This window comes from Bos indicus, chromosome 1 (genome assembly GCF_029378745.1).
Source record: "Bos indicus isolate NIAB-ARS_2022 breed Sahiwal x Tharparkar chromosome 1, NIAB-ARS_B.indTharparkar_mat_pri_1.0, whole genome shotgun sequence".
Taxonomy (NCBI): domain Eukaryota; kingdom Metazoa; phylum Chordata; class Mammalia; order Artiodactyla; family Bovidae; genus Bos; species Bos indicus.
The window spans coordinates 142836010-142978614 of NC_091760.1; the positions used below are offsets into that span (position 1 = coordinate 142836010).

The window sequence follows — 142605 nt, forward strand, 5'->3', positions numbered from 1 at the left end:
GGAATACTTTCATGTGATAAAGTAATGTGTCAAATATAGTTCCATATCTACTTAAAGAAAACACTTTACATAAATCATACACACAAGTGCACACAAACAATTGTTTATTTTATGACCCACATCCCAGGAACTCCTCACCCCTCCTCTCAGTCCTGAAAAAAACCTGATAGCTGGTCACCCCACATAATACCCCACCTCTAGGCTGTCCTGAGCTTCCCTGGTGGCTAAGACAGTAAAGAATCTGCCTGCAATGCTGGAGACCCGGGTTCAATCCCTGGGTTGGGAGGATCTCCTAGAGAAGGGCGTGGCAACCCACTGAAGTATTCTTGCCTGGATAATTCCATGGACAGAGGAGCCTGGTGGGCTACAGTCCATGGGGTCACAAAGAGTCAGACATGACTGAGAGACTAACATGACAAGGCAGGCTGTCCAAAGGAGTGAAGTGTGGAAAACATGATAACAGTTCAAGGAAGTGCCAGGCATATGTAAGACACTTGGTAAAAGGAAATTATTGTTTTCATAATAATGGAAACAGTTTGCAAACATTTTCTACTTGGGAGAAAGTGTGAAATATTAAAATCTAGTGTATTAAACAGACTGCTGCTGCTGCTGCTAAGTTGCTTCAGTTGTGTCCGACTCTGTGCGACCCAACAGATGGCAGCCCACCAGGCTCCCCTGTCCCTGGGATTTTCCAGGCAAGAGTACTGGAGTGGGGTGCCATTGCCTTCTCCATCAAACAGACTAGCTAGGGCTTATAAACAAGCCAGTTGATCAGAAGCCCATGTTTATATGTTTCTATTTTACTTGACTCTGCAGGCCAGTGATGAGCGGAAGGGATGGCCAGGTGCCGGCAGCCTGGACCCGCACCTCCCCCACCTCCAGGGTGAGCACTGCTAGGTCTCTTTTACACGCAGCAGCTGTAGGGAGGATCAGTGCAGCGGTGACCACACTCCAGGAGGGCACACTGCCCAGCCTGCTGCAGTTTGACACCACTAGGCTGGCGGAGGGCTTGGGAGCCTGGCTGCCTGCATCCTTCTCCCCTCAGGCAGACAGGGTCTGCAGGAGGCTTAGCAAAAAGCTTAGAAGGAGAAACTAGGCTATTTACCGTGATCAGACGTTATGGCTGAGGCCCTGACAACCAGGAACCCACACGGGTAGTCCTTAAGGAGAGGAGCCAGTCCTTAAGGAGCAAGGTGGCCAGTCCTTAAGGAGTGGGCTCTGGAATGCAGAGCAAACCTTCAACCAGGAAGAGCTGCGTCCTCAGCCCAGAATTTAGACCTCAGAGCAGAAGTCAAATAAAGACTAGCAAAAGGGACCAAGTCAGGCATTTACTCATCTAAAGATTTGTTTTACCTTTCAGTTGTCATATCTCCCTCTGTCTAATTCATTATTTATTCATCCATCCATCTATTTATCCATCCATCTAGCTAGCTAGCTAGCTATCCGTCTATTAATACTATCTATTATCGATCTATTTTCTATCATCTATCTACCTGTTCATCCATCTCACTATCCATTATCCATCTATTATATATCATTCATCTATTATCTATCTCTATCTCTATCATCCATCCACATCTATATCTATCATCTATCTACCTTTCATTCATTCATTCATTTAGGAAGATGTCCTAAATGTGGTTGCTTTCTGTGAGTTGCACCCATTTACATTAATAAATAAACCTTTTTTATTAAAAAAAAAAAAACATGAAAGTTTTGCAGTAGATTTCAGTGGAGAACTGACCTCTGCAGGGGTCAGGGAGCTAACCAGCGCTTCCTACCTGAAGCTCCGGACCAGCACGCACAGCTCTGCTGGAGGGCACGGTTGGGAACCACATAAATGCTTGTAGGTCAACAGGCCTTGGGCTGTTTGTGCTGAAGCTAACTCTCTCAGCGGAGCATCATGAATATTGAAATCTCCCAAGGAGACTCCTGTTCCGGGATTGATGCCATGTTCCCCTCGAGGTCTGGAACACCTACCCAGCATAAACACTACATGAGGGGAGATTCATAAACCTACATGGAAACCTACAGTTTGAGGGGTGATTGCAGATGAAAAATATTTTAAAGCTGCAATAATCAAATTTTAGTAGTAGAGATGTGAAAGTAGGTCAGTCTTGTCCAACTCTTTGTGAACTGTAGCCCTCCAGGCTCTTCCATCCATGGAGATTATCCAGGCAAGAACACTGGAGTGGGTTACTATGCCCTCCTCCAGGGAATCTTCCCCACCCAGGGATCGAACCCAGGCCTCCCTCATTGCAGGCGGATTCTTTATCACCTGAGCCACCAGCAAAGCCCAGAAATACTGGAGTGGGTAGCCTATCCCTTCTCCAGCGGATCTTTCAGACCCAGGAATTGAACTGGGGTTTCCTGCATTGCAGGCGGATTCTTTACCAACTGACCTATTAAGCCTGCATTCTAGAGATAAAGCATCATTTAAATTATGTTGCAAAACAATCAGTGAAATAGTAGTTTACTTTCCCCAACAGGGGAAATGCACACAAAGTCTGGTGAGATACAGTCACAGTAAAAGTTCAGGTGCAATGCACAGTAGCCTGGAGGAGGGCACAGCACCCCACTCCAGTATTCCTGCCTGGAGAACCCCATGGGCAGGGGAGCCTGGCAGCCTACACTCCCTGGGGTCACAAAGAGTCAGACACAACTTAGCAACTATACACACACAGTGGCCACATAACTATGTTTTCCTGGACACTCACAATATTCAACAGGACTGATATCCACTCTCCAGGGTACACTTAGTTCATGTACCCAAAGACAACACCTTTCCCGCAGAACATGGCCACTTTCTTTCTCTGTACATTGTATAGACATCATTTGGTGTAAGATACTTTTAGATTTACATATATGCCCAACTGTATAATCTCTGACAAGTAATGCTTCTATTATGGACTTCTGAAAAAAGATCCAAGTGTCTGTTTGTATATAAGAGCACATCTTTCCTGGAAAAATTCTAAAAATCGGGGAGGTGCTGAAATCCCACGGACAGGGGAGCCTGGTGGGCTACAGTCCACAGGGCTGTAAAGAGTTGGACATGACTGAACAACTTAAATATTTCCCAGGGAGGGTGCATCCCACCAGGTAGACTATCCCTGCCTTTTCCCTTGGCAGATATCACCAATCAATCAGGACACCGAGTGCTGCTGAGTCTGGACTTGGTATAATAGAGATGAAGGCAGTGACAGCCTTCCTGAGGGATACAGCTCAGCTTGAGGGATGAACCTTAAATTTTTTTCTCCAGATTAAAACCTTTGTCCAGATGGGGACCACTGGCTGGAGTCACTTCATCCACCCTTGCTTGCGTGGGATCTCTAAATTTAGCAGGATGTTCAAGGCTTCTCCTGCAGACATTGCTGGACCAGCTGATATTCTTGCTGTATGAAAGCTTGCCTCAGTCCGGGGATCAGTTGTTCCTGTCTTTTTCCTCCCTGACTTGCATCCCCGCTCAGGATTGACACCATAGCCTTGGACCACCCTCTGGGTAATGCCGACCAGTGACCCATGCACTGACTCCCACCTGGACAGGTAGGCACCCCAGGACCTGCGTCACTGAACCACACCTCCTGGAGGCCTGAACTGGAGGCATTTGCTGACAAGCTCAGTGTTGGAGAGATCTCTATACTGAGAGCTCCACATTGTAGTGCCATGAAGAATGGCAGTAATGCAATTTATCTACAAATGAAACAAAAACAGTCTTTTATAGATGGGCCTGGGAACCTAACCCCTGCATCTATGGGAAAATGCATTCTCAATGCTCAACAATAAGCCAGAGAAAGCCATGGCACGCCCTGCGTGGGACTGCCAACTCTCCGGATGTGGCGTGTCCTTGTGGACTGGAGCTTGATGCCGAGGGCAGCTGACAGTGCATGAGCCGGGAGGGAGCTGATCTTAGAAATTTTTTCTCCAGGGCTCCAGCAGGATTTTATAAAGAGAGACTAAGATTCAAAGTCTTTAAGCAGGGATTTCTATGATTCCAAAAGGCAAAAAGCCTTTGGAAGTCCACGTCCTGTTAAGCTCAAAACTTCGTTCTGGGTTTGGGGTGACTTAAGGAGCACAGCTGGGAGACAGGCTGACACTGAATCACAGTTACCCCTCTGGTGCTCTTCAGCTCTGTTGGAAGAGGACTGTTCACTGCCTGATGGATTTTCTTAGACACTCAGTGGTCAAGGCTGGTTCTCATAGGTTGTAGACCTTGGATGATGTGGTCCCATGTTCTAGGCCACTTTGCACAGCCTGCTGCTCCTGGCCAGCTTTCCATGCCCGGACCCCAGTGTCATCCCAGAGACCTGACTGTGACATGTTTTTGACCCATCCATGTTCGATGGTGACCTTGTGGGAATTTGCAGCACATTGAAAGCAGTGAGAGACTTTATTTTCTTGGGCTCCAAAATCACTGCAGGTGGTGACTGCAGCCAAGAAATTAAAAGACACCTGCTCCTTGGAAGAAAAGCTATGACAAACCTAGAGAGCATATTAAAAAGCAGAGACACCACTTTGCCAGCAAAGATCTGTCTAATTAAAGCTATGGTTTTGCCAGTAGTCATGTATGGATGTGAGAGTTGGACCATAAAGAAGGCTGAGCACTGAAGGGTTGATGCTTTTGAACAAGGAGATCAAACCAGTCAGTCCTAAAGGAAGTTGACCCTGGATATTCATTGGAAGGACTGAAGCTGAAGCTCCAATACTTTGGCCACCTGATGCAAAGAACTAACTCATTGGAAAAGACCCTGATGTTGGGAAAGATTGAAGGCAGGAGGAGAAGGGCATGACAGAGAATGAGATAGTTAATCGGCATCACTGACTCAATAGGCATGAGTTTGAGCAAACTGCAGGAAATAGTGAAGGACAGGGAAGCCTGGCACGCTGCAGTCCATGGGGTCACAGACAGTGGGATGTGACTTAGTGACTGAACAACAACAACCCGTGCAGACCCCCAGCTACCTGACATTCCTGCCTTCAAGGTCCCCTGGCCCTGAGAGAGGCACTTGCTAGCTTTGCTTTTGTTTCTCCTCCGGCTTATAGGAACACAAACAGCCTCCCCGCAGGGCCACTGGGACGGCCCCAGCCATGTGGGGAGGACCAAGGCTGTCCCGGTGAGGAGATTTGAGATTTGGCCAACATACTTCTGATTTCTATCAACTCACAGCTCAATCTATCTATTTTTCAATCTCAACTGTCTGAGATATTCTTACGTGGTTTTCCAGTTTCCACATTCTGAAATGGTTCCATGGGTAGAGGCGGCTATAAGAACCTGCAGCTGATGCCTGGGGATGTCCTAGGACCCCTTTTCCTGTGCTGAGGGGCAAAAGTCTCTGCCCTTGACTTCCTATGTCATCTTGCTCTGCTGCCAGGTGTTCTTAAGCTGTTTGACCTTTGGCATCTGGAGAACAGGCTCTAGGACATTTTTCTGGGACTGCAAAGGAGGCAGTTGACTGGGGCTCATGCTTCACTTTCCATTTCTTATCCTGTGGTTCATCAGGAGAAAACCACCCCCATCCTCATGCCCTCATGGGGCTGCACCCATGCACCACAGTCCTGCCCTGGAATGAGTGACCTCAGACACACGGCTACATGGGACAGGCAGCCGGACAGACTCAGTGCAACAGGCTGGGTGGGGGAAGGAGGGCCACCTCCAGCATGGGGATAAAGCTGCCGGGGGTGGGGGGGGAATTGTGAAGGGCTGTGAGAGGGATGGGGTATTGGGGCATCTAGCCCTCTGCCCACCTGGGCCTTCCTGTCACTCAGGGTGGGTTCTGAGGTGTGGCTATCAGGGTTCTCTTTCCTGAATCCCACCCAGAGGTCCCGATTCATGAGTCTGCGGTAATCTGGAGGCATGACAGCCCCTCCCCCAGGAGATTCTACTGGGCAGCCTGGTTATGGCAGGACTCATCGTATTGTGAAGCTTCCTTGATGGCTCAGTGGGTAAAGAATCTGCCTGCAAATCAGGAGACACAGGAGATGTGGGTTCAATCCCTGGGTGGGGAGGATCCCCTGGAGAAGGAAACGGCAACCCACTCCAGTATTCTTGCCTGGAGAATCCCACGGACAGAGGAGACTGTCGGGCTACAGTCCATGGTGTTGCAAAGAGTTGGACATGACTGAGTGAGGTCACTGATGACAGGAGTGTAAGTGCTGGGACAGAGGGGAGGGCTGCTTATCAATGACACAACAGGGAGAGGAGTCCTCAAGCTCACCTCCAGGGCGGACTTCATGAGGACGACACCACATTCAGGGAGACAGAAGTGCTGCAGGCACTCTGAGGAGCTGGGTAAAAGCACCAGTTCTCACCCACTGACTGCGTGTGGCACGGTGTGTCTAACAAGGCAAATTCCCAGGAATTTCTCATGCAAATTCACCTTTAGGTCCAGGTCTCTCATGACAGTATTTGAATTCATATTTGCATCACCTGGAAGCTGTTCAGACTCTGGACACCCAGACCTTTGCCGTCAGGGTCTCGGGGGCTCCCTTGTTGGGGGGGATTCCAGGTTGCAGGCATTGCTACAGGACAGGCATGGAGTGAGTGCATCAGGAAAGGGGGACCTGGATACCATCCTGGGTCAGTCACCATGGTGGGGACAGGAGAAGAGTGGCTATCACTCACGTGGAGCTGGAGAGACACGCTTCTGTGTCATCTCTGATTCCTGAGATGGTGAAGCAAAGGGGAAGGAAGGTGACATCTGGTGAAATGGATTCCGGCCCCCAGCCCTGTGGAGCCCCCAGGATCCCATGATTTGGGGCTCACAGGTGGCCACACTCAGCTATCCCACAGGAGGAGCCCTAAGAGCCATGGCTCTCGGCTGCTCTCAGGAGGGAATCAAGTGTCCCAGATGTATTCACAAGGCTGTCATCACCAGGCACCCCCCACCCAGGGGCACACTTGTTCCCCGCCTGTTTAAGGTGCTGCTAGAGTCACCAGTGCCCTGCAGCTGCTCAGGAGGGAGAGGTCGTGAGCTGGGAGGGGGTCAGAATCGTAGGAAACGCAGGGGTGAGGGGAGCGGGGGAGGAACCACTGGACAACGAGTTTGGTCAGGATGACTGGGCAAAGCCAGGTTCTACTGAAGTTGTTTTGATGTCAGGTGGCAGGAACGGTATCGGCCTCAGATGCATGTCCTGCTCTCCTCTGTGGACTCAGGCCCTCTAGGGAGGGAGCACAGAGTGGGCACCGCTTCTTGTGAGAGGCCTCGGGACCCACGCACATCCAGAGCCCATATCAGGCGATGGACAGGTGCAAGATGTCCAGACTGGAGACGTGAAGGGCAGTGTGAGGCTGATAGGACACCAGTGCCTGACCGGGAGGAGACAGACTGGCATGGTGGGGATGAGGTTGGCTGGGAAAGGTGGGGCCAGAAAGGGTCCAGGGACACTGGACATCAGGGAGCAGGCTCCAGGCTGTTTCCCGGTCCACAGGGCCCTGTGCGTAGCATGCGTGGCCTCAGTTCTAGGTCTGCATCCTCGCCTGGTGTGGTTTCCCACTGAATCCCTGCCAGGCATTGCCAGCTGACAGCCCAAATAGCGCTTCTGATCTCTCCTATGGTTAAGAGTTGAAAACTTGGTACAGTTGAAATAACAAGGTATCTGCATTGTGTCAAACACTACTGTGTAGTAATTGAGACATAAGAAAACCAAAGCACTCTCAAGTTCCTCCACGTGAGGCATTTATCACACAAATCACAGTGCCCACATAGGGGCTCGTTTCCAATCACAAACCTGTACAAAATTCCTCAAAACCCTCCATTGACAGAGGCAGACAAAACCCCAGTGAACCGGTTATGGTAACCACGAGTTACCTTTGTTCTTAAGAGAATAGGGTTTGTACCATGCACCACAGGCTACTTCAGTTAAATTGTCGTTAACATCAATTTTAGGACTTTTTGAGAAATAAAGAACAATTTACTCAAACTACGGGTTGTGATGGGTGCACTGACAATCCTCAGTGTCGACGGCCCATCCAAGGAAAATGGTGAAAATGGTTTCAACCTGTAGACCCTGTGTCGCCCAAGACAACCAGCTTCCCAAACTGTTGAGGGCAAGTGCCTCCTGATCTCCAGTGACTCAACACTGTTTGGGTTATTGCACTGGAGTTACTGCTGCAACGTGTGCTTCCTGGCCTGGTTGCTGGGGGTGCGGTCACAGACTCTAAGGCAAACCAACCCAGACGTCCCAACTGGTAAGTTGATGAATGAATACCGTAACCAGAGCACAGACGTCAGGAGACACAGTTCATCTCTTGTCTGTGGAGACAACTGGTATGTTTAGAGGCCACACTTCTGAGAATGACCCAGAGAATAAACTTAGAAGTCAAGGACTTCAGAATTACTGCGACAAATATGTTATAACAGGGTAAACGAGAGACAAAGGTGGGTGCAAAGTGGGAGCATTTCAACGAAGGATTGGAATCTGCAAAAATTGTCAAATGGGCTTTCTGGAAGGGCAAATGAATATCTGAAATGAGGGTGTTTCAGATGGCTTTGACAGAAGACTGGATATAACAGGACACAAGATTATTATGTTTAAAGATAGACTAAGAGAAAATATCCAAAATGAATCACAGTGAGGGAAAAAAACTGTGAAAATAGAACAAAGTGTGAGACAGGCAGGGAGGGCGTGATTAATATCAACATGGATGTAACTGGAGTCCTAGGGAAGAAAGAGAAGGAAAGACAGGGGAAATAGAGGGAGAAGCGGGGAGAACAGAGGAGGAGGGTAGATGGAAAAATGATACTTAAAAAAATAATAGCCAAATATTTTCTAAATCTTATGAAAGGTAACAACCCACAGATTCAAAAATCTAATTCCAGTCAGGATGAATAATTAAGAAAAAAAAACAAACATCATTGTTCAACTACCTATAATATATATTATATACTATAAATATAATATATTAAAATATAAAATCTATAAATGTGTAAATTATTGTCATTAATAAATGATTTCAGAAAATTCACTATGGGCACATCAAACAACACTATTCTAAGCTATCAGATACTCAAAGAAGTAACCACAAGGGAAATTAGAATATACTTCACAATGAATGAAAATAAAAGCACAATATACCAAAACTTATAGGATACAGCGAAAGCAGTGCCTAGAGGGAAATTTACAGCAGCTGTAAGAGTTAAAAAAGGATCTCAAATCAATAAACTTCCACTTTAAGAACCTAAGACTTCCACTTTAAGAACCTGGAAGAAGCACAAACAAAACCCAAACCCAGCAGAAGGAAGGAAATAATAAATATTAAAGCAAGAATAAATGCTTAGTTATTTAGGAAAAGATTCCTAAATAATATTTTAGGAAGATTATAAGATACAAAGTCAGTCTAGAGAGTCAATTCTATTTCTACATACTGCAAATAATTGGACAATGAGTTTAAAATATAACCTTTACAATAATAAAAAAGAATAAATCTAGCTAAAGATGAACTTAAAACATAGTAATACTGATGAGAGACACTATAGATGATGCACACATGGTGAGATATTCTATACTAGTGGGTTAAGTGGAGAAGGCAATGGCACCCCACTCCAGTACTCTTGCCTGGAAAATCCCATGGACGGGGGAGCCTGGTAGGCTGCAGTCCATGGGGTCGCTAAGAGTCGGACATGACTGAGCGACTTCACTTTCACTTTTCACTTTCATGCACTGGAGAAGGAAATGGCAACCCACTCCAGTGTTCTTGCCTGGAGAATCCCAGGGACCGGGGAGCCTGGTGGGCTGCCGTCTATGGGGTGGCACAGAGTCGGACACGACTAAAGCGACTTAGCAGCAGCAGCAGCAGCAGTGGGTTAAGATCTTTAAAGGACTTCCCTGGTAGCTCAGCCGGTAAAGAATCTGCCTGCAACGCAGAAGACCCTGGTTTGATTCCTGGGTTGGGAAGATCCCCTGGAACCTGCGTTTGATCCTTGGGTTGGGAAGATTCCCTGGAGGAGGGCATAGCAACCCGCTCCAGTATTCTTGCCTGGAGAATCTCCATGGACAGAGGAGCCTGGCAGGCAACAGTCAATGGTGTCACAAAGAGCTGGACACAGCTTAGTGATTAAACAATAGCAAATACACCTAAATACAATCTACGAAATAGAACATAGTCGCTGAGCAACTAAGCACAGCACACCACAGGGCATTTAATGCTCTCAAGATGTGGTCTTCTCTTGGGAGGACCTGTGGTCTTCCCAGCATTCTTGCCTAGAGAATCCCATGGACAGAGGAGCCTGGCAGGCTATAGTCTATGGGGTTACAAGAGTCAGACGTGACTTAGTGACTAAACCACCAAGATGAGGTCTTAACAAGAAGTAATCTTTAGATGAATTCAATCCCAGTCAAAACTCCGCTAGGTTTGCTTTTCCTCTCCCCCTCCTTTTGGGATGACAATTGATAAACTGATTTTAAAATCTATGTGGAAATCCAAAGGACCCAGGATATTATCCTATTCCAGGACTTGCTTTTAAACAATGTAACAAAGATGGTGCAATATTGTTGTAAGACCTATGGACAGCCCTTGGGAAGAATGGATACTCCAGAAATGCGCCTCCCTCTCAGATATGGTGGTGTGATGAATTCAAAGGGCTGGTGCAATTCAGGGGAGAAAGGATGGTGTTTTCAGCAAACTGATGCTTGGAGCTATTAAACATACAGAAAAATAAACTTTGGCCTCTGCCTTTTGGCACACACAGAAGTTAATTCAAGGTGGATCACAAACTGAGAAGTGGAAACCAAAACAATGGTACTTTTAGAAGAAAGTATTAAAAATATTTTCATATTCTTGTGGTAGGTAGGTTCTTGTGGTAGATTTCTTAAAGACATACATACAAAGAACCTATAACCACAGAGGAAAATTGGATTTTGTTAAAACTAGGAACTCTAATCATCAAAAATTAAAAAAAAAATAATTAAGAAGCTAAATGGCAAGCTGCAGACTGGGAGAACATATTCACAATATATGTGGGCAACAGGGAACGTATATGCAGAACAGATAGACAAATTCTACAAGTCATTAAAAACAAAACAATCCAGTTTTTAAATTTCTTAAATTTATTTAATTGGAATCTAACAATCCAATTTTAAAATGGTGGTGGGGGGAAATTGAACAGACACATCACTACTCAGTAGAGAAAGGCAAATTAAAACCTTGGTGCTGCAAATGCCAAGCACACATGAGAACAGCTACCGTTAAAAAAAAAAAAAAGAAAAGAAAAGAAAAATTGGAAATGCAAAGTGATGGCAAAGATATGGACCAGCTGGAACTCTTACATGGCTGGTGGGAATAGGTTGGTATAAATTTGGAAAACTGGTTGGTAGTATCTACTCAAGTTACCCATATTCTTGTCCCATAACCCATCAATTTCACTGCTAGATATATTCTCAAGAGAAATGAATATTTATGTCCACCAAGATACATTTACAAGAATGTTGATAGCATCCTTATTTATAACAGCCTCAAACTGGAAACAACACAAGCGTCATCAATAAGAGAGTGAAAAATAAACTGTGCGTAAAGGAATGAACCATGAGTATGTACCACAACAAGGGTGAATCTCAAAATCATCATGTGGAGTGAGAGAAGGAATACACAAAATAGTATATATGGTATTCCAATTATACAGAGATCAAGAATAAACCACTAATCTATGGTGTTTACTTCTAGAGACTGGAATTGATTGAGCAAGTGCCCAGGAAACATTTTCACAAGGTGAATATGTTCCATTTTGTAGTTGGTATTTGGGTGTATTTGTTGTTTAGTCACTCAGTTCAGTTCAGTTCAGTTCAGTCGCTCAGTCGTGTTTGACTCTTTGTGACCCCATGAATCGCAGCACGCCAGACCTCCCTGTCCATCACCAACTCCCGGAGTTCACTCAGACTCACGTCCATCGACTCAGTGATGCCATCCAGCCATCTCATCCTCTGTCGTCCCCTTCTCCTCCTGCCCCCAATCCCTCCCAGCATCAGGGTCTTTTCCAATGAGTCAACTCTTTGCATGAGGTGGCCAAAGTACTGGAGTTTCAGCTTTAGCATCATTCCTTCCAAAGAAATCCCAGGGCTGATCTCCTTTAGAATGGACTGGTTGGATCTCCTTGCAGTCCAAGGGACGCTCAAGAATCTTCTCCAACACCACAGTTCAAAAGCATCAATTCTTCGGTGCTCAGCTTTCTTCACAGTCCAACTCTCACATCCATACCTGACCACTGGAAAAACCATAGCCTTGACTAGATGGACCTTTGTTGGCAAAGTAATGTCTCTGCTTTTGAATATGCTATCTAGGTTGGTCATAACTTTTCTTCCAAGGCGTAAGCGTCTTTTAATTTCATGGCTGCAGTCACCATCTGTAGTGATTTTGGAGCCCCCCAAAATAAAGTCTGACACTGTTTCCACTGTTTCCCCATCTATTTCCCATGAAGTGATGGGACCAGATGCCATGATCTTAGTTTTATGAATGTTGAGCTTTAAGCCAACTTTTTCACTCTATTCTTTCACTTTCATCAAGAGGCTTTTTAGTTCCTCTTCATTTTCTGCCATAAGGGTGGTGTCATCTGCGTATCTGAGGTTATTGATATTTCTCCTGGCAATCTTGATTCCAGCTTGTGCTTCTTCCAGCCCAGCATTTCTCATGATGTACTCTGCATAGAAGTTAAATAAGCAGGGTGACAATATACAGCCTTGACAAACTCCTTTTTCTATTTGGAACCAGTCTGTTGTTCCATGTCCTGTTCTAACTGTTGCTTCCTGACCTGCATACAGATTTCTCAAGAGGCAGGTCAGGTGGTCTGGTAGTCCCATCTCTTTCAGAATTTTCCACAGTTTATTGTGATCCACACAGTCAAAGGCTTTGGCATAGTCAATAAAGCAGAAATAGATGTTTTTCTGGAACTCTCTTGCTTTTTCCATGATCCAGCGGATGTTGGCAATTTGGTCTCTGGTTCCTCTGCCTTTTCTAAAACCAGCTTGAACATTTGGAAGTTCACGGTTCACATATTGCTGAAGCCTGGCTTGGAGAATTTTGAGCATTACTTTACTAGAGTGTGAGATGAGTGCAATTGTGCGGTAGTTTGAGCATTCTTTAGCATTGCCTTTCTTTGGGATTGGAAAGAAAACTGCCCTTTTCCAGTCCTGTGGCCACTGCTGAGTTTTCCAGATTTGCTGGCATATTGAGCGCAGCACTTTCACAGCATCATCTTTTAGGATTTGAAATAGCTCAACTGGAATTCCATCACCTCCACTAGCTTTATTTGTAGTGATGCTTTCTAAGGTCCACTTGACTTCACATTCCAGGATATCTGGCTCTAGGTGAGTGATCACACCATCATGATTATCTGGGTCGTGAAGATCTTTTTTGTACAGTTCTTCTGTGTATTCTTGCCACCTCTTCTTAATATCTTCTGCTTCTGTTAGGTCCATACAATTTCTGTCCTTTATCTAGCTCATCTTTGCATAAAATATTCCCTTGGTATCTCTAATTTTCTTTGAAGAGATCTCTAGTCTTTCCTCTATTTTTTTGCATTGATCACTGAGGAAGGCTTTCTTATCTCTTCTTGCTATTCTTTGGAACTCTGCATTCAGATGCTTATATCTTTCCTTTTCGCCTTTGCTTTTCACTTCTCTTTTCACAGCTATTTGTAAGGCCTCCCCAGACAGCCATTTTGCTTTTTTGCATTTCTTTTCCATGAGGATGGTCTTGATCCCTGTCTCCTGTACAATGTCACGAACCTCATTCCATAGTTCATCAGGCACTCTACCTATCAGATCTAGGCCCTTAAATTTATTTCTCACTTCCACTGTATAATCATAAGGGATTTGATTTAAGTCATACCTGAATGGTCTAGTGGTTTTCCCTACTTTCTTCAATTTAAGTCTGAATTTGGCAATAAGGATTTCATGATCTGAGCCACAGTAAGCTCCTGGTCTTATTTTTGTTGACTGTATAGAGCTTCTCCATCTTTGGCTGCAAAGAATATAATCAATCTGATTTCGGTGTTGACCATCTGGTGATGTCCATGTGTAGAGTCTTCTCTTGTGTTGTTGGAAGAGGGTATTTGCTATGACCAGTGCATTCTCTTGGCAAAACAAAACTCTATTAGTCTTTGCCCTGCTTCATTCCATATTCCAAGTATCTAACTTTTTGCAACCCTATGGCCTATGGCCCGCCAGGCTCCTCTGTCCATGGGACTTCCCAGAACACTGGAGTAAGCTGCCATGCACTCCTCCAAGGGATATTCCCAACTCAGGGATCAAATCTGCATCTTTTGCACTGCAAGCAGATTCTTTAGCACTGAGCCACCTGGGAAGTCCTAAATAAGTGAATAAACATGTAAAATCCATCAAGTTTTAACATTAAAATATTTGTGTTTTACTTAAAAAAAAATATCCTTCTTACACGAAAAAAAAAAAAAAAAAGAATCTGCAACTTCTGGAGCCAACCCTGACCATTTTGGATCTGAGATTGGTACTTTTTTGCTGTGTGACCCCAGGTAAGTTACATAACCTCTCTGTGCCTTATTTCCTCATTGTGAAATATAATAGAGTGAAGAATAATTAGAGACTCTGGTTCATGGGCTTCTCTGGTAGCTCAGCTGGTAAAGAATCCACCTGCAATGCAGGAGAACCCGGTTCTATTCCTGGGTTGGGAGGATCCCCTGGAGAAGGGATCGGCTACCCAGTTCAGTATTCTTGGACTTCCCTGGTGGCTCAGTTGGTAAAAAATCTGCCTGCAGTGAGGGAGACCTGGGTTTGATTCCAGGGTTGGGAAGATCCCCTGGAGGAGAATGGCAATCCATTCCAGTATTCTTGCCTGGAGAATCCCACGTATAGAGGAGCCTGGCGGGCTACAGTCCATGGGGTTGCAAAGAGTTGGACACGACTGAGAGACTAACCACACAGCACTGGCTCAAGGAGCTGTGGTAAGGATTAAGTGAATTAATGGCCCTCAAGTTCAAGGTGCTGGGCACCTAGTACAGTCTCCAAGGCGTAGTTCTTGTTATCAGATGATGGCTAAGCTTCCTTCAAGCTCTGAAGTCGCAGAAGCTTCCCCAGCTCACTTTTTCCCACTTTGCAGCAATTATCTTTGGCTAGAGCTATCATGATATGATGTTTACAAGTTATTCTAGATCTCCTACTAAGAAGTACTCCCTTTACTTTTGCTATTACACTGTAAACCTTGATGATTTCAATTTTTGCTGTAGTCATGTTCAGTGTGTGCTATTAAAAAATTTCACCATGTTCACAAATGCAAAATATATCATCGGACTACCTGTGGAAAATACCTAGATCTCACACTTGGTCAGTCCTTGGACAGACAGACATGCTTTTCTATGCCAGTGACCTGGGAATGAGCAAAACTGACTGTTAGTAACCTCACTCCCTTCCTGTTTTCTACAGAAACAATTACATTGGTCAATATTATTACACAGATGATTACATCATGACTATTTTAAAATAATTCTCCTTGTGGCATAAAACAGAAACTGAATCAGTTTGTGGTTTGGGGATTTTCACGTGTCTGCTGGGGTGACAGCTGAAACCTGCCCTACATCAGGCAGGGGCTTCTTCCCTTTATTAATTGCAAAATAAATATACTTCACTCAGGGAGATCTGTTTTGCAGCAGAAAGGTTTCTTGGGAAGTGTTTATACCTAAGCTGTGGGTAAGTCACTGACAAAATGCATTTTAGTAAAAAAAGTTTTTAATATGAATGTAAGGAGTAAGGGTAACTAGATGTGTATCAGGGAAAATACAAGTCATGTCTCTTAGTATAGGCAGCCAACAACAATTTGTAATTTAAACTCTGATGTAAAGTGTCTGTGACAAATCAACCAGCCTACAGATACTGAAGAGTCTCCTTACAGGCAGACACCTGCTAAATGGTGGGGACCAGTGAGAAGCAGTCAGTGTCTCCATCCTCTGGGTCCAGAGACTAGTGGGGGAAGCAGAACAAATCTGTAAATTCAGATGAACTGAGTGTCAGCAAAAAGTAAGATGCCTTAATATTTTCTCCAGTTGTATTGAGAAATAATTGCTATACAATATTATATTAGTTTAAGGTAAACAAGATAATGGTCTGATATATGGATTGCAAAATGATCACCATAATAAATTTAATTAACATCAATCACCTTCTATAGTTACAGATTTTTTTCTTGTGATGAGAACATTTATGATTTATTTTCTTAGCAATTTAAAAATATACAATATAGTATTAACTCTATTCACCATAGTACATTATGAGCTTGTGTGCTCAGTCGCTCAGTCGTGTCCAATTCTTTGCAACCCCATGGACTGTAGCCTGCCAGATTCCTCTGTCCCTGGGATTTCCCACACAAGATTACTGGAGTGGGTTGCCATTTTGTCCTCCAGGAGATCTTCCGGGCCCAGGGATTGAACCCGTGTCTCCTGTATTGACAGGTGGATTCTTTACCACTGTGTAACCTGGAAAGCCTGTACATTACATCTGCAGGAATTATCTTTTAACTGGAAGTTTTTACCTTTGCCTACCATATAGATGCTTTAATATTTAATGTCAAAATATGTCATTGTGAGGTTGGTGACAGTTCCTTTGTACATTTATCCACACATCGTTTTCTTTATAGAATATCCTACACAGCAGTTCATCATAGAAGGCAAAGAAGAATAAATTCACTGGACAAGACGAGCAGTGAAAACAATGGAGGAGGGAAATGGGCTGGTCAGGGTCTCAGGATGTGAAAAAAATGTTAGATGCATAGGAAACACCCTCTCTCCTCAGCTCCCAGGCACCTGAACTACCCAATCTTACTCAAGCATCACAATGGTACTCTTTATTCCCATTTTACTGATGAAGATGAAGGCTTTGAGAGGTTAGAAACCAACTTGGCACCGGTGATGGCCAGCAATGGGGCTGCCATCTCACCCACCACTGTCTGCCTGAAGATGCCTGGACCTGAGCATGCGTGCGTGGACACTCTCTCTCTCTCTCTCTCTCTCTCTCTCTCTCTCTCTCTCTCTGAGTTCTAGTAAGGAAGAAGAGCATCATTCCTTGTCCTCACCTTCTGAGGTTGACAAAGGATGGTCACAGTCCCTTGGCCTGCAGCCCAGCTGTCTGATTCTGGTGACCTGACACCCTCTCATTCTAGGTCCTCTCACTGTTAATCTCCAGAGCTCCTCTACCCACTTCCTAACCCCCATATTCCATGTAACTGCCCCCAGTGCCATAGTGACCTCACTCAAGACTGTCCTATGACTTAAAAAAATAATGTTTGTATTTTTAAAGGACTATAGTTGTAGGAAAGAACAGAGAGAGAGATTTCATGTATGCCTTTACCTCCTTGCCCCGGTGGCAATACTTGCAAAACTGTAGCACAGTATCACAACCAGAAAGCTGACCTTGATACAGCCCAGAGACAGAACATTCCATGCGCACAAGGATGCCTCCAGCGACCCCTTCATAATCACAACCCCTTTCATTCCACCTCACCTGCTTCTTAACCTCTGACGATCACAACGCTCTTCTCCATCTGTATAATTTTGTCATTTCAGAAATGTTGCATCAATGGAATCGCATAATATATAACCTCTTGCGGTTGGCTTTTCCATGAGAATTCTCTGGAGATCCATTTCTGTTGTTTCCTGTATCAGTAGTTCATTCTTTCTTATGGCTGAGTAGTGTTCCACGGTGTGGATGGGCCACATTTGGTTTAACTGTTGACCTGTTGAAAGCCATCTGGGTGGTCTGGAGGTTTTGACTATCACACATAAAGCTGCTGTAAACCTCTGTGGGCAGATTTTTGTGTGAATGTGAGTTTTTGTGTCTCTGAGGTTAATTTCCAGCAGTGCAATGGCTGGGCTGAAGGGTAGTTGCATGTCCAGTTTCTGAAGAAACTACCAGACCGCTTTCCAGAGTGGCTGTGCCTTTTACCTTCCCACCAACAAGGTGCTAGTGACTCAGTCTATCTGCACCCTCAAACCTGGTGATGTCCCAAATTTTTAACTTAACCATTCTTATATAGCTGTAGTGTTATCTAATTGTGATTTTAACTTGCATTTCTTTAATGGTTAGTGATGCAGTACTTCTGTTCATGCAACTTATTTGCTTTCTCTTGGGGTAAAACGCCTGTTTGTGTCTTTTGCCCACTTTAAGCTGGATTGTTTGGGCTTTTTCACTGCTGAGTTTTGAGAGTGCTTTATATATTCTAGATACTAGTTCTTTGTTGGACGTGAGTTTTACATCTATTTTCTCCCTTCCATAGCTTGTTTTTTCATCTTTCTAACAGGGTCTTTGTCAGAGTCAAGATTTTTCATATTGATGTATTAATAGTTCAATGCATTCACATTTCATTTCATGCATTTATACTTTTCGTTTTTTAAATCTCCTGGCCTGGCCCTGGATCCAAGATTTTCTCCCACTTTTTTCCTAAAAGATTTATTGTTTTATATTTAAATCTATGGTCCCTTTTGAATTTGCACTAAGGAGCTAATGACCTGAGCCACAGTCAGCTCCAGATCTTGTTTATGCTGAGTGTATAGAGCTTCTTCATCTTTGGCTGGAAGGAATGTAATCAATCAGATTTCAGTATTGATCATTTGGTGATGTTCTTGCATAGAGTCATCTCTTGCATTGTTGGAAGAGGGTAAGAGTTGGACCATAAAGAAGGCTGAGTGCTGAAGAATTGATGCTTTTGAATTGTGATGCTGGAGAAGACTCTTGAGAGTCACTTGGACTGCAAGGAGATCAAATCCTAAAGGAAATCAACCCTAAATATTCATTGGAAGGACTGATGCTGAAGCTGAAGATCCAGTACTTTGGCCATCTGATGTGAAGAGCTGACTCATTGGAAAAGACCCTGATGCAGGAAAAGATTGAGGGTAGGGGAGAAGGGGGTAACACAGGATGAGATGGTTGGATGGCATCACCAACTCAATGGACATGAGTTTGCGCAAGCTCTGGGAGTTGGTGAAGGACAGGGAAGCCTGATGTGCTGCAGTCCATGGGGTCACAAAGAGTTAAACATGACTTAGCGACTGAACAACAGGGCAGCTGAGATGTGTTCAGAAAATCCACAGTCCATCCAGCACCTGCCTGATGGGGCTGTAATTGTCTATAAAAACAACTTACCCACTGAAAACATGACTTAGCCACTGAACAACAACAACGATTTTGAGTTAATTTTTACATAAGGCATGAGATTTAGACCCAGTTTCTTTTTCTTTCTGACTATGGATGTCCAATTGCTTCAGCACCATTTGTTGAAAAAGATCTTTCCTGAAGTGAAGTGCTTTGAACCTGCCTTAAAATCACTTGGGCATTGTTGTGTGCATCCAATTCCAGGTTTCCCTTTTGGCTTCCATTGATCTTTGTGTCTCTCCCTTTACCAGAAACAGTCTTAATTCCTGTAGCTAAAATTAGTCTTGAAATCAGGTAGAACAATTTCCCCTACTTTATTCTTCCTTCATAACAATGGTTTAAGTATTCTAATCCCTTTGCCTTTCCAAAAATTTAGACTATACTTATTTTAATCTATAAAAAAATGTTGCTGAGATTTTGATAGGAATTGCATTAAACCTGTATTTGATCCGGGAATAACTGACATCTTTACTTTGCTAAGTCTTCCAATCCATGAACATAGGCTGTCTCTCCAGGTTGCAATGGAGATGCAGACATAGAGAACATACTTGTGGACACAGGGCAGGAAGGAGAGGGTGGGACGAATTGAGAGAGCAGCATGGAAAAGTATACATTTCCATGTGTTAAATAGGTAGCCAGTGGGAATTTGCTGTATGCAGGGAGCTCAAATCCAGCCCTCTGTGACAACCTAAACGGGTGCGATGGGGTGGGAAGTGCGAGGGAGGTTCAAGAGGGACGAGACATATGTGTACATAGGACTGATTCATGCTAATGTATGGCAGAAATCAACACAGTACTGTAAAGCAATTACCCTCTATTAAAAATAACTTTAATTAAAGAAAAGGAAAGAAAAAGAGGATTTTCTTTGATTATCTTCCATCATCATTTTGTAGTTTTTAGTAGTAAGTCCTATACATGTGTATGTTAGGTCTGTATCTAAGTATTTGCTTTTGTTTGAACAATTGTAAACTACTTGCTATTTTTAATATCATTGCCCATAGGTTGATTGCTAGGATGGCATCTGGTCCCATCACTTCATGGGAAATAGATGGGGAAACAGTCGAAACAGTGTCAGACTTTATTTGTTTGGGCTCCGAAATCACTGCAGATGGTGGCTGCAGCCATGAAATTAAAAGACGCTTACTCTTTGGAAGGAAAGTTATGACCAACCTAGATAGCATATTCAAATGCAGAGACATTACTTTGCCAACAAAGGTTCGTCTAGTCAAGGCTATGGTTTTTCCTGTGGTCATGTATGGACGTGAAAGTTGGACTGTGAAGAAGGCTGAGCGCCGAAGAATTGATGCTTTTGAACTGGTGTTGGAGAAGACTCTTGAGAGTCCCTTGGACTGCAAGGAGATCCAACCAGTCCATTCTGAAGGAGCTTAGCCCTGGGATTTCTTTGGAAGGAATGATGCTAAAGCTGAAACTCTAGTACTTTGGCCACCTCATGGGAAGAGTTGACTCATTGGAAAAGACTCTGATGCTGGGAGGGATTGGGGGCAGGAGGAGAAGGGGACGACAGATGGCATCACTGACTGGATGGACGTGAGTCTGAGTGAACTCCGGGAGTTGGTGATGGACAGGGAGGCCTGGCGTGCTGCGATTCATGGGGTCGCAAAGAGTCGGACACGACTGAGTGACTGAACTGAACTGAACTGAGGATGTAGAAATAAATTTTATTTTTGTGCGTTTATCTTATCTCCTCAACCTTGCTTATCTCACTTAATGTTCTAAGAGCGTTTCTGTTGATTTTTGGTGTTGTTTGGTGAAAGGGACAGTTTTATTTCTTCCTTTCCAATCTTTGTGCCTCATTTCCTTTTACTTTACCACGGTGGCTAGAATTTCCAGCGCTGTGTTGAATAAGAGTGGTGAAGGGAAATATCTTTACTTTATTCTTGATCTTAAAATGAAAGCAAAAGACTGTTCTATACATCAGTGTCTCTTTTGCTGTCTCGTATACAGGGTTATTGTTACCATCTTTCTAAATTCCATATATATGTGTTAGTATACTGTATTGGTATTTTTCTTTCTGGCTGACTTCACTCTGTATAATAGGCTCCAGTTTCATCCATCTCATTAGAACTGATTCAAATGTATTCTTTTTAATGGCTGAGTAATACTCCATTGTGTATATGTACCACAGCTTTCTTATCCATTCATCTGCTGATGGACATCTAGGTTGCTTCCATGTCCTGGCTACTGGATGCTTGGGGCTGGTACACTGCGATGACCCAGAGGGATGGTACAGAGAGGGAGGAGGGAGGAGGGTTCAGGATGGGGAACACATGTATACCTGTGATGGATTCATGTTGATATATGGCAAAACCAATACAATATTGTAAAGTTAAAAAAAAAAGAGAGAGCATTCAGTCTTTCACTGTTAGCTGAAGTTTTCTAGTAGATGGGCTTTATCAAGTGGAGGAAGTTGTTCTCTATTCCTATTTTACTGAAAGTTTTTTTTTTTTTTTTAATCATGAAGCAGTGTAAAATTTTGCCAAGCAGTTTTTTTTCTCTGCATTAAATGGCATGATTGTGTGATTTTTCTTCTTTAATCTGTTAATATGGTTCACTCCATTAAATAACTTTCAAATATTGAACCAGCCTGGCCTGCCTAGAATAACATCCACTTGAACACAGTATGTAAGGTTTAAAATGTATTGCTGAATTCTATTTGTTACCATTTTGTTAAGGATTTTTGCATCTGTATTCATGAGGGATATTGGTTTGCAGTATCCTTTTTTTCATGCTATCATTATCTGGTGCCAGGATAACACTAGCAAATTAAATGAATTGGGAAGTATTCCTTTATAAACCATCTGGACCCAAAGAATTCTTTACTTGGTGTTTTAAAATTATGAATCTAATTCCTTTAATAGCTGTTGTTAGTCGCTATGTCTTGTCCGACCCTTTTTCAGCCCCAGGGTGCAGTGTTGTTGTGTGTCCTCAGTCATTTGGTTTGTGTCTGACTCTTTGCCACCCTGTCAACTATAGCCCACCAGGTTCCCCTATCCATGGGATTTTTCAGGTACGAATACTAGAGTGGATTGTCATTTCCTCCTCCAAGGGATCCTCTTGATCCAGGGATCCAACCCGCCTCTCCTGAATTGGTGGGCAGATTCTTTACCACTGAGCCTCCAGGGAAGCTCTCTTAATAGTTATAGGGCTACTCAAATAACCTATTTTACATTCAGTGAATTGTAGTTTTTTGAGGAATTGGCCTGTTTCATCTAAGTTGTGAAAATTATGTGTTTAGAGTTATTTGTACTGTTCCCTTATTGTCCTCTGGATGTTTGCAGGGTCTGTAATGGTATCCCTGCTCCATCTTTAATATTGGTAATCTGTGTTCTCTCTCTCTCTCTTTTTTCCCTTTACCAGTCTTGCTAGAGTTTTGTCGATTTCATTGATCACTTCTAAGAACCAGCTTTGTGTTTCATTGACTTTCTTTAATGTTCTTCTATTTTTAATTTGATTGATTTCTGCTTTTACGTTTACTGTTTTCTTTTGACTTATTTAGCTCTTTTTCTACATTTCTGAGGTGGGAGGTTAGATTATTGATTTGAAAAGTTTCATTTGGGTCAGAGAAAACACTCAGTATAATTTCAATTCTTTTAAATTTGTTGAGGTTTGTCTGATGGCCCAGGATAGAATCTGTCTTGGTCTATGTTCTATGAACATTTGGAAAGAATGTGTAGTCTCCTGATGTCAGGTGGGGTGTTCTATAAATATTGATTGGATTTCATAGGCCAGTGGTGTTGCTGAGAACATGGATATACTTGCTGATTTTCTATCTAATTGTTCTAGCAATTAAGGAGAGACAGAGAGAGATGCGGAATTGTCCACCTGTAATGGTGGGTTTATCTCTTCTCTTTTCAGCTCTATCAGTTCTTGCTTTACAAACTTTATAGCTCTTCTATTTGGTTCATACATACTTAGAACTGCTATGCTTTCATGCTGGATTGGCCCATTTATCATAGCAATACAATGTTTCCTCACCTTCTTAAAATAATTTAATTAATTAATTTATTTATTTTTGATTGCTTTCAGTCTTTGTTGCTGGCGGGCGCTCTCTAGTTGCGGTGAGCTGGGGCTACTCCTGCTTGCTGTAGTGGCTTCTCTTGTTTCGGAGCATGGGCTCTAGGTTGAGGGCTTCAGTAGCTGTGGTGTGTGTTCTTAGTTGCTCTGTGAATTGTATGGAATCTCCTTGGACCAGGGATGGAACCAGCGCCCTCTGTATTTGCAGGGGATTCTTAGCCACTGAAAGTGTGAGTTGCTCAGTTGTGTCTGACTCTTTGCGACCCCGTGGACTATAGCCCAACAGTCACTTCTGTCCAGGGGATTCTCTAGGCAAGAATACTGGAGTGAGTAGCCATTCCCTTCTCCAGGGGATATTCCAGACCCAGGGATCAAACTCGTGACTCCCGCATTACAGGCAGATTCTTTACCATCTGAGCCAGCAGTGAAGTCCACAGTGGCTCTTAATTTTTGTACAGCTTATTTTCTTTGTGTTGCGCTTCCCTGGTGGCTCAGCAATAAAGAATCTGCCTGCATTGCAGGATATGCAGATTTGATCCCTGTGTTGGGAAGATTCCCTGGAGTAGGGCATGATATCACATTCCAGAATTCTTGCCTAAAGAATCCCATGGATAGAGGAGCCTGGTGGGCTACAGTCCATAGGGTTGCACAGGGTCAAACATGACTAAAGCAACTTATCATACATGCACGTTTTGTCTGCATTGTTCAAATTGGGTGATTTTTATAGTTCTATTTCATTAATTCTTTCTTTTTCCCCTTTATTCTGCTGTTGAGACTGTCCACTGACTATTTCATTTTGGTTATTGCATTTTTTTGTTGTTTTACAATTTCCATTTTATTCTTCTTTACATCTTCTACTTCTCTGTTGAGAGTTTCTATTTTTCAATTTCTTTCAAGTGTGTTCCCAAATGCTCACTAAAGCATTTTTATGATGGCTGATTTTATATCTTTGTTGGGTAATTGTAACTTTTTTTTAATCTTGGTTTTGGCATCTATTGATTGGCCTTTTTTCCCATTTAAATTTTGCTTCTCTTGATTCTTGGATGATGAATGATTTTTTATGGAAACCTAGATATTTTCAGTGTAATGTTACAAGATGCTAGATATTATTTAAGCCTTCTGTTTTAGCTGACTTCTTTTGACATCACTAGGCAGGGAAGGGAAGAGGAGCGCTACCTCATTCTGCCTGTGAGGGTAGAATTCTAGGTTCTCTGCTCACTCTTTGTGAGCAGAGAACCCCTCACTCAAGGGTGGGATTTCTCGTTACTGCTGGGAAGGACTGGAATCCTGACCCTCTACTGGTCACTACCCACACCTCCCTGGCTGGGACAGGTGAACTTCATTACTGCTCCCCACACACTTTCCACGTGTGGTTTGGATCATGTTCTCATTACCACTGATTGGTGCTGCGAGGGCTCATTCCACTGTGTCTCCTCTGCCACCACTCCAGCGAGGAAGGGAAGGAAGAGAAAGGGTCCCAGACTCCCTGTCTGGCCTTCTCTGATACAGTTTTGATGGGGGATGAGGCAGGTTTGGGTGCTTCATGACAGCCTGGGGAGAGTGAAAATCTAGGCTCCCCTTTCATCTTTGCTGGTGTGGGTAGTGTGCGGAGTTTACTGCATGGATTCTGCAGGAACAGAGCGGTAGTTGTCTACAGATTTTCCATCCTGCCAGGCAGCTCTCTTTCCATCCCTGTGGCTAGACAGAGTAGTATTTTGTGGGACCTTTTTCATTTGTGCCAATTGCCACTTCTGGTTTGCTGGTTTCTTCAGCAGAGCGTCTGGGATCCACGCAGTGAAAAGAAACCCCGGAGACCTCAGCACCATGTGTTGCTTTCGGTCCCCAGGTCCTGGCCACCCTGCCTTGTCCACTCCACCTTCCACAGTCTCCTCAGGTCTGTTTTGTATTATGTCCAGAGCTTTTAGTTGTACTGGGGCGAGGCATAGAGAAAAGCATGTCTATTCCATTTCCCCTCTAGTCTGCCTGTGACTTTTAAAAGACTGCACTTGGACTTGTAGCTAGTTCTCTGCCATTTAGAAATAGGTTTGACGTAGTCTCAGCAAATGTTGTTATAGTTGTTCAGTTGCTCAGTAGTTTCAGACTCTTCACGATCCCATAGACTGCAGCACGCCAGGCTTCCCTGTCCTTCCCTATCTCCTGGAGTTTGCTCAAATTCATGTCCATTGAGTCAGTGATGCTATCTAACCATTTCATCCTCTGCCATCCCCTTCTCCTCTTGCCTTCAATATTTCCCAGCATCGGAGACTTTTCCAATGAATCGGCTCTTTGTATCAAATGCTTAGCAGCTGTAAAAAAGTGGAAAAGGTGCTCATCAGGAGTTAGGAGAGCTGGGTTCTTGCCTCGGCATCTTGGTCTCAGGCAGGTTTCAAACCTCGTGCAGTCTCCATCCCCTTATTTTCTGCAGCAGGAAATAATTTGCTGAGATAATCTCTGACACTAATTTCCCTGCTGGAGCTTTCCCCGCTTCCTTTCCCTTAAAAAGTAGCCAAGATTTAAAAAAAAAAAAATTTAGATTGATTCTCTCTTGCCTTAGGGACTTTTGAGTTGCAAGGCTCTGCCCTGAAGGTTTCCAAGTGTACAGAAGATAATCTCCCTAACCAGACTTCTGCTTTCAAAAGCCAGGGTTCAGCAAAGTGACAGTCAGGTCTTCCCAGAGGGGAAGGAATAGAGCTGAGTCTCCAGAGGGGAGAGGCAGGAGGTGGAGGAAACATTTCCCAGGCCTGGGGAGAGGAAAGGTGGTGGGCAGATCCCAGGAGAGTTCAGGTGTCTCCAGGAGGCATGAGGACTTCTGCTGGGTGGCCTGGGTGCTGAGCACAGTGGACTGGAGCTGTGGTCTTCGGAGCCGTGGAAAGTTACTCTGTGTTCCAGCAGGCCTGACTTGTTCTGCTCCTGGGGCTTGGGAATCAAATGCACACATGTTCCTGTGATGGCACCTGCGCTCTGACCCTGCAGGGCTGTTCCGAGCATCTCAGAGGGTAACACATGTTACTGTACTTTTCAAACCATTAGATGGAATGATCTGATGGCTCTGGGTGGAGGTTGTCTTGGATTGAGTACATGGAGTTGGGGAGAGCAGTTTTCCAGAAGAAAAGTGGGTGCCCCGTGGCCTGGGGGGTTCCATCTACTCCCCAGCTGGCATCTTTTATGGGGGGACATGCTTCTATATCTGTGGGGGAAGGAGGCCTCCAATAGTTTTCTGATGTCTGCCTCTGAGACTTCTCTCCTAATTTTCAGCTGTGAAGGTCATCTCATTGCCAGATGCTATTTCCTCTTTCTTCATTTGTAGAAATAGCTGGTCTCCTGTATCTTTCCCACCACTCTGTGTTCCATGTTAATGAGAGAAAACAAATATTGTGCTTGCAATGGTTACCTTGCCTCTTGCTAACTTAGCTTATAAAATACTTACCTGCCTTGTTCCTTCTCTCATTCACTCACCTCCACCTTCCCTCTTACCATCTGGGCTCTTTTCTCCCTCTCTCCACCTGCACCACACTCTCAGTGGTGCCCCGCCCCTGCTATCACCTGTGGCAGGCGGGGGATGGCAGGGCCCCTCTCTGGAGCTGGGCTGATGCTCACATGTGATGGGGGGGCATCTGGATCGAGACAGATGCTGGGGAAGTTAGGCTGTTGCTGTTTAGTCGCGTCCAACTCTTTGTGACCCCATGAACTGTAGCCCACAAGGCTCCTCTGTCCATGGGATTCTCCAGGCAAGAATAGTGGAGTGGGTTGCCATTTCTTTCTCCAGGGGATCTTCCTGGCCCAGAGATGGAACCCATATCTCCTGCGTTGGCAGGTGGATTCTTTACCACTGAGCCACTGGGAACCTTGGGGGAGTCAAGACGGCTAGTAAAATAGGAATCAAACAAACCATAGACAGGAAAACAATGTTTCTTAAAAGTACACCAATTATAGAGTTCCCATTTGGTGTGTGGCTTAGCCTGTCATCCTCCCAGGCAGCCTCTGTCTGTGCGTCTGTCTGCTCATCTGCTCCCCTGTCCACCCTTTCCATCAAAGGCTAAGACTCCTATTCTCCCACTCAAGGCTCTTTCTCTCTTCCCCTTTCCACTTCCTTCTTTCCTGTCTTCCTTCTTCCCTCTCACCTCTTCTCGCTGTCTCTTTCTCTCTTTCTCCTCCTTTTTAAAAGTGGAAGCAATGGAGGTGGTGTGAACAGAAGTAGAAGGGGTCCGATGACTCTGCCAACATGAGTGGAAGGACCACAGAGGCCAAGAGGTCAGGGGCCATGACCTGAAAGCAGGTCTCCAGCCCAGCCAAGGGCAAGTCTCCCCTCGGGACGCCTCCAGTGACCAATACCTGCTATATTGTGGGCCTGGGGGTACTACAGGGCAGGGTTCCCCAGACCATCCCTGCCTCCCAAAGGCCCCACTATGTCTCCCATCCCCGCCAGTCTGAGGAAGGGGCAAGCCCCACCCTTCCTAGTGGTTGCTGAGGCACCAGATTCTGCTTTTATTTGTCTGATAACTTTACCTTCAGAGTCAGAGCTTGGGTTGTAAAGAGTAAGCAAGCAAACAAATGCTTTCCTACACCACACCTCCAAAGTCAAGCTCGGTTGAGGCTTTGGGGAAAGAAATCCCATAAGCTTTCACATTGCTGCAAAGCAGGTGTCAACATGATGAGAGGAACTAAGGAGGTGGGGGGTCGGCCTTCTGTCATAGGTTTTTTTGTTTGTTTTACTCCAGTCAATAGTGGTGGTGGTGGTGATTTAGTTGCTCAGTCATGCTCAACCTTGTAACCCCATGGACTGTAGCCCTCCAGGTTCCACTGTCCATGGGATTTCCCAGGCAAGAATACTGGAGTGGGGTGTCATTTCCTTCTCCAGTAGATCTTCCTGACCCAGGGATCAAACCCATATCTCCTGCATTGCAGGCAGATTCATTACCACTGAGCCACCAGGAAAGCCCATCTGGGCAATGGTGGGCACCAAATGGGGGAGAAGCCCCCCTGGTGGAACACTGACAGGCATGCACATTTCCACTCTGGGCACTTCATGCACACTGGGAACAACCAGCGTGGAGGATCCAGAGGGACGGGGGGTGGGAGGTATTGACTGAATAGCTCATGAGCTTGGACACTGCTCCTGGGGCTGATGATCCATAAGTGGGTGGATATTCCTGCCCACATGGGGCTTATATTCTTGAGCAGTGTGGCAGACAGGAAACACAATCAATAGTGAATTAATTAGGTGATGCACGGATTATAAGGAGGCATAGCATCAGGGATGAGATGGTTTGGAAGGGGGTGCAACTGCAGATATATACATAGTCTCCAGGGTGGGACAACTGCAGGACTGATTCTGAAAGGCCAGGGCCAGGAGAGAGACCTGAGGCCTGAGTGGCACCAGTGTGCTTCTGGCAGGGTGTCCCTTAAACTACACAATAAGAGTTCCTCTAACTTAGGCAAAGAATTATTAATTAATATTTACAAAATATGTTAATCTCACAGAGCAAGTATAAAACATACCAAATTTGGATCCCTGGGTTGGGAAGATCCCCTGGAGGAGGGCACGGAGACCCACTCCATTATGAGGAGGGCATGGCAATCCACTCCAGTGTTCTTGCCTGGAAAATCACATGGACAGAGGAGCCTGATGGGCTAGAGTCCATGGGGTTGCAAAGACTGAGTGACTAAGCACAGCACATAGATTCATCATTAATATATGTACCCAGGTTGCTTCTCCAGGGCAAGATATTCTCAGGTCCACGCCCTGAGCCATGGACCACCAGAGACCTCCTACCTCCTGATACCATGACTCAGAGCTGTCACAGATGATAATTAACCCAAGCTTCTTTGTTCTTTCCCTTTAAAAAATCCCAAAATCAAAGAGCCGGTGGAAGTGGATCTGAGGCTTGTCTCCCCATTCCTGGCTTGGTGCCCTGCATTTAAGGCTACACTTTCCTGCCTCACATTCCAGTGTCAGCAGCTTGGCTATGCTTAATGATGGAAGAGTGGACCTGATTTGGTTTTGGTCACAGTGATGGGATGCAGGCTTGTTACTGGGAGGGCAATGTGGTGACAGCCTCCCATAGTGGAAAGCCAGCAGACAGAAAGCAAAGCCATGGACAGAGCTTGGGATCAAGGGCTGAAGCCTGAAACCAGTGCACCCTGAGTCTTCCTGTTACCTAAGACAGTGAAATACCCTGAGCCAGTTGGAGAGGGCATTCTGTCACTTACAGCCAAAGAAGTCCCAATAGCCACGTCACAGATCTGACTGACTTTATTCACCATTTGCTTATTCCCAAATTTGGCACAAGAAGGATAACATTAGTAAGGATTAGAATCGCTGGCTATGTGTCCATGAGCAGTGGAGCACACATTATTTCCCACGTGGCTGAGATGATTGTTATCCCCATGTACAGATGTGTAAGTGGAGCTCTCCATGGCCTGTAACGGAAAAGCCAGCAAGGACCCACTTTACCACTGTCTTCCCTCTCTGGCTTCATCCTCAGGCTCCACATGTCCCCCTGGCTATTCCCAGGAGCTCGGCGAGCAGAGCCTTACACTTCCAGTACCTGACCAATCACTGGCCGAATCAGCAGGTGTAGAGCTGGGGGCAGGGGCAGTTCCAGAAGGATGTTCCAAGCACATATCCAGCAGTGAGGAGAGTGAGTCTCAGGCAGAGAATACACGCCAGGGCAGCAGGACCACACTGTCACTTGTCCTGGCTGCACAGCACGGTCCAGTGGATTCTCATGGAGAGTTCCTCCATGGTCGCGTTCTGCTGTGTCTTTCGCCCCTGTTTTGTGTTCCATTTGGCCCTGGGGCAAGTGGTGGGCTTCAGGGATGCCCACAAATCCCAGGTCTCAGAGATGGGGCACCTCCATCCCTACCTTTGGGTCTCAGTTCTCATAGACAGGCTTGTGAATCTGAAACCTCTTTCCAGAACATTGGGAGTTCATTGGCCTCCTTGCTCAGCATGTTCAAGGCACCACACAGCCTGGTGGGCCCGGCAAGTAGAGAACGAGTGGCACCTAGAGATACAACACTCAGATTTCTTAACAACAGAATAAAGGTGGTGCGAGAACCATTCAAGCGAACGATGCAGACAAAAGCAGGGCCCTCTCGCCCTTGAACTCATACATTACACTGCCTTTCCCTCCATCCTTTGATTCGAGGGGCGATTTTGCCTATGGTCATGAGACCTCAGGTGTGAAGCCCCCCCTGCCTGGTGTGAAAAGCCACGCTCCCTCTCCCCATGAGAAAAGCAGGGGCTTCACCAACCCAAGGAAAAGTGGGGAGGGGTGACCCAGGTGTGCTGGAGGTGAGGAGGGATGCATTCCTACCTGTGGTCCCGACATGCAAACCACTGAATAAAAGTATTAGCTTCTGAGATTGGGAGTAAGAAATGTCTTATCACCATAGTTACCAGGAAATGGTTCCACTTACATATAATAAGGGTCTTAGCAGAAGCCAGGCCATCTGATACTCCCGTCTGGGGCCACATGAGAGGGTGTCTGAGGTTTCTCTCCTTATGCATTTACATGAACACAGCTGTGGGCCAGGTACTGGGAACACTACATCTAAAATTAAAAAAAAAAAAAGTTTTTGGTTTTTTGTTAAGGTGGGAGTTGGGGCGCTGGGGAAGGACAGAGGCCTGGGCATCTTCACCTAGCACCCTTTTGTTACCCAGGCCTTAACTCTGCATCTGGCACCCAGCAATGTTGGGTGAATGAGTGAATGTGCTGCCTCAGTATGCAGGGGCTGGTGCCCCAGATACAGAGCTGTAACGGGGGGCGGGTATTGGAGCGGCCATCTCCTCTTCTTTAGTTCTCATGCTCCTACCTGGCAGAGAGGTGCCCAACAACGGGAAAAAAAAGAGAGAGAGAGAGAAGTTCCTTTACCCTTCCACTCTCCCTCCCAAGACGAACTCTGCCGCTCTTCCTCCCGGCACAGCACTACAGTCTGTGAGGTGGCAGTCCTGACGGGGACCCCCCGCTGACAGTTGGGGGCCCAGGGTCTCTGGCCCAGCCCCCGCGAGTTTTGGAACTGGAAGACTCGGGGTCCGGGGAGGATCCTCGGCACCTGCCGGGCCAGCCGCTCAGGCAGCCAGCGGAGCCGAGACGCGAAGAACTGGGCCACCCGCGCCCCCGCAGAAGCAAAACAAGAGCACGCGCACCTGTCGGCTCCGCCCCGCCCCCGCGCGCCGGCCAATCGCTGGTAGAGGGCGGGGCCGGAGTGGGCGAGTCGTGGGCGGGGCCGGGGCCCCAGAGCTGTAGAGCTGGAGCCCGAGCCCGCGCGGCGCGTAGCAGCCGAGCCGGTGCGAGCGCAGCCTCGTGCCCGCCGCCCGTCCCCGCCGCCCGCAGCCTTGTCCCTGCCGCCGCCGCCGCCGCCGCCCCCGGGGCATGGCCTGTCTGATGGCCACTTTCTCGGTCGGCACCGCCATGGTGAGTGAGCGCATCCTTTGCCCCCGGGGCTGGGTTCTGTTCTCCGGGAGAATAAGAAACGCACAAAGACCCGCACCCTGACACCTGCCCGTGAGCCCCGGGGGGGACGCCCGACTCACCTCTCCCCGGGCCCTGGCCACCTGACGCCTCAGGATGCTGCTTGCAGCCGAGGACGCGGGGAAGGCGGATGGCCAGGGGATGGAGGAAGGGAAGGAGGAGGTCCCATAACTGGACAGATGGCCTTGACCTCGTCCGCCTCAGGGTGTCCGGCCTGGGGACCCATAGCATACTGGGGCGGGGCGGCAGCCTGGGCCAGAGGGAAAGGGGGTCCCATCCGTCTGCCCGCGCGCGTGGCGGGAGCCTGAGGATCCGGCGCTTCTTGCGCTGCTCTCCGGAGCGCTGGCACTGTCTAGGGGAACAAAAGAGAGAGATGGTCGAGAGCCTGGGCTGCCCCTTCGCCCCCGGGGACAGCCTCTCCCAGACCTGCTCCGGATGGGGCGGCGGGCGGAGTTAGGGGGAGGCAGGTGAGGGGCTACCCTGGGTCACATTTCTCTACCCTGGGGAGAGACTGGGGTGGGGACAAAGGCGCTCATCTCACTCTTCCCAAGGGTGCCAGCTCCGTAGAGGGACCACCGAGTGCAGGCGAATTCTTTGCTAGACACTTACAGTAAATGCTGTTTCTATAGATGGTCAGGAGTCTCCTCTTACTCCTTTAAAACATAAACTCACACTAGAAAAAAGAAAAACAAACTAACTGTTGTCTCACCCATCCCAGGGCCTTTGGTTTCTATTCCCAGCACACCGGCAGTGCAGTGAGGTACTTCTGGACTGATTTCAGGTCATCTAAAGTACAGATAGAATAAAGTATTCCGTATTCCAAGCCATCTCGCCCTCCCCCTACCAACCCCCCCATGCATCCCTCTTCTGTCCTTTGTCTGTGTGTTTACTATCCTGCTAGTCACTTCCCATGAGCTGTAACCCCACCGTGCACAGCACGCACGGGTTTCTTCCCCACCCTTTGCCTTTATTTCATTTTTAGCATCCTGTATTTGAAGTCAGCAGGGCTCCGCAGGATTTGACCGACAGTTACCTCTTGCGTTGAGCGAAAGAAAAAAAAAAAAAAAACGTAGCCGGGTTTCTGCGCATGCTCTGCTCTGACAACTGCATCCTATGATTCCAAACAGGTTACTGTAGAACATACCCACCCTCGCCAGCTCATTATATAATGATTTTGTGTAAACCGAGAGAATGAGGCCGCGGACACATTGAGGAGGTTCGCAGAGCAGGAAAGAGCCAGGGGCAGGGGGATCCACAAGCCGGGTCCCATCTCTGGAAGGACTCCGCCTTTATGACCTAGCTTCTTATATATGAGAGGGATGCCCAAATGAAAAAGGCACCCCCCTCATGACGTTTGCTTTTATCTGGTTGAATGTTTGGGTAACACTTGACTATTTTTCATTTTGCACTTGTTCATTTCTTTGGGATTCCAGAATGATGCTGGGAATGGAAAATGAAGGAGATTATTGTTGTTAGTTGTGGGTAAAGAAAGTTTCAGGTCTTGGAGGTGCCTGCTAACTAACTCCTGAAGCCCTTTCAAAGCTGCAAAAGTGGCTTATTCCTGTGGGACAATAGTGAATCAGAATGTTTTAAGGTAGAGATGTTTTTGTCAAGATTTCCTGAATGTTACCTTACGGTTTGAGGCAGCACCAGAACTTAGGTGTTTCTTTCACATGAGGCTGAGCTCACTTTTTTCAGAGAATGTTTTTTAATGTGAAAATCATTCTCCCTGAAAACCCTGTCCTTTTTTAAATTTAAAATTTCAACCCAAGTCATAAACAGAACCCTAGAGACATTCCCAGGGCCCTAAACTTTCCTCTAGGGTCCAGCCCAGGGCTGACTGCCAGGTGTGAGTCTAGAGAAGGTGCCTTGGAGGTGGGAAAATCACCCACCCGTGTTCGCTAGTCCCTGAGCTGGGCTGGGTGGGGTGGGCAGGGCTCCCAATGGGATTGGCATTTGCAGCTGTTGGAAGCCAGGTTTTGGAGACGATGAGGTTGGCACTCTGAGTGACCGTATCAGTGACACCTGGCCTTTGCTTAATTAAGGGCTTGACACTTGGGTTCTTTTCCCTTAGGCAGTGCTCTTGAGGGTGCTGGACCTAGTTTTCCTTCTTTGTGTGTGCTCAAGGTTCCAGTGTGTGTGTGTGTGTGGGGGGGTCTGCCCTCCAAATGCAGGGTCCACTCGTCTAGGTGGACACTGTAGCTGGCAGCAGGGAGAGAAGTGCCGAGAGTGCATGCCAGTACCTGGAGCCTGTGACTTCCTCTTTCCTTTCCTTCCCATGATGCTGTGAAAAGATGCTGAAAAGTTTCTATCTCCAACTAGGCTTCCCTGAGTAAAGGGAGTGAACCAGTGTCACTATGGTCCGGGGTGGGGGTGGGGGTTGCTGACTGTTAGAGACCCTCCCCAGCTAAATAGGTATCTCGATGTGCAAGGAAATCAGCGGTCAAGAAAAAATTCTTACCAACAGCAAGCAGAAACAGTCCAAATGGGTCTCCTTGGCATTCAACACCTGTGAATGTACTCGCTATTATTTACCTTTTATTATGCAGCACAAATTGTGTGGAGGGAGAGGGCAAAGACAATGCTTTGGTACGATAGGGAAGCATACAATGAAAGGGAACGAATAGGGAGGGAAGATATATTTGTTTCATTTTTAATGAGCTCCGAAGGCTAAGGACAAGCTAACTGTAACCTACATCCTCAGAGGATGTGTTTGAAGAGAGCTGGTCTATTTTGGAGTGACAGCCACTACCTCCCATCAGACAGGATTGCAGGATTTTATTAATTGGACACCCGTTGGAAAGATGACGGGTGATGGTATGCATTCCTTTGGTTGCTTTGGAAGGTGGGCTTGTACAGTTTCCCCAGTCTCTTGTGGCTTTGCCTGTGATGGACAGGGGCTAGGATGGCTTAGGGACTACTGCAATTTGCCTATAGAAAGCCAAGCAATATTCCGGCGTGGTTAGGGATGCTGCTTGTGGGAGCACCTTGCAGGAGCTGGCCCCCAGCTCAGCCTCTCCTTAGCCGTGGGGCCTCAGGCTCTGTGAAGTGGAGTGGAAAAGGGTATACCCCCTGTCGAGCTATGGAGACAGAAGGGGACTAATCTATGCAGCCTGGAGTGTAATTGGGCACATTGTCGTGCATTACTGAATGAATAGTCGCTATTGTTCATAATCGTTTACCTACCACGCAGGAGGCATAATAATTCAAAACTTTATATAGAAAGTACGGGCCTCTGGCTTCTCTCTTTCAGTTCCAAATCAGTTTACTCACCCAGCTTTGTCCCACCGGCCCGTCCATCTGTCTCCCTCCCCACTGTCCCCAGCTAGTGGAGGTCACTCACTCCCACCACCTCGCTGCCGCCAGGGCTCCGGCACCCTGCTGAGCTACTCGGCTGCTGGCTACTTCCTCCTTGACATCCCTCTGCGGCCCCGCAGAGACTTCCAGATAGAGTGCAAATCCCTTAGCAAGCTTGGCAAGCCCTCCACCGTGTGGACCCGGTGAGCCTCTCTAGTCCCATCTTGTTCCAGAAGCGCTTCCCCCCACCCCACATCAGCGCTCCAGCCCCTGAATTTCCGGTCTCCAGATGCTCCGCCCTCTCCTGCTGCCCAGCCTTCGCACCTGCTGTTCCCTCGCAGGGACCGTCCTGAAGCAGCACCTCTCCCCCACCTCCCCTTGCTAAGCCCAGCTCACAATTTCCTCAGAAGTACCGTGTGTCCCACACCCCCAGGCCCGCGCTGCACTGGGTGACCCCTGCGGGTCCCAGTAGCGTCTTCCTTCTAGTCCTGGCCCCTTCGTATTGAAATTCTTTGGGGCCCAGTCTTGGCCCTGAGCGTGTCTGGCTGGCTGGCTGCTGATCCCCAGGGCTTTATCTGGGCTAAGAGTGAGGGGGGGAGGGGGAGGGAGTAGATAAGTGTAGAGGGGGAAGTCAGACCCTCCTCATACTCCAGGTTGGCATGTGCTCCAGTTAGGAGGAGGGTGGAGTAATGGCTGCTCATCTCCGTGTCGTGTGGGCTTCATCAGCACTGCGAGACCCGACGTGTCCCTGGGCTTCCTCAGGATGGTCCACGTTGGCAGGAGGGGGAAGGAGGCCACGCTCTCGGGAGGGGCTGCTGGAAACTCCCCGTCCCTAACTGAACACAAAGCGATTGGCCACCCAGACTTTAGAGCCTCAGGACGCGATGCAGACATCTCACCTTTCAAGGTGGGGGGTGAGGACAGACTTTGGGGACCAGACCTGGAGCTAACTGCCCTGACCATTGGTCTCTCCACTACCACATGCGTGCGTGCTTAGTCGCGTGGGACCTTTTGCGACAATGACTGTAGCCCGCTAGGCTCCTCTGTCCATGGGATTCTCCAGGCAAGAATACTGGAGTGGGTTGCGAAGCCCCCCTCCAGGGGATCTGCCTGACTCAGAGATAGAACCCCTTTTCCTTCCTCTCCTGCACTGCAGGAGGATTCTTTACCGCTGAGCCCCGCCGCTCCCCTCAAGCCCTTCCACCACCCCACCCCCCTACCCCCGCCCCGAAGGGGTTGCCATTTCCTTCTCCTCCACTACCCTACACCGGGCCAAAGCCAGGACTGGTGCTTCCAGGACTCCTGTGGAGTCAAACTGGGTTATAACCTCGGGAAAGAAGCTCCTGTTCCCGGAAGGGCAAGACAGGTGGCACAGGGATGGCATTTGGGGCTGCTCTGTGTGCTGGAGTTGAAGGTAAGCATCGCGCTGGTGGGTCAAAGTCAAGCTCGTGCAGAACTGGGGCAGGGTCTCTGTTGTTCCTTCAAGGGGGCGCATCACTGAAGGCGCTGGGCCAGCGCGGATGCGGAAGCCCTGCAGCGCCCTCCTGGGCGCAGGAGGGGCTCCTCCACAGCCCACGCTCTGAGCAGGCCCATTGTCAGGCTGACACAAACCCGACTGTGTGGGGGATGCACGAACCCACTCATGTTTGCGTTTGAAGCACTTCACGTGCTCGGTGCCAGCAGCAAAGCAAGATTAATTTTGTCAAGAGTTTTACTCTGCAGTTTAATTTTTATCCACAGAATGTTACAGTCAATGAACTAAGTTCTGATGCAGTTAAGCTTTCCAGAGGTGAGAGATGCCTGGGAGGTGTGTGTGTGTATGCGTCTTTTTCTTAAACTGCAAACCAACATTTTCAAGTATCGTAAGAACCAGAAACCGCTGTGGTCACATCTCCCCATCCCCTTACTCCTGCTTTAAAGATCTGAAACCTCCACATCCTCTGATATTGTGGGGGGCCTTAAATCCCATGATGGAAATAATGTCAGCTCATTAAGGATGCAGTCACTGTACACACAAGAGGTCATTCTAATGGGGAGAGGGCTTGTTTGGGTCACTAGAGTTGCTGGGGTTTGTAAGAATGTTTATTGATGGTCCACCCTCTGGTTTTGTTTTAGATTTTTTATTAGAAACAATAACGATCAAAAAGCCATCAACTTTAAAGAAATACCCCACAAACCTATGGAAAAATAACAGTGTGATATTATTCCTGTTTAGAACAAACAGCAGTATGTCAGGGGCTACCCAGGCGTACAGCCATCAGAAGGGCCTGAATTATCAAAGATGGTCATCCAGATCAGACTAGATCAGGAGGACTGCCTTCAACAGTATGGAGGTGTGTCACTGGAGGCCTACGCTTTTGGCATGGGGGAATGTTCTCTCTTGATTCAAGAGACAGCTAGAAAAAGCACAGCACATTATTTGTCCACCCCAGGGTTCTTCTGTGTTTTGGAGGTGCCTGAAGCATATTGATTTGCTCAGCATTGCCAAGCCATTAGAAAGGATATTCCTTTCTCTGCATAAATACTTTTGGTTCTTGGGTCATCTGTTCAGTGGACTCCCAGTGGAAGCCTGAAAGGCCAATGGAGCTACATATTAGGTATCCTGGTGATGCAGTGGAAGAGGCACCTATTTTTATGGATGACTCATATTCTGGGATCCCTTCTGCCCCTCACTTGATCGTAGAGTTCCTTAAAATAGTCTGTGCTTCAGTTTCCTTGTCTGTATCACAGAGAAAAAAATCAAGCTTTCTAACACTTCAGAGCTATTATGAAGATACAGTGAGAGAGGAGAGTTGTAGGGTGGTTGGAAAATTTATAAGGAAAACACAAAGAACAACTCCCAGGGGTCCAAGTGATACCATTGCTCTTGAAAAATGTGTATGAGGTTACACCAGGGAGGTACTGAAGGAGATCATCATAAAGTGTTTTCATCTGTGCATTTCTTAGCAGTCTCATGCATTTTTGTTGGGTTTTTTAACAAGTGGACTGTAAGTAGATAATTTTTTAGGGTGGCTGATGTTTCGTTCTTTGAGGCAAGTGGTGTATTTATTTTGGTTTTGTGATTAGATGTTATGATTCCTAAATAAGACAGTAGATCAGTTTCATAGTTTATCTTTAGCATATTTATAGTGGTAGAAGAAGTGAAGGCTGGAGAGAGGGAACTCCTCTAGAGGAGCATCCGTCCTGTGCTGCTGAAGGCGCGGTGGAGGGTGAGGAGTGTTGATAGATGACTCTGATGGACGGTTCTGTCTTTGTGGTCCTTGTCGTGATGTAGCTTACACTCGCTCTCGACGCTTCTTTCCTGTCTCTTTAGAACGGCTCTTCAGGGATGACAGAGCCCAAGTCAGTGTGCGTCTCAGTGGACGAGGTAGTTTTCAGCAACAGGGACAGGGACACCGTGGAGAAGGAGCTGCTGAACGGACATCTGAAGAAGGAGGACAACAATCTCACAGAAGCCCAGCGCCTCTCCTCCCTGCCTCGGAGAGCGGCAGTGAACATTGAGTTCAAGGACCTCTCCTACTCTGTCCCAGAAGGCCCCTGGTGGAGGAAGAAAGGTAGGGAGCGGAACTGCTGGGAGCCTTCGGCGGTGGGAGGAGCCTTCGGCGGTGGGAGGAGCCTTCGGCGGTGGGAGGAGCCTTCGGCGGTGGGAGGAGCCTTCGGCAGTGGGCGGAACCTTGAAGGAATCATCAGGTGGTTTGGAAAAATCTGGGTCTGGAAGGTGGGGGACTGTCTCTTTCCACTCCGGCTCTGCTGTGGCCAATCTGTCTGATTGCTTTATGCCTGATTTTTTTCTTATCTATGGTATGAACAGATTAGATTAGATGACTCAAGAGACATCTTGAGTGTTTTTATTTTTCTCTTTTTAATTGAAGTGTAGTTAATTTACAATGTTGTGCTGGTTTCAGGTGTAAAGAAAAGTGATTCAGTTTTATATATATATATATATATATGCATATTTTTATAGCTTCTTCTCCATTAAAGGTTATCGTAAGATATTGAATAGCATTCTCTATGCTATACAATAGGTCCTTGTTGTTTATCCATTTCATACATGGTGGTGTCTTATCTGTTAACCCCAAACTCCTAATTTATCCCTCCCCTTCTCCCTCTGGTAACCACAAGATTGCTTTCTGTGTCTGTGAATCACACAGTAGTTCTTAATCTCTGACATGATCACAAAGTTTGACCAACTTTCCTGTGTGCTGGCTTCCAGTCTGAACACGGAGGGTTCTCTTTATTGGATGTTGTTAACGTTAGTCTTTCTAGATGGGACTTTTTTAGTTTCAGAGAAAAATGGAAACCAGGTGTTTCCTCCCATGCTTGAAGTATTGAAAAGTAACCACTGACCTAGGGTAACCTCTCTGGAAACCAGTTGTATATGTTTATAGATCTTGAAAGGACTGACTCAGGGGGGTGTTGGTGGGCTAGCCATAAACACAGAAGAGCTGATGGAGCGGGTGAGACTTCAGAGATCTTGGGAAACGCGCACACACAGGAGTTTGCCACTGCCCTTTTGCTTGTTGTTGGGAATCGACAACTGATGATATTTTGAGTTTTCTTCACAATGGAGATACTCCTTTGCTAGCTCTGGATTTTCAGAGTGTAGAGTTGATGCCTCCCTGGGTTGGTATTTCTTTTTCAAGCCTGACTGACTTCTTCCCATGGAATTCACTCCTCATTCACCCCAGCTCTGTGTACCCAACCCACGTCCATCTTTGGAGGCAGGGGAGGGAGGTGACTGGGAGAGGACATCTTAGATGTCACCCAGAAACGATGGTCTTTAGTTTCTAATGAACCATTTAAAACAACTGGAAAATCATGAGGAATTTGGAACAAGGTGATTCAGGTACCTTCTAAATGTTTATATTGTTTAAACCTTTTAACTTAATCTAGGCTCTATCCTTCTTCCTTTAAGAAGATCCACCAAGACTCACTTTTTTTTTTTTTTAACTTTTCATCTTTCTGCCCTCTCTTGCCTTCGTTTTGTTTCCTACCACTTTGACACGAATCTGTTGAGATGGTTGGTGTGGCACCCCAGAATTCCTTGGAACCATGGTTTTAGAGCCTTGATTGACAGATCCCTGGGACTTTGGAGCCAGCTTGACTGTGGGATGACTGTGTGTCTGCTACCACAACCAGGAACAGATCCCAAACAGATACTATCAACAGCTGATAGTATCTGAGTGATCTGAGACTTATATTTTCAGGGTGTGCCAGCCTGTTTCATTAACAAAGAAATTCTGTGAGAGGCTCAGGAGCCTATTTGTTTGAGCCTCTTGAAATTTCAACATAAATTTCCAGCTTTTTCCTTCTTCACTTGAACAAAGATTTTATTGAAAAAATGCACTAAGTGACTAGGAGGACATTGTGAGGTTTTGACCTGATGTGTCTCTATAGATAAATGGTGGCAAACCTGTGGGAGACACGAACAGATTTCTGTCCACGTGTTATGTGTGGCCTTAGAAATGTGATCATGATGTTAGAAGTGCTTAGATGGGTATTTTTCAAATTTCAAATGGAGACAACTTGCAATGAAGAAATGCCAACATTTGAAAACGGAGGCAGAATGTTGGTTTGAAATCCAACCTGGCAGGTGTTCACTTGGGGCTCTGGCAGGTGAAGAATATCACTTCCTGGCCAGATGTGTGGCTTGCCCACACTATAGTCTCTACTTGTGAGAACTGGTCATGCTGATTGTCAACGGAAATGGCCTCTTAATCAGCAAGGGAGAGGCCACCAAGGTCCATGGCCAGTGGCCTACTAGGAAGCCTTGTCCAGGTGGCTTCCGGGTAGACACTTGCCCTGAAGTAACCTCTGTGTAGGCTCAGGATGAGGGCCTGGGTGGAGGAGTAGGGTGTGGGCCCCAGGGACCTGCCTGTGAGTCAGAGATGGTTAGGGCCAGAGTGGAAGACTGGCTGATGTGTCCGGGTTGCTGGTTTCTCAAGCAGCGAGGCCTGACTTCTCCATCTGGCTTCCTCCTTGGCCTCTGAAGCACCTGTGTTCACTTCCCCCAGCCCTGCCCTCCTTCCCTGCACTCCATCATTTCCTTTGTTTTTGTTGCCCTGGTGGTTTATCACTCCCACACGCCCAGAGGCTGGGGGGTACTTGTCCACCTTCTCACCAAATATAGAGGAAGCAGCATGTGCAGGACTTGCCCTGAGCCTCAGCTTCGGGGATGGCCAGAGGCTGGACAGTGGTTTCAGACTCTGTGGCCCAGCTTGGTGCCCAGGCCACGCCTGGTGCAGGGCTTCGGAGTGCCAGGGTCCCTGTGGCCACAGGGCAGCGGTGCTCTTCTTCAGGCTTAGTGCCCATGAGGCCCTCTCTGCTGCTGCTCATCCAGCTGGCCAGTATCTCCCTTTTCTCTTGATGGCAGCTTTATATTTGGCATCACCTCTGTGTGATGTGTGATGCCAGGCATCATGCCGAGTGCAACTGACTGTTGGGGCAGGAGCTTTTGTGCTTTCTTCTCTTACCATGTTCTGTTTTTCTGTCTGTATTGTTTGTTTTTTAAAATTCAACGTTATGTGCCAAGCTCACTATAAGGATCACAGCGGGGCTGAACGCAGTGCACCGAGGAGGGGAGAGGCGTTTCTGAAAGGAAAATGAGAGTGGTGGGTTGAGAGGGTGACGTGTTTCAGGACTGCCTGGTTGTATAGTGAGTGATGGACACAGGAGCCTGAAGGCTGGGGTGATCGCTCAAAGTCAGAGCCAGCACCTCCACTCGGCCTTGGATTCCTGTCCATGCTTCTTCCCCTCACACAGACACTAGTCCACTCAAGTAAACTCCAGGAAAGCCTCCCCCGACCCCCATCCCAGAGCATGGTGCTATACACTAACTCAACAAAATGCTGTAGCAAAGTCGGTCACCGGCGTTAGAATAATATCACAAGCTCCTACACAGTTATTTTAAAGAAGATGGGAAAAAGAAGCTTCATAACCCTTAGTGGAAAGGATGTGAGTGACGCCATGTTTAAGAAGGCGATGTCAGCACTGGTTCTTTACAATTCTTGAGCTTGATGGTTGCCCCGCACTGACTGTGGCCTTTAAGAAAACATCTTGTATTTTCAATTGTAGTTACACTTGCACTATATGATTAATGATGTCTTTAGAGGAAAATGTGGATCGTGTAATAGATTCCTAGTAGAGAGCATAATTGTGAAAGGAACCATTCCCAGGAGAAAAGAGTGCCCCCCTGGGGAGGATCTCACTGACTTCTCATACGGTAATGACTTTACCTCAAGGAATTCACTCATGGAGCCGGAGTTGATGGGACAGATGACTTGGAACAATTTGGACTTTGGTATCATAACGTTAACTAGTCACGTGAACTATTGTGTTGAGGGAAGTAAGGGAACATCTAGTTTAATTGTCCTCACTCACCCCAGTGTGACTTAAATTTGAAAGTAGCTTTTGCTTTGTGGAAGCTAGGCACTGCATTGTTGTTGGTAACATTTAGGACTCCATATATATATATATACATACATAATTTTTTTTTTATTTTTTAATTGGAGTATAATTGCTTTACAATGTTGTGTTACTTTCTGCAGTACCAGGAAGTGAATCAGCTATATGTATACATATAATCCCCTCCGTCTTGTACCTCCTCCCCACCCCCACTCATCCCAGCCCTCCAGGTTGTCCCAGAGCACTGAGCTGAGCTCCCTGTGCTAGACAGCAGCTCAGCACCCCTGTTAGGAAGAGAATCCACATTATGAAAGGCTGAGGTGGAGCAGAGGCAATTCTACACACAGACAGCACTCTCTGGCTTTCAGAGCTTGTCCATGACATGGAGTAGTGGGTACTCTTGAGTCGTCTGCCTTCCAGAGAGAAGGAAGCCGTTTCCATTTATAAAATTCAAGCAGCACTTTGGTTCAGGTGACTCAGAAGCCAATTCTGTCCTTTTAATACACTGAGTATAGGAGATTCGGAGACATATCCCAGGTCACAGGAGCAGGGGAGGTGGGACACAAAAGCACGGGAGCTTTGAGACTAGGACCCGACGAGACACCCAGTAAGCCCCTGGCCCCAACATGGGCACCTGACAACAGGACCACATGGCATGAATGTGCTTCACCCTTTTTACAAAACCACTAAGGGTTGCCTTGACTGTTACTTCTGATTTATTTTCCCTTTAACAGGCCTGCCTGGATGTCAGTCACCTCCGCCTTTCACAGGGACCCATAAAGAGGTTTTTTAATCTTGTGGAGAGGCTTGGCTGTCCTGTCCTCTCCTGAGGGAGGTGAGGCTGGTGTGCCTGACATGCTTTGCACAAACAGGTGACTTGATTCTTAGAAATGAAATACACCTCCCCAGATTACCTGTGGGTTGAGAACAAAAGTAATCCTAGCTGGGGCTTTAGAGAGTCTTCTTTCCTCTTCCTCAGCCCGGTTGGGGTCTCAACATGCTAACACTCTGATGGAATGGGACAGCACCTCCTACTCTGAAACCAGACCCTCTAGCCTCATCCTTGCCAAACGTCAGGATAGAGTTAAACATTCTGGGCAGCCCCACATCAGATTATCTGTATTGGTTTGCTTCTGAGCCATAAAAATGCATTTGAATGCCCTTCTCAAATTCAGGTTTGCTTTCTCTTAATTTCCACGGCTATTTCACAAGGCCTGCAATGACAGGCTGGCTAAAATGAGTAGAAGGTGCCATTAAAATCCCTTTCAGCAATTCCATTAAGGGGGAGACTGGATTCCATCCCAGCACTGGGTGATTTGATCCAACTGGCGGGGACATGGATGGGGAGGAAGGCCAGTGAAAGGAGGACTGTAGAAATCCCAGAGCAGCGAGGGGGCTCTAGGAGGTGGGCTCCTCAGGTGTGAAGGCAAGTTTATGCTCCTCTAGCATGAATGAATTACTTTTTTTAAATTAATTTTTATTGGAATATAGTTGCTTTACTATGCTGTATTAGTTTCTACTGTATAGAAGAATGAATCGGCCATACATAAATTACTTTCATCTTCTATGGAACTGTCATGCGAAGGGAAGCTTTCTTTGGGGAGCAAAGAAAATGCTTCTGATACTCTGCCTTTGTTTTTGAGGCTGTGGCTGGTCTTATGGTGCAGTTTAGCAAACCTAGACCTAGCTTACGAGGGCTTCCTGCTTGATGCTGGGGTGTTGACATGGGGAACCCAATGACCCCAGGTCACCTTGTTGAATGGAGACAGCTGGAGCACTCCTCTGCCCCCTCCAGGGCCAGTTTCCAGGTTCTCTGTGGCTCCCTGGGTCAGGCCACTGGCTCAGGCCCTTTTGATGATGAGGTCTTCTGGAATAGTTCTGAATCTCTGCCTTATAGGCTCTGAAAGAGGCTTTGAAAAACTATAGAGGATGGGCCAACTCTCCTGACAGATGGATGTAGTGTGACCATGTAAGAGTTTGCTAGCTTACAGGCAGAACTTGAACATCCAAAGGGTCTAGGCACCCTTTCTGTAGCTCTCTTGGGGCATGCTTCATGGAGGTCAAACCATCACTAACAGGGACCTGGAATCAGGGGTGCATGATTCCTGTGTAGTCTGATCAGGCTCAACAGCCCCCACAGACATAGCACAGGTGACCCTGCTGACGCTGGCTTTGAGGTCTTCTCTTTTCCTTCATGCCCATGTCAGGCCACCCCAGTCACCTTCCAGTTGGCAAGACCCACTAACACACTGCCATTTTTCTAAAGAGTGTGCCTGGTCTGGAGCCATCTGGTCTCTTCAGTGTCACCTTGCAGGACTGTGCTCTGCTCAGTGGGGGGTTGGTGTCACTGTGTCACTTTCTGAGTGCATTCTTGTGACGCTCATCTTCACCTGCTGGGTAGGTACCCTCCTGCCTTCCTTTAACACCCCCAAGTATGCTCATTAAAACTTCATATGCTGGAACTAACGTCTTCTTGTATAAACCAGAACTGAATCCATCAAGGCCAAGATATAACCGAAGGTGACATTCTGCTGAACATGAAACCATTTCTTTTATGTATAAACTGGGAGAATAAAATGTTTAGTAACCACACACCTGCTTGTTTTGAGTTCAGTTCTAGAACGAACAGATTTGCTTATTTAAGGAACAAAGGCAACCACGTGGGTCAGATGAAAAACATTTGGTAAGACTGACCTGAACAAAACGAGGAGCTTTTAGGATGGAGGTACATCTTCTATAAAACCTTCGCTGATGGAGTTCCAAAACCTCTATAGAAAACTTACCTTTGAATAAAGTATCTCTAATACTGGGTGGTTTTGCCCATAATTTGCAAAAAGGCATCAGGAAGAGTTTTCAGAGTCTAGGATGGAGGCGGGTGTGCCTGCCGGGACTTGACCTGACCCACAGCCCTTAGTTTTACTTTTCATCAGCTGTGTCTGATGTTAGTCTTCTTTGTGCTTGACCTCAAGACTGCAATTATGTCCAATGGAGTCCTATATTTAGAGCCTGAATCTTGGAGCCCAAAGGAGCCTGGGAGCTTCCTCCTCTGACCTCTCACCCATGGAGCAATCTTTCTTGCTCCATCCTGACAGCAACCAAGGCCTGGCACTTCCCAGCTTGACCAGGTCCATGTTTGCGCAACTCTCATTCTTAGAATTCCGTCTGTGGAGCTGAAATCTCAACTCGAGTAATGTTCATTTGTTGATCCAAGTTCTGCTTTTCGAAACTCTGAAAAAAATGTGCATTTATCTTGGTCTTGAAATGAGCTCACATACTGGGAGGAAAAAAGCCTATGTACAAATCAGGTGCCTTAAGCTCCAGGGCTATCTGGAAAGGAGGGAATGAAAAGCATGTGGCTGGTAGAGGAGATGAATGAAGCTGGAGCCCTGCTCTGGGAGAAGGTAGCACAGTGGCACTCCTGGGGGCAGGGCAGTGAGAAGGAGCCCCTGCCCGAATGCTGTCAGTGGTGAACTGATAAGGGTGGCGATAAACTGAAAAAGAGAACCTGAGTCATTCTGTCTGTTTCTTTTACTGTCATTAGACAAGCTGATGTGCTCAGACAAAAAGTCCCTCGCCTTGATATCTCCTCTGCCTATCTTGAAAGCGAACCTTTTAGCAGGAGTTTAATGGGATTTCTCAGTTGCTGTTTCTTCCCTCCCACTTTTGGGGGAGAAGTGTTTATTTTTTAAACAAATGCTTTTCTAAACAAATGCTGTTTGCTTTAGCATATTGTCTCTGTTAAGTGCTCACGGGGAAGCCACAGGGCATCATTGTCAGTGTGGACCTAAGGGTGGGGGTGGGGGTGGGGGTGGGGGAGGAAAGGAGGCTTAGAAGGAGGCAGATGTCAGATTCAGGCGTAGACCTCGAATCTTACTAACCACCAGCTCCGAGCTCCACTGAGAACCCTCCTCCCTCTGTCATTTTGCAGGTCCACAAAGATGAGCTGTTTTTCTCACCTTTCTTTGCCCATGACAAACACAACCCCAGACCCGGTGGCAGCAAAGGTGCCACAGAAAGCCTCCCCACCTCCTGGGGAAGAGACCCCCAGAGTTCCTTCATGGGCTGGGCCGGGGGCGGCTGTGTTCAACACCCTGACTAAGGACTCCGTATCCTGTGCCCTCCAGGATGGGGTTCTCGGGCCACCTGTCCTTCACCTTGACTTTCCTTCCAAGGGTGACCAGACTGGCTTGTCTCCAAGGAGCAAATTCATTGGGGCCAATCCCAACCCCCACAACCCCTTCTCCCTATTCCACACTTCTGCCCAGGGCGGCTCTGGGGAAAGCGAGGCCCTGGCCGGCCCACCAACAGGGCTCTTTCCCGGCTTTTAAAATGGAGTAAAAACCCTTGTCTTTTCCACCGGGGCGGATGCTGACTCTGCAGGCCTGGGGCCCTGGGTGACGTTTGCACTGTCCCTGCCAAGTGGCGGGGACACACCTGCTTTCAGTCGTAGATACGGTTGAGGGTCCGGCGGAGGCTGCCTGGTGGTTTTCGTGCACGTCGGGAACCCTATATTCTGAATGGTTGGAAGAGAAGGGCACTGGCCGGCCTCTCAAGCGCACGCGCGCGTAGGTGCGGGTGGGCAGGGGCGCTCCGCTGCGCATGCGCAAAGGCCACCTGCCGCCGCCGCCGCCCGCGCAGGGGTTACTACCGGTCAACGCTCGCGGGTAACCTCGGCGGCGGCGCCGTGCTTGGCTGCCCGCCGGGCGCTGTAGCTAAGCGGTAGCTGTTGCTAAGCGCGAACAGAGGATGCCAAGCTGCTAGGTCCGGATGCTGCGGCCTCTCTGAGCGGACCGGGCCGCCCTCCCCAGACCCTACCCTGTGCACATCGGATGCCGAGCCTGAGTGCCACACGGCTCCAGACCAAATCCGACAAACACCTGGGCCCAGAAAATGAGAGAACCTTTCCATAGCCTAATTTTACCCTGGAGACGTCACTAACATGCATCTGATGAATGGGGTTCCTTTTTACCCATGATTATTACTTTGATGTCTATTTAAGCATAATTGGGAGACTTCACTGGGATAGAAATAGCACATAGATATTTAGAAAGACCATCTTGAGGGAAACTGGCTGGCTTTCTTGTGTAGTGTCTTCCTCCTCGAAGCTTTCCTCAGAATGGGGAAGCTTCATGCGTTTTCCGGACTTCTGTTGAAAGTGGAAGGTAGGGCCATGAGGCCAGGTGCGCGTGTTCCTGTGAGACACCCACATCCGAATCCTTGTGAATCATTCTTGTTTTGCTTTGTTTTAGATTCACCCTGTAGGTGAGACAGTGAGAAGCAGGGCCTCCTGCTTTGGGCCGGGCAGACTGAGCAGTCAGCATTTTAAAATGAGCAGGGTGGTTCTTGGAATCCTGGGGTTCTGCTTAGGAATCCGAGGGGCAGATCGAGTAAGGGGGCTGGAATCCAGAGTGTCAGCTGCCAGGCTGCTGCTCCCCACTCCCTGGTGACTCACTTCCACCCTGGGTGGGTTTGTGAGGAGAAACAGCAGCTGAACTTTATGTGTGCTTCCTGGAGCATACACGTGTACATTGTGTATGAATCCATTCATGTGATCATAAATATAAACATGATCTACAAGTTGGGCTCCATTCCAGAGCCTTGAAGGCCAGAGATGCCTTGGTAGAAGCAGAGGTGCCATGCTTTGCCCCTCCCTGAGGACCAGGGTCTTCCCTGGACACCTGGCCAGTTTGGTTCCTCTGTGCTGAATTTAGGTGAGTTATGAAACATTCAGGGCTTCCTGGGTGGTGATAGTGGTAAAGAATCCCGCTTCAAATGCAGGAGACTAAAGAGATATGGGTTTGATTCCTAGGTTGGGAAGACCTCCTAGAGAAGGGCTTGGCAACTTGCTCCAGTATTCTTGGCTGGAAAATTCCATGGACAGAAGAGCCTGGCAGCTGTAGTCCATGGGTCTGCAAAAAGACTGGGCACACACACACACACACACACACGAAACATTCAGCACCATCATTTATATGGTTCTTCACCAAACACAAGGAAATGGGGAGTTAATAACTGTTCTCATAGCCTTGGGTTTTACTTGGTTGGTTGTTTGATTTTGTGACCGTAGAGTTGACGTTTTTGTAAACCTACCTAGAGAGTGTAGTTCTCAAGCACCAGGACTTGCTGACCTGAAGGTGGGATACAGGAATCAGAAATGGTGGTGGGTAGTTGTTATGCAATAAATTCTCTCATGGTTTCCTGAGTGCTGTTGGTGAGGTGTGTGGAAAACCTTTGGAAAAAGAAGGAAGTGCACATTTATGATAGCTGAATTGTTCCCTCATTATAAACAATAATAGGGCTTATTGCCAACACAAGAAAAGATTATGTCCAAAAGCTGGTTGAAAAGTGAAAGCCCTTATATTTAGTTTCACATTTCACTGGAGTCCCCATTAAGACCTGCAAAGAAGCTTGTGGGTTTCCTATTTCTAAAGACCTGCATATTGGCCTGTCCAGAAAATGGTTCTGTCCTAAATGGTATGAGAGGGCAGGCTGTCTAGTCATGGGCTTCTGCTCTGACTGGCAGCCACAGGGGCATTGGTGGTGAGCCCAGTCTCTGTGTGGCCACGCATGACCAGCGCATAAACGCTGTTCTTGGGTTTGCAGATATTTAACATGAAATCCCATTGGCTGTAGTTTTGTGGAAAAGGCATTTTCCTTCCTTTAGAGTAATTTTGAGTTAATGTGTAATAAGGAAGTTAAGGTGAACTGAATTATTATTTATTACATAGGGCTTTAGTTCAGTTCAGTTGTTCATTCATGTCAGACTCTTTGCAACCCCATGGACTGAAACACGCCAGGCTATCACCAATTCCTGGAGCTTGCTCAAACTCATGTCCATCAAGTTAGTGATGCATTCCAACCATCTCATCTTCTGTCGTCCCCTTCTCCTCCTGCCATCAGTCTTTCCCAGCATCAGGATCTTTTCCAATGAGTCAGTTCTTTGAGTCAAGTGGCCAATGTATTGGAGCTTCAACTTCAGCATCAGTCCTTCCAATGAATATTCAGGACTGATTTCCTTTAGGATTGATTGGTCTGATCACCTTGTAGTCCAAGGGACTCCCAAGAGTCTTCTCCAACATCACAGTTCAAAAGCATCAATTCTTTGGCGCTCAGCTTTCTTTATGGTCCAATTTTCACATTCATACATGACTACTGAAAAAACCATAGCTTTGACAATATGGACCTTTGTTGGCAAAGTAATGTCTCTGCTTTTTAATACGCTGTCTAGGTTGGTCATAGCTTTTCTTCCAAGGAGCAAGTGTCTTTTAATTTCATGGCTGCAGTCAATATCTGCAGTGATTTTGGATCCCAAGAAAATAAAGTCTGTCACTATTTCCATTGTTTCCCCATCTATTTGCCATGAAGTGATGGGACTAGATGCCGTGATTTTAGTTTTTTGAATGTTGAATTTTAAGCCGTTGTTTTTACTCTTTCACTTTCATCAGGAGGCTGTTTAGTTCCTTTTCGCTTTCTGCCATAAGGGTGTTGTCATCTGCATACCGAGGTTATTGATGTTTCTGCTGGCAGTGTTGATTCCAGCTTGTGCTTAATCCAGCCTGGCATTTTGCATGATATTCTCTGCATACAAGTTAAATAAACAGGGTGACAATATACATCCTTGATGTACTCCTTTCCCAATTTGGAACCAGTCAGTTGCTCCATGTCCGGTTCTAACTGTTGCTTCTTGACCTGCATAAAGATTTCTCAGGAGGCAGGTCAGGTGGTCTGGTATTTCCATCTTTTTCAGAAGTTTCCACAGTTTGTTGTGATTCACACAGTCAAAGGCTTTGGCATAGTCATTAAAGCAGAAGTGGGTGTTTTTCTGGAACTCTCTTGCTTTTTCTGTGATCCAACGGACGCTGGCAATTTGATCTCTGGTTCCTCTGCCTTTTTTAAATCCAGTTTGAACATCTGGAAGTTCTCAGTTCATGTACTGTTGAAGTCTCACTTGGAGAATTTTGAGCATTACTTTACTAGTGTGTGAGATGAGTGCAATTGTGCGGTAGTTTGAGCATTCTTTGGCATTGCCTTTCTTTGGGATTGGAATGAAAACTGACCTTTTCCAGTGCTGTGGCCACTGCTGAGTTTTCCAAATTTGCTGGCATATTGAGTGTAGCCTTTCACAGCATCATCTTTTAGGATTTGAAATAGGTCAGCTGGAATTCCATCACCTCCACTAGCTTTGTTCATGGTGATGCTTCCTAAGGCTCAGTTGACTTCACAGTCCTGGATGTCTGGCTCTAGGTGAGTAATGACACCATTGTGGTTATCTGGGTCATTAAGATCTTTTTTGTATAGTTCTTCTGTGTATTCTTTACACCTCTTCTTAATATTTTCTGTTTCTGTTAGGTCCATACTGTTTCTGTCCTTTATTGTCCCTGGCCCTACACTGCATGGCTCATAGTTTCATTGAGTTAGACAAGGTTGTGGTCCGTGGATCAATTTGGTTAGTTTTCTGTGTTACATGCTGCTGTTACTGCTGCTAAGTTGCTTCAGTCGTGTCCGACTCTGTGCGACCCCATAGACAGCAGACCACCAGGCTCCCCCGTCCCTGGGATTCTCCAGGCAAGAACACTGGAGTGGGTTGCCATTTCCCTCTCCGATGAGTGAAAGTGAAGTCGCTCAGTCGTGCCTGACTCCCAGTGATCCCGTGGACTGCAGCCTACTAGGCTCCTCCATCCATGGATTTTCCAGGCAAGAGTACCGGAGTAGGGTGCCATTGGGCTTAGTTAAAATTTTCCTTCTTTCTCTCTTGTTTATTTTAATAAAATGATTCCCAGTCTAGTGCCTTTTAGTAGCTTGTGCTCAGCAGAGAAGGGGTTGAGGGTGGGATGTGGCCTCAAGAGTCAGAGTCTGGGTTCAAAACCTTCCCTACTCCAGCTGGGCATCTGGGTAAGTTACTTAACCTCCCTGTGAAAAGGGATTATAGGTAATAATACCCATGTTATTGAACCAAATAACTTGATATAGGTGAAGCTCTGTGCCCAGTGTGCAGTATTTAATAAACAGTAGCTACAGTCCTTGTGAATGCTACATGTCCTTATGCCTGGAGGAGGGCATGGTAACCCACTCCAGGATTCTTGCCTGGAGAATTCATGGACAGAGGAGCCTGGCAGGCTACAGTCCATGGGGTGGCAAGGAGTCGGATACAACTGAGTGACTTTCACTTTTTTCACAGTAGTTATGAATGGGATTATATGGGATATAATTAAATAATAATAGCCCAGAGGTCATAGGATGGATCAGAGCCTTTGGTTATCATTCTAAAAGTAAGTTGGGGGTAAAATCTGAGACTTTAGAAATAAAAAAGAGTGAAGACAGTGTACAGTTGGTGGACGTCAACTTAGCTGAACGTTTCTTGGGTATGAGGGAGGAGCAGGGAAACACTTGGGGCCTTCCTGAGGTCACGAGGCTGTAAGTCTCGAGTGAGAGGGCGAGTCCAGCCCTGTGTCCCCGTCTTGGGCTGTGAGGGCCCACTAGCAGCCTCCCAGAGGAGGGTGGCAGTGGTGTGACCTGCCTTGCCAAGTGAGTCCCTGTCACTTTGTCAGGCCTGGTCTCCAGGTCATCAACAGGGAAATCCTGGTTGGAGAAACATGAGTGACAAGTTCAGAGTTTCTGGGAGGACCCCAGGATCCTGTCTGGACCCCAGGCTCCTGTTTGTTCTGCGTCCAGTCAAAAGATCCGTTGACCTCCCTGGCCCAGGGGCATTTTTTTCAACTTTATTTATTTTTTTAATTGAAGAATAATTGTTTTACAGAATTTTGTGGTTTTCTGTCATACATCAAGAAGAATCAGCTATTGATGCACCCATGTCCCCTCCCTCCCACATCCCTCCCCATCCCACCCTTCTACATTGTCACAGAGCCCCTGTTTGAGTTCCCTGAATCATATAGCAAGTTCCCATTGGTTATCTATACACTCTAAAGGTTAAATTGTTTACTTCCTGCCTGCTTGTGCCCTGGAGCATTGTTTACACAGAGAATGAGCCAGTGTCATCAGAGAGAAATCCGATGAGCTTGGAGGCTGTGGGAGCAGAGCCTGCAGTAGGATTCAAGCCTGGCCCAGATTAAACCTGCTGCAGGTCTTTGCGGACAGCAGACTGTTGTGACAAATGGACCCCACACTCACTTGGGCAGGGCAATGCAGGATGAATCTGCTGCTCTGGGACTTTGTCAGCATTGCAGGGGTCTGGGGAGCATTGGGGTGGCCACATAGGCAGACTTTCCAGAGGGACTCGGGGGCCCAGGTGTCTGGACCTGCCAGGAAGGAGCACGTGGATCTCCGGGAGTTTCGTGACTCTGACACTTGAGGACTTGTTCTGAGAGGCCTGCCCACATTCAGAAGTGCTGGCCTCTTGGAATATGAGCTGGACCACTGGCCTGGGCCACCGGCTTCATGAAACCCTGTGCGAAGTGGGCCTTCTTGCTGTATGTAACATCAGTGAGCTCACCAGGAACTGAAAGGGGGACACATCAGAGCTGTGTTTGTAGGTGGAACTTGAAAATCCATAGGCTTTGGTGATTTTATGCTGCTGCTGCTGCTGCTGCTGCTAAGTCACTTCAGTCGTGTCCGACTCTGTGCAACCCCATAGACGGCAGCTCACCAGGCTCCTCCATCCATGGGATTTTCCAGGTAATTTTACACTGTTTGCTAAAAGATTCCATTTTATGGAGGATGTCCCACAGTGCTTCAGTCATCTATTCACAGACTTGCCTGCTGGGGAGAGTGCAAAGGAGCCAGATAGGCTTCTAAGAAACCCTCCTGGTGTGGGTGCCTACGTGGGCCTGCCCGAGCCCTTCTCTGGGTATTTTGTTCTTAGTGATACCGGTCACTGCAGAATAAGGTCAACATGTCCACCATCCTCTGCAACAGCTCCAGGGACCAGTCAGGGAACATGGGCGGCCGATGCAGTTACTGATTTGCCCATCAGTCAGCGAATCTGAGAGGCCTGATTGTCTCTCATGCACCGTGTCGCCACGGTCTAATAGGCGGCACTGTCTTACTTCGCAGTCCCCATTCTCTTTTTGGCAAAGAACTGGAGCCTCTTCCTGGTCTCCCAGATGGCAGATTCTGAATTGCAAGGATCATAGTTTACGAATTTTAAAAATTCTGCTTGGAGCACGCAGGTGTCCTAGTGGTTGGAGTGTGAGCTGAGTGGTGGGAGGCCTTCTTGCCTCTGTGCTGAACAGAGGCCCATTCCCCTGACACAAAACAACTGACTCTGCAACGAACTTGGAAAACACCTGCTGAGTGCTGTGACCTTTACCCCTGGTGAAGCACTTTCTGGTGGTTGGCCAGAGGCAGAGAAAACCCCAAACTTATTGGAGGAACTTGAGACTTGGAGAAAGTCATCCTGGGAGGGGGAGGGGAAGCCAGCAGTGTGGGCTTCACTATCTCATGACTCACTGGCTGAGGGTGAACCCTGAGGAAGACGACCCCATGCCTGGCAGGTCCCAAATCCCCCTTCACTGGCCCAGCTCTAACCCCAGGTGCCTCCTGCAGTTCAGCCTTATCCCAGGAGCTGAGTGTCAGGAGTGTGTCCCCTGGGACTGTCTCTGGGCCTCTTCCATTGAATTGCGGACATCCTGTGCTTTGTACCAGAAGGTGTAGGATAAAGCCAACTTCAGGATCAAAAAGTCCAGTGGAAGAACCAAAGAAAACAGGATTTATGTAAAGGCTTGACGCCTTCCGTTAGCTTGTGTAGAAGCCTGATTCATAAGGAAGATGTTGGTTTGGGGGTTTTGTAGTCATAAAAATTACAAAGCCACTGGAAATTGCATTCTTCTCCAGTTGACTTTAGGTGTTTGGGCCAGATAAAGGGAAAAGCTGGTGAGGGCAGCAGGGTATCTTTATTCTGATTTGCTTCACGAGAGGACTGCTTGGACGGGGTGCTCTCATGGACATTGGGGTCCTCTCTTTTGTGGAGAGGCCCAGCAGGCAGGGCAGAGCTGGACAGGCAGGCGGAGTCCTGTCGAGGCAAGGACGGGAGCGGCTCAGGGGGTAGGAGGCCTGGCAACTGGTGCTGAGCTCACTGGACATCCTCTGGGGGAATCCAGGCAATTTGGCGTTTTCCCTGTTCCTGAGTGCCTGATCTGACGACCAGCAGATGGAGCTCAAGGGGAGGAAAGTGCTGGTCAGACAGACGAGACACCTTGCCTGTGTCTCTCCTCCATGGAATGGCCCAGAATAAGATCCAGGACGTGGCCCTGGGCTGGAGTGTTCCAACACCTGTCACCAGGGGAGGCAGCAGCTCTGGGTGGTGGGGACAGGGACTGAGGACCAGGAGGCAGACATCACTGCCCCACCCACCTCTGGGCACCTCACGGGCTCTCCTGTCAGCTCCCAGACTTTCAAGGGGGCAGCACTGAATTTGCCATCCAGGCATTTCAGAGAAATAAAGGTGGGGACTTTTACAGGGGCTGTTTCTTGAGGGAAAATAGTCATCAATGGACATAAAATAGCTTTGAAAGGAATTACTGCTATCGAGACAGTTTTCACCTAAGATATTGGCAAAACAATAAAACTGTCCTAATGATTTACCCACGACTGAATATTTTCATAGATGAAGCTCAGTGCAGTTCAAAGACAGTAAACAGAGCTGCTTTGGCTACGAGAAGAATCATCAGTCACAGCTTTTCCTCACTGACATAAAGGGATGAATGCCATTCCTTGAGCTTTTGAGTTTCTTTTTCATCAATTTGCCTTGCAGAGAGAAGAAATGACATTTCAATATACAATAGCAGGTACATATATTAGTGCGTGTATTTACAAATGCATCCTTGTGTGATCATATTTATACATGAGTATTTTTTCCAAGTTAGGAAAAGCTATTAAAGATTACAATGGTCCAATCTTCTCATTTTATAGATGAGAAAGCCCAGGTTGAAAGACCTTTGGTTTGAGATAAACCAGCTTTTGAGATCTAGTCCTATTACTGCCACGTCTAAATTTGTATCTTATGTGCATGTATTCATTTTGTTCTGACTGAGATACTGATGATTCTGCTGTCAAAATTAAAGCCTCATGTAACCAGATTGCTACTGCTACTGGTAAGTCACTTCAGTCGTGTCCGACTCTGTGCGACCCCATAGACAGCAGCCCACCATGTGCCCCCATCCCTGGGATTCTCCAGGCAAGAACACTGGAGTGGGTTGCCGTTTCCTTCTCCAATGCATGAAAGTGAAAAGTGAGAGTGAAGTCGCTCAGCTGTATCCGACTATTCGCGACCCCATGGACTGCAGCCTATCAGGCTCCTCCGTCCATGGGATTTTCCAGGCAAGAGTACTGGAGTGGGGTGCTAAAAAATCAGATAATCAGATGGACCAACTAAGCCCATCCACCACAACTATTGAGCCTGTGCTTTGGGGCCCAGCAGCTGCAATTACTGCAGCCTGACCACCCAGAGCCTGCGTTCCACAGCCAGAGCAGTCACCTCAATGAGAAGCCTGCACACCATAACCAGAGAGTAGCCCCTGCTTGCCGAAACTAGAGAAGAGAGCCCACGCAGCAACGAAGACCCAGCACAGCCAAAAATAAATAAATAATAATAATATAAAAAGTGGAGCTGGAGAAGGGGCAATTCTTGGAATACACACATTATGACACATTTATATAAATTCCAAAACCGTGGAAAACTTACCAAACTTATTTAAGGATAAATACAAATGTCATACAATAGAGACAAAAATAAGGGGATAGTACAATTCCAGATGGTTGAGCTCAGGAGTGGCATGACGTGTGTCTTCATTTATTTTTCTTTCTGAAACCTCACCAACTTGCCATCTCCAGCAGAGCATTAGGCGAGCAGCCCACTGCTTGGTTTACATTCTGGCCTCCCACCTGTTAGTCATGGTGCCTTAGGAAAGTTATTTTAGCTCTCTGTGCCTCAATTTTCTCTTCTGTAAAATGGAAGTATTAAAGTTTGTACCACACAGGGCTGTGGTGAGAATCAAACTAATTCATATTCATGGGGCTTTCCAGGTGGCACTAGTGGTAAAGAACTTGCCTGCCGATGCAGGAGACATCAAGGGACGTGGGTTCAATCCCTGAGTTGAGAAGCTCCCCTGGAGGAGGGCATGGCAACCCACTCCAGTATTCTTGCCTGGAGAATCCCATGGACAGAAGAGCCTGGAGGTCTACAGTCCATGGGGCCACAAAGAGTTGGACATGACAGAGTGACTCACACTCACGCTTGGATTTTAACTCACTCCAGGGCCAGGGTTTGGGAAGTCATTGGAGGGAAGGTCAACTTTTGATGTCATCCCAGGCCAGGTGGTGGTGGCAGTGAGTGAGGTTTGGGGGCCACAGTTTGGGGGCGGCAGGGGAAGGGACTTCTGTGCTGGGGCTGCTGCCTGTGTGCTCTGCCTTTTCCAAAGTCCCCACGTGCCTACATGTGACAGTGGCTTTTGGAGACCAACGTAGCCGGGCCTGTGAGAAGCAGCAGAAGACGCCCCTAAACCTAGATCCCAGCCTGGGGGCAGCTCGTCCCCAGGGAGTACGCCTACTCTGCCCTGAATCAAGGGCTGCTCCAGCAGGAGATTCAAGGGTGGGTGAGGGCCTGTCAGCCAGGAACATGGGTGAGGAGCCAAGACCCCAGTGTCTGCCAGGGCAGGTGCTCAGAGCAGGTCATAAGACCAGAGCAGGGATGTGCAGGTGCCCATGTGGGGAGAGCAACCCAGCCCCCATGGAGGGTGGAGAGTAAGCCAGAACCATGCTGGACTCAGCTCAGCAAGGCCTGGGACACAGTTCACTACAGTGAGCCCTGCCCCCAGTGAAGAGCCCCCTGCCCCCCGACCGCCAGCCATCCACAGTAGGAAGAGAGACTTCCATCTGATGGGACCCATGGGGCAGGTGCAGTCAACACCCCACTGTCCCCAAGCCAGGAGCCCGCGTGGCAGCAGCTGGGCACCACCCTTGGTGCTGTGACTTTTCTCTGGGGAACACGAACAGGATACTGCATTTCAGTGACTCTGTCAAGTGGCCCCTGACTTGTCACTGTCCACCAAGTGGCTGGGCTTTGAAGGACGGGCAAACAGCCCTGTGTTGTGGGAGTGCCTCTTAAGTTGGTGGATTTTCCAACCTTGTGGAGTCGGGGGTGAGAGGAAGCTATGGGTGGCTCTTTGGGATGCTTGTGGACACAGAACAGCATTTTGCATATTTACTCATGTGATAACCGCCCACCAAAATTCAGAACCCATGCAGACAGGAGGGTGAGGGGCCGCTTCTGCTGAGGTTCAGGGCATTGGGATGCTGGGGGTCAGAGCAGGCAGAATGACAGGGACCCCAAAGCAGGAGGGAGATTAGGATGCTGATGCAGGGAGAGGTTCTGAGGAAACAAGGATGAAAAGCATTGCTGAGCTGTGGCCAGGGGACCATTTTAAGCCTTTTAAAGTCATGCCCTGGGGAAACCGTCCAGAAAACTTTCCACCTTGTCTGTTGCCTGGTTGACTTCCAGAGTGGAGCACCTGCTTAAAGCCCAGTGGTCAGTGTTCACAGCCTGACAATTCGACCAGCTGTTCTGAAGGCAGAGTGGACTTCCTGCCATGACATCCACTGGGGGTGGCAGATGAAGATATGCTGTTTGCACAGTTTGGGAATGAACGATAATGTCCTCATTTTACAAGTAGTCCCTTCCCCCAGGCTCAGAAACTCTCACATGTGGTTAGGTCCATTTGGACGTTTTTAGGTCCAGTTTCCCAGGCATGGTTCCTGTTATTGTTGTGAGCAAAAAAAGTCCCCTTTTACTTCAGATGCAAAAAACAAGAAGAAAGAGGTCCGAGTTGTGGGTGTAGCTTTGCCCCTTAATAAGAAAAAGTACTTAATAAGGAAATCAGTCCTGAATATTCATTGGAAGGACTGATGCTGAAGCTGAAGCTCCAATACTTTGGCCACCTGATGTGAAGAATTGACTCATTGGAAAAGACCCTGATGCTGGGAAAGATTGAAGGCAGGAGGAGAAGGGGGTGACAGAGGATGAAATGGTTGGATGGCATCACCAACTCAATGGACATGAGTTTGAGCAAGCTCCGGGAGTTGGTGATGAGCAGGGAAGCCTGGTGTGCTGCAGCCCATGGGGTCACAAGGAGTCAGACATGACTGAGCGACTGAACTGAACTGAAGGAGAAGTGAGGCACTGATGAGCTGGCCCTTGGGCATTAGGGTAAGACGCAGGCAGGGTTAAGGAGGAAATGTCATCAGTGTCTGGGAACACGGATCTTGTACTTTTTGCCTTGAGCATACTCTCAAAGAGGGAGGAAGAGGGTCTGGAGAGCAAGGCAGTCTGTTCTCACCATGAGTCCCTTTGAAGCCCAAGACCAGACTGATGGGGAAGGAAAGGGGAGGAGGGGAGGTGGGGAGGGGTGTACTGGGCTCCTCTTGTCAACATTGGCATCTAGAGGAAAGTCACGACCTTGGGTGTAGAAATGGTCCTGCGTGTTGATTTCAGTTTGAGGTTGATGTGATACTTGGAGCTTATTTGGCACCCTTATCAGTGCTTTTGGCATAATTTAAGTCATCAGAAGGATTTTTTTCTTCAATGTTCTAGCAGGTTTAGAAGCTTGTGAAAAAGATCAGTTCTGCTTTTAGAAGGATAAAAATACTGCAGTGATGGAGAGCTGCCTCATGCCTGACAAGCAGGTGTGACAGCCATCGTCTGCACTGGGGCAGGGGCTCCTCTGCCAGTGAGCTTATGTACTGACCAACTGTGGAACACGAGAGTGTGTGTACACGGTGTGTGTGTGTATGGTATGTGTGTGTACATAGTGTGCATGCACACAGTGTGTACATAGTGTGTGTGTGCATGGTATGTGTGTGCACATGGTGTGTGCATGTACATGGTGGGTGTGGACATGGTATGTGAGTACATGGTTTGTGTGTACATGGGGTGTGTGTACATGCTGTGTGTGTGAATGGTATGTGTGTATATGGTGTGTATATATCCATGGTGTAGTGTATAGTACATGGTATAGTGTATATACATGTGGTATGTGTATATACATGGTGTGTGTGTACATGGCGTGTGTGTACACATGTATATACGTGGGATGTGTGCGTGTGTGTACATGGGATGTGTGTATATGTGTTTTACCTGGTGCATGCACATGATGTGTATACACACGCATGTATGGCATGTGTGTACATGGTGTGTGTACATATGTGTGTACACGGTGTCTTTGCCCTGTGTACATGGTATGTGTGTGCACACGGTGTGTGTACACATGCATGCACGTGGTGTGTGCATGGTGTATATGTGTGTGCATGTTGGAGGTGCATAGTACATTGTTCTCTTGATATCACAGCTGCTCTGAGCACCCAGCCCAGGAGTCCTGGCTCCAGGGGGCTATCATTCCTGATGACCCATAGAGCCTGGCGACAGGAAATGATGTCACTGCAGTGTGCCAGCTGTGTTGTCTGGGACCCTAACCCACTGAGAATCAGCAGTTCTCACAGTGTAAACAGAGGCAGGCCTGCTCCCAGGGAGGCTGAGGTCAAGGTTCCTCTTCACAGGGGCTGACCGGGCTCTGTACCTAGCAGCCTTTAGAGGCTTTCTGGAACATTCCAACAAGAGTGGGCTCTGACTCATTGAAAATGATCACAGGCTTGAGCAACCAGGTCCAGAATGTTAACCCTGGGGTGGATGCTCTTTTGGGTGTCCCTTCCCTGCAGATGCACCGGGATGCACACAGGGTCCTCAGTCCACGTGAATGAGGATGGTGGCCCAGCTGTCCGTCTTCAGGTGACAAGGTCACTGTCAGGTGGCTTGCGGTTCACCGGGTGCGTTTTGTGCCTGTTGCAGCTGCAGCTCCACGGCTTCTTCCAGCCCCTACCTGCTGGAAGGGCACACCTACCTCCTCTGGATGCCCTTCAAGCACATGATCTTGTTCTGTCTTCACAAACACCCTGAAGGTCAAGGTAAGGAAATGAGTCTAGGAAGCTGAAGCAACTTGTCCTGGTCACACAGCAAACTAGGGGCTGAGCTCCAGGGTGGTGGAGGGGCCACTGGGGCCAGACCGACTCCATCAGAATAGCTTTCAAAGCTCCAGGAAGACCCCACATGCCAGTGATATTGGGGACCACGGGGCTGGCGGCTCTGCAGAAGTATTTTCCAGCGTCTGGTCTGAATTATTCCTTGTTGTTTATGGAGTTATCATTAAAGAGACACAGGGCTGATGAAGAGAGATGCAGAGTTAGCAGGACATGTGCTAGTATTTCCTGGGTGCTGGGGATGGATGAGCTGGGACCCTCCATCCATCCTGCTCCTCTAGGTAGCCTCATCCCAAAGCTTGTGGCAAGGCAGCGTGAGGACAAGATAGTGACCCTGAGAAAGACAATGCAGGGACATCCAGACTCTGACAGACCTCCCACTTGGGCTGCCTGCCCACTGTGCACACTGCCTCCCACACTGGATCCAGCACTCCAGAAACTTCAGTCTGTGGTCAAGAGGAATCTCACACACTTAAGGGTGTGATTGAACTGGCCACTGAAATGCCTGCAGTCCACAGGTGCCTCCCTGCATGACAGGAGTGAGTGAAGTCATCACGCCAGCAAAGGAGATTTTGAAGATGATGGAGCTTGTGCTATGGGCTGAATTGCTCCCTGCAGTCAGGCACACTGGATAACACTGGCAAGTACAGGGAACCTTTACACTCTCTTCCAGAGGTGACTGACCAATCAGAACATGACTCGTCCTCTCCTGAGCCACCGAGGCAGCCCCTCTAGCCCACACATGCCTTCTCTGTGTCTCCCCCTACCCCACTTCCCTCTCCCATCATTCATCCCATTTCCCCTTCCTGGTTCCCAAGCATGGAGAAGGATCCAGAAGGATTCCATGCTCACCAGGTCAGACAGTCCTTTGATTGCTGTAATTTTCACATCCCATGATATTGACATTAATTTTCATCCATTGAGTAGGAATGTCTGCCTATGTCTCTGCCTCTCAGTGGAGAAAATATGCAGTCAATGAGCTCAGTTCTGGGCAGTGGGGGATCACTGATGTGTGTGGCATGAGGCAATGCCCTGGGGTTAGGCAAGTTTTGTTTGGCAGACCTAGAAAATGTGTCACTTGACGATTCTGTGAGTCTGCTATGCAAAATTTTACCATTAAAAAATAATTGAAGGCACACATCCACTTGAAAATAGTGATCTAGGTTTATTGCCTTTATAATCTGCTTGGGCTCCCTTGTTTCTTTTTAGTTGTCAGTGTTCAGAACCAACTGAAAAACATCTCTTTGAAATGAAACACCTGCTTCAGATTGAGACAAGATTCTGGGCCAGGCTCTGCAGGTCAGTGATCTCAACATCAGTGTTTGCTGGGAGCATTGTGTCTGCAGATGGAATTCCGTGTCTCCGGCCCTTATGTCAGGACCTTTGGTTGTTTGGGTAGGAGCCCGCCCCTTAACCTCAGCTGACATTTGGTTCAGCAGGAGAGCCCCACGTGACTCACATTTGGAGAAGTCTAAGTCTTTCTTTCCTCATGGGAAACTGAGGCCAAGATGGTGGGAAGCCTGTGCATGGCCACTCTCTAGCCATGAGCACAGCCAGTCGTGAGCCCCAGGCTTCCTCCTACCACTGTGCTCCCTCCTTTCCAGAGGTCTCCACTGGAAGCTCCAAGGCCGATTATCTTTCTTTCCGTATTTAATTGCGTGGCACATAACCAGCTCCTTTAAACTTATCATGAAAAAACCTGTACTGAGATGATGTAACCAGGCTTCATGCCCACATGAGCTGCACAGGAGAGTCTGAGAAGGACCTTGGACTGGAGAAGGACCCCTGGGAAAGCTGCAAGACAGCAGCTCTCATCACTTCCAGAACATTCCTTCTCAGGACACTGCCTCTTGTGAATGTTTGCCGGCTGAGAAGTGTAGCTTCTCTGTAATGCTCATGTAGGAGTTATTGTCAGAGGGAGGTGGTCCCCTGGCCTGGCAGGGATGCTGCTGGTGTGGGCAGTGTGAGGGTGGGCGTGTTCATTTCCCGTGGCTGATGGAAATTACTACAAACTCGGTGGCTTAAAAACACACACATCTGTGGGTCTTCCCTGGAGGTTCAGAGATTAGGGTTCCACACTTTCACTGGAGGAGGTAAGGATCCAGTTCCTGGTTGAGGAACTAAGATCCTGCAGGCCCTTCGGTTCAGTCAAAAACATTTTTTAAAAAAACCTCACAAATTTGCTACCTGAAAATTCCAAAGGTCAGAATATAAAATTAAAGTGTTAGCAGGGCTGTGTTCCTTCTTTCCTTCTGGAGGCTTCAGGGAAGAATCCTTTCCTTCCTTTTCTCGCTCTGGAGACCTCTTGGTTCCTGGTCCCATGGCCTCTTCCTCCACCTTAAAAGTCAACAGAGTAGCATCTTCAAATTTCTTTTTCTATGCATCTATCTTCATAGCTCCTGCCACTGCCTCTGACTCTCCTGCCTCCTTCTTTCCCTCATAAAGACCCTTGTGATGATTTTGGATCATCATGCACCACCCCCACCCCTACACCCACACCCAGGTAATACTGAATAATCTCTTGATCTAAATATTCTTCATTTAATCCCATCTGCAAAGACAACAGACAGATGCCAAGAGCTAGGATGTGGACATCCATGGAGATTATGATTCTACCTCCACAATGAGGCATAGCGTGAATCCCATCACCCCTCCCTCCACCCACCCTCCCACCCATCCCTCCAGAGTTCTCTTCACCCCTAGTCTCCAAGATCTGGGCATGAAAACTACTCTGGGGCTTACAGTGGGGGATTGCTCTAAACATGGTTCTGCTGTCAACTGGAAAAAAAAAAAAAAAAAAGCACAATGTGACAATTATGAGTTAAGTTTTATTTGGGGAAAAATGAGGACTATAGCCTGGGAGCAGCATCTCAGATAGCTCTGAGAAATTGCTCCAAAGAATCAGGGGAGGAGGTCAGTATGTATGTGATTTTGGTGAAAGGTGAGTACATGCAATTAACCACATATTTTTAGCAGAAGGTTTCTGCTAATCATGGGGAACAGTCATCACCAGAAAGGATTTTAACATTTTTCTAGATACAAGGAGATAAAAGAATTAGGCTCAAAAAAATCTTCTCCTGAAAATATCTAACTATGTGAAGACCTGTTCTGCCAGTTTTTCCCAGAGCACTGATGCTGCATTCCTGATCTCCACCCTGAACTCCTTTAGTGGCTGCTGAAGGTCAGCAGCTGTAGCAGCTCCTGATTTGACCCTTGTAGAGATAGATGGCACATGACAACTTGTGGGTGACATTGCTGTTCCTGGTAAGCTTTGGAGACGTGGGCTGGGACGTCCTATTAAAGAAGGGTCATGGGATTAGGGCAGCTGCTAGTGCCTGCCCTCAGGGCTTCTGATGAGGGGCCTGCAGGTGGCCCTCAAAGCCATGGCTCCGGTGGTACTCCTGACGGGTGGCATGATGGGAAGTCTGGGAGGGATGGGAGAAGAGACAACCCAAAGCTTTCCTAGCACCTGGCATACCCACAGGCTGTCACCCCTGTGCTGGCTGAGCTAGCCTGGTTCATTCTAGAATTCTGGAGACCCATGCCCTCCAGAGCAACTTGTGGTTCGGGGCAGTGCTCTTCCTCACTTCTGGGTGTAGAGTGCATGCCTTCCTCCCAGGCACACCCCAGCTCTCCTGATCTCCCCCAGAACTGTGCCCCCTCCTTACCCGGCCTTCCTCCAACCTCCCAGAGGGATGACGAGGCCAGAAGTAGCATGGCTGGTACTCCAGGGCCCTAGGGCAGGGCTGGCAACAATGCCCTGGGGACCAGACCCCTCACCCCACCTCCTGGTTCTTTAAGTAGAGCTTCATCCGGATGCTGTCACATCCGTTCGTTTCATCTAGCTGCTTTTGTGGTAAAAACCACAGAGCTGAGTGGTTGTGACAGGCTGTGTGTCCTGCAGAGCCTAAAATATTGATGATCTAGCCCTTAAAGAGATGAGTTGCCAGCTCCTAGTCTGCAGGGTTTGAGCCCTGTCATCACCGCCATCCAACCAGTCATTCAAGGAGCACTTCCTAGGGTCCTCCCTGGTGGGGGCGTCATGTTGGCCCAGGGAACAATGGAGGTGACCCAAGCTGGTGCGGCTTTTGAGGAGTCAGCCATTGTTTGCTCTTGCTCTCCTAAAGTGAAAGTGAAAGTCGCTCAGTTGTGTCCAACTCTTTGCGACCCCATGGACTATACAGTCCATGGAATTCTCCAGACAAGAATACTAGAATGGGTAGCCTTTCCCTTCTCCAGTGGATCTAACCAACCCAGGGATTGAACCCAGGTCTCCCACATCACAGGCAGATTCTTTACAAGCTGAGCCATAGGGGAAGCCCAAGAATACTGAATGGGATAGGCTATCCCTTCTCAGTGGATCTTCCCGATCCAGGAATCAAACCAGGGTCTCCTGCATTGCAGGCGGATTCTTTACCAACTGAGCTATTAGGGAAGCCCCTTGCTGTCCTAACTGTCACTCATCTTGTGGACTGGCAAGATTGCTGGAACCATGTCTCTGTGCCCATCGGGCAATTGTGCCTGCATTTGGTGCCCACAGTCATGGCCTCCAGAGGTGCTTCCCTCCATGTGGTCAGTCCCACTACATGAGGGTCATGGTATCCTGGGTGTGTTATTCTGTTAACACCAGTCGTGTCAGGGCTCACAGGGCAGGAAGGGCAAAGGGTCAGGGTTTCCTGGATGAGCCCGTGGAGGAAGGTGAGGACCCTGTGTCACCTCTCGGGTAAAGCTGGTGACCTGGCCACTCATGTTTAGAGTGGACACTTAACCTCTGCCCCAAGGTGGGAACCAGAGACTGGGTGGTGGGCGTTTCTGGGAGCTGGCCCAAGTCCCATAGCTCGATGGTGGCTGAGCTGGAACCCGACTCCTCCCAAAGGGCCTGAGATGTGAGTTGTCAGCACTTGACAAGCCAGGGTCTTGCCACTCGGTGACACATGAACTGTGCTGAAACCAGGAGGTGCCTGCAAGTCCCTATTCTCCCTTCCTTGTGTTCCCTCTGAATGATCTTGCTGTGGTCCTTTCGGGTTGTGAGCATTAAAAAGAGCTGCCCGAAATATCCAAGAGCTTGCTGTTTGCAGGGGGGCAGGGGGAATGTGGAGATGCACATATGGAGTCCCGGTGATTAAAGACCTGGGTCTGAATCTCCTCCCGCCAACTGGGGGTGTCAGAGGTGACAGCAAGAGGCAGGACAGGTGGTCAGTTTCTGTGCCCACCCTCCCTGTGCCCCCACCTCCACTCTGCCAAGGAGCCGAGGAGCTGATGGCAGGAAAATATCCATTAGCAGAAAGAACAAATAGAAAGACAGCCCAGAAACGGGGATTTGCTCAAAGTCCCCCGGCCCTCATTTCCATGTGAGCTGCCAGCTTGTCGCCAGTGTCCTCCTGCCTCCCTTTCTACATGGAATCCCCAGCAGCCATGTTCAGATGGCGCAAGGCACCCCTACCCACCCCACTAGCTCAGGGGCCTCTTTGTAGCTACAGGTGGACTGGATGAGGAGGCATCTGTAGGGATTTTGGATGTCCCTGGTGGTCAGATGGTCAGTGATGACAGTGGTCTGGGTTCTTATTTGGAAAACCGACCTCTTGGGTGTGTGGAGATGGGAGCGGGGTTAGAGTGGGTGGTTGGGTCTGTGTCTTATTGTTCCTGTGTGAGGGGAGGTCTCCCAATGAGGATACGGACTGCAGGATCTGAGACTCTGTCCTGGAGCCTGGCTGATGGGTGTGGGGACCCTGGGGGCTGTTGAGAGGGGACCGGGTCGGGGTGTGGAGGGGAATATGGGCAGTTCTATTCCTCTCTCTCCTGCAGGCAGCATCTCTCTGTCCATCGAGGACCCTTCTCTGTGATGAGACTTACCTTTTTTCTTTCCCCCCAAGATATTTATTTATTTATGGCTGTGGTGGGTCTTCATTGCCGAATGCAGATGTTCCCTAGTTTGATACGTGACCTTCTCATTGCGGTGGCTTCTCTTGTGGTGGAGAATGGGCTCTCGGGTGTGCGGGCTTCAGTAATTATGGCACACGGGCTTAGTTGTCCCGTGACACGTGGTGCTTCCTGAACCAGGGATGGAACCCACGTTTTTCTGCGTCGACAGTCAGATTCCCAAGCCCTGGACCACCAGGGAGATCCGAGACTCATGCTAGCTGTGGTCCCTGTGGTCTGAGCACAGTATTTTTACGGCACACTTACCCCCTGGAGGGGTCTGAGTGCTGAGCTGCTGCTGTGGCCTTGGACTTCCAGCCAGCCCACCTACACCACTGACCTCTGTGTGGTGAGCTTGAAAACAGACGGACTGACCTTGGGATCTCCTTAGAAAAGCCAGCCCTTGTTAAAAAGCCCGAAGCTTGTTAAATGAAACTTGAGTGAGCAGGCCCCTGGAGCTGGAGATGAAGGACAAGCTGCTTGTCATTTTCTGCAGGTAACAGGGTCGGGGGCCTGATGGTGTTGAGGGGCGGCAGACCCCGATGTGTCAGCAACACTGCTGCTCCGGACCCCCTACACAGGTCTGTGTGTTGCTCTTCCCCAGCAGAGGGTTTTATGACAAGGAGGGGCTGGGAGCATCCACTTGGGTCGGAGGACAGACCCCACTCCCAGCAAGAGGTCCTTTCAGAAGCGGGGCTTGAGATCCCCCCAGACCAAAGAAGCTTCCCATGTCCTGGCAAGACCTTTTGGTTTTCTTTATTTAAAAAACAAAGCAAAACAAACTCAAGAATGTTTCACAAAGTGAAAAAGAATTTGAAGGATGAGAGGTGATTGGACAAGTTGGGAGCTCTTTGGAGCCACAGAGGGGCTAGGGGCCTGGCTCCCATAGCATCTTCCCACATCTACACTGGGAGAGGCTGCTAGTACCCGGGTGGCACACGTGGCCTTTGCTGACCAAGGGCATCTTGTGTTTGAGGCGGGAAGGTGTATGTTTATTCCTATCCTCTGTTAAATATTTCTTGCAACAGCAGACTGAACGCGCATTCCCGAATTGAGCTGACCTTGGGGATTCATTAGGGCTTCCCAGGTGGTGCTAGTGGTAAAGAAATCGGCTGTTAATGCAGGAGACACAAGAAATGTGAGTTCGATCCCTGGGTCGGGAAGATCCCCCAGAGAAGGAAATGGCAACCCACTACAGTATTCTAGCCTGGAAAATCCCATGGACGGGGGAACCTGACAGGCTACAGTCCATAGGGTCACAAAGAGTAGGACACAACTGAAGTGACTTAGCGCACACATGCTTGGGATTCATTGGGAGCAAGCCTGCATGTGGAGGGAGAATGGGATGGGGGGAGCTGGCTGCCTGAACCCCCCAGCTGCACTTCCCCGCACTGGCAGAGGTTCTTAGCCACTCTGGGGTTGGGCAGAGAAGTGGTTGGAATGTTGGGTTCTCTGCTCAGCCACTGTGTGGCCTCAGGCAGGTCATGAACCCTCTCTGAGCCCTGGCTTCTCCTCTTGTGCGCTATACGGAGAGCATCCGGGACTCAGCCTGCTGTGGGGCATGAAGATGGACACACTGCAGAGCTGGCCCGTACTGACCCAGATGAGGGTGCCCAGGGCTGACGCTTCCCAAGGGGTGGGGGGCTGCTCCCAACCCCTCCTTCAGGGGCAGGTTTCTAGAGTGAAAAAATCCATGCCGGGACCCAGCCGGCCTTACAGAAGCTCGGAGGTGTTGACAAGCACTGTTTATCGCACTGTTAGCTGAAATAGAGGATGCAACAGCAGGCAGTCGCTGTTTCTCCCTGCTATCCTGACTTGGGGCTTCCTTTGTGGCTCAGCTGGTAAAGAATCTGCCCGCAATGCGGGAGACCTGGATTTGATCCCTGGGTTGGGGAGATCCCCTGGAGAAGAGAAAGGCTACCCACTCCAGTATCCTTGCCTGGAGAACTGCATCAGTCCATGGAGTCGCAAAGAGTTGGTAACAACTGAGCGACTTTCACTTCACTTCCTGAGGTGCATTCTGGACAAGAGTTAGCTCATCCCAGGGGCTGCTGTCTGGCCAAGTTGGGGGAAGGGTATCCCACCACCAGGCTGGGGTCACAGGCCTTCAAACAGGCACTCCCCATGTGGGGTGGCGGGGAGGGGGGAGGACAAAGGAGCAATTTCCCGTCTAAGGTCTAAGGGGTGTTTCTTAATTTTTCCGTAGCAAAGGAGAGCTGTCTGCATTTCCAAGGGAGGAAATTACCGGTTTTTCCCTCTATTTGGGAAAGGTGTTTCCCTGATTAAAACTCAACAGCCCAGGGGTTCTGCTTAAGATTCAAAAGCAATTCCCACACTGAAGTGATGACAGGGGGCCTGAGGACCCTCCAGAAGCTCTGTGGATCCCATTTCTTGATCTCAGGGCTTGTTCCTTGGGTGGTTCCGTCTGCGGGAGGTATACGGAACCATGTGTACACTACCGATGTGTTCCCTTTCCTCTCTGTATTCTATATGTCGGGCTTCCCTGGTGGCTCAGATGGTAAAGAATCCACCTTCAATGTAGGAAACCCAAGTTTGATCTCTGGGTCGGGAAGATCCCCTGGAGAAGGGAATGGCAACCAGTTCTAGTATTCCTGCCTGGAGAATTCCATGGACAGAGGAGCCTAGTAGGCTGCAGTCCATGGAGTCACAAGGAGTCCAACATGACTGAGTGACTAACACACACACACACTTTCTTTATTTCGGTAAAATTTGCATCAAAAGGGATTCCTCGGAAGTGATAGAACATGCACATTTTGACTGCTAGTACGTAAGAGTTTACAGACGACTGGGTGTATAACACAGAGGGATGTGACACAGAGGGGCAACAGTGGCCCGTCCCTAAGGCAGTGCCCGCTCGGTGGGTTAATCTTGGAGACCGTCCAGGCTGCTGGTCCTCCACAAGCTCCTGGCCATATCCTGCTAGCCCAACACTCACCAGAGGGGTCTGGTCATGTTGGAGGTGGCTTGGAAAGAAGTGACATCCAAATGGCTGTGCCTGAGATACTGGCCATCACTCTGAGCTCACCTGTGCAAAGAGCTCACCTTCTGATTATTAATGTCATAGACACTTTCTCAGTGACCACTACACGCCAGGCACCACTGCACACGTAGGACATGGAGCTTCAGAAGATGGCTCTGCTTATGTCTTCCTGGAGCTGAGGGGGTCAGGAGGCAGAAGGAGGGGTGCATTGGGGGGCAGGTATCAGATTTCAGGCTCCCCTTGGGCACTCGGTTTGGTGGATGGGCATTGTCTTTAAAAGTAGCCTGCTCAGAGTGTCCTTCATTCCCCAAATGCAGAATGTCCGGACAGGCTCTTTCCGAATTGCTAACGTTGTAAGAGTAACTCACTGCAGGTATAACAGAGCCTTCAGTTTTCACTTCATGCAAACTGTTAACAAGCATCTTTATCTCCGCTTTTTATAGATAAATACAGCCCCACCAGGCAGGTGCTGAATGGACTGTGGATGTTCTGAACATATCTCAGTTCCCCTTGGAAAGGATTTGTTTTTGTGGTTCAGTTGCTCCTACTCTTTGTGACTCCATAGACTGCAGCATGCCAGGCTTCCCGGCCCTTCACTGCCTCCTGGAGTTTGCTCAGATTCATGTCCTCTGAGTGGGAGATGCTATCCAACCGTCTCATTCGCTGTGCCCTTCTCCTTTTGCCTCCAATCTTTCCTGGCATCAGAGTCTTTTCCAGCCACTTGACTCTTTGCATCAAGTGGCCAAAGTGTTGGAGCTTCAGCTTCAGCATCGGTCCTTCCAATGAATATTCAGGGTTGATTTCCTTTAGGATTAACTGGTTTGATCTCCTTACAGTCCAAGGGACTCTCAAGAGTCTTCTCCATCACCACAATTCGAAAGCATCAATTCTTCAGCGTCCAGCCTTCTTTATGATCCAAATTTCACATCTGTACAGGACTACTGGAAAAACCATAGCTTTGTCTACACAGACCTTTGTCAGCAAAGGGATAGCTCTGCTTTTGAATATGCTGTCTAGGTGTGTCATAGCTTTTCTTCCAAGGAGCAAGTGTCTTTTAGTTTCACGGCTGCAGTCACCATCCATAGTGATTTTGGAGAAAGGATTAGATTGTGGAAAAGTCACCTCCAGTTGGCTTCATTTTCGCGTCCTCAGCGGTGTTTCTGGAGAAAGCCTTTACGGGTTTACTCTCATGGTTTCCCTTCCTAATACCCGCTGGGCAGGGCACAGGGTCTGTCAACCAATTCTGAGTTCAGTGGAGCCACGGGGTCGCTGGAAATGTTATGGTGTGTCTTTATAAAACACAGCATGCTTAGCAAGGGCATTTGTAAAGCAAAACTCTGGAAAATGAATCTTGCTTCTCACAGACTGCTCTTGAACACCAAAGACAAGCCAGGCAAGATGATCCTTGGGTGCCCTTGGGCCTGTGGGCCTGTGGGGGCTGTGGGGATTCTCAATCAGGTCTGCTCCTCCTCTGTATTGGGCTTCTCTTCTCCCACAGATGCTCTGTCCTCCCGTGCCCTGGGCACCTGCTCTAGCCACCCTTCCAACAATAGTATTTCCTCTAACTGCTGGGGCATAACTAGGCTTTCAGCCAGGACCAGACATCACATTGTACTTTTGTCCTTTTCCCCATGAAGACCCCCTGAACATCCCCTCGATGTAAAGCATCCAGGGCTGTGAGACAGACTGGCCCAGGCTGGCTGGAAACTATGGGTTTCCATCTGCTGCCCCACAGTGTCACCCCCCCCACTCAGCAGCACATCTGCTCCAGCGCTCCTGGAGTTGGAGGTCAAGGAGGTCAAGGTCAACACTCCCACTGTTGGTCCCCAGCTTCTCGTTTCAGGCCGTGTCCTTCCCATCTGAGAGGATGCTAGCAAAGCTGCCCCGCTGAACCCAGGGTCTAAGCAGTTTCCTTCCCTGTGATGGGTGCCCAAGGCACTATCATCTCTCTGTCTTGTCTGTCTTTCTGTTTCTGTCTCTCCATCCCTCCTGTCATCCCGGGTCTGGGTTTTGACCTGCCTTCGGGGCTGGACCTTTTAAGGACAGAGCACTCATGCCCTGTGTGGGGCTGATGGGCACTGGGTGGCTCTTCCTCTCAGGAGGTGTATGTGCTTACAATCCCCTGAGTGCTCACCGGCCAGATCCAAAGAGCAGCCCAGGATCTGCACCTGTGTAGACAAGTGACCTCTAGACTCGGAGGAGGCGGTTTATCCATTATACCAAAAGCTGGGCCAAGCAGAGCTTCCTCTGGGAAGTAGGGCAGGGGGGTGGAGTTGGGGTGGGGTAGAGCATCTCAATTTCATGTTTCTATATGGGGATCAGACACCAGACTCTGCAGTGAAGGACGAGCTCGTTACATAAACACCGGGATGCACCTGGAGAAGGAAATGGCAACCCACTCCAGTATTCTTGCCTGGAGAATCCCATGGACAGAGGAGCCTGGCAGGCCACAGTCCATTGAGTCGCAAAGAGTCAGGCACAACTGAGTGACTAAGCACAGGGATGCATTTGTGTTCACCAACTCGCTCACACACTCGACTCTAACAGGAATGCCCCCCATTGGCTCCCCAGCCCTCGGCCAGTGCAGAGCACGCCCTGTCCTCCCATCCTGGCCCATCCAGGGTGGGTGCAGGGGGATGCCTCCTTGACTTCTGAGTCCAGTGTCACCTTCAATCCCAAATACAGGTCTGTCGTTTTAAAAGAAAAGCAGGCTTCTGATATAAACGCGGTGCCCAAGAGGGTGGAGCACACACAGGGACACTTCTTGGCCAGCCACCTCTGCGTCATGTCCCTCTCCGTCCCCCCAGGAGCCCACGCCCCCTCCTAGGAATGGGCTGGGAGGCAGATAACTCCTTCGGCTCCAGGTGTGTTGGTTTAGCCCGGGGTCCACAGTCAGACCCCCAGTTCTAAGCTGGTGGCTGTGAATGACAAGACCACAGTCTATACCCCTGTCTGTCTGCCTTTTCCCCTGAAAGGCTGATGCTTCCCCCAGGTCCCAGACTCGGGTCTGTTCCTGGCATCCTGGCCATGGGCATCACAGCCTGTGTGAGGTCCCTGGAAGTGTTACTATTATCCAGTGCCCTCGTGTGGACCCCATCATCAAGGGTCCCAAAGAGAGCAGCTCCCATGGTCCCCTGCCCCAGGGAAGGGGCCTCACAGACCCCCATGGCAAGACTGCCCTCAGGCATCATGATCCAGAATGTACATGACCTCCAAGTGGCTGGTGGTCAACTTAGCCACCCCATACCTCCTCGGGCAGCCCCGGTTTTCAGGGGACCAGCTGGGGGTTGGCTAGTTCTGAACTCAGGGAAGCACAGAGCTGAAGGAAGGTTTGCACTGGAGTAACCCCAAAGCTGCCTGCACCCCCCAGGAGACCGGTAATGAGCAGATGCCTGGCATTAGTGCTCTCTCGGTGATGTCACACCAGTCCCCTGGGGTCCCCCTCCACAGAGCTCCCTCCCATGTGGACAGAGCCCAGTCTGGGGCTCTACCCACCGTGGGGGGGGGTCCCTGCTGTCCCTCAGCTCTTCCATCTGTGTCCACGGCTGGGCAGGTGTAACCTTTCAGGGTCGCTGACCCCTACCCTTGTGTTCTTTGGCTTCCCTGCTGTGTGTCTGTCCACCTGCCATCACTGACATCCCAGTGGCAAGAATCTGACTTGCCTGCGGACCTAAGCGGCTCTCCCAGATACCCCTCAACCTGTCCATCTGCCACTCGGTCCCTTCCCCCCAGGATGACTGTCTCAGGTCTCCCTGGTGACCGCCACTCCCCATAATGAGTCAAGTCGCAAGGCTGCAAGCTTCCTGCCCTTTGCTTCTCTCGGCCTGATTAAAAAGTCCTCAGGGACTGACTCCCCATTCAAATCAGGGAGGCACCTGGTGACAAGTGGGGGTTTGGGGTTCCCATCTGTGAAAGAAGAGAGGCCACTGGGAGATGCCGAGACCTAGACCCAGGCTGGGGTTTGAGTAAACATGGGTTTGGGGCCTGGGGAGTCACTAGGGGCTCGTCAGGTACCCAAAAGGCCCTGTCCTCATCAGGCCCCTTTCAGCTCTGCGTGGGGAACCAGAATGCTGAATTTGCCCAATTCTGATCATTTAAGGGCATGTCCTGGCAATGTTTCTCTGAGAAACATTGTTTCTCAATGTTTCAATGAGAACTGTCTCTGAATTAGGAATCTTCAGATGAATCTAGTTGCCTCTATTTGATTCCTTTTTAAAAAACAAAATTTATTTATTTGACTGTGTTAGGTCCCACTGCGGCACGTGGGATCTTTTAAGATCTTCAACTGTCTGCTTGAAAAGAAGTAACTGACTGTCTGGCATGTGTAGTTCTTTTTTTGCCCTTTCACAAGGCTCTTTGATGGAGATTTGGCAGAAAGTCCAGAGCAATGTGGTATAACTGCAAAATGATAAACTTTCAATTAGTAATGAATTATTAGCATGTGAAACATTTAATTACAAATGTGGATAAATTCTATATAAATAATTTATACCAATATAGATTTTAAATAGGTAAGTCATATGGATTCCTCGTACCTGAGATCAGGGGTCCCCAGCCTCTGGGATCTAACGCCTGATGATCTGAGGTGGGGCTGATGTAATAATAATATCAATAGCAAGAAAGTGCACAATTAATGTGCTTGAATCATCCCCAAACCATCCCCTACCCCATGGTTCGTGGAAAAAATTGTCCTCCACCGAACTGGTCCCTGGTTCCAAAAAGGTTAGGGACGGCTGCCCTAGGTGATGTCCAGGAAAGGGCTTTGTAAATGCTACAGCCATTGTACACCCACTGGTACTTATCACTAATATAACCCATGAAATGCAACTGAGAAAGTAGGCAGAGGCATCTAAAGGACAGGAGGTCCATTTTCGTGCCCAGAACTCAGCGTTTTTATAAATACTGTGGGGTGAAAACCCTGGCCTGTGGCCTTGGGTCTGCAATTACATGCTCTGTGTTTGCCTCTGTAGCGCTGGGGACAGAGCCACTATGTCCTGGGATGGCTGGAAATGAACGTGATCCTTTTTTCACAGGATACAAGACCCTTTTGAAGGGCATTTCTGGAAAGTTCAACAGTGGAGAGCTGGTGGCCATCATGGGTCCTTCTGGGGCCGGGAAGTCCACACTCATGAACATCCTGGCTGGATACAGGTGAGCAGACCCTCAGCCAGTGGTCGGCCAGGGGCCAGCGGCATTGATGGGACACCCCATCACTTTCTAAGGCTCTGGGAAGCCTCAGGGGAGCAGCTTCTGTTTGGTGAATGCAGTCATTTTTCAGCTCACCCCACACCCACACTCCTGCCCAGACTGCCCAGCACCATCCTGGAGCCACATGCGGCAACCTGGAGACAGGTCTCCCAGCCTAGTGCCCTGGGAAGCCAGTTGATCCAACCCATTCCTTGGAGGAAAGAAGGGACCCACCCCAGGGCCCATGGTCGTAGTACTGGGCTGGACGAAGTTGGAGAGCAGGTATAATCTCACTGGTCTCCATAGACTCTCTGTGTTTCTGTTCTTCGTGGCATCAACGAGGCAGCACAGGATAAGGTGGATCCTAGTAGGATGCCTGCAGCTCCCTCTACCTCCCTGGGCTGCGATGATGCACCAGAGCCGTACTGGACAGTAGAGATGCCCAGTGCGTCTGAGTGGGAGAGTGAGTGTGGCTGGTGGGGCCATGCCCCTCCGTCTCCACAGTATACCCAGGATGCCGCACTTCCACTGTGGTCTGAGAGAACAACTCCCCGTCTGCTCAATCTAGTGGGTCCAGGGCCCAGACTCCCTCCTCTTTTCTGAGCCACCTGGGCCCGGGGAGCCTGTACTGGTCCTTCCCAGTCAGCATCAGATTCATGCTGCCCTCAGAAACTGGTTCTGACCTACCTAGTGGTCCCACCCTGGGCTGCAGAGTCTTGGCCTTTCGGGGAGTTGATATAACCGAGGCTACATGCAGGATTGTTAATATGCTCATCTTATAAACCCTGCAAAGCCGGGGGCATGCATGGGGCCTCATGTCCACAGGTGGGAGCATCCATGTATTGGTTTGGTCCGTAGGCACCTGCAATGAACGTGAGATCCCAGAGAGGCCCACACTTGTTCTCCCCTCCCTTTTCACACTGGGCCTTTTCTTCTTGGGGTTCCTTCCTCTGAGCATTGATCTGGGTGTCCCGGCCATGCCCAGCTTGGTGTCCCTACTGGTCCAGCTGGATGATGCTGGAAGGGGCTGTCGTCTCCCCTCTCCCTCAGCCTTGGAGGAGGGGGAGGCGGTGCAGGAGGGGCCGGGCTGACATGTCCTCTCGCTGACCCTGCAGGGAGACCGGCATGAAGGGTGAGGTCCTCATCAACGGGCTCCCTCGGGACCTGCGCTGCTTCCGGAAGGTGTCCTGTTACATCATGCAGGACGACCTGCTGCTGCCGCACCTGACCGTGCAAGAGGCCATGATGGTGAGCGTCCTGGGGCCCGCAGCCCCACACCTGGCCACCCCCATCCCCTACATGAGGCGGAGCGGCGCCTGTACCCCGCCCTCCCCTGCATCTACCCCCCATCCCCTACATGAGGCAGAGCAGCGCCTGTACCCCGCCCTCACCTGCATCTACCCCCCATCCCCTACATGAGGCGGAGCGGCGCCTGTACCCCACCCTCACCTGCATCTACCCCCCATCCCCTACATGAGGCGGAGCAGCGCCTGTACCCCGCCCTCACCTGCATCCACCCCCATCCCCTACATGAGGCGGAGTGGCGCCTGTACCCTGCCCTCCCCTGCATCTACCCCCCACCCCCTACATGAGGCGGAGCGGCGCCTGTACCCCACCCTCACCTGCATCTACCCCCACCCTCCACATGAGGCGGAGTGGCACTGGCACCCCACTTTCACACAGAGTTCTGACCCCACGTGCTGTGTGGAAAGCTTCACCCAAGGCAGCCTCCCAAGGCCCTGTAGACCCCAGATGGCAAAATCGAGGCCAGGTTTCTGAGAAGGTGATTAACCTGGCTGATGTGGGGGACCACTGCCAGGGTGACCTCAGTCTCAGGCCCATGGGTCAAGGGTCTTTTCTTCCCACTGGTGTTATATGGCTTTGGCCAAAGTTCCAGGCAGTCTGGTGCCTGGATTAGGGCCCTGAGGGTCTTGTCCTCTGACTCACCTGCCTGCCAGGTGGGTATAAAACACGTGTTTGCTGCTCACTTGCTGGGTCTCAGGCCCACACACACGTTGTCCAGCAAGGTCATCAGACATGTAATCCTACACAACCACACGAGAAAGGGTGCCTTGGAGAGTTTAGCGGTTAGCCCGGGCATCTTGTACAGCGGGGTCTAGGATGGCCTGGCGTGGTCTGTACTCTTTGGGCAGACTGTGACCTAGCCCTGTGCCAGGTGGACAGGGACCACACTGACCCGCTGTGGGCTGTGGAAGCTGCTAGGGAGCCTCCCAGCCAGGAAGTCAGTGGGCAGCCCTTTCCATGATGGAGCATGGGTCCATGGGGCTGCCTGCTTCTCTGCCATCTCATCTGCGGTGCAAGGCAGTGCCTGGTCTCCAGGCCTCTCCTGGCACATTGGGGACCTTCCCAGATAGTCTACCTCGTGCTTGGGCAGTAGACGAGCATTCACCATGGATTTCCACAAGAGAGGTCTTGTCTTGCACTCCTGACACACACGGGGCCAGGCTTCCTCTCTGCGGGGTTGCAGAGGGGTAGATGCCCAGCATTTTGGCTGAAGGGCAATTCCAAGGGATCCTCAGCTCAGCAGAGAGAAGCAGAGAAGGTGTTGGGTAGGTGGTCTGCCTTCTAACCTGCCGCCCCAGCAGCCCTAAGTGCCCAGCAGCCTGACCATGTAGCCCCTCAGGCCTCCAAGTGGCTGTTCTCATGGGGGCATGGGCTGCTCAGGAGGAGTTTGCAAATAGGATTGTGAGGTTGGGAAATACGTGATTTTTACTTACCCTCATTGTGGATTCTGAGGATTCCCGCATTGTCGCTTCACCTTCATCTGGGGCGACCACAGCTTCATTCCCTGGTTACTTGTTTGAGAAACTTCACTTCGGTTTCTAGCTCTGTCACCACTTTCTTTTGAAAACGAGATCTTCGACTCCTGTTGTCACTTCTGTCTTCCCCCTAACGTGTCTCCAGGTTCTGCTGGGAAATCCATTTATTTTTCAGAATTGAAGTCAATTACATTTTGATTTTGAGAACTTCATGATCCCTTTGATAAATACTGTGAAGTTAATGAGAAATGATTAACTGAGTAAATGAGTTATTCTCAGTTAATGAGAAAGGATGGGCTTCCCAGGTGGCGCTGGTGGCAAAGAACCTGCCTGCCAATGTAGGAGACATAAGACACTTGGGTTTGATCCCTGGGTCGAGAAGATCCCCTGAAGGAGGAAATGGCAACCCACTCCAGTATTCTCGCCTGGAGAATCCCATGGACAGAGGAGCCTGGTGGGCTACAGTCCATAGCGTCACAAAGAGTCAGACACAGCTGAGGCGACTTAACACGCTGGCACACAATGAGAAAGGATCCCTTGTACTCTGCAGGGTCCTGTCCCACACGTGGGGATGGTGTTGGCCACGAGCCCTTGGTGGTGCCTTTCCGTGCGCTGCTTCTGACCCTCCGCCCCCAGGCAGCCTGAGACATGACACTCGGAGTCACATGGCTGGCAGCTGCTCCAGCCTGATTCTGGGAGCTCAGCCTCTCAGCCCCTCACCCCTGCATCACAGTTTCTTGAGGGGCCACTGGGCAGCCTCAGTAGCTCACCAGGTGGGCAAGTTCTGACCTCAGTGCTGTGCCGAGGAGGAGACTGAAGCCCTTGCTTCCCGAGGTCCCAGGAATCGGCAGAATGCTGGACATGGTGATGGCTACTCAGGCCTTCGCCAGACAGGGTCAGGGGCCCCATGTGTGCTAGCAGGCGGGATATCAAACCAAACAACAGAAATAACAAAACTAGACCCTTTGTATGTTGTTGTTGTTCAGTCACTAAGTTGTGTCCGATTCTTTGCGACCCCGTGGACTGCAGCACACCAGGCTTACTTGTCCTCCACCATCTTCTGGAGTTTGCTCAAACTCATGTCCATTGAGTCGGTGATTCCGTCCAACCATCTCATCCTCTGCCCCCCCGTCTTCTGTTGTCTTCAGTCTTTCCCAGCATCAGGGTCTTTCCCAATTAACTCCTTTTGTGTACCACTTGCCAATTTCTGTGGTGTAAATACTCCCACTGTGGAGAATGGTAAGCTGTCAGTGGTTTCACAGGTGGCTTTGTGAAATTCCTGACAGTGATCTTGAAGCCTCCAAAGCCTGGGGAGTCCACGTCGCTCAGTTACCCACATCTAACTTCCCTCAGGGACCAGCAGAGAATCCACGGAAATGACTGGAAGCATCCCAGACCTCAGTGCTCTCCAGGACCTTCCTTAGTGAAGCCGAGGGAGGTGGAGAGCCCGGACCTCTGTGGATTTCCTCTGTCATCCAGCAGCTGAGCCCCTGGGGCCACTGCTTTCTGGGACTTTCCTTAGTGAAGCTGAGGGAGGTGGAGAGCCTGGACCTCTGTGGATTTCCTCTGTCATCCAGCAGCTCAGCCCCTGGGGCTCTGGGGCCGCCGTCGCTGAGTTAGGTTGTCTTGCTGCTGGCCATCTGTTCTGACCCATACTGCTGCTCTTGTCCCCTACAGGTATCTGCACACCTCAAACTCCAGGAGAAGGACGAAGGAAGAAGGGAGATGGTAAGTGTATGCTTGGGTCACATGAAATCCACTTGGCAGTCACATGTGGAGGGGCCTCTGGGGACTGACTTGGCTTGTGGCTTGGCGCCTGGCTGTTTTTGTTGGGGGGTCAGTGGCATAGCAGTGTGCCCTTGGACTGGCACACGCCTTGAATGACCATGCTGCCACCAGACAGATGCAGCTCACAGATGTAGCAAGGACACGGGCTTGAGGAACCAAGCTCAGGCTTAGACCCAGCCCTCTGCCCCTTTTAGTTTCTGATACACTTTATACTCCATTGTTTTTGATAAAACACTAACAGTGAAGATGGTTAGTCATCCACTTAAAAATAACCAGCCTCCACTCCTACACACTTGCAAGAAGAAATTTAGTTCTTACCTGTTATTAACCAGCCTTTTAAAAATAACACAAGCAAGTTTCTGAGATGACAGAGATCTTGTGATCCTTTTCATTGCTTTTTTGCCTCCCTGAAACCCCAGGGAGCCAAAGGGTGTTGGGTAAACAGACCCAGCGGGGAGCACCAGAAGCCCCCACTTAGTGGGGAGGCCTGGTTTATATTTATACACTGTCTAAGACAAACCCAACTCCCCTCCTCTCCACCCCATGGCTGGCACTGGTAGAGTTCCAGTGTAAGATGGGATTTGGTGAAATTCTACTTTTATTATCCTGTCTTCCTGTGCCTGTAGGACCACAGGCCAGCAGCAGAGAGAGCAAGATCTGTGGGGTTGGTGCCAGCAATGCAACTCGGCTCTTTATGTGACCATGCAAAATGGAATGAGTTCAGTTCAGTCGCTCAGTCATGTCCAAGTTTTTGTGGCCCCTAGACTGCAGCACACCAGGCTTCCCTGTCCATGACCAACTCCCGGAGCCTGCTCAAACTCATGTCCATCGAGTCAGTGATGCCATCCAACCATCTCATCCTCTGTCGTAGAAAACAGTCACAGTGTCAGCAGCAACATGACAGTCGATAGGATGTGATGTAAACTGCCTTGGGTTTCCCAGGTGGCGCTAGTGGTAAAGAACCCGCCTGCCAATGCAGGAAGCATAAGAAACCCAGTTCAATCCCTGGGTTGGGAGGATCCCCTGGAGGAGGAATGGCAACCTTCTCCACTATTCTTGCCTGGAGAACCCCATGAACAGAGGAGCCTGGCAGGCTACAGTCCATGGGGTCACAGAGTTGGACATGACTAATGACTGAACATGCACACAGCACAAATGACCTTGGAGCATGGTGTGTCTTTAGGGGCCCTCCTGTCCCTCCCCGTGCCCTCCTCTCCCAACCTCACTCTTCAGAAACCTGAGGATTCAGGTGGAAATTTGAGAGGATGAGGAAATGGCACATCCAGGGTAGGGAAGCCCGATTTCTGTGAGGAGTGAAAACCCCTCCTTGTAGATGCTTCACGTGGACTCTGGTTCTGTAGCTGAAAGGAATAAAATGGATGAACAGACCCCAAAACACAGATGTGGGGAAAAAGCATGGGAGGCATGGTGTTTCCACCACCACTCTGTTCTGAAGGGCGAGCCTCAGACACAGGCCAGCGCCCTGGGAGGATGGGTGAGCAGATGTGGGGGATCAGAGGGTGAACCTGCCCTGAAGTGAAGCAGAACTAAGCCCATTGAGGGGACCCTTCAGGCCAGGCCTCCTGGAAACCACTGGACAACCTGAGGCCAGACCGTCCAGCGCCTGGGACTTTTGTCCGTAGCTGCCTCCTGGAGGTGGGAAGCTGAGTGCAATGCTCTCATTAATGTCTGAGCTCCCAGAACAGATGCAATCCATGAGTAAGTGGGTGTGGGATGGTTTGCCTGCAGCGTGGTCCGGGGGACCAGCCTTTCCAGGTGGGAGGGGGAGCCGGGAGGGAGCGTTTGCTAAAGGGCGGGGGCGAGAAGCACGTGTGTGCCTCTCAGCTGACTCCACAGAGGAGCACCCACAGCCAGTCCTTCAGCCCTGCACCCGCTCTGTCTGTCAAGTGTCGACCGGTCCTCCTCGCCCTCAGCAGGGTCCAGCCCCTCTCCCGCCTCAGAACCATCGGCAGGGCTGCATGATTGTCCAAGGAGAGGACAGGCCCTGACTCATTTCCTTCCAGCCCCGTTGTGTCCCTGGGTCCTGGTTGTTTACTTCTCGAGGAAACATAAAAGACTGGAATGTTCCAGCAGGTAGTGGAATGTTGCCCAGTCCACCTCGTTTCCCAGAAAAGTGGCCCCAGCCTCGAGAACCCCCCAGTGAGGGGTCTTCCTCAGGAGTGAGGTCTCCCAGGAGGGGACATTGTTCTTTCTGATTCACTTTAAAACAAAACCAGCCTTCAGGGCGTCACTCCTGAGAGCATCCTAGACAAGATGCCTGCACGCAAGGGAAACAGGAGGTGCTGACCTTGGCGTCCGCCTCCAGCATCCTTCCAGTGGGGCAAAGGGCAAGAAGGGAGTGGGTGGTCTTCCTCCTGAACCTTTGGACTGGATTCCTGGAGACTGCCAGAGCCATGTCATCCTGGGAAGGCCAGTGGACTGTCCACACGAGGGAAAGCGTTCCTGAAAGATGGCCTTTTCTGGGCAACCTCGCTGCGAGCTTCCGGGATGGCATGCCTCAGTGGCTGTATGTTCTAGAAGAGGTGGTGGAGCTGGGTTTAGGGCTCAGCAGGGGAAAGGCCAAGCAGGATTCAAATGCAGATCTATCTGACCTGCCTGCTTCCAGTGCGTGGAGCAGTAGCACCCCGGTCCTTCCCATCACCGAGGCCACATTGTGTCCTGACTGCGCAGAAGTGATTCAAGAGCCAGAGTGGAAATTTTCCTCCTTGAGTTCCTTCTCCTTGAGGATGACCTCAGCTCCCTAGAGAAGTTGCTGGACTAGGGTCCACCTGCTGCCACCATGGGCTAGGACAATGGCCCAGGGAATTCTGGCAGGACCTCTGTGGCAGGTTGTCTCGCACCCCACTGGGAGGTGAACCTGACAAGGAGGCCAGAAGGGCGGCACCTGACCTCTGCCTTCTTGTGGCCACCTCCAGAAGACACCAGGATGGACCCGAACACTGACTGCTGTGGATGAACTGATGAACGGTTTACACTGAACTCTTCTGACCTTCCTGCTCCTGAGTCCAGCCCGGATCAGGGATGGGGCAGCCAGGGAGGGCTGAGCACACAGTGGGCTGTTTATACCTTGGTTCCCAGGCAGCTCCCAGGGCAGTGTTGGCAGGGTCTCTAAGAGAAGCAGTGATAGCTTTAAGCAGTGTCATTGCCTTGCTGCTGAATCAGAGGCCTTCTTTTCCCATTTACAAGCGTGGATGGAGCTCTGTCTTTCTGGGAGACCTGGCCTGTGTGGTTGAGTCCACGGGAGCTATGTGCACTAGCAATAGTGTGACTAACAGCTGTTGCCGAGTGAATGCTTACCATGTGCCAAGCGTTTTATCTGTTATAGCATTAAACTATCAGGGTGGCCCTCCCCTTGGTGCTGGTCAGAAACCCAGTCACTCGTCCACTTATGTGTCCATGGATCCACCCTTTCTGCAGTGTTTATCCAACACCTTCTCGGCCCTGGCCCTGAGTGAGGCTCACACATGAACGGACTTGCTAGGTTGCCAGCCAGAGGCAGGACCAGGACTCCAGCCCAGGCTGGCCTGGCCCCAGCCCTGCCTCTCAGTCTCCTGAGTCTCAGCCTCCTTAATCAGGACATCAGGCCTGGCAACGCTGGGGTGGGCCGGATGTGCGGTCCCTCCAGGTGTGTCTGGGAGTTGGGTGGAGAAGGAGATCGGAGTTCCACGTGGGCCCTGTAGGTGGCGAGGAGCGGCTGTGATCTCTGATGCCACTCTGCTTCTGCTGTCCCCCAGGTCAAGGAGATCCTGACGGCCCTGGGCCTGCTGTCCTGTGCCAACACGCGGACCGGCAGCCTCTCGGGTGGTCAGCGAAAGCGACTGGCCATCGCGCTGGAGCTGGTGAACAACCCTCCCGTCATGTTCTTCGATGAGCCCACCAGGTAATCAGGCCCTGCCCTCCCCGCCAGCAGAAGGGGCCACCTCTCCGCCCGCCGAGGGGCTCAGGCCAGCCTGCACAGACACAACCAGGGCGCTCTGAATGAGGGGTCTGGTTGGGGCTCACAGACGTCTCACGGTGTCCCTTGACTTGCAGTGGCCTGGACAGTGCCTCCTGCTTCCAAGTTGTCTCCCTGATGAAGGGGTTGGCCCAGGGCGGCCGGTCCATCATCTGCACCATCCACCAACCCAGTGCCAAGCTCTTCGAGCTGTTCGACCAGGTACGTTGGCCCACTGTCATTGGCCTGGGTGAAACCAAATCTAGGTACTCGCAGCTTAGTTCATGAGGGTGTCTTCATTTTTGAGTGGCCTTAGGTGTTATGTTTCTTAAGACGTTGATGCCATAAGCACTTCAGGTGGCAGGGCCAGAGGGGATAGGAAGAGCTGGCCAGTGTCCTCTCTCTAGGGTCTTGGATGAGTCACTGACATTACTGAGGCTTCATTAATGGCCCCCCTGATGACAGGAGGGGGACACTTGCCATACAGAATTAGATGGCAGGTTGTGATATTTGTACGGTACCATCTCTTTTATAAATCTTATGCTTTTATATCATCCTGAGCAAAAAAATGTCCCAAGGAATGCAGTGTGTATAGCTCCAAAATCTGGCCTAAGCAAGTGGTTAGCATGAGGGGAAGAAAGGCAACAAAGTGAATAATTCCTGGTCATATGATAGCTTCTGTCTTTCCTGACTTACCATGGATTTCCCTTTGAACTTTGAGTCCTTGGGAGGTAACATAAAGCTGTCCTGAGAGAGGAATTGATGGACTGATGAATGAATGGATGGATAGATAGATGGGTGGATGGTTAGATGGATGGGGTGAATGGATGGCTGGATGGATGGATGAGTGGATATATAGATGGATGGACAGGTGAGTGGATGATGGGGTGAATGGGTGGATTGATGGATAGATAGATGAATAGATGGATGGATGGTTGGGTGAGTGGATGGGTGAGTGGTTAGGTGAATGGATGGATGGATAAGTGGATGGATAGATGGATGGATGGGTGGGTGAGTGGGTGAGTGGATCATTGGATGGATGGATTGAGAGTTTCTCTCCCTTTACAGAGTAAGGCAGAGTTGATGTTTTCCTTCTTACTCTTTTTCAGCTTTATGTCCTCAGTCAAGGACAGTGTGTGTACCGAGGGAAAGTCTCAAACCTTGTACCGTATTTGAGGGACTTAGGTCTGAATTGCCCAACCTACCACAACCCGGCCGATTTCGGTGAGTTGAGCCTTGACCAGCCAAAAGAGGGTCTTTTTTATTCCTGGTGGGTTTCCACTCTTACCTTTAGCCTTCAAATCAAGAATTACTTTAATATTCCACAGATAGTTCAAGTGCCGCCCTGAGGCAGAACTTTCAAGACCAAGTCAAAAGAGGTTTTCTTTCCTCCGGATGAAATACCTGGGACTAGAAACAAGGGACCTGTTGTTAGGCCAAATATTTCCCAATACTTGACTGTGTGATGCTTTCGGTCTAAAGGAAGTTATTTCTAAAAAGAAATAACCTTTAACAAATTCCCCTTTGCATTGATTAATGCAGATGTTAAAATTCAGCTTAAATTTTGACCAAACACAACAAATTTTGACCAAAGCAGTTTTGAACAAGACCCTGGGATCCAGGGCTTCCCTTGTACTTCAGCTGGTAAAGAATCTGCCTGCAATGCAGAAGACCTAGGTTCGATCCCTAGGTTGGGAAGATCCCCTGGAGAAGGGAAAGGCTACCCACTCCAGTATTCTGGCCTGGAGAATTCCATGGGCTCTATAGTCCATGGGGTCGCAAAGAGTCGGACATGACTGAGTGACTTTCACATCACTTCACTGGGAACCCAGGACTTTCCTAGTAGCTCAGACAGTAAAGCATCCGCCTGAAATGCAGGAGACCCAGGTTCAGTCTCTGGGTCTGGAAGATCTCCTGCAGAAGGAAATGGCAACCCACTCTAGTATGCTCACCTGGAAAATTCCGTGGACAGAGAAGCCTGGCGGGCTATAGTCAGTGGGGTCGCACAGTCAGACACGACTTAGCCACTAACACCCTGGGAGCCTAGAGCCCAGGTTAATGACAGGAGTCGCTCCTCCTGATCCAGAGGCTGCAGCTTTTGTGCTTTGCAGCTCATGCTTTATGAGCTCCATGCTCAGTGCCCCCAGGGCTCCCGCTTTGGCCTTTCCTCTTGGCCGGAACCCTCCAGGGCACTGACACCAACGTCCCAAGTCACTTCCCCACCAGATCTGCCCATTGTGCAGCCTGCACGTTTGTCTGCAGATGGCGGCCCCTTTGTGTCCAGCGCCTCTGGAACCATCTCCCTGTCCTCCTGTCAGATCCACCACTTCTGCTCCCTGCTGTCCAAGTGCAAGAACCTGCAACCCCCCTTGCTTGCCTTCTTTTCCTTTTGAGCTTCGTAGTCACTAGACCACCAAGTGCTTGTACACCCCGATCCCGTCCCATTCTCCCCCTCGACCATGGTGCATGGGGTCCTGTCCTGGCCATCGTGTCCTGCTTCCCTGGGGCCCCACAAGCTGGGTGGTCTGAAACAAGAGGAAGTCACGTTTCAGACTCTGGAGGCCAGAAGTCAAGGTGTCCGCAGGGCCGGGCTCCCTCCTGAAGCTCTGGGGGAAGGTCCTTCCTGCCTCATCCAGCTTCTGGAGGCTCCAATGGTCCTTAGCCTGTGACCCAACATGGCTTTTTTCTCTGTGTTTCTCTGTGTGTGTCTGTATGTCACCTCCTCTTCTAATAAGGACACCAGTCATTTGATTCAGTTGTTGTTCAGTCGCTAAGTCATGTCCGACTCTCTGTGACCCCATGGACTGCAGCACAGCCAGGCTTCCCTGTCCTTTACCATCTCCTGGAGTTTGCTCAGATTCATGTCTATTGAGTTGGTGATGCCATCCAACCATCTCATCCTCTGCAGCCCCCTTCTCCATTTGCCTTCAGTTGGATTCAGGGCTCATCCTAAATCCAGGATAATTTCATCTCAAGATCCAAAACCAATTACATCTGCAAATAACCTTTTCCAAAGAAGGCCACATTCTGAGATTCCAGGTGGACATGAGTCTTTTGGGGGGGCACACTTCAACCCATTCCATTCCTCCTTCTTGGTCTCCTGGTCATCTGCCTTCCTCACTCAGTTGTTTTACTTTCAAGCATCCAGCCCCAGCAGTTCCCCAGACCCCACCTTTCCTACACATCCTCTCCCAAGTTGTGTTCCATGAGATGCTATTGCTGGGAAATGCCTCTCTCTTACAAGAAGGGCGCTCTGACGAAGCCGGGCCAGAGTGGGGTGAGCGAGAAGGAGATGCGGGCCGAGGGAGAGGAGGAGGAGTCTTAAGCATCCTTGATGGTGGGGATGGTCCGGTTGGCTGCATAGTCGTTCAGGAGCAAGGACAGTGGGGGACAGGTGCTGCTGAACAAGGAAGGGCGGTGAGGTCCATGGCCAGCAGAGAGATGAGGACCTATAGGGAAGGACAGATGGGAGGAGAAAGACCAGGGCACTGGGGAGAGCCCAGGGAGGGGCTCCTCAATATCATGCCTGAGGAGAGGGAGAGACGTGGGGAGAGAGGGGCTGTTTGGAGGGTGGTGGGTGTGAATGACCAGCAGAGCAGGCAGTTCTGGCTGGGTTGGTGTCAATGATCGTGACATTCTGGTGGGGCCAGGCTCTCCCGGTTTGTGATCCGATGCAGAGAGAGTTAGCTGTCCTGGCCTGGGCTCTGGAAACAGCTGGTTTTGCCAGAAAGGGTCCCTGGGGGCATTGCGTTAGCAAGAATCTTACTGAGATGAAGGATCAGGTCCTACACCAGGAGGAATGGGGGAGGGTGGAGGGAGAGCACAGGTGGGAGGAGAGGAAGGAGCAGCAGGTGCCAGGGGAGGGTGGACCCCAGAGAGAAAGAGCAAGGTGGGACCTTGGACAGTCTGGGGTACAGAGGAGGCGTGATACCAGGGTCAAGGAGGGTCGGTGGAGGTGATGCTCCCTGGGGATCTGAGAGGTGGGGCTTGTAGTCCAAAACCTCAGCAAACCCCTCTCAGGACCCCCAGCACTTCTTCTTGGTCCCAAAGAGCTGCCTCAGTGCTCATCGCTCACCCTCATCCTGGGAACTGCCTTCCCAACAGGAATCTTGCTTCCTTCTGCCCTCCTCTCAGCTCCAGCTCTGATGCATGCATGCCCATGACCAGCACTTAATAAACACTAGACAGATGAGTAAGTTAATAGATGCATGAGCTCATGACTTCTCGGGCTGTCCAACATCACAATCTGTATTTGCATTTCCAGCCTCCTGATATGATCAACGGCCTTGCTGGGCGTTGAGAAAGGAAACATTGGCCGCTAAATGATTTTTATCACACCATTAGCATCCTCACGCGGCATCTATATAATCAGTTAAAAGATATTCCCACCGGATTACTGACTTTGTTGCAAAGGAAGAGGCCCACATGAGCAATGCTGGGCTGAACGCTCTGTCTCTCTCCTCTGTGCAGTCATGGAAGTCGCGTCCGGCGAGTACGGTGACCAGAACGGCCGCCTGGTGAGAGCGGTCTGGGAGGGCAAGTGCGACTCTGACTGCAGGAGAGAGCCTGGGGGCGATGCCGAGGTGAATCCTTTTATTTGGCACCGGCCCTCTGAAGAGGTAAAGCAGACAAAACGATGGAAGGGGTGGAGAAAGGTAATGCACACCCCCAGCCCCCGGGAGCGCTGCACGCCGCCCTGCACGCCTGCTGCACGAGCACTTTCCTCAGCTCAGAGGAGGGGGCGTCCGGGGGCCGGGGGGCTCACCCCTCCTCTCCCCCTTGGTGTGTCCCCAGGACTCCACTTCCATGGAAGGCTGTCACAGCTTCTCTGCCAGCTGCCTCACCCAGTTCTGCATCCTCTTCAAAAGGACTTTCCTCAGCATCATGAGGGACTCGGTAAGGCGGTGTGCAGTGGTCTCCATGGCAACAGAAGCTGAGGGGTCACCTTTGGGTCTGTTCATCTGCTTGCGCTTTCCTTTTTCTGCATCAGTCAGTTTTCTGTGACGCCGCAGTAACAAACACTCCCTGGCTGCTAGTGGTTATGACAGTAGTCATGTCTGGTTCGTGTAACCCGTGGGCGGCTGTCGGTTGTGGTCCTGCCCCATGTGTCTTCTCGTCTGGGGACCCAGAATGGAGGACCGGCTCCGGTTCTAGAAAAGAACGTGGCAGGGGAAAGTGTCAGAGAAACCCAATGGCAGCCCTTATAGCTTCCTGCTCCTGGCGGGGTGGCGGAACCTGCCACTGGTGCTCACGTTCCATTGGCCAAGGCTGGCATCAGGGAGGGGATTCCTCCCTCTGGGAAGCCCCACCCAGCAGAGGAAGGAGTTGGTGAAGGATTGGGAATCAGAACAAGATCCAGCCTTTCGAGTGGACAATCTGACAGCCTGTGTAGGGGGTCCCTGAGTGCCCAGGAGCCTCTGGAACCCAGTTTGAAAGATAGAGGGGCTGGGAGCCATCCAGCCCCTGCTCTGCAAGGGTGGGTCTGTCCTGCGGCCGTTCTTTGTCCGCTTCACCACCGTTCTTGTCACTTGTCCCCTCCTCCGAAGGGACACAGTCCTGGTTTGCTATGTTGAAGGGGATTTAATGCAGGATAGAAGTTCCTTCTGCTTGAACAGCAGTGAAATGCTGCCCTGTGAGTTTGTGTGTGTATGTGTGTGCGTGTATGCACACACACACTCACATGAGCTGGTGTAGGGTCCTGGGCTTGGTATAATGGAAGCTTAAACTAAGAGTAGTGAATGAATGGGCTTCCTGGGTGACTCAGTCGTAAAGAATCCGTCTGCAATGCACAGGCCTCAGGAGAAGCGGGTTGACTGCCACCTTTCTGGAGGGAAGGGGCAGAAGCCTTGACCGCCCCCTCTGGGGCCCCTGGTCTCCTTGTCCTCTCACTGCCCACCTCCGAGCTTGCACACCTGAGTGTGGACCTTGTCTGCCCAGGTCCTCACGCACCTGCGGATCACGTCCCACATCGGCATCGGCCTCCTCATTGGCCTGCTGTACCTGGGGATTGGGAACGAAGCCAAGAAGGTCCTGAGCAACTCCGGCTTCCTCTTCTTCTCCATGCTCTTCCTCATGTTCGCGGCCCTCATGCCCACCGTCCTCACATGTGAGTGCCTGGTCCAGCCTGCGCCCACCCCTCCTTCCTTGTCTGCCACTAAGTCGTGGCTTTCTTGGCCACAAACATAGAGTGTTTTATTTTATTTTTTAAAATACCATTTTCTTTGTTGACAGATGTAGGTATGATTGTATGTTCTGTTAGATGAGAAAATGCATACCATGTTTAAGCCAAAGGAGTGAATCACTAATGGAAGATCTGTAAGCCTTGTGGAAGGCTGAGAGATTTTAAAAGGTTTTCTAATTGGGAACCCCTCAAATGCTACTGTGTGAGCATTACCTCGTTCAGTTAAGATAGCCCTGGTGCAGCCAAATTTGTGAGCGGGTAAAGCTATTCTGGGTTGGAAAGATTCCCTGGAATAGGACACGGCAACCCGCTCCAGTATTGTTGCCTGGAGAATTCCATGGACAGAAGAATAGGGCGGGCTACAGTCCATGGGGTCGCAAAGAATTGAACACGACTGAAGTGACTTAGCATGCAGCAATGCTGTTCTAGGTGGATTTCTGTGCAATTCTAGGCTGCTTGCAGAGCAGGCTGCCCTCAGCCGCTTCAGGGGGACATTGTGGAAAACTGGCTTCACCAGGCTCCCAGCCTAGACAGCTCTTCCAGCAGTTCCTCCTCCTTAAGTTGCCCTGAGTTTACAAGGGCAGCTTCTGAGGACTTGCCCAGGGAAAGGCATTGCATTGTCAGTTACTCAGTGAAAACAGGTTCAGCAGGAGATACTTGGACCAGTCACTACAGTGATGCCAGCGTACTAGGCAGTTTCTCCAGGCAGGTGAATCATTTCATACCTTTCCATTCAAACTCCAGATATTAATACTTGAAGCACTTCAGATTCACAGGAAGGCAGCCCAAGTTGGGGCTGCAGAGGGCCTTGCAGGAGACCCCTTGTCTGAGTTCTTGGAGTGCTGTAATGTCCGAGTGACCCTTTTCACTTTCCTGCCCCCTAGTTCCTCTGGAGATGAGCGTGTTTCTCCGAGAACACCTGAATTACTGGTACAGCCTGAAGGCCTACTACCTGGCCAAGACCATGGCGGACGTGCCCTTTCAGGTGCGCATGCACCCTGGCGTGGCATGACGGGGCGGGGGTCTCCAGCATCCCTGGGGGGCGGGAGGCACGGCTTGCAGGTGAGGGTGACGGGCGCTGTGTTTCCAGATCATGTTCCCCGTGGCCTACTGCAGCATCGTGTACTGGATGACGTCGCAGCCGTCTGACGCTGTGCGCTTTGTCCTGTTCGCGGCACTGGGCACCATGACCTCCCTGGTGGCGCAGTCCCTGGGCCTGCTGATCGGAGCTGCATCCACATCACTGCAGGTACCAGCCAAGGATGTACCATGGGGCGGACCTTGCTTCCCCACCTCCACCCATGTGGCTGGGGCTGCGGGCCCTGTGGGCTCAGTACCCCGCCCCTGAGACCCCTCCTCCTGATTCTGTCCTGACTTCCCAGCCTGGCTTCAGCAGGTCGGTCAGTCGGTCGCTGGGGAAGGGATCAAGGTGTCCTGGCTGCTCAGGATTGGCAAATTGACAGCAGCAGGTGGCCTTACGGGTCATGGGGCACACCAGTGCTGTTCTCACCAAGCACCTGTTTGGGGAGGAGCGGCTGGTCTCTGGCACAAGGACGGGCTGAGTTTGTGCCCAGCGGCCAGCTGGACCTGTGATTGAACATGAGCTCATTGAGTCTAAGCACCCCCACAAGTTAGGTGCAGTCCTCCCATTTCACAGATGGGGAGACTGAGGCCCAGAGAGGCAAGGTGATTTTGTCACAGTCACGCAGCCAGCTCTCAGGCCAAGCTCTCAATTCCTATGTTTTGTTGCCTCTGTGGGATCCACACAGCTGTTCCCCAGACAACCCCATCACAGCTCACACTCCCACCTGCCCAAGCCCCTCCACATGCCCCTTCTGGATGTCTGGTGCCACCTACTCCCAGCCTGCCAAACCCACTGTGTGCACAGTTTTTGCATCTCCAGGGCTTCATGTGTTCAGGCCAGTCTGAGCCTTAGGAAACAAAGCCAGAAGCCTGGGGAGTCAGCACCCCACGGCTTTCTGCTGCCCCCTCCCCTGCTGCATGGCCTCGTGTTCCATGTCCACGGCCTCTGGGCAGCACCTGCATCCATGGGCGGGAATGGCAGTGGTGTCCATCTCACAGCCAACAGCCGTAGAAAGTGCTGGGCCCATGCCAGCTGCTCTCAGCACCCAGGGAGTCTCACTCCTGACCCTTCCTTGCTGGGACACAGGATGTCAACTCCTCAGGCGTGTGCCTCCCACCCCACAAGCGCCCTCATGGCCCCACCAGCATCTCTCTGTCCCTGCTTTTCAGGGCCTCCATGCTCTTTCAGCCTCCGTCCCCTCTGCTGGGTTCTGCTGGGTCCTGCTGGGCACCAACCTGGCTCCTCCTTGTGCAGGAGACCAGACTGCTCCTCCCCAAAGGGGTGCGTCTGTGCCATCCTGGTCCTGGATGACCTGGATGACCTGGACGACCTGTCCTGACAGCTCTGGCCCTTTCCTGGAAGCGTGGGCTGTGGGCTCCGGGCCCCCTTAGGAGGAGGGGGTGGGTAGGAGTAAGGTCCTTCTGTGTCCCCTCCCAGGTGGCGACCTTCGTGGGACCCGTCACGGCCATCCCTGTGCTCCTCTTCTCAGGGTTCTTCGTCAGCTTTGACACGATCCCCACCTACTTGCAGTGGATGTCCTATGTCTCTTACGTCAGGTAGCCTGCGGGGCCCCTTAGAACTAGGGGCCTTTAGGACAACAAAGGGAAGGGAACTGGGGACAGGCAGAGGCTCATGAAAGCCCCTCCTTGGCCGTCAGCTAGATGCGAGGTGGATTCTCAGGTCATGAACCTAGAAAGTATCAGTGCCTTTTTCTTCCCAGTTGTGTGTGCCTCACCTTCACACACAGACACACACACACACACAGACACACACACACACACACTCGTGGATAAAATAAACCCTAGCTACTGGTGCCCTGGAAATGGCAACTCACCCCAGTATTCTTGCCTGGAGAATCCCATGGCCAGAGGAGCCTGGTGCATTATGGCCCATGGGATCGCAAAGAGTTGGACATGACTGGGCGACCAAGTAAGCATTCACTGGTGCCCTGGACAAGCCATGGCAACCCCATGTCCTACGTGCTTTAGAGAGCTGCCTTGAAGAATTTCATTCTTCTCTGGAATAAACACTGCTTATAACAAGGTTCTTATTGTTGTTCAGTCGCTAAGTCATGTCTGACTCTTTGCACCCCCATGAACTGCAGCACACTAGGCTTCCCTGTCCTTCACCATCTCCCAGAGGTAGCTCAAATTCATGTCCACTGAGTCAGTGATGCCATCCAACCATCTCATCCTCTGCCACTCCCTTCTCCTCCTGCCTTCAATTTTTCCCAGCATCAGGGTCTTTTCCAATGAGTTGGCTCTTCACATCAGGTGGCCAAAGTATTGGAGCTTCAGCTTTAGCATCAGTCCTTAATGAATATTCAGGACTGATTTCCTTTAGGATTGACTAGTTTGATCTCACTGAAGTCTAAGGGACTCTCAGGAGTCTTCTCCAACACCACAGTACAAGGTTCTGAGTAAGAAATCCAGTGGAAAACAAGACATGTCTCAAGCGTCCTCATATTCTTGAACAAGACTGCTCTGGTGCCTTAGCGCTTCAGCATCAGATTTCACGCTCTTGGCTCACAGGCGCTTTGGCACCTTGGCCCTCAGCAGGCAGGGCCGGTCATTAGAGCTTGTGCCCCCAGCCACAGCCATTCCACATGACACCTAGGGTCCCAAGCTGTGAACAAGCTTGTGTTTTCTAGAATGTCAATTCAGAGCCAGGTACATTGTTCCCGAGAACAAAATCGAAACAAAGCCCTTGTGCAGAGTTTCAGCAATGGTGCACCTTTCAAGACCGAGAAATCAGAGACCCGTGTCTTTCTTCTCGGAATTAGCATTTTTGTTCTGATAATGCAGAGCTGGAACAGAATGAAAGTTGGTGCAGAAATGTTTTATTCAAATGCTCTGCAGGCCTTGAAAAGCTCTCAGACCTTTTATTCTATTTAACTGTTAAAAAAAAAAAGGTGTGATATCAGAAGTGATCAATGTGTTTTTCCATTCGTGTCACCTCTGAACAATACCCACTCTTGGTTAAATTTGGGTTGTTTTTTTGTGTGTGTGTGGAGACTTTGGAGGCAAGGAAATTGGAAGACACTCGGTCAAGCTGTTGAGTGAGTTTATGCTAGGAAGCTGCAGAGTGGTTAAGAAGTATTCCAGGAAAAAAGACCTCCAGGGAGGGAGGGAGCCAGGCTGAGGATGGGGTGGGGGGGTCAGTGTACATTCCACAGACATGGGCAGAGGTAGGGATGGGGGGGTCCTGAGCCCTCCTCACTCTGGCGTCCCCCCCTCAGGTATGGGTTTGAGGGGGTCATCCTCTCCATCTACGGCCTTGACCGGGAGGACCTGCACTGTAACACCAACGAGACCTGCCATTTCCAGAAGTCAGAGGCTATCCTGCGAGAACTGGACGTGGAGAACGCCAAGCTCTACTTGGACTTCATTGTCCTGGGGATTTTCTTTATCTCCCTGCGTCTCATCGCCTACCTCGTGCTGAGATACAAAATCCGGGCCGAGAGGTAAAGTGCTGCAAAGCCAGAGAGAAGAACGTTGGACACCGTGGCCATGGGCCACTTCCAGAACCCTTGCGGGCTCAAGGACACAGACCCGCCTGTGGACCCTGGGGACTACGTCGGGTTGTCAGGCAGCGAACCTGTGCTGGACTTCGCCGCCCCACTGAGTTGGGTCTTCTCTCCATTACCCTTTCTAGCTATAACTAGGAAGAAGATGTAGAATGGTCTTTCTTTTTCACATGCAGAAATTTTTAAAATACAACCCCTGAGGCAGAATTTAAAACTGCCACATAGTGGGTGGCAAGAGGCTTCCTCAGCAGAATTCTTCCTTCTCACCAGGGAGCTCTGGTTCTGCACGAGGAATGTGGGTGGTTTCCCGGGGCCCCTGGGCAGTCAGATGTCCAGGGGTGGAAAGGCGAAGCCAAGAGGGACTCCATCCTGTGACTGGTATTTTCATAGTTGCATCTTTCTACAGTTTGTCTCTTTTTCCAACGAGAAGTCGTTTTCCAAGTCAAAAGTCGATCAATTTCATTCATTTCCAGAAGCTATACCTTTTTAGTACTTGGTGAAGAAAATTATTCAGGGTAAACCTACTTCGTGGAGAGATGTGAGGGGTTTGGCTTGATCGCTGAGCTGGTCTCATTTGCAGACAGAACCTGGGAAAGACACAGCTGCTGGTTGCAGGTTGGAGGAAAACCTTGGAACCAACCATGTGCACTAAGCCATGCGGGAATTTTTTAAGTTGTACAGAAAGTTGTAAGGCAAATTCGGCTATCTCTTTCAAAATCTTTTATTTCCCCCGTGCTTCTTATTTTCACTTAAGCAAAATATATTGGGGTTTTTTTTTCTCCTAACTTTCTGAGCACCTTAATTTTGCCTAAAAATTCTAGAAGCTCAATCCTGCTGATTTTTTACAAACATTTTCTCTTCCCTCACTTATCACATCAACTACCTCCACTGAACCTGGGCTCAGAGAAACCCAGATGTGAATGTGCAGGATCTGCAGGTGTAGCCCATGAAAGATGTACTAATTGCATAGGAGGGAAGATGCTGAGATTTCCTGAGAATCCAAGGCCTTTGTAAAAAACTGGCAAAAGCTTAGTGTGGCCAAGACTCTGGAGCTCCATCAAACTGTGTACTGAGAGCCATGGGAGATGCTGTCTCCCACATCTGGTTTCCATGGCAACTCAGCGGCACCATCATCTTTTCAGTCTTTCCGGATTGGAAACTTCTTTCCAATGATGCGATCACCTAAGCAAAATCCCTCTAGGGCAAGAATCATGGGCACTTCTGTAGGGTTAATGGCCTTTGAATTCCTGGCAGGAGCCTGTGTGCTTGTCAGAATCAGTGTGGCCACAGGGTAGAAGGGGGTTCAGGCCAAAGAAGGTTTCTGAAGGAAACAGAACTATTTTCCCCTTCTAGGATGCTGTAACCTGGAATCAGGGTCTCCGAGTGAATCTGCTTTTTTGTTGTATGGAAGTTTGATTAAAAAAAAAAAAAACCCTTACTGCAATGGCCTGAGATAATATCCGGGCTTCCCAAAGTGGCTCAGTAGTAAATAAACCGCCTGCCAAGCAGGAAATGTGGGTTCGATCCCAGGATCGGGAAGATACCCTGGAGAAGGAAACGGCAACCCACTCCAGTATTCTTACCTGGAGAATCCCATGGACATAGGAGCCTGGCAGGCTATAGTCCATGAGGTCACAAAGAGTCAACACGACTGAGCAACTAAGCAACAACAAAAGATAATATCCAAGTAACTTGTTGATTTTATTTTCCTAAATGGGCTTAGTTAAGAGGTTGGGGAGGAGGGTGATGTGCCATCTTTCACACATTGAAATTTAAACCAGGGCCACTTGCCAAGTCTAATTCTTTTAAGTAATTTCTGAATGTAATGACTTGGATCTTCCTTCATCTGTGATTTCATTTCTTCATTTAGAAGGAAGGAGGAAACTTCGGATGAGTGATGTGCTGCCTTTCTGGTTGTCAGTATAGGTGAGAATGTAAGTCCAGAGAATCTCTGATCCATGGGGTTGAGGAGAGGAAGGAGCTCCACTGTGTTCTAACCCCCGTGGCTCCTCAGAAGCGTCAGGTCCTGGCTTTGCTGACCAGCCCATCTTGGGAGCCTTTCGCCTCTGTCTGCAGTACCTCAGACCTCCCTTTCACCTACTCTTACTGAACATCAGCTTGAGAATTAAATGCTTCCAAAGCTTCGTATGGGTGACATGGGAAGGAAAGACACCAGGTAAACATTTTACAAAGGTGCTGGAATCTGATTAAGTCACCTTGGGAGAGGGCCCTTCTGGACCAAGAAACAGGACTTAAGCTTTTAGGTAAAAACTCATCCTAGAGATCCACAGAAAGGTCATTTTCCCACCTGAGAAAGGTCAGGGGCAGGCCAGTGCGTGAGGTAGAAAGGCCTCCGGTGGGTTCACGGCTGAACATCCCCCCGTGTGCCTAGCATCCATCATTCCTCACTGGGCGGCCCGGCTGTGTGCCTAACCAGCTCCTCTGCTTGGGTCCTCACTCGCTAACGTGTATTGATTCCCCCTCACCGCCTCCCCGCCCCCCGCATGCTTGGTGCAGCCAGAGCACCGAGGCTGGGGAGGCTCAGTGAGGCCCTGGGTGCTAGGACCAGGAGAGAGCCAGGTCTGACCCCAAATGCTCTATTACTTTGCTCTGCCCTCTTGCCTCCTATTCTCAGTGTGTGAATGGACTCGAAAGTGCTTTTCAAGGTGTAAAGTGCGAAACGAGGATAGTTCTGGACTTGCTGTCACCGTGCAGACCATGGGGATGGGGGGCAGCCTGCTCGTCTTTCCTCAGTTGCCTTTTGTAGGGGGGTCCCGAGCTGGCCTGGGGACCCAGCTTCTTACCCCTACCCCACCCACCCACCCACCCTGTCTCAGTGGAGAGGTGCCTTCCTCTGCCCGTGCCTGGCTGTAGCTTCCTAACGCAGCCTGCCTGTGGGCTGGCTGGGGTCCGAGAGGGTCCAGTGTGTGTGTGCCTACGAGTGTGTGCACACATGCGCAAGGGCATGCGCCAGCTGGCTCCGGGTGTGTATCTCACAGTATTATCTGTGGCGTCTGTAAATCTTTACTTGTCCTTTACTCCAAGAAGGAAAGAGAAAATTCCCCGACTTCACACCTGCCGAGCAGATGGTGAAGCATAGTCAGAACCAACTCAGTCTTTCAGCAAATGCCGGCTTGATCAGCGTGTGGCAGAAAGCAAACCCAAACGACCCAGCTGGGCGGAGGGAGGTGCAGTGTGTATGGCCATCAAGTTAGAGGCTCTGAAGAAATAAGACCGCTAATAAAATATTTTATAACTTTTCACTTGTGTTCAGTGTTAAATGCTTCAGACTCAAAATACTGGGCTTGGATCTGACTCAGTAAAGGGGAGGGGTCTTTGTTTGTATTTGGAATTATCCTTGCTGACGTCCAGCAGAGGTTCTGGTTCATTCCTCAGTGGCCCCGTCTAACGCCTGATTGTAAATAGTCTCCTTTCTCTCAGTAACTTTCGTGTCTCATGTTGAACTGTCTTAAAGTTCTGTTTTTCTCCTCTGTGTTCCAGCCTCCTCACCCATCTCTTCCCCGCCCCCTTGTTAATGTGAGCCAGGGCTTTAGAAAGTGCCGACAGCCCAGATTCACAGGGACCATGTGTGCCTCCCTTGCGATAGTCCTAGGGGACAGGGACCGTGGAAGCTGGTGTAGGGTGTTGCTCGGCTCCCTGGTTTTGGTCAGGAAATACACCCAGAGCCACACTTTCCAGGGAAGTGTGTTTAGGGCTCGTTGTCATCATGGGCTTGCCTCTCTCCTTGGGGACACAGAGGATGGAGCCAGGCAAGTCCCAGGATGGGCGGCCCCTGCGTTTCTGCTAAGTGCCCGGAGAGTGTGTGCAGACACTGAAGAGCTCCCTGGAGTGGGGCAGGCTTGAGAGCCTCCCTCTGCTTCCTCTCTGCACCACCGCTGCCCTGCGGATCCCACCCTTCTCTGCAGCTTCCATTTAAGGTCTGGTCCTTCCGGTCCCTGCACTTGACCTCCTGCCTCAGGGAAATGCCCCAGAGACAATCGCCTTCTGCAAAAACAGGTGTTTCTGATGTCCCTATTGGGGGTCCCCCTGGGACCAGAAATGGGGGAGCCCCACACCCTCCCTGTGGAGTCCACTTTTCCCACCTGCAGGCTCCATGCAGCCTGGGCTGAAAATCCCACTTTCTGGGCAGGAAGTCGGCATGCAGTTGAAGCATTCAGGCATGTCCTTCTGAGGCTCAGCCCAGGTTTTCTGACAGCTGTTACATGTCCTCCCCCACTTCTTCTTCCCATCTTTGAGGAAATGAAGGTTTAGCATTAGCTTCATTTTTGTTATCTCTGAATGCATCAGCGTGGAATCAGTCCTCAAACAGGCATTCACTGTGGCCTATAACAGTGGCCCTGAGGCCAGCCAAGGAAGCCAGGTTTCTACAGACGACTCAAGTGAATTCAGGCCAGACTTAGAGCCCCTGACACCTCCCTGTTCTTAAAATAGACCTTTAACATCAGAGGAGAAAGTGCACTGGCTACCACCTTCCAGCCAGCCAAGTGGTCATCATTGGAGGGGCACAGCCTCAGGGCTTTTCCACCATGTAAAGCTGCAGAGAAAGGACAGAAGCACAGAAGTGTGTCCTCATTTGCTCACAGGCCAGACAGAGCCTGTCAGCTGGGTCTGGGCCCCACTTTGGGAGGGAAAATGGGCTGTGAGTATACAGTGGGAAGGCCAGACCCAACCAGTCTGCTCCCCATTCCCACGGAGACACCCCCAAACCGAGGATAGGGCCACAAGTATGTGTGAATTTCTCCCTGGGGCTCATGGTTTTAACCAGATGTTGGAAACAGCCCGAGCCCAAGCCACAAAAGTGGAAAAGAGCAAAGCAGAAAACGGCTACAGTCAGCCGAAGTTCTGTCTCCATGGCCCGCACCCTCTGCTTGAGGTGTCTATAAATATGAGCGAGAACCCTGCACAAGCGTTTAACTGTGGCCCCGATTTTGTGTACAGTTAAATGGTACTTCCTATGTTCACTGATGCTAGTACATCTGGTCCTGGGGAACTTGGAAGCCATCTGCTGGTACCTCTGCAGGATGGAGGTCATCCCTCACCTGCAGCAGGGCCAAAGTGAGCTGGGGTTGAGATGCTGAGGCATGGCCAGGCGGTGAGGTGTGACAGTCCCTGACCTGCTTGGGGGCAACTTCTCAAGCCCCCCAGGGCGTCTCCTTGAAGGAGTGTTCAGGAAGCCTTGCTTTCATTTCACCTGCCACGAGGCAGTGGTCCAGTCAGCACAGCCCTGGATCAGCACTGTGGCGCTTTCAAGAAAACAGTATTTTCCAAGCAGGTCTTTGCTGGGGCAGAGGAAACAGCAGGCTCACTCATTCCAAGGGGAGAAGTTACCAAACTCACCTGCCCTCCTGGGGATCCCAGAACATGCCCTCTCGAGCTGGGTGGAATGGGTCAGATCTCGAAGAGATAGACTGAGAGTCGTGGGCACCTGGGACAAGGTTGAGAGCCCTACATTCATGGGTTCCTGGACATCCCAGGCACAACCCCGTCTGAAAGGCACCACGGTTGGTTTCATCGAGAGTATTCCAGTGGCTGTGGTAGATACTTTGTTTTTATATCTCTACTTTTTCCCCCCACAATTCTGGCATCGTGTACCTTAGGGGACACTTTTCTATGACCTTTGGAACACAGGCTGCCCAAGAATCATCACAAATACCTCATTCCAAGTCCTCGGCCAGTGAAAAATGATAGCAAAAGGTTCTATCACCCAAATTGCTAACAATATGAACCACTCTCCCCACACTAGAAGTTTTCTCTTTCTATCATCAAATGCTCCCTGGGGAGGGGGATGACCAGAGATGTGTTTCTTGGTAGAATGTGTATGTTTAAAAAATTAGCACACGTAGCTGACCCCACTCCCCAAGTTTGTATTTTCTTTGCAGACAGAGTGGCTTAATACCTGCTCAGAGCTGAATCTGAACTGCTGCCTTTTACTCGATGAGTAGCTACTTTACCTTTTTTCCTTTGTTCTTCCTTCCAAAGCAAGAGTCAATGCAAATAACACTTTTAATCATTGTGTAAAGATGTGCATATATCTGTATATCTAACCTGTAATTATGTAATCTCTGGTTTTTATAATGCTGTGTGGATAACCTTGCCTTGATATAGCCGCGTAGCTTTAGGAAATTCTGGCAGAGGTGTGCACTCTTGTAGGTGAGAATGACATCTATACATACGTACATATATATATATTTTTTTTTCTTTTTTTTTTTTTAAGTGACAGTGGCTGCCTTGGGTACCTGACTCCTTGGCTGTTTCCCTCTGTTGGAACAGGGACCTGAGCAGACCCTAGGGTGTGAGCTTTCTGACTCAATCTTATAGACCCTGGTCCTACTTTGTATATCTCTGTAGAATTATCTCCTTAGATGATTTGTACGTGCATTTTTTGCAGACTTGAGTTTTGTTTTCTGAAATTAGATGCCATTTATGAAAATGTGACATAAATGAAAATAAATCATCGTTATTTTCAGATTTTCCTGTTTCTCACTTCTCTTTCCTTTTGACAGCAGCAGCTCACAGCCTGCGGGGAGACTCGGGCCTGGGGCCTGGTGGAGGCTGTGGGGAATTTTGTCCACCTTGCACTGCGCTCTCTCTTAATGAAACAGTTCCTCTGAAGGTGTTATGATGGATGAAGTTGGGAAGGAAAGTGAGAGTGCGGGAGGAGATACGCCAGCCCCACTCGATAGGCAAAGTGGTAACGCAGGGTCAGGCGGCTTTCATGTGTGATCTCGTTTCTCAGGCATCCTTGGGGATAGAACACTATGGCCAGCACGTTTCACAGGCCAGGGAACTGAGGTTGAGAGATGAGACAAGTGTCCCAAGACAAATGGTGGAGGCGGAATTCAGACGGTGACAGTCTAGCGGGGGACCAGGACTCCTGACCCCTGCATCACACTCCCGCCTTCAGAAGAAGGCATTGAGGAGGCTGATGGCAAAGAGTCGGTCCAGTCACAGGAAGCAGCCTGGAGGAGTCTGCCCCCACACCCACACTTCTCCCAGTCTCTGCTAGGAGATGCAGGTTCAAACCCTGGGTTGGGAAGATCCCCTAGAGAAGGAAATGGCAACCCACTCCAATATTCTTGCCTGGGAAATCCCATGGACAGAGGAGCCTGAAGGGCTACAGTCCATGGAATCAAAAAGAACTGGACACAGCGACTAAACAACCACAACCAGACGATGGGTGAACATCACCAGGAGTCAGTGTTGTGGGTCTTTACACTGTCAGGGCCCCACAGGGCTCAGCACCGGGGTTCAGGCTGGTCCTGGCTCCAGGTGTCTCTGGGATCCTCACCTGACAGAGGCCGTGAGAGGAGGACTAGGTTTCCCTTGCAGGTGTGTGTGAGGGGACAGGACACAGGGAGAAGCCCCGCTGAGGCTTGGCGCCCCCACGGTTTCTCCCTGTGCAGGTTTCTCTGTCTCTAGACGCCGTCCTCTGCTCCAAGCCACCCGCACTTCCCCACCAGCATCCCCGCCACTGTCCACTCCTTCCAAAAAGATCTTTATTAGACATCTCATTCACCAATATTCTACACACGCCTTTAAACAAATAAGACGAAAGTTAGTCATCTCACCCCCAAACCGTCCCAAGCACAGCCCCTCAAAGAAACCAGAGCTGCCCACCAGATGGCTGGTGATCACCCTGCCCCTCATGACTCTCAGAATGACCCTCCTCACACCAGCTTCCCACCCCCCACTCCAAATCGGACCAGAAGGTACGTCATTCATGCCATCCTCGGAATGTTCCAGAATCCACGCAGCCATGTCCCTTCTGATCCCCACTGTGGTTGTTTTTACCGTAGCATCCATGCTTCAATAAATCTGAGAAGTAGGAAAACAACCTTATACTTATATCCTTACAACCTCCAATCTAAACCACAGAAGCTTTTCTGGAAATTCAAGCAGAAGGAAATGTGCGACGTGAAACAGGTGCACAAAGAAGCTGTCCCCCTGGAGGTGGGGCTGCAGACCCCACGCGTGACCCCCACTCTCATGGTGCGTCCAAGGCAGCCCCTCCCAGCACCCACACCCTGCCTCTAGCCCCAGGGCACCGGCACCAGGCCCCTCCCAACCTGGCCATTCCTCCCCATGCAGTTTTCTGCTAAGGGGCAGCTTGGTTTAGGGATCCACCTGTTGGAAACCTTGTCTGAAGTTAGCCGTGGCCCGAGGCTCTGCCCCCTACCCCAAGTCCTTCCTTCCCTGCTCCACTTGTTGATGTCAGACCCACAGTGAGACCTGGGACTTCCGGCATCACCCACTCGCCTCCCTGCAGGCTTCCCTGGTGAATGCATTGATCACCTGACCCTGCAAAACCCTTCCTCTCTATGCCTCTGAGCGTTCAAGAATTCTTAGAACAGAGTGATGAATTCCAGTGAGTAGTCGACATATTTTGGAACAATACGGAAGGAGTCATTGCCAAATAAGAAATGTCAGAGCAACGTTCTCACAGACCAACCACACTGACACAAGAGGAGGAGAAAAGCCTGTGAACATCACAAGTAATGTTAATAATAAGCAGGTTTAATGGCCCACTGTGCATGCTGGGGGTGGAGTAAGCCTGATGTTTGTTTTCCCTTTCCACCAGCAGCAAGGCAGCGGGTCTGGCTTCTCCTGGGCAAGCCAAAGCGCTCATCCCATGGTTTCTGGAAGGTTCCACAATGTGCATCATTAATCAGTGAGGAAGGTATTTGATATCAGAGTGATCCCTGGATCCTATGGGACCCGATTCATTTTTTGAACCTACCGTGACCACTGGTAGCTTCAAATTTTAGATGTGCACTGACCAGGAGGTAGGAAGGTTTAATGGGTGGTGTATAGGCCATTTGGAACCTGGACAGTCAGTGTCAGTCGAGTGCCCGGGGGGCGTGAAATCCACCAGTGATGATCAAATTGCACGCAGCCCAGGAAAATGCCAGCACACTTTGAGTTTGAGTCTTAGCAAAGCTGTGTCCTTAAGCGAATTTCTCTCTTGTTTCTTCACTGGTAAAGTAAGGATAAATCAAAGAAAAAAGTGCCCAGTCCACATTGTAGTACCTCTCCTCCCAGAATTTTAAAATTGGTTAGCACTCTCTGTACTTAATTGACATCTAAGGTCCAGAGCCAAGGAAGACCACCCACCCCTGGGAGACCCCCCACCGGGTCACACAGAACTCAGGGACTGAGCAGGGCTCAGTGGGATGTTCTCTTGGGTCATGGCAAGTCAGTAATTAGGATAATTATTCATGTTTTTCAGCATTTCAATGTTTCCTTTTTCTTGTTTTTTGCCTGCACTGTGCCCCCTGCAGTGGAAGCTCTGAGCCCTAACCACTGGACCTCCAGGAAATTCCCCATCAGTGTTTCCTTTTTAAACCTAGCCAATTGTTATAGACCTTTCTTTACACAAGCTTGTAAACATATTAACAATTTAATTTCTTTGTGCTTAGTTGCTTCAGTGGTGTCTGACTCTTTGCAACCCTATGGACTAGACTGCCAGGCTCCTCTGTCCACAGAATTCTCCAGGCAAGAATATTGGAGGGGGTAGCCATGCCCTCCTCCAGGGGACCTTAATCTTCCTGACCCAGAGTTCGAACCCACATCTCTCTCCTCTCCTGCATCAGAAGCCTGGTTGTTTACCGCTAGCGCCATCTGTCAGAAATCTATTGCTGTTTATAAAATGGATTAGATGGGAGGTGCTATGATTCCGCCACAGTGCATCCTCACAGGCTGCCTCCTGGCTGTGGATGCCTGATCAAATTACTAAAGGGCTCTGCGAAAGCTTCCTCTTCAGAAAAAATGAAAAACAGGATGGCGGTACCCACCCCCCACGCCACATGGGCTTTCAAGGACTTAGCAAATCTCAAGTACCTGATGGGTGTCTGCCGCATGCCAAGTGCTTGATCATCTTATTAGCTTTGATTATCTTTACAGATCCATCTGGGTGTCAGCCAGCGACTTCCGGCTGGCCTCAGCGTGAGATATCCACACCTGGGGGAAGGATAAAGGCGGAACCACCCTGCCGCCAACACAGAGCATGCTGGGAGCCAGACCCGCCAAGCTCCTCCCACCCCAGGCGTTACTGTGAGATGCTGGGCTTCACACAGACCCTCTGAGTGTCTGTCCAGAGGATGAAACGAGGGGCAGCCACACGCTTCGGGCAGACACACAAAACCTGGTGCACACATCTGCACTGTGCACACCAGTGACTTGAGTTTTCTCTACGGCTGAACTTAAGGCTCCCCCTCAGGCACTTTGGAGTGAATTCCACCCAGTTCCTGCTGAGTAAGCTGGGGCTTGCTGGGGTCTGGACTTCCACACTGGGCAGGGTGATGTGGACTTCTGTAAGCCTCCCCCTCTCACCCTGGCCTGGCACTCATGGAGGCAGGGTCCCAGAGGGACACCCTCCAAGACCCTTCTGGAAACTGCAGGTTCAGTGGGGCTACTTCTAGCTCTCTTTGGCAGGACATGCAGCAGCCACCCAGCCATTGCTACTTACTGACCTGGACAGGGAAGCCCCTCTTCTACCCATCGCCCAGAAGCTGCCCCACCCAGCTCCTGGCCTGATAACTAAGAAGGAGCCCTCTCTACTCTGAGAGCTCAGAGCTGCTGGGGTGGGGAAGTGCCTGCAGACCCTGGAGATCTCCCTCCACTGCTATGTGACCCTGGGCTCCTGACCTAATCTCTCTGTGCCTCTGCTTGTTCACTTGTAAAAACGGAGATAACGATTGTACTTCACAGGCTGCTGTAGGGGCTGAATGAAGTAAAGTGTGTGAAGCCCCACAGCGCTGCAGCTGTGTGCACTAAAGGAGGCTGAGCCGCCTTTTCAATGTTTATTTTCAGGGAGACGGGGCACTAGATGCTTTCATGAGACCCCCACCTCCTCGGCTCCCCCACCCCGTGGGACTAGAGGACATCTCAGGAAGCGGGAAATGGAGCACCACGGCCAGGGTTAAACTTAACCGCAAGGAAAAGGAGAATGAGAAAAAAATTCCAAGTTTCCTGAGAAGATGAAGTTTTTGCTTAATTGGTGGAAACTGGGGGTCAGCTCTGCTCAAGATCCCATGCTGTCTGGAGGCGACGTGGTCAGGTGACCAGGCCTGTTAGTAAATCCCATTTAGAAAGTGAGTGACTTGGAGACAGGCTGAAGCTAGGATTGCAGGAAGCTGCAGGCACTCAGGTCAGCCAGCAGAGGGGGCCATTGGTCACTGTGGTTTGGACCAGGTTGGAAGGATGGGGAACTGGGCTTCCCTGTGTCCTGCTCCATTGCGGTCAGAGCGGTCTGGCCTGATGTCAGTGGTCTTTGAACACACTTATGAGACTACTACAGCCACAGCCCCCGCCCTGTGTGGCTAGGGTGAGGCATGGGATTGAAGTGTGTGCCCTAACTCAGTAATGATATGAAATTATTTAAGAAGTGGCCTGTCCAGGTCCCCACAAGTCTGCGGTTATCTTGGCTTGGAGGACAAGTGAGCCACTGGCTCTGCTTGTGTATTTCATTTTGACTGGAGAGTTTCGGTTTTAAAGACGATCCGAGTCTGCCTGGTCAGGCCCCTCTCTGTGGGTCTTGTCCTTCCTGGTGTCACAGACCCTCACAACACACTTGGCTTCCATTATCAGATGTTGACCCTGCACAGAAGGACATGCCCAGCTTCTCTCTGCCTGACTGGGTATCACTGAGGTTGTGAGCTGCCCTGGAGACCCCAATTTCATCACCAGACTCTGAGACTCTTGGAAACTCCTTGGGTGATTCTGATCCACACCTGTTGTTTGAGCCACTTGAGAAGTGTTGGCTTTGGGGAGGGGCTAGTGTTTACGCCAACTGGGACCCCAGATGCCCAACTTGTGTGATGACCCCTCTGACCTTTGCAGGAACAACAGAGATGTGTTAAGGCTCCATCTCCCCATCCTCCCACCTGTGGCCAGGTCTTCTGGTAGGGACGAAGGTTGCTCCAGCATCTAACTCTGGCCTGGAGTCTCCTCCAAGTTTCCCAGGAAACACATTCTCCAGACAGGACCTGCTGGAAGCGAGCTCCACCCGTGGCAAAGGTCATGAGGAAGGAGGCTTGGCATACGCAAAGGCGGGATTGAGCCTCAGGAGTCCCCCTGGAAATTCTCGAGCATCTACCCCCCAAAACCAGAGTCTGCCTACTTTCTGCTTTGTGCTTTCACCTACACCTCTGACTTTACGGGGGGCTGTCCCCCACTACCTCTCTCTGAAAAAAGAGTTAGCTTACAGCTCCAGTTAATAATTCCTGGGTGTGACAGTGTTTCAACCTACAAACTCCTTTGGAAGTCCTCTAGCCTGCCTGAATAGGTTTTTCCGGCCACATGAGATTGTTCAGAGCCTCCCAACTGTGAGAGGCAGGAGATGTTCTAAACTGTCTAAACACAGATTCCTTTGAGTAGTTAAAAGATTGATTAGAAATTGTTTTGGTGAAGGGTTTTTCACTTATTGGGCCAATGTTTGCTGCTAAGTCTCCATATCCCTTACCTACTGTGTCCTTGGCAGTGTACTGATTGATATAATGGGTGTATAGAAATGTAAGTAGTAGCTTTAATGTTTGTAACCTTGGACCCTTGAGTTAATTCTTTTCTTGATTGAGCCCACCTCACCTTTGCCCTATAGGAATGCAACTTTATCCAATGCTTTTTGGAGGCTGGCGCCTGACTTTGGAATAATCACCTTTAGAGAAAAATAAGTTTCTTAAAATGTTAACAGGCCTCCTGGCCAGAAGATGATGTAAATCACCTAAACTTTTGCATATGATAAGTTTGAAAGCCTGGCCTGGCTTTGATTAGGATCAGGAACTGCTGTCCTTGCATGACTCCACCCCCTCCCCCATTATCCTCTATGCACAACTTAAGGTATAAAACTACTTTGGAAAATAAAGTACGTCCCTTTCTTGTTCACCGAAACTTGGTCTCCCCATGTCGTTCTTTCTTTCACCTTCTGGCTGAATTTTTCCTCTGAGGCGGGGAAGCTCGTCAAGCCTACTAATTTTGCCTGGGCTTCTAAGATCTGACCAGGGAGGCCTTAGCGTCTCCTCTCCTTCGGGAGAACGGGAGGACACCTGTGGCCTTCATAGGTGACGTAAATTCCCTGCTTTGGAATCTTATTCAGCCTCTTTTCTTCACTAAATTTTCCTACTGAGCTATCCTTATTTCAGCCTCTCTTCTCCACTCAATTTCCTCACTGAGCTATCCTTATTTCAGCTGCTTTTCTCCACTGAATTTCCTCACTGAGCTATCCTCATTCTATTACTCATTATATCTTTGATGAATATTTAAATAAATAGGTCGCCTACGCCGTCTGTCCTTCGAATACCCTGGATCAGCTGGGGCTGGACCCCGGCAAGGACCCTGAACAACCAGTGAGCAAGTAGAAGCTGCCGTCTGGGGGCTGAGGTGGTGGCAAGGACCCCTCCCCTTGATGGTGTTGGAGGCCTTGACACAGAAGCAGTGGCTCTGAGCTGACCACAGGAGTGCCAGGTGGGCAGTGGCAGCAGTGGCATAGGGAGACGGTGACTCCAGTGGGCTCCATCCAGGAGGGCGCGTGCAGGGGCCTGGCTGCCTCCAAGGTGGGGGAAGGGAATCGTCCCCTGTGGTCCCAGCCTTGTCTCCCTCCTTACCCTGCAAGGCTGTACGCTGAGTGCCCTGTCCTCTTGGGGGTGGGGGATGAGTAGGGACCTATGGGGGAGATGCTGTTGGGAATCTGTGGACAAATTGAGCGGGGGGAGTGGTTGGTGCCAGGAAGAGATGCTGACTCAGGGCCATCGGGGATGATGGATGGGACAGAGTCCTTTTCTTGGGGTGGAGGGTGTGAGAGGGCTGGAGACCAGGTTGGGGGCTCCCACGTGGGGAATCACGTGCCGCGTCAGGGCAGCTCTTGGTCCTCCAACCAGACCTCACTTGACACATCTCAGTGTAACAGGCAGGCCGCTCCTGGGTGGGCTCTGGCTGGTGCCCCCTCAAAGGGCTTTGGGATGAGTTGCTTATCCTACAACAAGGGTATTAACCTCTCCCTTCTAGGACACACACAGGCTCTCACTCTACAGACCTGGCCCCAAGTGCAAGGCTAAAAAGGAAGCCTTTTGTTTTGAAAAGGAGCCAGTGTCTCTTTTCCAGCAGGAAGGGTGGCTCAGGCCCAGAAGCCCTGCCTTCGGGGGCCGCATTACTTCCTGGCCTCCGAGCAGCAGAAACAGCCCTCAGTAGCATCAGAGGAGTCGGCCATGTGGCCTGGAGAGCAGGAGCTTAGGTCTGACGGTGTGGACACGTTCCTGGTGTCCCGGGAGAGCCGAGTGTCTCCAAGAGTGGGGGAGATGACTCTCCATCTGGGGATGGCTAAGACTTCAAGAGCTCTCATGGTGACACTTTGTTTATGGATTAAAACCGCATCCATTTTCAGAGGAAAAATAGCAAAAGTAGGCCAAGGTGTCACAGATGCTACACTTGACTTGCAAAGAAATACCCAAAAAAGTGCCAATTGGTAAAATGGATTTATTGGCTCTCTCTTTACCATGAAAGTCATGAATAACCTTTTGGGGGGAACTTACATTTGAAATGGTGTTTCTCAACACCATTCTAAGTGATGCTTAGAAGGTGAGAAACCTTCTAAGTGTCCAAGTGGCACTCTCTGTCCGGCCACACTAGGTCTCAGGTTTGCAGCATCCTCACCTCTAGGGAGCTACTTTGGGGTCCTTCCCTGCTCCCCAGGCCTAGGGCAGACCCTCTGCTGGGTGATGCTAAGACACTGCCCTCTGCCCCCATTGGTGGAAGGCTGAGAAGGAAGAGAGTGACTTGGCAGAAATAAAGCACAGCGGCGTCAAGTCTTAGGAATGAAGACCTGTCCTCATGCTGAGCACGGGAGCTTTATTCTTTAAGACATCAGGCCCCAGGCATTTGGTTCAGGCCTGGCCAGGAGCAGTTTGAGAGAAGCAGAGGGATGAGCACTGGGTGGGCGGGCAGGGTACCCAAGTACGGAGATCCCCTCCCTGGGTGTCGGGCGGCCACGTGGCTTCAGAAGGTGCATTCTGGAAATGAAGCACAGACAAGAGTTACCCTCAGCTACGTGGTCCCTGGCCACCGCTGCCTGGCTTCTCCAGGTTGGTGGTGTGTGTTGTCTCCCTGCCAAGTCCCTGGGGAAGGGTCGAGTCCCCACTCCCTGGGAGAACAGCTGCATATCCCAGGGGTACCCAAGGGGTCAGGACAAATGGAGCCTGAGATGGGCCAGGCCAGACAGGGCCGCTGCTAGAGTTCAAAGAAGTATCCTCTCGGGCTGAAGAGCAGGTGGAGGCGGGGCTGATTAGCACAGGGGTGACTCCCCACTGGGCCCAGAGGCTGATCTGGACCTCTGCTGGGGTTTGCGGGAAGGGGAGGAGCTCTGGGCTATGGGTAGCCCCCCACCCCCGTAACTGATTAGGGAGGCAGACCGGCTGGCTGGAATGCAGGCGCCTTTGTCATTCCCCAGGAACAAAGGGCGAGGGTGCCCCTATCCCCCCCACCCCCCACCCCCGCCACTGTGCCAATTCCAGGAAAGGGCCTCACATAGTAGTACGTGCCTCTTAGAAGGTGAGCTGGCACCTGGGCTCCAGATGGCTCACGGCAACCTCCATGGGGGTGGAGATGGGGGACAGGCGGGGAGGGGGGCGGAATACAGCCAGGAAAGCACAGCACCCAGTGCGCTGCTGTCTGCTCCTGGGCAGGGTCCCCCAGGGCCACCCTGCACCCCACTGCCCCAGCGAGGGAGGGGGCAGCCCCTCGTGGTACGGGCAGGAGATGGGTGGTGGGGTGGGGAGACGTGCCAGGACTCCACGTCCAGACAGAGAGCACGTCACAGATCACAAATGACCAAGACTCTGAGTGGGGTGCTTGCTGAAAATGGCCTTGAAAGTCAGCCCGGTTTTCCAAACCCATGTAATATCCACTTTTCTCCAGGGTAGCTTTTAAGCTATTTCCCTCTACATAAGGCCTTGACTCTGAACACCTTTCTCAAAGGATGAAAAACTAAGTGCATGAGTGATCAGTCGTGTCCGACTCGTGATCCCCTGGGCTGCAGCCTGCCAGGCTCCTCTGTCCATGGGACTCTCCAGGCAAGCAAACTGGAGTGGGTTGCCCTGCCCTCCTCCAGGGGATCTTCCCAACCCGGGGACTGAACCCACGTCTCTTGTGTCTCTTGCATGAATAGGTGGGTTCTTTACCACTGGTGCCACCTGGGAAGCCCCGCCTTGCCCAGCAGACAGATGTGGCATAGGGGGCCCACCCAGGGCCCAAGTGTGTGTGGCTTCCCGGGGCCTGAAAGACCTTGTGCGTTCGATCTGGCTCACCTGCTTCCTGCAGGGGCTTGAAGCACCAGGGCACCCCGTGGATGCTGGAGTCGAAGCAGCAGCCGCGGTTGTTGCACTGCTCGGGGGTGACCTCGGGGTAGCCACAGTCCACCCTGTCCTTGGCCGGCACTGCACACTGGTTCGCCGCTGGTCCACACAAAGCCAGGTCAGACAGACCTCTCTGGCTTGGGGTTGGTCCACCGGCCGCATTTACAAGTCCGCACCCTCCCCGCAGCTCCCAGTTCATAGGATACAACCCCACCCCTCCCCCAACATGCTGCTCCAGGGCCCTCTTTCCCCATAAGTATTTAAGGAGAAATGTTTTGTGAAAGATCTGGCCGGCTGCCCGGGGTCTCTCACTTGGGTGCTCCTAGCACCTGTAGAGCCTGGGTTCCTGCCAGTTGGCAGGTACGCACAGGAATCCAGGGTCCCCTGAACCCGGAAACAAAGTTCCCCTTCAGTGTTTAATCAACAGAACTTCCCCCTTAAAAATGAATAGGATAATAAAAGATAGGCATTCAAGTAAGAAAACTGCAATGTGAGCTCCTTTCTGCCTCTCCCTCCTTCCCTTGACACACCGTGCCTGTGTATCTGTGGGTCTCTATGATTCACTTTTCAGATAAGTCTTTATGTCAGAAGCTCAGCAAAAGTCCACTGTGCCTCATTCCTTAACCGGATTTTTCCTTAGGCAAATAGAATTCACAGGGAACCTAGAATCCTCTTCTATGGCTGCCAATTCATAATTCCTTATTCCACTGGTTCCCAAACATTGCTCACGGTGGGGTCAGGACCAGCGACACCTGCTCCCACCCAGAGACCTTCTGATGTAGTTGGCACATCCTACTGGGCTTTGAGGTTTAAAAGCTTCCAGGTGATTCTGATGGCTCCCAAGTTTGAGACCACTCAGAACCTGATAAAAGCCACACTTGAATTTCTGCAAAATCCAGTTAATGGAACAGTCATGCCCCACCTGGAATCACAATTCAACGGCTAAATGAAAACTGTAGGTATTGAAAATGTTCTGGAAGCGGCTGTTTTCATTTGTCTTTTCTTTGTGTTTTGCAAATGTGCCAGAATAATGTAGAAAGACCTATACTGTTGATTCAGAAGTCTCCAGCAAGGAAGGCAGTGGGAGGGTAGGCTTTGTGTGGCTACCAGAGTTCCCATCCTGCTTTCCACACTGACCAGTAGAGTCAGTTATTAACTCTCTGAAGCTCAGTTTCCTTGTCTGCAAAATATGGACAGCAAGACCCAGTTTGTAGGGCTGCTGAGAGAAAATGTATGTGTCTGGTAAGTTTGTCGTTGTTGCTCAGTCCCGAAGTTGTGTCTGACTCTTTGCGACCCCATGGACTGTAGCCCACCAGGCTCCTCTGCTCTCCACTATCTCCTGGAGTTTGCACAAACTCATGTCCATTGAGTTATCTAGTCCATTGAGTTGGTGATGCTCTCTAACCATTTCATCCTCTGCCACCCCCCTTTCCTTTGCCTTCAGTCATTCCCAGCATCAGGATCTTTTCCAATGAGTCAGGTGGCTAAAGTAGTTGATCAGTAACAGAGACGAGCAAACCCAACTCCATACTGCAGCTGATCCTTCAGCTCTAACCTTCATGCTCTTAATGTAAAGTACATTGCATCAGGTGGCTAAAGTAGCAATCATTAAATTATTAAGGAGCTTGGCCACTTTCCTCTAGCCCACAGAAAGCCCCCAGCCTGGCTCTTCCATGTCCTGTCCCCTAGTCCTGTGTTCCCACTCTCCACTCAGCCCCTCCTCCTCCCTGCCGCCCAGTGGGAGGGGGTCAGAGCGGTACTCACACAGGCCCACATACTGCCCGGTTGAACTGGAGGACCCCAAGGCCAGGACCACCACCAGCAGCAGCCAGAATGTTCTGGCCTCCATGGTCACAGGCTGGCTCTGGGGACCCGACTGCTCAGAAAACATGTTGAGTTGGCCAAGAAGACTTATTTATACCCCTGTGTTTACACAGGCACTCCAGGTTCTGTTTGTTTGGGAGCCCTTCCCTCCAGCCCCGCCCACTCAAAGTCCCCAGAGGCTCGACCATCCCAAAGGGTAGAGGTGCTTCCCACCCCACTGTTTTGCAGTAGCAAGTGAGGGGCAATGGCAGCTGCAGCTGCCTGTGAACACCTCTCTATCTGGGAGAACACCTGGGAGCCAGAGCAGGGTCAATGCCCATTGTAGCCTGGCCAGGAAGAAAGAACAAAGGCTCAGTGTGAGGCTCAAGGAAGCACCATCAGGCCTGGGCACCACCCAACAACCCACCCAGGAGCAGGTCAGGAGGGTCCCTGCTCAGTGACATGAGTTTCCAGGCCACTTAATCCCAGGCCAACCTCGAGTACTTGAAAAGACAGGCGACAACCACAAGTCAGGGAAAACAGGTGTGCTGATTTCATTTCTGTGTCACAGCTCTTGAAAGGTAGAGGTGCTTTTTCTTTATTTTTTGCTGTTTCTCCAGCAAAAAGTTATTTTTATCAACTACATTTTAACAAATGTATTGAGTATGTTTTAATAAGGATACAATACCTGCAGTTGGTTGTTAAAGTCAGACAGTACAGAAGACTCTGCCCCTTCTGAGTGCCACTGTCCACGTTTCACAGTTCTTAGGCATTTTCCCAGAATGTCCTCTGCGCACTTAAGCACATTTGTTCACACGAAAGGGAACTCACTCTACCTTGCCCAGCTTCCTTTGCATTTTCTTTTAATGCGAAAGCTAAAGCTTGGAAATTATTTTGTAACAACACATCTAGGGGCTTCCCTGGTGGTCCAGTGGTTAAGAATCTGTTCTGCCAACGGAGGGGACACGGGTTCAGTCCCTGCTTCAGGAAGATCCCACATGAAGCAACAAAGGGCATCTGCCATAGCTACTGAAGCCCTCGCGCTCTAGAATCCTCGAGCCACAGCTATGGAGCCCGTATGCTGCAACGACTGAGCCCTTGAGCCGAGAGCTTGTGTTCTGCAATGAGAAAACCTACCACGATGAGGTGCACACACCATAGCTAGACTGTAACCCCTGCTCTCCACAACTAGAGAAAGCCCTTGTGCATCAAGGAAGACCCAGCACAGCCAAAAAAACAAAATGAATTAATTAAAAAGCATGTCTAAATGAAATGGGAATAATTATACCCACTTTGCAGAGGAACAAACTAAGGCTCAAAATGTTATCAAATTCATACTGCTGTGGTACAACAGGCTGATAAATCGAGAGATGGGTGTTGGAGCAACAGTAGCGATTTCATTTGGAAAGCCAGGAATCCAGGAAGATGGTGGACTCGTCGTGTCCCAAAGAACCGTCTTAGCTGAATTAGAATTCAGGTTTCTTTCCACTAAAAGGGGAGGGGCGTGGCTGGCTGCTGCAAACTTCTTGGTAATTGACCCCAGGCTAGATCTGGGGCTAGACTTCTCAGGCTAGACCCCGGACCTTTGTTCTTGCAGCAGTCCACACAGGTCTAGGCACCATGTTCTTGTAAACTTCCAACAGAACAAACATTCTCTGCTCTGCAACTTTTTATCTCTATGTGAATGAAACGTGTTTTACCTTTAAAAGTTAAGGCTGGGAGGCAGAGCCTTGAGAAGGGGCTATTGTATATTTCAGGCTATAGGTGACCTACTTGTACCAAGATGAAAGGGCATCATGATTAAGTTCCAGCCACAGAGCACAAGAGGGCTTCCCAGGTGGCACCAGCAGTAAAGAACCCACCTGCCAATGCAGGAGACATAAGAGATGCGGGTTCAATCCCTGGGTCAGGAAGATCCCCTGGAGGAGGGCATGGCAGCCCACTCCAGTATTCTTGCCTGGAGAATTCCATGGGCAGAGGAACCTGGAGGGCTACAGTCCAGTGGGTTGCAAAGAGTCAGACGCGACTGAGCACGCATGCCATTCATTCATCCATCTGTCCATCCATCCATTTCTCCATCCATCTGTCCACAGAGAATGAAGGTTAGAGCTGAAGGATCAGCTGCAGTATGGAGTTGGGTTTGCTCGTCTCTGTTACTGGACATCTGCCAAAGGTCACCAAGGAGGCCTGGCAGAGCTGTGATGTGACCTGCCTTTGTGGGACCCTGCGGTCTCCTCCTCCATCAAGGATGCCAGCCCCACCTGCACCTGACTGGCGGGGAGAGTGGGGTAGCGTGGGGTCTAGTTGTGGTGTGTTCTCCAGGCTTCCTTCCTAATGGGGTATTCTTCTCTCTCTGTTGAACTCTGATCCAGGAACTGTGGGGTGGGAGTTGTCCACCATCCCAGGGCAGACACACCTGCTGGCTGCACTTAACCCCCAGGTGGAGGTATGTTTTAGGAGGGGTCCCCAAACCACCCAGGGGTTCATCTCTAGCACTGCCCTTCCCCAAGGGACTGATGGGGCTAGACTGCGCGTGCTCTGGAACCGGGCACTGTGTCCCACCTCATGACTCCCCAGGCCCTGCTCTGCTACCCAGGGAGCCCTGGGTGAACCCATGTGCAGAGACACCCATGTCTGAATTGCCCCTCCCCACAAGGCTTACAGACAGAGCAGTTTCTGCATTGTTTTCAGGGCATTTGCTCTGTTCCCAGAGAGGGGAGTAAGCCAAGCTAACAGATGGCTTGATTTTTATGTAATTAACAAAAACATCATATCAAATTCCTCACAGCATTTGCTGGCCTGACCCCTGCCTTCCCACTCCTCACAATATCCCCAGGCCAGGCCAGGCAGGGGAACTGGGTCAGGTTCCAGGAAGTCACAGATGCCCAGAAACAGGCTTAGAAGTGACAGTTATCTGAAGGCTGTCCTGGCAGGGAGATCACCCGGCTGCCCCTGGAATTGCCTGGAGAGCAGGACCTGCATGGACCCCCGGCCCGCCCACCCAGGCAAGTAACTGGGAAGCCACTGAGTTCTCCTGCAGCCAGCACCAGCTGCTGCCTGGTAACTTGCTCGGCATCCCTCAGTGAATGTAGATTGAGCCCCACTGCAGGAGTCTGGGGCTTGGGGCCGAGGCAGGAATAACATGGAACATGTCCCCAACCTGGAAAATCCCCCACAGGGAGACAGGGCTGTAATTACAGTGATGAAGCCGAGAGACATGGTCCCAGTCTGGGGCCGAGTAACCTTGGGCTTGTCCCTTCCTATCTCTGGGGCCCCGGCTTCCTCGCCTGTCACGTGGAGCCTGGCCCGCAGGCATCCATGAGCTGGTGACCCCGAGCTGGATGCCAGGGTCACACTCTGATCACCTGCCAGGCATGGGGCAGCAGCTACGGTGCAGAGGGTCCAGTGCCCCAGAGCCTGGTCCCATAGAAGCCTTGGCTGTGCAAGGGGTTGGGGATGGGCGGGCAGGACACAGGCTTCTTGGAGAAAATGGGGCGGGGCTGGCCTTGGAGCCCCGGGAACTGAGGCTGTGGGGAGAAGTCCAGTGTGTGTGTTCTCTTTGTTCTGTTCCCACCAGGGGCAGAGGATGGGGACGGGGAGCCCACCCTGCCTCCCAGAGCACACAGGCCCATAGCCGTAGCTGTCAGCAATCCAATGGGGCACTTCAGTTCCAGGAATGAAGTAAACCCAGTGCCAGAGCGGCAGGCCCCCGGCTCACCTGTCTTGGCCCCGCCCCAACAGGTGGCTGCCTGGTGCCTAGAGCCTGGTCTGAGCAGCTGGTTGGGCTGTCCCGGGAGCCTGCCCAGCAACCCCACCTGGACTGTGTGTGTAGGTGCCCAGGGCAAGCTAGGGCCAAGAAGCAGGCCATCTGGCCCTGGGTGCTGCAACCTCCCACTGCAGGATGCCTAGCCACTGGCACGTATGTAAGAAGCATGGGCTAAGCATGATCATGGGATGGATACTTGGCCTGTGATGCTGGGCCCTCAGGACACCAGGCAGAAGCCTGCCCTCAGAACCCAGAGAATTGGCCTTGAAGTGCGAACTGCAGTGCGATACCTGACAGGGTGCTAGCTACCCAGCAGGCTTCTCCTCGGGGGTGAAATCGCACTGGGTCTTGAGGGATGAGTAGGAGTTCGGACGGGTGATGGTCAGAAGGGCATTCTGGGCAGGCACCGTGAGCTCACCACCTCATAGAAAATACAGTCAGTGTGGCCTGCACAGGGTGATATACTCCACTTTACCACTCAGCTTTCTGATACTGTCCCTCTTGGTTACTCAAGCCCACAGAGAGTCACACAGAGAAAGAAGTTTCAAAGTCCAGTAATTGACACCCTCTGGGTGGCTCTGGGGTCACGCCCTTCTCTAAGAAGCTCCCTGAGGACCAGCTGTCGCTTTGCCCTGCAGCTGTCTTGGGTGCGGCCCCACCTTCTGTGCTGAGTTCTCTGCAGCCAGACCCTCCCTGAGGAGCAGGACTGAGTGTCCATGTTCAGGGTACACAGGCATGGACTGATTCAGGGGGGACTGGTTTATACTGAGGGCAAATGGGGGGCTTGGAGCTGTACAAATGAATCACCCACCAAACGTGGGGAGAGGGGGAGAGGAGAGCAGGCCCTGAGTCGGGATGGAGGCCATGGGCCTGAGGACAACCCCCATGGACCCTGGGTCTCCTGCCCCCAATACTGGGCCAGCAGCGGTCCTATCACAACAGGGCTTGTGATGTCCCCTGGGGGTTCCGGGGAAGTGATGTCCAGCTCAGGGTACACTTCTGGCGGTGTGGCCACAGTGACTTCTATGTCCAGGGTGCCTTTGGGATTGGAGCTCTTGCGTCAGCAGCAGGTGCTGTTACAATGGTACAACAAAGAAAGTTTCCCAGGAACAAGTCAGCTAAGGACCAGGAAGCTCACAGGATCAAGGCAGAAATAAACAGAGTTAGAGCCTGGAGCAGGCCTGCCCAGGGCACCAGGCCCCTCCTGGATAGCCCTGACTTTTGGACACAGAAAGCCTTTTTGTGCAGCTGGATGGGCTCCAGCAGGAAGCCGAGGCCTGCCAACCACTGAAGCGGCACCTGGGTGTGCCCTCCACTTGAGCCTGACCAGTGCCAGCTCCTGGCCCTGCACTGCATCCTAGGGGGATAGCCCAGGAAGGCACAGATCGTCCCCAGGAGCCCCCAGTGCAGGCAGGACAGGACAAAGGCCCAGCAGCAGCAGGAGACCCCCCAGGGAACTCCATCCTCAGCCAGTTCAGGTCAAGTCACCTTGCTCTTCTTCCCTGTGAATCAAGCCACCCAAGTGACCTGCAGGTATGCTGGGTGCAGTCACATCCTTCCCAGAGTCGTGTCCTTCCTGGAACCCCAGGGCATGGCCTTATTTGGAACAAGGTTGTCTGAGTATAAGTGCTTCAGTTAAGGTGAGGTCGGGCTGGGGTAGGGTGGGTCCCTGGTCCAATCTGACTGGTGTGCATATAAGAGAGGAGAAAATACAGCGCTAGACACACAGAGAGGAGACGACGTGAATATGGACAGGCATGGAGATGTCCTTGACTACAGGGACCAAGACCCAGAGATGCCTCTCAGAGCTGAGGACCGCGGGCAGCCCCCAAGAGCTGGGAGATGGGGGAGGCGGCTCCTCTAGAGCCTCAGAGGGAGCCGGGCCCACAGAGACTTCCAGCCTCCAGGCTGGCGGAGGAGAGATGTCTGGGGTTTAAACCACTCAGTCTGTGGTGCTCTGTTATGGCAGCCCCAGGGGACACCCAGCTCTGAGGGTCTATTTAATTTATACTTTCTCCAGGGAGGGGAGGGGTTGTTGTTGTTGTTCAGTCCCTAAGTGTTGTCTGACTCTTCATGACCCCACAGACTGTAGCACGCCAGGCTTCCCTGTCCTTCACCAACACCTGGAGTTTGCTCAGATTCATGTCCATTGAGTCAATGATGCCATCCAACCATCTCATCCTCTGTTGCCCCCTTCTCCTCCTGAGGGGAGGGAGGATTTGGTCAAAGATCTGGATAGATGTCTCCAAGAAAGCCTCTCCTGCCCTGCCTCCCACCAGCCCCTTGGTCAACTGGACAAGCTCTGCCCAGGGCCCATGTCCTCTCACCCAGGACCCTGGTGCTCCTGCTGTGCAGACTGACACCCCACGCTCTCAGCATCCTTACCTGTGTCCTCATTGTGCTCAAATGATTAGTAGTCTCAGTGAACCACGGGCCACAGCCAATCACCACGTGTCTGCTGAATCCCTTCCACACTTCCACATGAGACCAAAATAATCCCCACCGGGCCCTCCATTCAAACGTCCTTGCTTAGGGAGGCTGGACCACACTGGCCAGTGGGGAAGAACAAGGCTCTCACCTTCCAATCAGGGCCTGGAGGACCAGGGCAGGAGCAACCATGCCAGGGGAGGCCCAAGGGAGGTGACCGTGTGGTGAGTCGTCCATGTGGGGACACGTTCAGAACACATGGGATGCTATTAGCGATTATGCCAGGGCAGCAGGCGTGGGGTCCCAGGCCACCTGGCAAGAGGACATCCCTCCAGCCCTGAACCTGGTGGCAGTCACTTCTGATAGGAACTGCACAGTGTGTGACTTTGATGGAGCACAGGCAAGGTGCTTTCTAAAGCTCTGGAAACAGACACAAGCCAAGTAGTGCAAGCATGAGTGTGTCATGGTCCGTCACGCTCTGACATACATGTGCACTGGTGGGCAATGTGTGTGTGTATAAGCATGCACATCCAGCCCTGTCCTAGTGTGTTCAGGCTGCTACAACAGCACCACAGACCAGGGGACTTATAAACAACAGTTATTTCTCAGAGCTCTGGCAAAAAGAGTCCAAAATGCAATATTTGGATGCAATCTCAAAAACAGCAGAATGATCTCTATTCGTTTCCAAGGCAAACCATTCAATATAACAGTAATCCAGGTCTCTGTCCCAACCACTAATGCCAAAGAAGATGAAATTGAACAGTTCTATGAGGACCTACAAGACCTTCTAGAACTAACACCAAAAAAAGATATCCTTTTCATCACAGGGGATTGGAGTGAAAAAGTAGGAAGTTAAGAGAAAACTGGAGTAACAGGTAAGTTTGGCCTTAGAGTACAAAATGAAGCAGGGCAAAGGCTAACAGAGTTTTGCCAAGAGAACGCACTGGTCATAGTAAACACCCTCTTTCAACACCACAAGAGAAGACTCTACACATGGACATTGCCAGATGTACCAGAATCAGATTGATTATATTTTTTGCAGCCAAAGATGGAAAAGCTATATACAGTCAGAAAAACAAGACCAGGAGCTTACTGTGGCTCAGATCATGAACTCCTTATAGCCAAATTCAGACTGAAATTGAAGAAAGTAGGGAAAACCACTAGGCCATTCAGGTATGACCTAAATCAAATCCCTTACAATTATACAGTGCAAGTGACAAATAGATTCAAAGGATTAGATCTGATGGACAGAGTGCCTGAAGAACTATGGATGAAGTTTCTTAACACTGTGCAGAAGGTGATGATCAAAATCATTCCAAGAAAAAGAAATGCGAAAAGGCAAAATGGTTGTCCAAGGAGGCCTTACAAATACTGAGAAGAGAAGAGAAGCAAAAGGTAAAGGAGAAAAGGAAAGATATACCCATCTGAATGCAGTTCCAAAGAATAGCAAGGAGAGATAAAAAAGTCTTTAAGTAATCAGTGCAAGGAAATAGAGGAAAACAATGGAATGGGAAAGACTAGAGATCTCTTTGAGGAAATCAGAGATACCAAGGGAACATTTCATGCAAAGATGGGTACAATAAAGGACAGAAATGGTATGGATCTAACAGAAGCAGAAGATAGTAAGAAGAGGTGACAAGAATATACAGAAGAACTATATTAAAAAGATCTTGCTGCTGCTGCTACTAAGTCGCTTCAGTCATGTCCGACTCTGTGCAACGCCATAGATGGCAGCCCACCAGGCTCCCCCATCCCTGGTATTCTCCAGGCAAGAACACTGGAGTGGGTTGCCATTTCATGACCCAAAAAACTATGAGGGCATGATAACTCACCTAGAGCCAGATATCTTGGAGTGCAAAGTCAAGCAGGTGTTAGGAAGCATCACTATGAACAAAGCTCATAGAGGTGATGGAATTCCAGCTGAGCTATTTCAAATCCTGAAAGATGATGCTGTGAAAGTGCTGCACTCAATATGCCAGCAAATTTGGAAAACTCAGCAGTGGCCACAGGACTGGAAAAGGTCAGTTTTCATTCCAATATCAAAGAAGGACAATGCCAAAAAATGTTCAAACCACTGCACAATTGCACTCATTTCAGATGCTAGCAAAGTAATACTCAAAATTCTCCATGCCAGGCTTCAATAGTACGTGAACCAAGAACTTCCAGATGTTCAAGCTGGATTTAGAAAAGGCAGAGGAACCAGAGATCAAATTGCCAACATCCACTGGATCATAGAAAAAGCAAGAGAATTCCAGAAAAACATCTGCTTCGTTGACCACGCTAAAGCTTTTGACTGTGTGGATCACAACAAACTGTGGAAAATTATTCAAGAGATGGGAATACTGAGGGAGTCAATTCCCAGGCAGGTTGATAAGTCTGGGGTCCCCGAGGAGAAGAGACGGGTCTGGGATTCTCAAGGAGGAGATGGGGGTCTGGAATTCTCGAGGAGGAGGAAAGGAAAAATGTCTTTTTTTTTTTTTTTCCTCTCTCCGCATTCTTTAGTCTTAGTCATATAAAACGGTTTTTTTCTTTAAGCCCGGAACTGATGATAACACAACAAACAAGTCATTTTAAACTCTGTCCTAGGGATTATATAACAGCAATGTATCCTGCCTGAGGACAGTTTCTCCTTCCTGAAAGCCTTCTGACTAATCCTGATATCGTAAAAAGTATATTGTGGGAGTGGGTCTGGTAGGATCTTTCTACTGTTAGGTTCTAATCCTGTTATCCTAAAGTGTAAATTGTGGGAGTGGGTCTGGTAGAATTTTTACAACCTTGAGACATTCTTTTGATTTACTGTAATAACTAATTTTAAAAGTATATAATTCCCTTGCTAAAGACTAGCTAGGGGAGCAATCTCCACCCCCTTCTGATGTCTATGCCAGAAGTTTCTCTGTCCCTTTTCACTGTAATGAAACTTCGGCCACACAAGCAAGCCTCGTTTCTGGTCCTGAAGCTAAATCTTCCTCAGAGATCGTGAATCCGACCTCGTTCACCGTAAGCTATCATCTCGGGGGCTCGTCTGGAACCTTCAGGACAAGGCAAGAACACTCAGAGCTCTAGCCTCTCTGCTTTCTCAGTATACACGTTTTCTGCTTTACTTTAGTCTTTGGGGTGCTTGTGTGAATGAATAACAGGCCCTGTGTGAAGCAACTGATGAGCCTTCCTCTGAGGTTTTGTGGTACCGCGTAATGACTGAAGGCAGCCCCGAAAAGGAGAGCCTTGTCGGGGGTTTATACCGACCTGCCCATGCCAAGAGACACCCAAGGTCCCTGCAAGGGGAGCAACCAAAATGGGCAAAGCATGTGGGCTGAACTTTCCTTTCTTGGTCAGCTTTTCCTAGTCTCTTTGACCATTTCATAACTGCATGTGTCGACTACAAATTGGCACTTACCAAGAGCATTGCCAACGACTAACCAGCAAAGGCATTTGCCATCTGCCTCTACGGAGATCTGACGTCCCTAGTGGCTCAGACGGTAAAGCGTCTGCCTACAATGTGGGAGACCCGGGTTTGATCCCTGCGTCGGGAAGATCCTCTGGAGAAGGAAATGGCAACCCAGTCCAGTAGTCTTGCCTGGAAAATCCCGTGGATGGAGGAGCCTGGTAGGCTACAGTCCATGCGATCCCAAAGAGTTGGACACCACTGAGTGACTAAACTTTTCTATTCTGTACTGTTGATGGACAAAAGTCAATTTCTATTTGCCTTTCAAGACCCTATTCAGCCAGCTTCTCAGTTAACCTGGACAGTTTTGCCCCAGGGATTTGACAGCCCCCATCTATTTGGGCAAAGTTTGTCATGCTGCTGCTGCTGCTGCTGAGTTGCTTCAGTCGTGTCCGACTGTGCGACCCCATAGACGGAAGCCCATCAGGCTCCCCCATCCCTGGGATTCTCCAGGCAAGAACACTGGAGTGGCTTAAGTTTGTCATGGGATCTACAAAATTGTAATCGCTCCGAGGCAGTGGTACTACAATATGTCAATTATATTCTGCTCGTGCTGAGACACAGGAAGCTTGCTCACAAGCCTCAGAAGATTTCTTAAAACTTTCTGGTAGGCTGCAGTTATAAGGCATCAAGGAAAAAATCTCAGCTTTGCAACAATATGTTAAATATCTGGGCCTAATCATATCAGAAGGGACTAGGGCCATAGGCCAGGAGAGAATTAAACCTCTACTAAATCATCCCTTACCTGTGACTTTAAGACAATTGAGAGGCTTTGGGGGAAGCACAGGCTAGTGCTGCATTTTGATTCCGGGTTATGGGGAATTTGCCTGGCCTTTATATAAACTTATAACTGAAACTCAGCAGGCCCAAACTGACAAGCTGGTTTGGTCTCCAGATACTCAAAAGGCTTTTAAGGCTCTTCAGCCTACTCTCCAGCAAGCTCCTGCTTTGACCTTGCCCGAATTGTCAGAATTTAATTTGTTTGTCATGAAAAGAAAACTTCAGAGAAGGCAATGGCACCCCACTCCAGTGCTCTTGCCTGGAAAATCACACAGAGTCGGACACGACTGAAGCGACTTAGCAGCAGTAGCAGCAAAAGAAAACTTGAGAGTTTTGACACAACCCTGAGGGCCTCACCAGCAATCTATAGCTTATCTGAGCAGAGAGTTAGATGTAATCTCAGGTGGGTGGCCACACTGTCTAAGAGTAATTGTGGCAGCAGCTTTATTAACACCCGAAGCCCTCAAAATAATTAATGGGTGAAATCTTACTGTGCTGACTTCTCATGATGTGAGTGGAATCTTAAACTCTAAGGTTAATACTTGGATGACAGACAGTCAGCTTCTTAAATATCATCATTGTTGTTAGAAGGATAAATAACTGAGCTTAATGTTTGTGGAAACTTAAATCCTGCCACTTTCCTTTCCGAGAAGGAAGATGAAACACCTTATCATGATTGTTCGCTATTTCTAACTTTAAACTATGCAGCTCAGGAAGATTTAATGGATACCCCACTAGACAATTCTGACATGGATGTATTTACAGATGGCAGTCCTTTTGTTTGGAATGGGAATCAGAGAGCAGGTTACTCTGCGGTTACCTCTGAACAGATTTTAGAGGCAAAGTTTCTTCCCCCTGGTACAAGTGCCCAATTGGCAGAGCTTGTTGCTTTGACCCAAGTCCTAGAGTTAAGCAGAGGGCTGCTGCTGCTGCTGCTAAATCCCTTCAGTTGTGTCTGCCTCTGTGGGACCCCAGAGACGGCAGCCCACCAGGCTCCCCCGTCCCTGGGATTCTCCAGGCAAGAACACTGGAGTGGGTTGCCGTTTCCTTCTCTAATGCATGAAAGTGAAAAGTGAAAGGGAAGTCCTTCAGTCGTGTCCGACTCTTCATGACCCCATGGACTGCAGCCTACCAGGTTCCTCCGTCCATGGGATTTTCCAGGCAAGAGTACTGGAGTGGAGTGCCATCGCCTTCTCCATAAGCAGAGGGCAGTTCAGTTCAGTTCAGTCGCTCAGTCATGTCTGACTCTTCGTGACCCCATGAATCACAGCATGCCAGGCCTCCGTGTCCATCACCAACTCCCGGAGTTCACTCAGACTCACGTCCATCGAGTTGGTGATGCCATCCAGCCATCTCATCCTCTGTCGTCCCCTTCTCCTCCTGCCCCCAATCCCTCCCAGCATCAGAGTCTTTTCCAATGAGTCAACTCTTCGCATGAGGTGGCCAAAGTACTGGAGTTTCAGCTTTAGCATCATTCCTTCCAAAGAAATCCCAGGGCTGATCTCCTTCAGAATGGACTGGTTGGATCTCCTTGCAGTCCAAGGGACCCTCAAGAGTCATCTCCAACACCACAGTTCAAAAGCATCAATTCTTCGGTGCTCAGCCTTCTTCAGAGTCCAACTCTCACATCCATACATGACCACAGGAAAAACCATAGCCTTGACTAGACGGACCTTATCTAAATATCAACACTGATTCTAAGTATACTTTTTTGACTTTACATGCCCATGCTGCAATATGGAAAGAGAGACAATTTAAAACTGCAACAGGAGAACCTATTAAATACTTCAAAAAGATTGAGAGACTTTTAACTGCTGTATATTGTCCTAAAGAAGTAGCTGATAAACATTGCAAGGGGCACGGCAGGGATGGGAGTAAAGTAGAGGAAAATCAGGTGGTGATTCTCAAGCCAGAAAAGTGGCATTTTAGGAACTCCCTCTCCTACAAGCACCCCTAGTCTGGACAGGTCCTGCTGAACAGGAAAAACTACAATCTACTGAAGAAGAATTAGAAAGACATGAGAAAAGAGGAGCAAAAATTACTGATATAGGTTGGTTATAGTCTGAAGTTGGACGATTCATAATTCCTGAAAATGCTCAATGGAAAGTTCCAAAGGGTTTACACCAGAGTTTTCATTTAGGTGTTGAAAGCACTTACCAGATGGCTTCTCACCTATGTGAGGGTAAAAATGTAATGAAAACTTCAAAAAACATTATCAAGAGATGTGAGGTTTGTCAGAAAAATAGCCCAAAGACTGAACAGTTAGCAAGAACTGGGTTCCAATGAAGTGGAAAGTATCCCAGAGAGGATTGGGAAATTGATTTTACTCATATGCCAAAGACAGATTTTCTTACTTACAAGTCTGGGAGACACTTTAACTGGATGGATGGAGGCCTTTCCCTGCCATAGTGAACAGGGTAAGGAAGTTATAAAAATTTTAGTCCGTAAAATTATTCCCAGGTTTGGGCTGCTGCAGAGCCTTCAGAGCGACAATGGCTCTGCCTTTAAAGCTGCTGTATCTCAAGGGGTGTCCAAAGCTCTAGGAATAGAATATCGCTTACACTGTTCCTGGAGACCCCAATCTTCAGGAAAGGTAGAAAAGGCTAATGACATTATTGCGTAAATTAACTCAAGAGACTCAGGACAGTTGGCTTAAAGTTCTACCCATAGCTTTAATGAGGGCTCAGACTGCCCTTAAAAAGGAAGGACTGTCCCCCTTTGAATGTATCTGTGGAAGACCCTTATGCACAGACACTGTTAGAGACCCTGAAGCCTTAGAATTAACTAACTATGTGACTCAGCTTTCAGTCTTTCAAGAGCTATTACGGAAAATCGGGGAGGTGACTCCTCACCCAGCCTCTGAGTCAAACAAGCCACTGAGCTAAGCACGAGGTCCTGATAAACACTTTGGTAGTTGAAGGCCAATCTCTCGAGCCCCTCTAGGAAGGCCTTTACCAGGTTATTCTTTCTTCTCCCACATCTGTCAAGGTGCCAGGAATTGATTCCTGGGTGTACCACACTTGAGTTAAAAGTGGCACCCTGACCAAAACTAAACAATGTCATTTTATGTCTTTACCCTCTCTGCTTTCCCCTTTTACATTTCAAATGGGCCTGATGATCTATGCGGGCCTACTTCTGCTGACTCCAAAGGTCCTGAGTCTTCCCTTTGACCCTCAAGACAACACTTTCCTGTCCTGGGCTCATTCTTACGCTGCATTCCACAGTCGGTCTAATTGCTGTGTCTGCAGAGCCCTCCCCTCTTTACCAGTTGAAGGCTTCCCATGGTGGGTTTCTCCACTTCAAGGAAAAGACTTTCTTCAACTCTGTGAATATCTCCACCAATAACAATCGCGTGTGATGCCTCTCCTTAATCTGATGATATCTAGCAATCCTAAAATGGATTGGTGTAACACTTTGTACCTTAACTAGGGACCTAATGGGACTTTCAACTTTGATTATACATTATCTTGGTTTAATGACTATTTTGCTGCATGTAAGAAGATAAATTGGTCTAGATCTGGTGGTTTCCTACCTGATGTTTATAAAATATGGGATGAGATCATATGGCTAACTCCTGAAAAGAGACACCTACTATCTAATGCTCCCATATGCTGGCAATAAATACAGCCATCTCCAGAAGTTAGATGACAACTTAATTATAATGATTGGAAACAACTGGGATTTTTGCCTTCAGAAATATGCAATATAACCATTCCTGTGTTTTCCAATCCCAGTTCGGGTCCTGGCCGGGCACTGACTGGGACTGGATCCCTCAGTCACGCTGGTTTGCTCCAAACGGGACCTGCTGGATATATGGCTCTTACCTGTAGGCATGGCTTCCCCCGGCTGGATGGGGAGATGCACCCTAGTTTACCTTTTACTCGTGGCTTCACATTTTCAGAGCTTCCAGAGAAGCCTGCTAATCTGCCACACCTTAAAACTTGCTGGGCAAGGTCTGTATTTCACTGGTATGATTATCTGGCTGCAATATTCCTTCCCTCTCTGGGAACTACAGATGTTATGCTATGAGTTGATGCTCTAACTTTACTAAACAGGCTTTACAAGATCCTCAAAAAGCTATTTAAGCCCTTAATGTTGAACAAATACAAATTAGAAAGGTGGTTTTACAAAACAGATTGGCCTTAGATATTCTAACAGCCGCACACGGAGGAGCTTGTGCTATTATTCATACCCAATGTTGTACCTGTATACCAGATATGAGTACTAATGTCACTCACTTTACTAAACACATGAACAAAATGATTCAGGCTGTGGATTCACCTGAAGCTTCAGTCACCACACTTTGGGAAACCTTAAGTAGCTCCCCATGGTGGAAAACTATCTTAATCATAATAATTCTAATTGTTTTCTTTTTACTGTTTGCTCCTTACACCTGTAACTGTGTAACTGGATTTGTTTCTAACCATTTGAAAGCTTTTAAGTTACAAACGGTTGTCCAGGCTCCTAGGAGTGCCACAGACTCTTCCAGCTGTTATTTGGGGCCCCAGATCAGAGACCCTCAATATGAGGTTTAGGGTAATATGTTGCCTCAATAATTTAGAGATGATGTCCTTTAATAGCAGGAAGTAGTTAGGGAATGAAAATGACACCCCTTTTCTTTGGCAACATAATTCTCCTAAAAGAAAAGTTGGGGGGTGGGCGGGGAATGAGTGAGAGAGTTAATTCTTAGGCAGGTTGATAAGAAGTCCAGGGTCCCAAAGGAGGAGAGAGGGGTCTAGGATTCTTGAGGAGGTGATAGGGGTCTGGAATTCTGAAGGAGGAGGAAAGGACAAACTTTTTTTTTTCCTTAGTCTTAGTCACATAAAATGTTTTTTTTTCTTTAAGACTGGAACTGATAATTACACAACAAACAACTCAGTTTAAACTCTGTACTAGGCATTATATAATAACAATGTATCCTGCTTGAGGACAGTTTCTCCTTCCTGAAAACCTTCTGACAAATTCTGATACCTTAAAATGTATATTGTGGGAGTGAATCTTTCTGTTGTTAAATTCTAATCCTGTTATCCTAAAATGTAAATTGTGGGAGTAGGTCTGGTAAAGCCTTTACCACCATGAGACATTCTTTTGATTTGTTGTAATAGCTAACTTAAAAAGTATATAATTCCCTTGCTGAAGACTAGCTGAGTGCGGCACTCTCTGGCCCCTTCTGATGTCTGTGTCAGAAGTTTCTCTGTCCCTCTTCACTGTAATAAAACCAGCCACACAAGAGCCCCGAGCGATCAAGCCTGGTCTCTGGTCCCGAAGCTAAATCTTCCTCACAGAGCATGAATCTGACATGGTTCACCACCTTACCTGCCTCCTGAGAAACCTGTTTGCAGATAAAGAAGCGACGGTTAGAACTGGACATGGAGTAACGGACTGGTTCAAAATAGGAAAAGGAGTACGTCAGAGCTGTATATTGTCACCCTGCTTATTTAACTTCTATGCAGAGCACGTTATGCAAAATGCTGGGCTGGAAGAAGCACAAGCTGGAATCAAGATTGCCGGGAGAAATATCAATAATCTCAGATATGCAGATGACACCACCCTTATGGTAGAAAGCAAAGAGGAACTAAAGAGCCTTTTAATGAAAGTGAAAGAGGAGAGTGAAGAAGCTGACTTAAAACTCAACATTCAACAAACGAAGATCATGGCATCCAGTCCCATCATTTCACGACAAATAGATGGGGAAACAGTGACAAACTTTATTTTCTTGGGCTCCAAAATCACTCTGGGTGGTGACTGCAGCCACGAAATTAAAAGATGCTTCCTCCTGGGAAGAAAAGCCATGATCAACTTAGACAGCATATTAAAAAGCAGAGATATTACTTTGCCAACAAAAGTCATCTAGTCAAAGCTATGGTTTTTCCAGTAGTCATGTATGAATGTGAGAGTTGGACCATAAAAAGAGCTGAGTGCCAAAGAATTGATGCTTTTGAACTGTGGTGTTGGAGAAGACTCTTGAGGGTCCCTTGGATTGCAAGGAGATCCAACCAGTCTATCCTAAAGGAAATCAACCCTGAATATTCATTGCAAGGACTGATGCTGAAGCTGAAACTCCAATACTTTGGCCATCTGATGTGAAGAACTCTGGGAGATGGTGAAGGACAGGGAGGCCTGGTGTGCTGCAGTCCATGAGGTCGTAGAATCAGACATTACTTAGTGACTGAACAACTGGATTCAGGAAGCCCAGGATCATGGCACCAGCATGGTCTTCTCTGGAGGACCATCTTCCTGGTTCATAGATGAGAATTCTTGCCTAGTCATCTGTGCTTCACATGGTGGGAGGGACTGGGCCCTCTGGAGTTTTGTCTATCAGGCACTGACCCCATTCATGGGAGCTCCACCCACATGACCTCATCACCTCCCAAAAGCCATCACTTGGAGTGTTGGGTTTCCAGTGCTTGAGTCTGGGAGGGCCACAAACATTCAGACCATTGCAGGTCCTCGTCAGTAGTCAGTGGGCTGAATAACAGGGCGCATGGGATTCCATTAAGTGTCTTGTTCACAGCTTGCATTCAGTGGGAACAGTTTCTTTTCCTTTTGAGATGAAAACTCAGGTGATCCCATGATCCCTCAAGTCCTGAAATGTAGTTGTCAGGAAATGAAGCTTCCGGCTCCATGCAATCATCATAATTCTGTACTCAATTTCATTCAGTGCTATAAAGGAAATAATGGTAGCATGATAATTGTATTATAGATTTATGAGTGTGTATCTGTATGTACATTTCTTCAAAATAATCCAGAGGGAGAAATAGATGGGGTGGGTAAAGATAAAACAAGATTAGATATAAATTGATCATTGTTGAATTTACCTGATGGGCACAGGGGGCCTCATCAAACTATCAGCTCTACTTTAACATATGTTTGAAGTTAGCCTGAATGAAAATGTTAATCCCTCCTCTTCTGACTTGCTCCTACAAGGGTAGGCAACCTAGGTGGGGCAGGGCAGGGCAGGGAAAAGTGGATTAAGGCAAGTTCTTCCTGAACTGAGTTTTCTCTGGTGCCTCCACTCTTTCTGCACCCATCAGATGTTTAAAACAAACTCACTCTCTCAGGAGCTGCTTTGTGGGCTCTTAGGGATTCCTAAATTGCCATCACTGTGATGCTGTCCCCGCCAGCTCAGCAAGGACTCTTCTCATCCCCTGGAAATGTGGTGATGTCATGAGTTGCTCTAGGGTGTCTGTCACACCTCAAGAGTTCATACTTCTTGCACAAGCCCTAGAGGGAAGCACAGAGTTCCCCTGGACCCCATGGCTTGCCTCTGGTTCATTGGTTTACATGTAGCTGTCCAGCTTACCCAACACCACTTGTTGAAAAGACCAGATTTTAAAGACAGCCATTTTTTTTTTCAAAATTAAACTACAGATTTAATGTATTTTTAATCAAAATTCCAAAGGGACATTTTTATGAAACATCACAAATTGATCGTAGAATTTATATGGAAAGGTAAATAGCCAAAAATACCCAGTAAAACTTCTTAAAAAACAAGCAGTAAAAAGAAGAGAAAGAGTAGAAGTATCCATCCAATCAGATTATTCATAAATTGTGTTTAAAGCAAAGAAGTTTTGGCACAGTGATGGAACCATAAACAGCTGGAGCAGAACAGAAAGCCCAGAAATAGATCCACTTACATAAGAAATTTGGATAATAACAGAAAGATACTTTATATGATGGGGAAAGAAAGGACAACAGAGTACCTGGTCAGGACAACCAGTTATCCATATTAGAAAAAAAAGATAAATTTAGATGCCTGATCACAACACTAAGCATCTCTTAATTATCCATCTTAAGAAAAAATGTAAATTTACATTTACAACTTGCAATCCATTAACATATTTCCAGATGAATTAAAAGCCCCAAAGTGAAAGTAAGCCTTACAGTATTAAAAAGAAAATATAGACAAGCAACAACCTCATACCAGACCCAACCCTCCTGGCAATAATAATGAAAACTCTGGAAAATAAAAGCAACAATCTGAAGGCGTTGGGGAGTGCAAAACAAAGCGAAAACAAAACGAAAACGCTTTGCAAGATCCTAGAGGGGCATCTACAACTGGAAGACAGGCAAGGGAGTGAAGCGAATTTGCCCTCTTTATGGATTTTTGCCTGAGGGTAGGCCATGGTTGGTATTGTCTTCAGTTCAGTTCAGTCGTGCAGTCACGTCCAAGTCTTTGTGACCCCACGGACTGCAGCACGCCAGGCTTCCCTGTCCATCACCAACTCCTGGAGCTTACTCAAACTCATGTCCATTGAGTCGGTGATGCCATCCAACCATCTCATCATCTGTCATCCCCTTCACCTCCCGCCTTCAATCTTTCCCAGCATCAGGGTCTTTTCAAATGAGTGAGTTTTTCACATCAGGTGGCCAAAGTATTGGAGTTTCGCATCAGTCCTTTCAATGAATATTCAGGGCTGATTTCCTTTAGGATTGACTGGTTGGATCTCCTTGCAGTCCAAGAGACTCTCAAGAGTCTTCTCCAACACCACAGTTCAAAAGCATTAATTATTATTCTTCAGTGCTCAGCTTTCTTTATAGTCCAACTCTCACATACATACATGACTACTGGACAAACCAAAGCTTTGACTAGACAGACTTTTGCTGGCAAAATAATATCTCTGCTTTTTAATATGCTGTCTAGGTCGGTCATAGCTTTTCTCCCAAGGAGCAAGCGTCTTTTAATTTCATGCCTGCAGTCACCATCTGCAGTGATTTTGGAGCCCAAAAAAATAAAGTCTGTCACTGTTTCCATTATTTCTCCATCTGTTTGCCATGAAGTGATGGGACTGGATGCCATGATCTTAGTTTTCTGAATGTTGAGTTTTAAACCAAATTTTCACTCTCCTCTTTCACTTTCATCAAAGGCTCTTTAGTTCTTCTTCGCTTTCTGCCATAAGAGTGTGTCATCTACATATATGAGGTTATTTATATTTCTCCCGACAATCTTGATTCCAGCTTGTGTTTCATCCAGCCTGGCATTTTGCATGATATACTTTGCATATAAGGTAAAAACAGCCTTTATGTATTCCTTTCCCGATTTGGAACCAGTCTGTTGTTCCATGTCCAGTTCTAACTGTTGCTTCTTGACCTTCATACAGATTTCTCAGGAGGCAGGTCAGGTGGTCTGGTATTCCCATCTCTTTAAGAATTTTCCACCGTTTATTGTGATCCACACAGTCATAAGACTCTGGCATAGTCAGTAAAGCAGAAGTAGATATTTTTCTGGAACTCTCGTGCTTTTTCGATGATCCAATGGATGTTGGCAATTTGATATCTTGTTCCTGTCTAGTGGTGGCTAAAACCCCAACAGAACGTCTCCAGTCTTTCTAGCCTAAACTACTAGCATACAGTGAACAAGACAAGGTTGGCTTCTGGGACGTGAAGGAGAAATCCTGGAAAGAAGAGAATCACAGAGGGAGAACCCCAAACTCCAATATGTTTAAAAACCCTTTTCAAATTTTGATCCGACCTCTGAACTATGTGGGTTTCCCTGTGGCTCAGATGGTAAAGAATATGCTTCAATGTGGGAGATCTAGGTTCAATCCCTGGGTTGGCACAATCCCCTGGAGAAGGGAACATCCTCTGGAGAAGGCAACAGTTACCCACTCCAGTATCTTGCCTGGAGAATTCCATGGACAGAGGAGCCTAGTGGGCTAGTCCATGGTATCACAAAGAGTCAGATACGACTGAGCGACTATCACTTTCCCTTTCATTGATCCATATGTACACAGGACACACTCCAGCTAAAGATATAAAGAACTGAGGTGTGAGTGCCACCCAAGAGGAAGAGTTTGAAGTTTGACTCCAGCCAAGCAGATGGCCGGTTGAAACAAACAAACACACAAACAAGCAAATATAATACTCTTCAGAGGGATATAACAGAATCTAGATTCTCCACAACTTAATAGTATTATTCTGCATATAATCCAAAATTCAGTTCAGTTCAATTGCTCAGTCATATCCAACTCTTCTCAATCCTATGGACTGCAGCACGCCAGGCTTCCCTGCCCATCACCAACTCCTGGAACTTGCTCAAACTCATGTCCATTGAGTCAATGATGCCATCCAACCATGTCATCCTCTGTCGTCCCCTTCTCTTCCTGCCTTCAATCTTTCCCAGCATCAGGGTCTTTTCCAATGAGTCTGTTCTTAGCATCAGGTGGGCAAAGTATTGGAGCTTCAGCAAAATTAATGAAAGACAAAGAAACAGAAATATGTCATGCATTCTGAAGAAAAGAAACCAATCAAATTGGGATGACCCAGATGTAACAATCAGATAAAGATTTTAAAACAGCAATCATAATCATGCTTGATGAATGTTTGAAAAGTGAAAAACAGTAGAAGAAAGAAAGGAAGGAAGGATGGAAAGAATACAGTACAAAAAAAAAAAATAGACAAAAATTCTAGAACTGAAAACTCCAATATGTGCAATCAAAACTTACTGGGTGATCTTAAGAGCAAAATAAAGATGACAGAGGAATGAGTCAGTCAGCTTAAAGATAGAACAAGGTAACTTATTCTATTTGAAGAACAGAGAAGAAAGAAAGTTTAAAAAACACCAAAGCCTTCAGTACCTGTGGGGCAGTATCAAAATATCTAACAGAAATGAAACAGAGAAAATAGCAATATAAAATAATTAACAACCTTTGAAAAGATAAAGAAAAAGATAAACCTCTAACTATGTTGATGAAAAAAAAATTAAAGAGAAGAAGTGAGCTATTACTATAGTCCTATAGACATAAAAGGAAAAAATTAGGTAATGTTCAGAATAATATTAATTAATATTAAAACCAACAAATTTGATAACACAGATGAAATGGACAAATTCTGTGAAAAACACAATTTACCAAAATTCTTCTATTTACAAGAATAAATAGAAAATCAATATATCCCTGTTTCTATTAGACTTTCTGAATTACTGTCAAAAGTATTCCTATTAATACAAAGAAAGTTTTAGGCTCCAGTGGTTTCACTACTGCATTCTATCAAAGAAAGAACTCTAATCTTATGCAAACTTAGGAGAAAAAATGATAAGGAGGAGACACTTCTCAACTCATTTTATGGAGCCAGCATGAGCCTAATACTCAAACCTGACAAATTATGAATTATGAAAAATCATTATGAACATAGATACAAAAATGCCTAACAAAATATTAGTAAACTGAATCCAGCAAGATACAAAAACAATAATATATCAGAATGCAGATGGATGTATCTAAGGAAAACATGGTAGATTTAGCATCAAATAATTTATCACATTAATCAAAAAATGAAAATAAAAACATGCGATCATTTGAGTAAATGCATAAACGGCCTTTAACAAAATTCACACCTGAACATGATAGAAATTCTCAGTAACTAGGAGTGAATAGAAGGGAACATTCTCAAGCTGATAAACGGTGTCTACAAAAAAAAATCCCACAACTAACACCGTACCTTATGGTGAAATACTGGACATTCTCCCCCTAAGATCGGGACCAAGAAGAGAATTCTCAGTCTCTCCACTTCTATTTAATATTATGATGGTGGTTCTAGAAAACGTAACAAGGCAAGGGAAAAAATAAAAGAAACTGCAAAAGAATAAGTAGAGTTGTCTTTATTCACAGATGATGATCTTTATTTCCAAATGCTTGTGTCTAATATATAAAACAAATTTGTCTCATAACTTTGTTGTTGCCAAGATTTCTCGGGATTTTCTAAAATAGCACAAATTATGAAGGCACTGTTGATAAATCTGACTCAAAATCAAGACTACATGTTTATTAAGATGCATTAGATGATTAAAAAGTCAAGTCTTTAACTCAGAGAAGATATTTGGAATCTACATAATTGAGGAAGGGCTGCTATAAAAGATACACAAAGAACTCCTATGCACTACGGCGAAAAAGTCAACATGGTTTTTAGAATACTTACATAGGAAATTTACAGTAAGGGAAACCTAAGTAGTCAATAAGGATGTGGAAAAAGGCTCCACCTCACTCACAAGATAAACTAACACTAGAATAGCATATCAGCAAATGTTGATAAGCGTGTAGAGAATTAAGAGCTCTTGCTTAAAGTTGGTGCAGGCACAGCGGACACATTCAGCTTGGCAAGCATTTGGCCAATACCTAGGAAATTGAGCAATTCCGTGTTGTCTCAACAGGAAGGAACTGAGAATAATATACCTAACTGCCTATCAGGAGGAGAATGCAGTCTGTGTTAAATTAAACAAACCAGACATATTTTTCAATATAAATAAATTTCATAAGTTAGCTGTAAAATATAGAATGAAAACCTGCCTGTTGTGGTCCCATTTCTGATTATTTTGAAAACAACACACACTCTTTATTACTTATGGACATGGTGAGAGTAATGCTGCTGTTGTTGTCCAGTCACTAAGTTGTGTCTGACTCTGCAACTCTATGGACTACAGCATCCCAGGCTTCCCTGTCCTTCACTATCTCCTGGAGTTTGTTCAAATTCATGTCCATTCAATCACTGATGCTATATAACCGTCTCATCCTCTGCCACTTTATTCTCCTCCTGCCTTCAGTCTTTCCCAGCATCAGGGTCTTTCCCAATAAGTTGGTTCTTCGCATCAGGTGACCAAAGTATTGGAGCTTCAGCTTCAGCATCAACCCTTCCAATGAATACACTGACTTTAGAACAGCAGTCTACTCTGGGGAGAGAGGGGAAAGGACAGAAAGAGAGGGCGCCTTTATTGTTTTATTTCTTTTTATAAAAAGAAGGTATCAAGGCAAATAGAAGCAAAGTTGAAGGTGGATAAATCTGGGTGGCACACACATATATATAAAACCATAACATTACATACTGTTTATCTAAGCAAAAGGGCTTGAAATATGGTAGCTTGAATTTTTCATTAAAAATATCCAAATAAATAGAGTGGTCCAGGAAGCAGGGGGAGGAGGGTATAAGAGTGAGCAGACTTGGGAGAAACTGGCACCAAGGCTTGAGGTCAGAATCCTGGGGACCTAGCTTGTGGAGTCATTTAAACATTTCATTCTAGATGCTCAGCCAAGATCAAAGGGGTTTATCTGCACAGGGATGAGGAAGGGGACCCATGAAATTGCATCCAGCATCCAGTTTAAGAGTAAAAAAAAGTCCCAAGTCACTTCGAGTTTACTTACTTGAATTCCTAGGTCCTTGGGCTTCTGCAGTGGAATCCCAACTTTCTCTTAGTGAGTTGCCAAAATCACTAAGCATGAAGACCTGGCTGTGTCGCTGGGTGGGAATGGATGTGACTTGGCATCCCCGTGGGGAAGCGACTAGTAAGTGACCATGTTTTGTATGATGACCCCTTTGGATCAAAAGTGCTCTCAGTGTGACACACCACCACCACCACCATCATGTACTATCTCATCCTGCACCTCAAAGTGCATCAGTGAAAATAAGTTAAAGGTAATGTTTCCTATTTCGTAGCAATGACCCACTAATTTGTGCAAAGAGCGTGTGGTTCCAGCAGAGGTGAACAAACGTCTGATTAGATTTTTCACTACTATGCGGGATAAAAATGCTCCCAATTGAAGGTACCTTGTGAAAGTGAAAGTCGCTCAGTCATGTCCGACTCTTTGTGATCCAATGGACTATACAGTCCATGGAATTCTCTAGGCCAGAATATTGGAGTGGGTAGTCTTTCCCTTCTCCAAGTGAATCTTCCCAACCCAGGGATCAAACCCGGGTCTCCCGCTTTGAAGGGGGATTTCTTACCAGCTGAGCCACAAAGGAAGTCCAAGACTATTGGAGTGGGTAGCTTATCCCTTCTGCAGGGGATCTTCCTGACCAGGAATCAAACTGGTGTCTCCTGCATCAGAGGTGGGTTCTTTACCAACTGAGCTACCAGGGAGACCCCAAGGTACCTTACATCTCATAAAAATGCAGCTACATCTCACTCCTGGTTCTTCCCACCACATCCCCAACAATTGTCAGCTCAACTATGTAGAGAATAGTTTTTAGGAAATTCAGAAAACATTGAAAGCAAATCCATCCCGTAAGACACCTGTCACCAAAAGCAAGACCATAGCGGGCCATCAAAACTTCAAACAGAACATATCAATTACCCAGACTGGAACTCCCAAGGAACTCTTGAAGCTATCTACACAGGAGAAAGGAGCTTTCTCTGTGGGGAGAAGTCCTCACAGTTGGTACCTCTCCAGGGTTGTTGCTCATAGGGATTCTAACTGGTTTGTGCTAAGGTGCCATTTGGACGTTTGCCAGGTTTGAAGCAAGCTTATCTCAGGTTGATCTTCCATACTCACCATCATTCCAGAGTTTCAAAAACTGCTTTTCCCCTGCTCTAATATATTCACCTCATTAAGAATTCAGTCCACCAGGAAATTTAAAGCTCTGTGAGGCCATCAAGAATGGCAATGTCAACAGGTCAGAGCTGATCTCAACAGCCAATGCCTCTTTACATGTAGCTCTCAGTTATAAAGGAGCTCACAAGTTCTCAAGACCCAAAATAGACCTGTTTCACATATTAAATGGAAAGAAGCTAAAACCAAGGTTCATTAATAGATGACTCATAATCCATAGCACTCACATGATAGTTTTTGTTTGCCTGTCTTGAGGAGTTTTACCAAAATGTTAATATTTGTTCAACTCCCACACACTGATATGTTATTGAACAAAGAATAATCAGTCAATATTTACTAAACATCCATTGTGTGCACAGCCTTTATCCCATATATTGTGGGAGGTTCCAAAGGAGGAAGATGATCCGGTCTCAGCTAATAAGGAAGCTGTGGTCATGAAGGGAGCATGAAGGTGACCTCAGACACCTCGCTACGGAATCCACTCCGCGTCCTTTCTGCTGTACTGCCGCCCCCCAGTGGCTCCAAGCGTTAGGAAGGAACTTTATCGTTAGAATTTGGGGTGGGGGTCTGCTATTAAGTAAATGGTTAACAGGACACGAAAAACTCCACGGAACTCCAAGTAGCTTATATCTTTAAAAGTACACACAATTTAACAGTTTATTTATTTTACCATAGTCCATATTTATTTGCTTTTACTTAGGGCTCAGATGGTAAAAAACGTGCCTGCAATGCAGGAGACCTGGCTTCAATCCCTGGGTAGGGAAGACCTCCTGGAGAAGGGAATGGCTACCCACTCCAGTATTCTTGCCTGGAGAATTCCATGGACAGAGGAGCTACAGTCTATGGGGTCGCAAAGAGTCAGACACGACTGAGTGACTAACACTTTCACTTTCTTTACGTGGTCATGTGTGTGGAAACGCTGTAACACTGTCTTGAGGTTTAATTTCACCCTAGAATTTTTTCCTCCTGAAATTAATCGAAGATGATCTACAGTCAACCTTGTGCTTTGTTTTCTATTAAATGTATTCCTTTTAATTCCATCTGAATAAAGGTGAATAACACCTAGACTTTCATGAATAATTAAATTAATCCAACATGATTTGCCTGTGTGGAAGCTGTTATCATCCCCAAACTCATTTTTTAAAAAAAAATTATTTTATTGAAGTATATAGTTGATCAACAAGGTTGTGTTAATTTCTACTGTACAGCAAAGTGATTCGGTTATACATATATATGCATTCTTTTCCATATTCTTTATGTTAGGAAGGATTGAGTGGGTGAATATGCTGATTTCAAAAATAAATTCAGGACTTCTCTGGTGGTCCAGAGAATAAGAATCAGCCTGCTAGTGTAGGGGAATCGGGTTTGATCCCTGGTCTGGGAAGATCCTGCATGATGCGGAACAACGAAGCCTGAGCACCGAAACTATTGAGCCGGTGCTTCAGAATCCCTGAGCCACAACGACTGAAGCCTGTGGGCCCTTGAGCCTGTGCTCCTCAACAGGAGAAGCCCATGCAATGAGAAGCCTGTGCACCACACAGAGAGCAGGCCCATGCACAGCAGCAGGGGCCCAGCGCAGCCAAAAATAAATATACATAATTAAATAAGTTCAAAACACAAAGGCAGCCATGTGGGAGGGAAAGCATGGGTGTTGAGGCCCTATTGTCCACACATCACTCTTCCTAACAGAGGAACTGACTCATTGGAAAAGACTCTGATGCTGGGAAAAATTGAAGGCAGGAGGAGAAGGGGACAATAGAGAATGAGATAATTGGATGGCATCACTGACTCGATGGACATGAGTTTGAGCAACTCTAGGAGATGGTGAAGGACTGGGAGGCCTGGAGTGCCGCCGTCCATGGGGTCACAAAGAGTCGGACGGACTGAATGTAACCGAATAGAGGAAATACGAAAGATACAAGAGATCCTGAGTCAAGCTCTGCCAGGCAGGAGGCAGAGGGGTGTCCGAAATGTGAGGAAGAGCAAGATGAAGATGTAGTTAAAACACACCTCTCTCCAGGGCATCAGGGCAGAATGAGACGGTCCTGACACTGGAGCATCTGTTGTGGGAGAGACCCTGCACAGCCCTGGGCAGAAAGGCCCCAGCACTTGGGTCCAGGCGGCAGCAGCTCAAGGGCAGAGCACAGCATGGTGACCTGGACTCACCATGATATCATGTTTATTAAGCAGGAAGGCTGAGAGAGGATGGTCCTGTGGGGTCTCAAGACAGAAGACTTGACTGAAGCTTCAGTGGGTGTCCTCAGACTCCTGAGCCGTGGTTTCCTGATGGGCAACTGTGATCTCTCCCGAGGAGGGTGCGAGGCTGGAGCAGTGATGTCAGGGCCACCTAACAGGTAAAACTCCATCCCCATGCTGGCCGCAGGGTGGTGCTGACATCATTACAGGTGACCTGTACACAGCGACCGCCCTATTACATTGTGATGCCCTGGAGGTTCGAACTCTATAAACCTCCCCATCCATCTGTCATGACTCATTGCAGCTTGACTTGGCCTCCTGGGCTGGGTCTCACTCTGGGTTTCGTGCCCAGAGCAGCTGCCCAGTCCTTGGCACCTCCTGTCCTGCCAGCTCTTCACCCTGAGCTGGAAGCTGCTGTCTGCTCAGTTCCCTGACACCCCAGCTGCAGGGGAGGGAAGTACCCCCAGTAACAGAGTATGGAAGAGGGACTGGTAAGGGAGGAGAAGGAAGGAGGAGACCTGCCTGGAGCACATGGGTGAGGAGCCCTGTAACCCAGGGCTGCACTTGGAGGCCAGCAGTCAGCCATCCAGCAGACTGCACGGCTCCAGCCAGTGCCCAAAGGCTGTTAAAAGATAGGAGACCCATCAGCTGGGGCCTTGGTTATCATCCCATGTTTATAGACTCTATTAAAGCAAACAAAGCAGACAGGCAGGATCTCCGCGCTGGTTTTGTTTGCCTTAATGAAGACCATTTGGACCCTAATTCAATATGCTCATTGTGCCCAGATACATGTTGCAGAACAGTGTGGCCATAAAGCAGAAAAATTCAGAGATTCTTGAGCCCATACATAACTGGTGGGGTGATTCTGAGGTTCAGAGTGATAAGGACTGTGGAAGCAGGCACGGGGCCAGGCTTCCCACAACTTTTCACTCTGCACTTTTCACTACAAAAAGGAAAAAGCTCCAAACTCTTTTTCTAGAAATTACAAAAATAATTTTAAAAGTTGTAATAACTTTGAATGATGCAGGATAAAGTGAACTGATATAAAAATATTTTCTTTTCAATGTTTCCTTAAAAATGCAATCATTTATATTATGGTCCTTTTCTCCCTTGCCTTTCACTTCTCTTTTTTTCTCAACTATTTGTAAGGCCTCCTCAGACAACCATTTGGCCTTTTTGCATTTCTTTTTCTTGGGGATGGTCTTGATCCCTGCCTTCTGTATAATGTCATGAGCCTCCATCCATAGTTCTTCAGGCACTCTATCAGATCAAATCTCTTGAATCTATTTGTCACTTCCACTGTATAATCATAAGGAATTTGATTTAGGTCATACTTGAATGATCTAGTGGTTTTCCCTACTTTCTTCAATTTAAGTCTGAATTTGGCAATAAGGAGTTCATGATCTGAGCCACAGTCAGCTCCGAGTCTTGTTTTTGCTGACTGTATAGGGTTCCTCCATCTTTGGCTGCAAAGAATATAATCAATCTGATTTCGGTATTGACCATCTGGTGATGTCCATGTGTAGAGTCTTCTCTTGTGTTGTTGGAAGAGGGTGTTTGCTATGACCAGACATTTTCTTGGCAAAACTCTATCAGCCTTTGCCCTGCTTTATTCTGTACTCCAAGGTCAAATTTGCCTGTTACTCCAGGTATTTCTTGACTTCTTACTTCTGCATTCCAGTCCCCTATAATGAAAAAGACATCTTTTTTGGGTATTAGTTCTAGAAGGTCTTGTAGGTCTTCATAGAACCATTCAACTTCAGCTTCTTCAGCATTACGGGTTGGGGCATAGACTTAGATTACCATGATATTGAATGGTTTGCCTTGGAAATGAACAGAGATCATTCCGTCATTTTTGAGATTGCACCCAAGTACTGCATTTCAGACTCTTTTGTTCACTATGATGGCTACTCCATTTCTTCTAAGGGATTCTTGCCCACAGTAGTTGATATAATGGTCATCTGAGTTAAATTCACCCATTCCAGTCCATTTTAGTTTGCTGATCCCTAAAATGTCGATGTTCACTCTTGCCATTTCCTGTTTGACCACTTCCCATTTGCCTTGATTCATGGACCTAACATTCCAGGTTCCTGTACAACATCGGACTTTACTTCCATCACCAGTCACATCCACAACTGGGTGTTGTTTTTGCTTTAGCTCTGTCTCTTCATTCTTTCTGGAGTTATTTCTCCACTGATCTCCAGTAACATATTTGGGCTCCAAAATCACTGCAGATTGCCAGGAGCCGGCATATTGCATATTGAGTGCAGCACTTCCACAGCATCATCTTTCAGGATCTGGAATAGCCCAACTGGAAGTCTATCACTGCCAGGAGCCAGCGTGAGGAACTCCACCCGTGGCAAAGGTCATGAGGAAGGAGGCTCGGCATACACAAAGGCGGGATCGAGCCTCAGGAGTCCCCCTGGAAATTCTCGAGCATCTACCCCCAAACCAGAGTCTGCCTACTTTCTGCTTTGTGCTTCACCTACACCTCTGACTTTACGGGAGGCTGTCCCCCACTACCTCTCTCTGAAAAAAGAGTTAACTTATAGCTCCAGTTAATAAAGTTCCTGGGTGTGATAGTGTTTCAACCTACAACTCCTTTGGAAGTCCTCTAGCCTGCCTGAATAGGTTTTTCCGGCCACATGTGATTGCTCAGAGCCTCCCAACTGTGAGAGGCATGAGATGTTCTAAACTGTCTAAATACAGAGTCCTTTGAGCAGTTAAAAGATTGATTAGAAATTGTATTGGTGAAGGGTTTTTCACTTGTTGGGCCAATGTTTGCTGCTAAGTTTCCATATCCCTTACCTGCTGTGTCCCTGGCAGTGTATTGATTAATATAATTGGTGTAAGTAGTAGCTTTAATGTTTGTAACCTTGGACCCTTGAGTTAATTTTTTTGTTGTTGTAGCCCACCACATCTTTGCCCTATAGGAATGCAACTTTAATGCTTTTGGAGGGTGGCGCCTGCCTAATCACCTTTAGAGAAAAATATGTTTTCTGAAGAAAGGGTCTTAAAATGTTAACAGGCCTCCAGGCCAGTAAATGATGCAAATCACCTAAACTTTTGCATATGATAAGTTTGCAGGAAGAAAGCCTGGCTTGCTGCATGACTCTACCCCTTCCCCCATTATCCTCTATGCATAACTTAAGGTATAAAAACTACTTTGAAAAATAAAGTGCAGGCCTTGTTCACCAAAACTTGGTCTCCCCATGTCGTTCTTTCTCTTACCTTCTGGCTGAATTATTCAGCCTCTTTTCTCCACTGAATTTCCTCACTAAGCTATCCTCATTCTATTACTTTTTATGTCTTTGATGAATATTTAAATAAATAGGTCGCCGATGCCGTCTCTCCTTCGAATACCCTGGATCAGCCGGGGCTGGTCCCCGGCAGCAGATGGTGACTGCAGCCATGAAATTAAAATATGCTTGCTCCTTGGAAGAAAATTATGACCAACCTAGACAGCATATTAAAAAGCAGAGACATTACTTTGCCAACAAAGTCCGTCTAGTCAAGGCTATGGTTTTTCCAGTGATTATGTATGGATGTAAGAGTTGGACCATAAAGAAAGCTGAGTGCCGAAGAACTGATGCTTTTGAACTGTGGTGTTGGAGAAGACTCCTGAGAGTCCCTTGGACTGCAAGAAGATCCAACCACTCCATCCTAAAGGAAATCAGTCCTGAATATTCATTGGAAGGACTGAAGCTGAAGCTGAAACTCCATTACTTTGGCCACCTGATGCGAAGAACTGACTCATTTGAAAAGACCCTGATGTTGGGAAAGATTGAAGGTGGGAGG

The 142605-nt window shown here is 48.7% G+C and overlaps 2 protein-coding genes and 2 long non-coding RNA genes across 7 annotated transcripts; 1 reads left to right on the forward strand and 3 right to left on the reverse strand.

Annotated features, from left to right (window-relative positions):
- Positions 1 to 29371: 29371 nt before the first annotated feature.
- On the reverse strand, positions 29372 to 32457 carry LOC139184651 (uncharacterized). 2 transcript variants are annotated; one of them, XR_011568205.1, is made up of 3 exons: positions 31673 to 32457; positions 30556 to 30689; positions 29372 to 30140 (listed from the first exon to the last, which is right to left on the reverse strand). It is a non-coding gene; the product is annotated as an uncharacterized lncRNA (long non-coding RNA). The 2 variants fall into 2 exon arrangements; XR_011568204.1 differs by lacking the exon at positions 31673 to 32457 and adding an exon at positions 31011 to 31235.
- On the forward strand, positions 31395 to 96977 carry ABCG1 (ATP binding cassette subfamily G member 1). Of its 3 annotated transcripts, none has more exons than XM_019962980.2 (15): positions 31395 to 31553; positions 38221 to 38461; positions 74247 to 74364; positions 75516 to 75648; positions 78858 to 78908; positions 82724 to 82869; positions 83022 to 83145; positions 84033 to 84147; positions 87394 to 87578; positions 87718 to 87819; positions 88861 to 89029; positions 89989 to 90089; positions 90195 to 90353; positions 91626 to 91744; positions 93427 to 96977. In XM_019962980.2, exons 1-15 carry the CDS (start codon positions 31512 to 31514, stop codon positions 93653 to 93655), a joined length of 2034 nt encoding a protein of 677 aa, XP_019818539.2. In that variant the 5' UTR covers positions 31395 to 31511; the 3' UTR covers positions 93656 to 96977. The 3 variants fall into 3 exon arrangements, with proteins under 3 accessions (XP_019818539.2, XP_019818548.2, XP_019818554.2); XM_019962989.2 differs by having other exon boundaries at positions 31396 to 31553; positions 87394 to 87542; XM_019962995.2 differs by lacking the exons at positions 31395 to 31553; positions 38221 to 38461 and adding an exon at positions 60770 to 61592.
- Positions 62445 to 64099, reverse strand: LOC139184653 (uncharacterized). Its single transcript, XR_011568206.1, has 2 exons — positions 63962 to 64099; positions 62445 to 62630 (listed from the first exon to the last, which is right to left on the reverse strand). It is a non-coding gene; the product is annotated as an uncharacterized lncRNA (long non-coding RNA).
- Positions 96978 to 108533: 11556 nt separating the features above from the next.
- TFF3 (trefoil factor 3) lies at positions 108534 to 112000 on the reverse strand. The gene is made up of 3 exons (XM_019963006.2): positions 111840 to 112000; positions 110028 to 110174; positions 108534 to 108734 (listed from the first exon to the last, which is right to left on the reverse strand). Exons 1-3 carry the CDS (start codon positions 111964 to 111966, stop codon positions 108721 to 108723), a joined length of 288 nt encoding a protein of 95 aa, XP_019818565.2. The 5' UTR covers positions 111967 to 112000; the 3' UTR covers positions 108534 to 108720.
- Between the last annotated feature and the right edge of the window lie 30605 nt (positions 112001 to 142605).

What these genes read in the sequence shown, in the direction of transcription:
- ABCG1 (XM_019962980.2), top strand. Translation starts at nt 31,512, where the DNA reads ATGGCCTGTCTGATGGCCACTTTCTCGGTCGGCACCGCCATG. An exon ending in TCTCGGTCGGCACCGCCATG is followed by an intron (nt 31,554 to 38,220) that starts GTGAGTGAGCGC and finishes CTGTCTCTTTAG; the next exon opens with AACGGCTCTTCAGGGATGAC. An exon ending in AACATCCTGGCTGGATACAG is followed by an intron (nt 74,365 to 75,515) that starts GTGAGCAGACCC and finishes CTGACCCTGCAG; the next exon opens with GGAGACCGGCATGAAGGGTG.
- TFF3 (XM_019963006.2), bottom strand. Translation starts at nt 111,966, where the DNA reads ATGTTTTCTGAGCAGTCGGGTCCCCAGAGCCAGCCTGTGACCATGGAG. An exon ending in CGGGCAGTATGTGGGCCTGT is followed by an intron (nt 110,175 to 111,839) that starts GTGAGTACCGCT and finishes TGTGTGGACCAG; the next exon opens with CGGCGAACCAGTGTGCAGTG.